Consider the following 144,179-nt stretch of genomic DNA (forward strand, 5'->3'; position numbering starts at 1 on the left):
GTTGTAGCTGGAGTTATTTCCTTGGTGTATATTGCGGTTGCTGAAAACCAGGGGGGTTATAATGCTTTACTGGATACTACTGATAAGGCTGCTGAACCACATTCTGAGTGTTACTCTAGCTAAAGTTAGGATGAGTCCGGTTGTTAGGATGATAGGTGGCTAATACAGGTTGCTGCGACCTCTGAAAGTTGCTCACGAACTGAGCTGATTTACTAGAAATGGCACACTGATCAGTCTCATGGGCACCAGCACAAAGCTTACAAACAATGGTGATCTGATTAACTCCATAAATAGACAGAGAATCCACCTTCATCGTCAAAGCCTTAAGTTGAGCAGCTATAGCAGTAGCTGCATCCAACTCCAGAATTGCTGCTACCTTGCCCTGAGTTAGTCTCTGAGTAGGATTCTGGTATTTATTAGCAGCCATTAGTTCAATTAATTCATAAGCTTCATCATAGCTTTTAGCCCACAAGGCTCCTCCTGATGTTGCATCAAGCATGGGTCTAGAAGTAGCACCCAAACCATTATAGAAATAGTTAATGATCATCCAGTCAGGCATCGCATGATGAGGACACTTCCTAAGCATCTTTTTATATCGATCCCAAGCCTCGCATAAAGATTCTCCAGATTGCTGAGCATATTGAGTAAGTGCGTTTCTGATTACAGCAGTCTTCGCCATAAGAAAGAATTTGGTTTAGAACTTCTGAGCAAGATCCTCCCATTTGGTGATAGACCCTGGTGGTAAAGAATGTAACCAACACTTAGCTTTATCCCGTAGAGAGAATGGGAAAAGCCTCAACTTAATATCATCTTTAGAAACTCCATTGAACTTGAAAGTGTCGCAGATCTTGATGAAATATCGGATATGCATGTTAGGGTATTCTGTTGGAGAACCCCCAAACTGAACTGAGTTCTGTATCATCTGAATCGTGCTCGACTTGATCTCAAAGGTATTAGCCGAGATGGCTGGTCGAACAATGCTAGACTGAATGTCATCAATATTCGATTGAGAGTAGTCCATCAAAGCCTTTGGATTCGCTTCTGGTTCTCCCATTGTAATAAGAGCCTCTTCTTCTTTGTCAACTAAGATTTCTTCTTCAACTTTCTCCTCGACTATAACTTCTTCCTCAGCTTGATCCAGTGTCCTCTTACGAGACTGAGAACGCGTATGCATACACGCTCGCTAGAGTACCTGAAACACGACAAGGAATTAAGTAAGTAACAATGTCTGAGTCACTAAACTTTAACGACCAATGATGACAAACACATAAACTAAAAATTAACACCAATATTCCCGGCATCGGCGCCAAAAACTTGTTAAGGCTAAACATACGCTAATATTCACGCAAGTATACGCGATCGCATGTAATATAGAATTAATTCTAGTTCATTCCCACAAGCATAGGTTTAGGTTAATTTCAATCAATGTATTTATGCAACACTAGTATAGTTATTATCCAATGCTAAGATGAATAACAATTTTAGGTTGTTTATACTAGGATTAACTAAGAGATTATACTAAAGAACATAAACTAAGAGATTAAAGAGAATTGAATAATATATGACACAAACATGGGATTCTAACTTCATTAAATACTTCATTCAATAGCCTTTTCGTTCTTAACCTTAGTATGTAATGGGGATGACACTAATCAGATAACATGAAACTGATAAACGCCAACTTCCGTTGTACGATTACCATACTACCAGACATCCACAAAAGAGATAGAAGCTGAATAGACACCAATTATATTGAGACCCTATATGTCTATAGAATTTGACAACATAATGGTTTAATGCACAAGTTATCTCTCGTGATTACATAGGGCAAGTAAGATGGTTAAAATTACCTACGAATTATGCATAACAATTATACATGATGTTAGATATATTTGATAATGTCATGGCTACTATGTTTTATGTTTAGCTTTCAGATCTTATTTGAACAGGATAAATCAGTACTTAACTGTTGATCAGTACTTATACTGGAAGTCAGGACTTAAGGATATCAGTACATATGTTATCAGGAGATAATCGTCAGAAGATAGATATCAGAACTTAAGTGCTGAAGGACAATCAGATAAGGACAGTAGCTGATTAAAGGAAAGAAGATCAAGATAAACATAAGAAGAGATATGCATGAAGAAGGAATTCCATGAAGAATGGAATACTTGGAAGAAAAGATATCTGATTGATATATTTTAGGAAGCAGAATTATATTCCATATCAATTAGTGATTATCTTGTAACTGTGTAATATATAAACACAGATATAGGGTTTACACTATAAGTGTTATCATTATTAGAGAAGATTATTCATTGTAACCCTAGCAGCTCTCGTGATATTTGTTCATCACTGAGAGGTAACAGTTCCATACTGTAACAGAGTTTATTGTTTCAATAAAGTTTGTTTTCTGTTACTTAAGTTCTTAAAGTTCGATTTGAGTGTACTATACACTGTATTCACCCCCTCTACAGTGTGTGTGACCTAACAATTGGTATCAGAGCCTATCTGTTAACATACATACAGTTAAAGATCCAAACACAATCATGTCGGACACAGAAACTCCAACTAAGCCTACCAAAACTGAGGAACCACCAAAGACACAAATTCAGAGTCGGTATGAGACCATCAGAGTTCCCATACTGAGACCATCTGAATATCCCATATGGAAGGTAAGGATGACCATGTTCCTGGAAGCAACAGATCCAGAATACCTTGATAGAATCAAGGAAGGCCCTCACAAACCAACCAAACTCGCAGTTGCAGTTGCAGGTGAAGCAGCAAAGACCGTACCAAAGGAGAAGAGTGATTATACTGCTGAAGACATAGCATCAATTGCTAAGGATGCTAAGGTACGACACTTACTGCATAGTGCCATTGATAATGTAATGTCAAATAGGGTAATCAACTGCAAGACTGCTAAGGAGATATGGGATGCTCTGGAAACAAGGTGTCAGGGAACTGACACAATTAAGAAGAACAGGAAGACAATACTCACTCAAGAGTATGAACACTTTGACTCAAAGACTAATAAGTCATTGAATGATTTATATGATAGATTTGTCAAACTTTTGAATGATTTGTCTGTTAGGTCACACTTTCACTGTAGAGGGGGTGAATACAGTGTTTATTACAATCAAATCAAACTTCAAGAACTTATGTAACAGAAAACAAACTTTATTGAAACAATAAACTCTGTTACAATCTGGAACTGTTATCTCTCAGTGATGAACAAAATATCACGAGAGCTGCTAGGGTTACAGTAAAATAGTATTCTCGATAATGATAACACTTATAGTGTAAACCCTATGTCTGTTTTTATATATTACACAGTTACAAGATAATCGCTAATTGATATGGAATATAATTCTGCTTCCTAATATATATCAATCAGATATCTTTTCTTCCAAGTATTCCATTCTTTACGGAATTCCTTCTTCATGCATATCTCTTCTTATGTTTATCTTGATCTTCTTAACTTTAATCAGCTACTGTCCTCATCTGATCGTCCTTCAGCACTTAAGTTCTGATATCTATCTCCTGATGCTTATCTCCTGATAACATAAGTACTGATATCCCTTAAGTTCTGACGTCCAGTATAAGTACTGATCAGTTAAGTACTGATTTGTTCTGTTCAAATAAGATCTGAAATCTAAACATAAAACATATTAGCCATGACATTATCAAATATATCTAACAATCTCCCCCAACTTGTAAATTAGCAAAATATACAAGTTTAACAGATATTTGATGATGTCAAAAACATTAAGTACAAATGCATGAAAAATAGACAAGATAACTACAACTTACAGTCCTTAAAGCTTTTACCAATTCAACTTCTGATAACAACTTTAGTCTGTATACACATCAGAATTTAAGTAGTTGTAGATCTTTGACTTGGCTTCATCATTTTCTGATCTCTCTGATGTCAGGAGTTGTTCTGAGATAATTCTTCAACAAATATTTCTCAGCATATCTGAGTTCATCAATCATTCTCCGTTTGACATCTTTAAGCTCTGCAGTATCTTCACCAGTTTGAAATATTGCAGCTCTGAGATCATTAATCTTTGCTTTTCTCAACTCCCGATCTAGTCTTATGACATAAGCTTTGTCAGACTCTAGATTGAATTCAAGCCCCTTAATACCAAGATATGTTCTGATCTGTGCAGTATTAGGCTTCATATCAACAATATCACCATTGTGATTTCTGTACTTTGGAACATATATGCTGTCAGACTTAATAGAATAAAGTCTTTTCTGTCTCTGAATCTGTTCTTTCAAATAATTTGCAGCAGTCCCTGTCAATCTGTCATCCACTTGAAGTAAGAATAATACATGCTCCAATTCTTCAAAATACTTCAATGGAATGGCATTTTGTCTTATATGATAAACCCTACCATCTGTCATGAAATACAACAAGATGTGTTCCTTCAAGTAGGTATGGTAAACCATTTGTACAGATTCCAATTGATTCAATCTTTCAGGAGTTGCTCCAATTCCTGGTTCACACAAGGAAGTTGGATCATTGGTAGTGTTGTGTATTCTTCTTTCATCAGCACTTCCCAATCCAGTTTTATCTCTTGCTTCCTTTCCAGTAACTACTCTAGATTCAAAACGACTTGCAGTAGTCTTCAAAGGTTGAGTTTGTTTTGCTTTAGTGAATCCTGGTAGGAGTGTTTTTGATCTTCCTTCTGATATCAAGTTAACTTGAGCTGTGTCAGAGGTTACTTGCTTCTTTTGAATATCAGAACTTTTAATTTCTTGACTCTGAACAACTTGAGCTGTGTCAGAGGTTGTTTTAAGAACTTTTCTTGAAGTCAGAGCAAGATTATCTTTGTCATCAGTAATTTCTTCATCTTCAGGAGGTACATAAACTTTAACAGGTTCACCAACCTTTTCTTTACCCTTGGATCTTGGATCTATCTTTGGTTGTGATTTAGCAAATGTTGCTTCAGTTTGTGCCTTTTTTTTAATCACAATACCTTTCAGTTTTGGAAGTGACTTTTTACCAGAAGATTCGGATTTAGATGTGACTTTCTCTGATTTAAGTCTAGCTTCTTCTTCCTTTAAACTTTCCAAGTCCATTCCTGGATTTTCTTGAAGAAATAACTGTCTTGACATTTCTTCATCAAGATCTAGAAGTTCATCAGAATTTATTCTTTTACCAGTATCAGAACTTAATCTCTTCCCAGTATCAGAACTTATCCTGTGACTTGCAATTTCAGCATTTCTTGATGAGAATCTTTTACTTTGACTATGACCTCCACCCATTCCAGAGTTTCCTTGGTCATCTTTTGCATCATCCTTTCCTTGCAGTGTTTTGTCATCCTTGCATTTGGACTTAATCACTTTCTCCCCCTTTTTGGCATCAGCAGGAAGTAGAAGAGAGATAAGCAATTCCACTGAAGATTGGATTTCTGTCAGTTGTGATTGCTGAGAAGCTTGATTTTGCAGAATTTTATCAATCTGTGCTTGTTGGCGATCTTGAGTCTTCTCAATATAAGCAATCCCGTCCATAGATGGTTGAAAGAACTTTTTCTTATCAAGTTTCCAAACTTGTTCTTGTTTGGTAAAGTTCTCCTGAATCTTGTGTATTTCGGCATGAGTAGTTGAATGAAGACCTTGTAGATTTTTAGTACTCAATGCAGTGACACGAAGCTGAGCTTTGAAATCATCAGAATTTAACATTTCATCAGCTTTAGTAAAGTGCTCAGTAAGATGTAACGCAGATGGAATACATGAGACTGAGTTCCATTCCTTAGTCCACTCCTGTCCTGCAGGAGTTTCACTCCAAGGCACTGGTGGTTCCTTTGTAACATACTTCTTTACTAGTTCAGACTTAGAAAGAGGAATGTGTCCTGAAGGACCTGCTGCATCAGTATTTGCAGTTGGAGCAGCATCACCAGTATCTCCAGCATGTGCAGCATCAGTACTTATAGAATCAGCATCATCTGATATAATAGCAGTGTGAGTAGCAATGGAGGCGTCAGCATCCTCTAATTGCTGATCTGATGCTAAGTTCTGATCAACAGCCAAATCCTAATGCTCACCTAAAGTCTGATCATCAGTGTCTAGATGCAGAGAAGGTGACTTAGATAATTCCGGAGATTTAATAGCATCAGTAACAGTTGTTGGCAAAAGATTTGTTGATGTTGGAGCTTCGAAGAAAATTACTCCAGGCACAACTAAGTGTTGATCAGCATTATCAGCACTTGTGCCTTGATGACCAAGAGACACAGATGGGAAATTAGCCTTGTCAGATACAGTTTCCTGAGATGGAGTGGATGGAGAAGAAGTAACTGGAGCAAATTCTTTTTCTTGTGAGATCAGAGATTCCTGATCCCCTTCCTTAGCTGCTTCCTCCTCATCATCTGAAACTGGCCTTTTTGCCCTCTGTTTCTTGTATGTCCTTGGTAATTTAGAGTCCTTGGAAGTGTCAGGAATTGTCATTTTTCTAAGCTTCTTGAGAAGCTTAGATCCTCCAAGTTCAGAATCCTTCTGAGAAATCTTTTTCTCAGCTGCAGTTACCACAGGTTCTGAAGAAGGAATCGGTTCCTCAGAATCTGAGTCATCTCTCAAGGTGATCCTCCTCTTCTTCTGAGGTGTGTGAGAAACAGTCGTTGTTCTCTTTGGCTTGGAAGATGTAGGTTTCACATAGGACTTGAGATATGTTCTGAGAGATGGTTGAGAGGTTTGAGGTGGCTGAGTAGAGATGGTAGGTGCTGATGAACCAGGTTCTGATGTTTGAACATCAGGATAAAGTGCAGTGTACTTAACAGGATCATAGGTGATTAAGGCTTGTTTGACAGATAAAGGTATTAAGAGGGGTCTTAACACAGCCTTTTTATTATCAGAAGATAATAAATCAGTAAAAGCTCTCTTAGCTATTCTGAAAGATGGAATGAGATCACCAAAATTTTGGGGGGAATTACAACAAAAATTATAAATAAGCTGACAAAATCTTGCAAAATATACAGTATTGCGATCTTCTGTCATCCTATCCCCAATAAAACCCAAAACTGCACGTGCATAATCAAAATCAGTGTGATTTAGAAGTGCATACCCGATTTGTTGGCTGAATATGGGAATTGCATCAAAATTTGTACATTTGTTGGCGAAAGCTTTGGTAATGCAATCAAAGAAGAAACTCCATTACCTTTGTATGAAAGATCTCTTCAACTGTCCAAGCTTGGTCAATGTTCCTTCATATCCCAGACTAACCATCATATTTTGAAGAACTGAGTCATCAACAGTAGAATAAACACAGTCCTCAGGAAGCTGTAATGCCTGTCTAACCGTAGACAGAGTCACAACATACTCATTTTCCCCTGATGAAAATATTAAACTTGGGGACCCGTGAGCACCACCATTGTCATATACTCCACTCCTCCAAAACTCCAGTACTTGAACCCCATAAATTGATGTAGGCTCAGTTAGAGCAAACCCAATATCAGAACTTGTGAGAAAGTCCTGAATAAAATGAAGTTCAGAGGGTGCCTCTGTAGTGTGTAGTATCGCAGAGAAGTTATTAGGAACAAACTTTGCTCCATCAAAGAGAATGTCCTTGGGTGCCATTATGTTTTGAAAAGAAAACGGTAACCTGTAATGTGTTTGAGAAAATGCCTCTGAAAAGAAAATCGTCAGGAGATGAGAGAGTTTAAAAGTAAAGAGAGAGATAAAATATAATGGTAAAGAAAAGATTTGACAATCTTTTGCTCTCTTTTACTTATACACAAAAAGTAACCGTTGAGGACACATGGCAGACATGCATTTAAAAGTAGTGGTAAATACCTTGACACCTGTTTTTCATAGAGAAGGCAAAAAGTAATGGGCACGGTAAATAAGGAATAATTACCACCCACTTGCAGTTTTTCAAGGAAAAACCAACCGTTCCACTTACCTAGATTCCATTAATCAAGGTGAATCAGTTTTAATTTAAAATTGAAACTGTTCCCACTAATTCAAATATTTTACTCTGCAATATTAATATTCCGGAAAAAAAAACTGTGTGTGAGAATGAGTAAAATCAATCAGTTAAGTAAGTACTGATAAAACATTATCAGAACTTAAAATCAGACACAATTTATACGATCATCAGAATATTTATCAGGATTTATCAATGCGTATCAAAATTTCTCAGAGACAAGATCATAAGACTTAAAACAAATTCCATTAATATATCAAAATAATACATTGATGAAATTGAAATTACATCAGAACTTTTACATTCTTGTCCTAAGCTTCTAAATCTAACATCAACAGCCTTAGTCCTAGCTAAGAAGCCTGACAAAGCTGAGGATGAAGAAGAACAGGAAGAAGACGAGATTAAGTCATCTTCCTCTTCCTATCTTCGACAAACAAGATAGCGAGTCGAATGATTCGCTCTTGCTGACGGATAGCTTCCCGCCGTTCCGCCTCCAATCGATCAAGATGAAGCTGGTAGTCCATCTCGAAGAACAGAAGTTGGTTCAGCACCGCCTGTGGGACAGAGCCCCATATCTCTTCAGGAATGGCAGTTACATGCCACTCCTGCTGCCAGTCGGCGCAGCTTAGCTCCATATGAAAATTTTGGTAATTCAAAAACATGTTGAATCGAACCATGATGCTTTTGAAAAAGAATATGAATTTAAGATTTTGAGAAAAATTGATGAAAGGGCTAATGTGAAGTGGCTGATTATATAGGCAAGAGAATGCCAGGAGACGCGAAGATATTTAATGCTGACAGATAGAGTTAAGTCTACCTCGTCTCCCTAGACTTGAAAAAGAATAATAGTCATTTGAAAAGGAATGTGCACAGATAACAAGAGTGAACTGTTCAAGGACGAGTGCCATTAGTCCTAACCATAGACTATTAATCTTCCACTTCAACATTTCGAAATTAATCTGAGACTGTTACCAAATTTTACTCACAGATAAGTCAAGTAATGGGTTAGACTGAAAAATCAGAGCTTAGACCTATACCAGAACTTAACAGTCATCAGAACATAATGTCTTAACTCGAACAAGGAATATCTATCTTAGTAAGTTTTCATACAAGTTCTGAGTTGTAGTCTTCAGGACTTAATCATCAGAGCATATAACTAGAACGTGTCCTCAGAATTTGTGCAAAGGGACACAGTGACTGTTTGTCTAAAAGAACATAGACCACCACAAAAATTTCATCATTCATATGGAGTGATTTGTGTGTGCAGTAAGCTAAATAACTAATAAAGAGTAAAGTCTGATTTACTTCAGTACATCTTAGAAATAAGTCATAATTAAAATTTTGCTAAAGAGCTGTCATTATCCTGAAACCTACTGATAAATGAGTTCATGCATGAGTCCACCTCAACTGTTTTTGTGCTAATTTTATGCATCTTTAAAATTCTCTTTTACAGTGGCTTCTCAGTGTAAGTGAGTCACGACTGCTTATCAGAATTTATGCTATTATCAGAGTATTTCTCCAGTAATCATAGAGTGTGAACAGTCACCAAGAAAATATTTTGCTTTTCTAATGCATATTTACTTAATACCAGCTATGCACTTGGGTCGTCCCATTCACATTTTTACTCTAGATCTCAAAGGAGTACCTGATATTATTCTTTGATTCTTGTTCTTATTCTTTTGATAAGTGAGGTTTATCAGCACTTAGTACATTCAGCAGTTTTACTAGAATCAGAACTTAAACAGATGAGTAGCATTATTCTAATTTGGGACTTAGTAATAAGATGAATAAAGTAAACTAAACTAAGCTCAAGTATCAGAATTTGCTTGTGTCATAAGATTTCCACAGAAATAATTACTTCTTTCATGTGATCATTTGTTTATTGAAGACTAGTAGGTCAGTATCTAGCACAATTATCCTCATACGATTGAATGATTACTTAAACAGATATAGCACTTATTAGAGTTAAGAGAAATGTATCAGACAACAGTCAGTACTTAAAAACATTTATCAATTAATGCACAGAATATACAAAGAGATTAATTCTGTAAATACTGATCAGAAAGTCTGATAACATAGAACAAGTTTAAGCAGATTTAGAGAAAGAACCTGAAATCATTCCAAGTTCATTTACCAATTTTGTAAAGGTAGCTTCACACAGTGGTTTTGTGAAGATATCTGCCACTTGTTGATCTGTGGGAACAAAATGCAATTCCACTGTACCTTCATCCACATGTTCCCTGATGAAATGGTACCTGATGCTGATGTGCTTTGTCATAGAGTGTTGAACTGGATTACCTGTCATAGCAATAGCACTTTGATTATCACAGTAAATAGGGATTTTGAAATATGTTAACCCATAATCCAGTAACTGATTCTTCATCCAAAGAATCTGTGCACAGCAGCTTCCTACAGCAATATACTCTGCTTCTGCAGTTGATGTGGAAATTGACTTTTGTTTCTTGCTATACCAAGAAACCAACCTGCCTCCAAGAAATTGGCAGCTACCACTTGTGCTTTTCCTGTCAATTTTGCAACCTGCAAAATCTGCATCTGAGTAACCTATTAATTTAAAATCTGATTCTCTAGGATACCATAATCCTAGATTAGCTGTTCCTTTAAGATACTTAAAGATTCTTTTTACAGCTGTTAAGTGAGGTTCTCTTAGATCTGCTTGAAATCTTGCACAAAGACAGGTAGCAAACATGATATCTGGTCTACTAGCAGTTAGATAGAGAAGTGAGCCAATCATACCTCTGTAATCAGTAATATCTATTGAATTACCAGTATCCTTATCCAGTTTTGTTGCAGTGGCCATGGGAGTGGATGCACTTGAACAGTCTTGCATTCCAAATTTCTTCAGCAAGTTTCTGGTGTACTTAGATTGACAAATAAAAGTTCCTTCTTCACTCTGCTTGACTTGAAGGCCCAGAAAATAACTAAGTTCTCCCATCATACTCATCTGATATATTGACTGCATTAGTTTGGCAAACTTTTTGCAAAGTTTGTCATTTGGAGACCCAAAAATAATATCATCAACATAAATCTGGATCAAAAGTAAGTCCTTGCCATGGTTGAGATAGAACAGTGTTTTGTCAATAGTTCCTCTGTTGAATCCACTTTCCAGAAGAAACTGAGCTAAAGTCTCATACCATGCTCTAGGAGCTTGCTTAAGTCCATAAAGTGCTTTATCAAGCCTGTAGACATAATCTGGATGTTTGGAATCTACAAAGCCTGGAGGTTGTTCAACATATACTTCCTCTTCCAATTCTCCATTGAGAAAAGCACTTTTCACATCCATTTGAAAGACAGTAAACTTTTTGTGAGCAGCATAAGCCATGAATATCCTTATGGCTTCTAACCTAGGAACTGGAGCAAATGTTTCATCATAGTCAATTCCCTCCTGTTGAGAATATCCTTTTGCAACAAGCCTTGCCTTGTTCCTTACAATTATGCCATCACTGTCAGTTTTGTTTCTGAATACCCACTTTGTACCAACAACCGATCTATTCTTAGGTCTTGGCACTAAGGTCCAGACTTTGTTTCTTTCAAATTCATTCAACTCTTCCTGCATTGCTTGCACCCAATCAGCATCTTGAAGAGCTTCTTCCACTTTCTTTGGCTCAGACTGAGAGAGAAAAGAATTGTAAAGACATTCATTCGAAGTACCTGTTCTAGTTCTGACACCTGCCTCAGGATTTCCAATTATCAAATCAGGTGTATGTGATTTTGTCCACTTCCTTGCAGATGGAAGATTTTCTCTAGAACTGGATGCTCCCCCATGATTCATCCTGTCTTCGGTTTCATTTTCTGATGCTCCCCCTGAAACTATGCTCTCTGAGTTGGATCCTTCAGCATTTAGATTTTCAGTACTGTCAGTACTTGGCTTATCAGAACTTGACGAATCAGAATTTGAAGAGCCAGATGTATGTTCTGATGCTTCTTGAGATGTGATAATATCTTGAGTATGCTCCCCCTGTATTGGTGCATCTTCCTTTGACGTAGTCACCACAGTTTCAATAACATCAGAGTTTAATCCATCAGAATTTACAGTATCAGGACTTAGACTGTCAGGACTTGAGGTATCAGAATATGAATCTTCATTTTCAAATCTCAGCTGATCATGATCAATGCAATCTTCAAGTCCAGTGATCTTCTTGTCATCAAAAGAGACATTGATAGATTCCATGACCACTTTTGTTCTCAAATTATAGACTCTGAAGGCTTTTGTAGAAAGTGGATATCCAACAAAGATTCCCTCATCAGCTTTTAGATCAAACTTGGATAGCTGTTCAGGATGAGTCTTGAGAACAAAACACTTAAATCCAAATATATGAAAGTATTTGAGATTTGGCTTCTTGTTCTTCACCATCTCATATGGTGTTTTTCCATGCTTGTTAATGAGTGTTGCATTTTGAGTAAAACAAGCAGTCTGCACAGCTTCAGCCCAGAAATAGGTTGGAAGCTTTGCTTCTTCAAGCATTATTCGTGCAGCTTCAATGAGAGTTCTATTCTTCCTTTCAACAACTCCATTTTGCTGTGGAGTTCCAGGAGCAGAAAATTCCTGCTTTATTCCATGATTTTTGCAGAACTCTTCCATTATCAGATTCTTGAATTCAGTGCCATTATCACTCCTCAAAATTTTCACAGAATCTTTGATCAGTTTATCCAGATGTTTGACATGATCAATCAGGATAGATGCAGTTTCACTTTTTGTGTGCAAGAAATACACCCATGTGTATCTGGTGAACTCATCCACTATGACCAACACATATTTCTTCTTTGCAATAGACATGACATTCACTGGACCAAATAGATCAACATGAAGTAGATAATAAGGCTCAAGAATTGATGATTCAGTCTTGCTCTTGAACGAAGATTTTCTTTGTTTAGCCTTCTGACATGAGTCACAAAGACCATCAGGAACAAACACTGATTTTGGCAGTCCTCTCACAAGATCTTTCTTGATCAGTTCATTTATCTTGTTGAAGTTTAAATGAGAGAGTTTCTTGTGCCAATTCCAGCTTTCTTCAGTTGAGGCTCTACTCACTAAACAGATTGCAGAACCATCAGAACTTGTTGAAAGCTTAGCTTCATAAATGTTACCACGCCTGAATCCCTTCAGAACAATTTTTTCTTTAGATTTACTAACTATTTCACAATGTTCTGCAAAGAAATCAACATGATAACCTCTGTCACAGATTTGACTTATACTCAGTAAGTTGTGTTTAAGTCCTGAGACCAGAGCTACATCTTTAATGATGACATTCCCAAGATTGATATTGCCATATCCCAAAGTTTTTCCAATGTTGCCATCTCCATAAGAAACACTTGGGCCAGCTTTCTCCACAAAGTCTGATAGCAGGGCCTTATTTCCAGTCATATGTCCTGAACATCCACTGTCCAGAACTAAAATATTTTTCCTGTTGCCCTGCAATCAAAAAGACCACTAATTATTAGTTTTAAGGACCCAGACTTGCTTGGATCCTTTGGCCTTTTTAGGTTTGTTAACATTTGCAGCGGATTTAGCATCAGATTTTATGTTAACAGTTTTCTTATCAGAACTTATACTACCAGACTTTGAATCAGAACTTACACTAGAAGGAACAACAGAAACTTTCTTTAAAGAAGGTTTTATTTGATAATAATCATAGTACAAACTATGATATTCCTTACAAGTATAAATGGAATGCCATAAACTACCACAATGAAAACAAGGATTTTGTGGTTTGTATCTAACAGACTGACTCTTAACTCCTGATTTTGAAGATAAGGAGTTAATATTCTTATTCTTCCTGCAAAAAGAAGCCAGATGGTTAGAACTTCCACAGTTATGACACGCTTTCCTAGAAGCATCAGGAACAGATTTATAGTTATTGCTTTTATTCACACCTTCCTTTCCATTCCTATTTTTCCTAGGTGAGTTTACCTTGTTTGCATTCTTAACATCTTTCAGCTTATGCTTAAGCTGCTTCTTTGTCATTAAGCCTATGTTAACTTCAGCTGTCTTTTCCTGTTTTAGTTTATCAGAAGCTAATTCCTTTTTAACTTCTGATTTCTCATTTTCAGATTTTTCAGTTACAAACTTAACAGGTTTTAACTTCGGCTTTTGCTTATCAACAGGCTTAATTTCTACAGTTCCTTTTTTATTTTTATTTTCTCCATAACCTAAGCCCTCTTTCCAGTTTCCACTGCTTAGCAAATTTTGAGTTCTTTTGCCAGAGTTAGTCCAAGTTCTGATAATCTCTCTCTCCTTTTCTAACTCAGTTTTTAGAGATTCATTCATTTTTAGCACTTCATCCCTAACATAAAAAGCATCATCTCTATCCTTCTGAGTTTGATGGAACATGACTAACTCTTTTTCTAAGAAATCATTTCTTTTCCTAAAAGCAAGATTTTCAGATGTTAATCTTTCACATGTTAAAGTTTGATCTCTATAACTAACAAACATGGTTTTAAGATATCTTCTCAACTCATTAATATCATCAGTATGAAAAGCATAAGTAGTCTGAGGTACCTTTGTTTCAGCAGCTTCAGAACTGCTCTCAGAACTTGATTTATCAGCATTTGCCATCAATGCATAGTTCTCCTCATTTTCAGAGTCTAAGGTGTCTGTCCAGCTTTTCTGCTTTGTGACAAGAGCTTTGCCTTTGTCACCCTTGGTCTTCTTGCAATCAGGAGATATGTGGCCTTTCTCACCACAATTATAACATTTAACATTAGCGTAATCTCCTCTGTCAGACTTTCCTCCTCTTCCTTCAGATCTTCTGAAATTCTTCTTATCAGAACTTATGCCTTTCCTGGAAAACTTCTTTCCCTTCCTGAACTTCCTGTATGCAATCTTTGTGATTCCTTTCACCATAAGAGCACACAACTTCATCATCTCCTCATCAGCATCAGTTTCAGGCAAGCTTTCAGAATCTGAGTCATCATCACTCTCAGAACTTGATGACTCAGTATCAGACTTTATGATAAGAGTTTTACCCTTGTCTTTCTTTGAGGAAGGTGGTTTGGGGGATTCCTCTTCAGCCTTGAGAGCAACTGTCCTTGACTTTCCTCCTTTCCTCTTGCTTCTTTGTTCCATCTCAAGTTCATGAGTCTTGAGCATTCCATAGATTTCATCAAGAGTTGTTTCATCAAGATTGTAGTTGTCTCTTATTGTTGTTGCCTTCAAATCCCAACATTCAGGAAGAGCTAACAGGAATTTAAGGTTTGTATCTTCAAGATCATACTCCTTATTAACCAATGACAAGTCATTCAAGAGTTTGACAAATCTATCATATACATCAGTCAATGACTCATTAGTCCTAGAGTCAAAGTGTTCATACTCTTGAGTGAGTATTGTCTTCATGTTCTTCTTAACTGTTTCAGTTCCTTGACACCTTGTCTCCAGTGCATCCCATATCTCCTTAGCATTCTTGCAGTTGATTACCCTGTTTGACATTACATTATCAATGGCACTATGCAATAAGTGTCGTACCTTGGCATCCTTAGCAATAGATGCTATATCTTCAGCAGTGTAATCACTCTTTTCCTTTGGTACGGTCTTTGCTGCTTCACCTGCAACTACAACAGCGAGCTTGGTAGGTTTGTGAGGCCCTTCCTTGATTCTATCAAGGTATTCTGGATCTGTTGCTTCCAGAAACATGGTCATCCTTACCTTCCATATGGGATATTCAGATGGTCTCAATATGGGAACTCTGATAGTCTCATATCGACTCTGAGTTGATGTCTTTGATGATTCCTCAGTTTTGGTAGGCTTAGTTGGAGTTTCTGTGTCAGACATGATTCTGTTTGGATCTTTAACTGTATGTGTGTTAACAGAAGGCTCTGATACCACTTGTTAGGTCACACTTTCACTGTAGAGGGGGTGAATACAGTGTTTATTACAATCAAATCAAACTTCAAGAACTTATGTAACAGAAAACAAACTTTATTGAAACAATAAACTCTGTTACAATCTGGAACTGTTATCTCTCAGTGATGAACAAAATATCACGAGAGCTTCTAGGGTTACAGTAAAATAATATTCTCGATAATGATAACACTTATAGTGTAAACCCTATGTCTGTGTTTATATATTACACAGTTACAAGATAATCGCTAATTGATATGGAATATAATTCTGCTTCCTAATATATATCAATCAGATATCTTTTCTTCCAAGTATTCCATTCTTTACGGAATTCCTTCTTCATGCATATCTCTTCTTATGTTTATCTTGATCTTCTTAACTTTAATCAGCTACTGTCCTCATCTGATCGTCCTTCAGCACTTAAGTTCTGATATCTATCTCCTGATGCTTATCTCCTGATAACATAAGTACTGATATCCCTTAAGTTCTGACGTCCAGTATAAGTACTGATCAGTTAAGTACTGATTTGTTCTGTTCAAATAAGATCTGAAATCTAAACATAAAACATATTAGCCATGACATTATCAAATATATCTAACATTGTCATTGGTTGATAAAGAGTATGATCTTGAAGATTCAAACCTTAAGTTCCTGTTAGCTCTTCCTAAATGCTGGGATTTGAAGGCAACGACAATAAGAGAAAACTACAATCTTGATGAAACAACTCTTGATGAAATCTATGGAATGCTCAAGACTCATGAGCTGGAGATGGAACAAAGAAGCAAGAGGAAAGGAGGAAAGTCAAGGACAGTTGCTCTTAAGGCTGAAGAAGAATTCCCCAAAGCAGCTTCCTCAAAGAAAGACAAGGGTAAAGCTCTTTTCATAAAGTCTGATACTGAGTCATCAAGTTCTGAGAGTGATGATGACTCAGATTCTGAAAGCTTGCCTGAGACTGATGCTGATGAGGAGATGATGAAGCTGTGTGCTCTTATGGTGAAAGGAATCACAAACATTGCATACAGGAAGTTCAGGAAGGGAAAGAAGTTTTCCAGGAAAGGCATAAGTTCTGATAAGAAGAATTTCAGAAGTGTGCTCTTTGACAGAGGAGATTACACCAATGTTAAATGCTATAACTGTGGTGAGAAATGCCATATATCTCCTGACTGCAAGAAGGTAAAGGGTGACAAAGGCAAGGCTCTTGTCACAAAGCAGAAAAGCTGGACAGACACCTCAGACTCTGAAAGTGAGGAAAACTATGCATTAATGGCAAATGCTGATAAAGAAAATGCTGAGAGCAGTTCTGAAGCTGCTGAAACAAAGGTACCTCAGACTACTTATACTTTTCATACTGATGATATTAATGAGTTGAGAAGATATCTTAAAACCATGTTTGTTAGCTATAGAGATCAAACTTTAACATGTGAAAGATTAACTTCTGAAAATCTTGCATTTAAGAAAAGAAATGATTTCTTAGAAAAAGAGTTAGTCATGTTCCATCAAACTCAGAAGGATAGAGATGATGATTTTTATGTTAGGAATGAAGTGCTAAAATTAAATGAATCTCTAAAAACTGAGTTAGAAAAGGAAAGAGAGATTATCAGGACTTGGACTAACTCTGGCAAAACAACCCAAAATTTGCTAAGTAGTGGAAACTGGAAAGAGGGCTTAGGTTATGGAGAAGATAAGAAAGATAAAGGAACTGAAGAAATTAAGTATGTTGATAAGCAAAAGCCAAAGTTAAAACCTGTTAAGTTTGTAACTGTAAAGTCTGAAAATGAAAAATCAGAAGTTACAAAGAAATTAACTTCTGATAAACTAAAACAGGAAAAGACAGCTGAAGTGAACATAGGCTTAATGACAAAGAAGCAGCTTAAGCATAAGCTGAAAGATGTCAAGAATGCAAACAAGGTAAAATCACCTAGGAAAAATAGGAATGGAAAGGAAGGTGTGAATAAAAGCAATGATTATAAACCTGTTCCTGATGCTCCTAGGAAAACATGTCATAACTGTGGAAGTTCTAACCATCTGGCTTCTTTTTGCAGGAAGAATAAGAATATTAACTCCTTAAGTTCAAAATCAGGAGTTAAGAGTCAGTCTGTTAGATACAAACCACAAAATCCTTGTTTACATTGTGGTAGTTTATGGCATTCCATTTATACTTGTAAGGAATATCATAGTTTGTACTATGATTATTATCAAATAAAACCTTCTTTGAAGAAAGTTTCCATTGTTCCTTCTAGTGTAAATTATGATTCAAAGTCTGATAGTGTAAGTTCTGATAAGAAAAATGTTAACATAAACTCTGATGCTAAATCCACTGCAAATGTTAACAAACTTAATAAGGCCAAAGGATCCAAGCAAGTCTGGGTCCTTAAAATTAATAATTAGTGGTCTTTGTGATTGCAGGGCAACAGGAAAAATATTCTAGTTCTGGACAGTGGATGTTCAGGACATATGACCGGAAATAAGGCCCTGCTGTCAGACTTTGTGGAGAAAGCTGGCCCAAGTATTTCTTATGGAGATGGCAACATTGGAAAAACATTGGGATATGGCAATATCAATCTTGGAAATGTTATAATTAAACAAGTAGCTCTAGTCTCAGGACTTAAACACAACCTACTGAGTATAAGTCAAATCTGTGACAGAGGTTATCATGTTGATTTCTTTGAAGAACACTGTGAAATTGTGAGTAAATCTAAAGGCAAAGTTGTTCTGAAAGGATACAGGTGTGGTAACATTTATGAAGCTAAGCTTTCAACAAGTACTGATGGTTCTGCAATCTGTCTAATGAGTAGAGCATCAATTGAAGAAAGCTGGAATTGGCATAAGAAACTCTCTCATTTAAATTTCAACAATATAAATGAACTGGTCAAGAAAGATCTTGTGAGAGGATTGCCAAACACAGTATTTGCTCCTGATGGTCTTTGTGATTCATGTCAGAAAGCCAAACAAAGAAAATCTTCATTCAAGAGCAAGACTGAATCATCAATTCTTGAGCCTTATCATCTAATACATGTTGATCTATTTGGTCCAGTAAATGTCATGTCTATTGCAAAGAAGAAGTATGCGTTGGTCATAGTGGATGAGTTCACCAGATACACATTGGTGTATTTCTTGCATACAAAAAGTGAAACTGCATCAACCTTGATTGATCATATCAAACATCTGGATAAAATAGTCAAAGATTCTGTGAAAGTTTTAAGGAGTGATAATGGCACTGAGTTCAAGAATTTGATAATGGAAGAGTTCTGCAAAAGCCATGGAATAAAGCAGGAATTTTCTGCTCCTGGAACTCCACAGCAAAATGGAGTTGTTGAAAGGAAGAATAGAACTCTCATTGAAGCTGCACGTACAATGCTTGAAGAAGCAAAGCTTCCAACCTATTTCTGGGCTGAAGCTGTGCAGACTGCTTATTTTACTCAAAATGCAACACTCATTAACAAGCATGGAAAAACACCATATGAGATGGTGAAGAAAAAGAAGCCAAATCTGAAATATTTTCATGTATTTGGATGCAAGTGTTTTGTTCTCAAGACTCATCCTGAACAGCTATCAAAGTTTGATCTAAAAGCTGATGAAGGAATCTTTGTTGGATATCCACTTTCCACAAAAGCCTTCAGAGTCTATAATTTGAGAACAAAATTGGTCATGGAATCTATCAATGTCTCTTTTGATGACAAAAAGATTACTGGTCTTGAAGATTTTATTGACCATGATCAGCTGAGATTTGAAAATGAAGACTCAAATTCTGATACAGAAAATCCTGATAGTTTAAGTCCTGATACTGTAAACTCTGATGGATTAAACTCTGATGTTATTGAAACTAAGGAGACTACGTCAAAGGAAGATGCACCTATGCAGGGGGAGCATACTCAAGATCCTACCACATCTCAAGAAACATCAGAACATACATCTGGCTCTTCAAGTTCTGATAATCTAAGTTCTGATAGTGCTGAAAATCTAAATACTGAAGAATCCAACTCAGAGAGCATAGTTTCAGGGGGAGCATCAGAAAATGAAAATGAAAATAGCATGGATCTTAGGGGAACATCCAGTTCTAGAGAAAACCTTCCATCTGCAAGGAAGTGGACAAAATCACATACACCTGATTTGATAATTGGAAATCCTGATGCAGGTGTCAGAACTAGAACAGGTACTTCAAATGAATGTCTTTACAATTCTTTTCTCTCTCAGACTGAGCCAAAGAAAGTGGAAGAAGCTCTTCAAGATACTGATTGGGTGCAAGCAATGCAGGAAGAGTTGAATGAATTTGAAAGAAACAAAGTCTGGACCCTAGTGCCAAGACCAAAGAATAGATCTGTTGTTGGTACAAAGTGGGTATTCAGAAATAAAACTGACAGTGATGGCATAATTACAAGGAATAAGGCAAGGCTGGTTGCAAAAGGATATTCTCAACAGGAGGGAATTGATTATGATGAAACATTTGCACCAGTTGCTAGGTTAGAAGCCATAAGGATATTCTTGGCTTATGCTGCTCACAAAAAGTTTACTGTCTTTCAAATGGATGTGAAAAGTGCTTTTCTCAATGGAGAATTGGAGGAGGAGGTATATGTTGAACAACCTCCAGGTTTTGTAGATACCAAACACCCAGATTATATCTACAGGCTTGACAAAGCACTTTATGGACTTAAGCAAGCTCCTAGAGCATGGTATGAGACTTTAGCTCAGTTTCTTCTGGAAAGTGGATTCAACAGAGGGACAATAGACAAAACACTGTTCTACCTCAACCATGGAAAGGACTTACTTCTGGTCCAGATTTATGTTGATGATATCATTTTTGGATCTACAAATGACAAACTTTGCAAAAAGTTTGCCAAGCTAATGCAGTCAAGATATCAGATGAGTATGATGGGGGGACTTAGCTATTTTCTGGGCCTTCAAGTCAAGCATAATGAGGAAGGCACTTTTATTTGTCAAACCAAGTACACCAGAAACTTGCTGAAGAAATTTGGAATGCAAGATTGTTCAAGTGCATCCACTCCAATGGCCACTGCGACAAAACTGGATAAGGATACCGGTAAATCAGTAGATATTACTGACTACAGAGGTATGATTGGCTCTCTACTCTATCTAACTGCTAGTAGACCTGATATCATGTATGCTACCAGTCTTTGTGCAAGATTTCAAGCAGATCCAAGAGAACCTCACTTAACAGCTGTAAAAAGAATCTTTAAGTATCTTAAAGGAACAGCTGCTCTGGGATTATGGTATCCTAGATAATCAGATTTTAAACTAATAGGTTACTCAGATATAGATTTTGCAGGTTACAAAATTGACAGGAAAAGCACAAGTTGAAGCTGCCAATTTCTTGGAGGCAGATTGGTTTCTTGATACAGCAAGAAATAAAAGTCAATTTCCACATCAACTGCAGAAGCAGAGTATATTGCTGCAGGAAGCTGTTGTGCATAGATTCTTTGGATGAAGAATCAGTTACTGGATTATGGGTTAACATATTTCAAAATCCCTATTTACTGTGATAATCAAAGTGCTATTGTTATGACTGGTAATCCAGTTCAACACTCAATGACAAAGCACATCAGCATCAGGTACCACTTCATCAGGGAACATGTGGATGAAGGTACAGTGGAATTGCATTTTGTTCCCACAGATCAACAACTAGCAGATATCTTCACAAAACCACTGTGTGAAGCTACTTTTACAAGATTGGTAAATGAACTTGGAATGGTTTCAGGTTCTTTCTCTAAATCTGCTTAGTCTTGTTCTGTGTTATCAGACTTTATGCTCAGTATTTACAGAATTAATCTCATTGTGTATTCTGTGCTTAATTGATAAATGTCTTTAAGTATTGACTGTTGTCTGATATATGTTTCTAAACTCTGATAAGTGATATGTCTGTTCAAGTACCTATTCAATCCTATGAGGATAACTGTGCTAGATACTGACCTAGTAGTCTTCAATACACAAATGATTCCATGTAAGAAGTAATTATTTCAGTGGAAACCCTATGACACTAGCAAATTCTGATAATTGAGCTTAGTTAAGTTTACTTTGTATATCTTATTACTAAGTCACAAATTAGAATAATGCTACTCATCTGTTAAGTTCTGATACTAGTAAAACTGCTGAATGTACTAAGTGCTGATAAACCTCACTTATCAAAAGAAAAAGCAAAAAGATCAAAGAATAAAATCAGGTACTCCTTTGAGATCTAGAGTAAAAATGTGGAAGGGACGACCCAAGTGCATTGCTGGTATTAAGTAGATATGCATTAGAAAAGCAAAATATTTTCTTGGTGACTTTTCACACTCTATGATTACTGGAGAAATACTCTGATAATAGCATAAATTCTGATAAACAGTCGTGACTCACTTACACTGAGAAGCCACTGTAAAATAGAATTTCAAAAGATGCATAAAATTAGCACAAAACAGTTGAGGTGGACTCAAGCATGAACTCATTCATCAGTAGGTTTCAGGACAATGACAGCTCTTTAGCAAAATTTTAGTTATGCCTTATTTCTAAGATGTACTGAAGTGAATCAGACTTTACTCTTTGTCTGTTATTTAGCTTAATGCACACACAAATCACTCCATCTCAATGATGAAAATTTCGTTGGTGGTCTATGTTATTTTAGATAAACAGTCATTGTGTCATTATTGCACAAATTCTGAGGACAAGTTCTAGTTACACGTTCTGATGATTAAGTTCTGAAGTCTATAACTCAGAACTTGTATGAGGACTTACTAAGATGGGCATTCCTTTTTCGAGTTAAGAAATTATGTTCTGATGACTGTTACGTTCTGGTATAGGTCTAAGTTCTGATTTCTCAGTCTAATCCTTTACTTGGCTTATCTGTGAATAAAATTTGATAACAATCTCAGTTCGAACTAGAATATGTTGAAGTGGAAAATTAATAGTCACTATGATTAGGATTAATGGTATTCGTACTTGAACAGTCCATTGGTTCTTGTTTCTTGTGCGTTTTAAACCATGATTCCTCTTTCCAATGAATGTTATTCTTTTTCAAAGTCTAGGGAGAAGAGGTAGAATTAATTCTACCTGTCTGCATTCAATTTCTTTGCGTCTCCTGGCATTCTCTTGCCTATATAAGCAGCCACTTCACATCAGTCTTTCCATCGAATTCTTCTCACACACTTATCTTCATACTTCTTCTTTCAAAAACACAATGGTCAGATACAACATGTTTTTGAACTACCAAAACTTCAATATGGAGCTAAGTTGTGCCGAGTGGCAGCAGGAATGGCATGTCACAGCCATTCCTGAGGAGATATGGGACTCTGTCCCACAGGAGGTACTGACACACCTTCTGTTCTTCTATATGGACTACCATCGCCATCTGGAGCGATTGGAGGAGGAAAGACTGGAAGCTCTCCGCCAGCAAGAGCGAATCATCCGACTCGCCATTCTGTTTGTCGTGAGTAGGAAGAAGAAGATGACTTAATCTCGTCTTCTTCCTGTTTTTCTTCATCATCAGCTTTGTCAGGCTTCTTAGCTAGGACTAAGGCTGTTGATGTTAGGATTAGAAGCTTAGGGAAAATCTTGTATAAGTATTGATGTAATTTCCATTTCATAAATGTATTGTCTTGATATATTAATGAAAGTTGTTTTTACTTCAAGATTTTGTCTCTGAGTTATTTTATCTTGTGTTGATAAATCCTGATTGATATTCTGATGACCGTATAAATTTTGTTTTATATTAAGTTCTGATTCATTTTCAGCACTTACTTATCTAATTTATCTTGGTCATTTTCATGTGATGTATTTTCAGAATATTAATGATGCAGTGAAAAATAATCCAATCAGTGCTAACGGTTTAAATTTTGAATTAAAATTGTTTCTCTTGATACATGGAACGGTTTTTCCTTGAAACTAGGCAAATGGGTAAGTAATGATTCCTGTTTTCTCGAGCCCAGTAACCGTCCGTTATTACTGCATGTCTGACAGGTGTCCAACGGTAACATTTTTGTTCAGAGTATAAGTACAACAGAGAGAAGATTTCTTTAATCTTTTATTTTCTTTATATTTTATCTCTCTCCTTACTTTTACTCTCTTTCTCTTTCTCTTTACTTCTCACGTTGGTTTTTCATACAGACATTATCTCAAACACCTAACAGGCATACTTGAATCTCATTTTTTTTACATGGCACCAAAGGATTTAATCATTGATGGAGCTAAGTTTGTCCCTAACAACTATGCTGCAGTTCTTGATCACACTGAAGCTCCATCTGAATTACACTTTGTGCAAGATCTTCTTGCACATAGTGAGGTTGGGTATGCATTACCACAGCTTGACTTCTTTTCAAGCCAACAAGTTCTGAGGTTTTGGAGGACTGGACTTTTTGATGATGGTGGTCAACGTAGAACTCCCAGTATTATCTTCCAAGTGGGTGATTCATCCTTTGTAGTCACTCCTGGTACAGTACGCAGGGCTTTACATCTTCCAGAAGATTGTACTTTCTCAATTCCAGAGGACTCAGCCCTTCGGGAGTTAATGGCTGAATTGGGATATGAAAAGAGTCTGACGAAACTTGGACAGTTGAAACGGGCTAATATCAGAAGAGAATGGAGTTTCTTCTTTGATTGCATCACCAAAGCTTTTGGGAACAAATGTTCAAATTTTGATGCTATCCCAATTCTGAGTCAACACATACGGTATGCTATTATTCATCAAACTCATTTTGATTTTGCAACTGGAATAATTGGTTTTATTGGGGATAGGATGACAGAGGATTGAGATGTTGTTTATTTTGCTAGATTCTATCAACTTCTTTACACTTACTGTACTGATGAACCTCATTTAGTCAGCACTCAAACCCCACCTTTTAAGGTTGCAAAATGATACTTTAATGATCTGATAAATGCTGATACTAAGAAAAAAGTGGTTAGACCATTACAGATTCCTAAGTCTGTAAAACAGATCCTGGTAAATGCTGATCCTGATACTTATAGATCTGTTTACTCTGATGTCCAACCAACTCCAAACACCCAAAATCCATCAACCTCAGTACCTACCTCTCATTCTACTCAACCTACCCTCAGAACATATCTCAAATCCTATCTCTCCACTTCACAGACTGCTCAACCTTCATCTTCAACACCTACTGTGAAGCCTTCATCTTCCAAGCCAAAGAGGACAAAGAATGTTCCTCAAACATCTCAAAATAGAAGGAGGATTGTATTGAGAGATGAATCTGATTCTGAGGAACAGGTTTCTTCTAGAGAACCTGTTGTTACTGAAGCTGAGAAAGAGGTTTCTCAGAAGGATTCTGAAATTGGGGGTTCTAGGCTTCTCAAGAGGCTTAGACGAATGATAGTTCCTGAAACTCCAAAGGAATCCAAATCACCAAGGAAGTACAAGAAACAGAGGGCACAAAGGCCAATTTTAGATGATGAAGAGGAAGCAGCTAAGGAAGGGGATCAGGAATCTCTGATCTCACAAGACAAGGAATTTGCTCCAGTCACTTCTTCTCCATCAACTCCATCTCAGGAAGCTGTATCTGACAAGGCTAACTCACCATCTGTGTCTCTTGTTGATCCAGGCACAAGTGCTGATATTGATGTTCAACACTTGGTTGTGTCTGAAGTATTTCTCTTAGAAGCTCCAACAGCAGATAAACCTTCCACAACACCTGTTACTGATGCTGTTCAAACTCCAGAGTTATCAACAACACCTTCTCTGCATCAAGATGCTGATGATCAGACTTTAGGTGAGCATCAGGATATGGCTGTTGATCAGAACTTAGTATCAGATCAGCAATTAGAGGATGCTGAAGCCTCCATTTCTACTCACACTGTTGTCTTATCAGAAGATACTGATTCTTTAAGTTCTGATGCTGCAAATGCTGGAGATACTGGTGATGTTGATGAACTGGTAAAGGAGTTTGTTATCGGGGATACACCAGTACCTTGGAGTGAAACTCCTGCAGGTCAGGAGTGGACTAAGGAATGGAACTCAGTTTCATGTGTTCCAACTGCAATACATCTTGCTGAGCACTTGACTAAAGCTGATGAAATGTTAAATTCTGATGATTTAAAAACCCAGCTTAGAGTCACTGCATTGAGTATTAAACATCTACAAGGTCTTCATTCAACTACTCATGCAGAGCTACACAAGATTCAGGAGAACTTTATCAAACAAGAACAAGTTTGGAAAATTGATAAGAAAAAGTTCTTTCAACCTACCATTGACAGGATTGCTTATATTGAGAAAACTCAAGAGAAATAACAAGCTCAGATTGATGACATTCTGACAAATCAAGCTTCTCAGCAATCGCAACTTACTGAAATCCAATCCTCAGTGGAATTACTTATCTCTCTTTTACTACCTGCTGATGCCAAAAAGGGGGAGAAGGTAATTAAGTCCAAATGCAACACTAACAAGAAACTGCAAGGAAAGGATGATGGAAATGATGATCAAGGATACTCTGGAATGGGTAGCGGTCATAGTCAAGGTAGAAGGTTTACATCAAGACAAGCTAGTCACAGGACAAGTTCTGATACTGGGAAAAGAATAAGTTCTGCTGCTGGTAAAAGGATAACTTCTGATGAACTTCTAGATCTTGATGAGGAAATGTCAAGACAGTTATTTCTTCAAGAAAATCCAGGAATGGACTTGGAAAGTTTAAAGGAAGAAGAAGCCAGACTTAAATCAGAGAAAGTCACATCTAAATCTGAAGCTTCTGGTAAAAAGTCACTTCCAAAACTCAAAGGCATTGTGATCAAAGAAAGGACACATACTGAAGCAACGTTGGCTAGATCACAACCACAGATAGATCCAAGATCCAAGGGTAAAGAAAAGGTTGGTGAACCTATCAAGGTTTATGTACCTCCTGAGGAAGAAGAAATTACTGATGAAAAAGATGATCTTGCTCTGACTTCAAGAAAAGTTCTTAAAACAACCTCTAACATGGCTCAAGTTGTTCAGAGTCAAGAAATTGTAAGTTCTGATATTCAGAAGAAGCAAGTAACCTCTGACAGAGCTCAAGGTAACTTGATATCAGAAAATAGATCAAAGACACTCCTACCAGGATTCACTAAAACAAAACAGACTCAATCTTTGAAGACTACTGCAAGTGGTTTTGAAGCAAGAGTAGTTACTGGAAAGGAAGCTAGAGATAAAACTGGATTGGGAAGTGCTGATGAAAGAAGAGTACACAACACTACCAATGATCCAACTTCCTTGAGTGAACCAGGTATTGGAGCAACTCCTGAGAGATTGAATCAACTGGAATCTGTACAGATGGTTTACCATACCTACTTGAAATAATACATCATGTTGTATTTCATGACAGATGGTAGGGTTTATCATATAAGACAAAATGTCATTCCATTGAAGTATTTTGAAGAATTGGAGCATATACTTTTCTTACTTCAAGTGGATGACAGAATAACAGAGACTGCTGCAAACTACTTAAAAGAACAGATTCAGAGACAGAAAAGGCTTTATTCTGTTAAGTCTGACAACATATATGTTCCAAAGTACAGAGATCACAATGGTGATATTGTTGATATGAAGCCTAATACTGCACAGATCAGAACATATTTTGGTATTAAGGGACTTGAATTCAATCTAGAGTCTGACAAAGCTTATGTCATAAGACTAGATCAGGAGTTGAGAAAAGCAAAGATCAATGATCTCAGAGCTGCAATCTTTCAAACTAGTGAAGATACTGCAGAGCTTAAAAATGTCAAAAGGAGAATGATTGATGAACTCAGATATGCTGAGAAATGTTTGTTGAAGAACTATCTCAGAACAACTCCTGACATCAGAGAGATCAGAAAATGATAAAGCCAAGTCGAAGATCTACAACTGCTTAAATTCTGATATTTATACAGACTGAAGTTGTTATCAGAAGTTGAAATTGGTAAAAGCTTTAAGGACTGTAAGTTGTAGTTATCTAGTCTAATTCTCATGCATTTATAATTAATGTTTTTGACATCATCAAATATCTGTTAAACTTGTATATTATGTTAATTTACAAGTTGGGGGAGATTGTTAGATATATTTGATAATGTCATGGCTAATATGTTTTATGTTTAGCTTTCAGAACTTATTTGAACAGGATAAATCAGTACTTAACTGTTGATCAGTACTTATACTGGAAGTCAGGACTTAAGGATATCAGTACATATGTTATCAGGAGATAATCGTCAGAAGATAGATATCATAACTTAAGTGCTGAAGGACAATCAGATAAGGACAGTAGCTGATTAAAGGAAAGAAGATCAAGATAAACATAAGAAGAGATATGCATGAAGAAGGAATTCCGTGAAGAATGGAATACTTGGAAGAAAAGATATCTGATTGATATATTTTAGGAAGTAGAATTATATTCCATATCAATTAGCGATTATCTTGTAACTGTGTAATATAAACACATATATAGGGTTTACACTATAAGTGTTATCATTATTAGAGAAGATTATTCATTGTAACCCTAACAGCTCTCATGATATTTGTTCATCACTGAGAGGTAACAGTTCCATACTGTAACAGAGTTTATTGTTTCAATAAAGTTTGTTTTCTGTTACTTAAGTTCTTAAAGTTCGATTTGAGTGTACTATACACTGTATTCACCCCATCTACAGTGTGTGTGTGACCTAACACATGAACCTATTCTAGCATGGTAAGTTTTAAACCCTTAAATTCACTTTTGCTTTAGTAAAGATTAACACACTATCTTATAAGTTCGCGACGCTCATAAGACGAATAAGCACAACCAAAACTAGGTTATCATACAATCACCACACACTAAGGCATCGAAACGAATTAACTAAAGAAATCCATAAATAAATCTGTTAGAACCCCACGATAACGATAAGCCCATAATCAGACTCATCATCAACGTGGGTTCCGATGAAAATATGATATAATAAACGTAGTCTTTATATTTAATAAAACCAAGTACGAAACAAGAGTATAGGTTTACGAATAAGAAAACTAGCATCTAAAGTTACAACTTAAAATAAAGAATCACAAGAATAAACTAGATCTTCTTCGCCTTGGTTGAATTGTGCTCTACGGTCTTCTTACGCCTTCTCCTTAAGCTCTGGTACGTCTTCTTTTGAAAAACGAGTATAAGTTATGTTTATATAGCAGCCCATGCAGAGTAGAATTCTTCTGGATCAAAATTCCATGAGAAACATGATTTTAATTCCTCGACCTAGCGCGGCCGCATGCTATCACAGCACGGGAGCGTTGACATTCTGCCATCCTGGCACGGCCACGCGCTATCACAGCGCGGACGCGCCTTCTCTCTGGAAATATTTATAAACTTCTTCTTTTCTTGCTGATTTGAGCTGGTCTTTTCACGAGCTTTTATGCTAGACACCATCCTAACACCATATTAGCATCCAAACAATGCCAATTCACCTGTATTACTGATAAATGCCTGAAATGCAAAAACACTATAAAAGCACGTTAAAAACACTAACAACTTGAGTAAAAAATATCTATTTAAAGCTTTATGGAGTGTTATAAAGTGTCATAAATCCCACTCAACACTGGATGAGGGTATTCACTGTTGCGAAGCCTTTCTTCTGTTGTGAGGGGCGTATCTGCACACCTATGAAGTCTTATTTCATGTTGATCTCCATTCTTTTGTGTTTCCAGAATTAGCGTCTTCAGATCTTCGTCGCTTAATTGGATGTCAAGACGCTCCTTTAAACGAGATAACCTCCTTCGTTGTTTCTCAATCTCCAGATAATTGCTACAGATCTCGTTATCAATACGTCTTAAGTGACGTGCATGTGGTACTATCCTTTGCTCATGATTTGGTTCTAGTTGAAGCCTTTGTTCATCATATGAGATTTTTACATCGGAATATATTCAGTGTACTGCAAGCAATGGGGTGTTACCCTCATCCTTATTTTGCCCTTCATAATTATCCTTGGATTTTTCTTGAGTAGAAGCTCTCTTGAAGCGATGTTTGTGAGAATATCGTCCATCCGTCTTCTTCCCACTTTTTTCAATAGAGCTTAGTTTTTCTCCAAAGCGATTTAGCATTTCGCCCATGTAATAGAGTTATTCTGTTACATGGGTGTTGCTGATGAGTACTGGTGGGGTTCCGCTAACTAGCGGAGTTTCGTGCATATCGTAGCGTCCATCCTCATGTCCATGATGCTAGTAACATCAACCTTCATGTTGATCTTGATTATAATGTCCATCTTCATGTTGCTTGAAAAAAGCATCCATCTTCATGTCGCTTTAAGCGTACATCTCCCTGCCCTTAAAGCATCCATCTCCATGTTACTTGTTGCGTCTATCTTCATGTCGCTTTAAGCGTACATCTCCATGTTGCTTGTTGCATCCGTCCGTATCCTTACTCACGAGTTCAATGATCAGAGCAATATCCTCAGAATAATTTAATCACCGTAGAGTGATTGGTATATTTCTAACCTCAGCTTGTCCATGACCAATTTGGAGCACCTCTCTCTATCATCGCAGCTCTCCTATGTATCTGACCAGATCGGGGCTTGTGGCGGCCTCTTCTTGTCAACCTCCACCGTGTAGTACTCAATCTTGAGTCAAAATTATCCAATGTATCGCCCATCTGATGAAGTTATTCCGTCAAATCTGCATTGCTGATGAGAATCGGCGACGCTCCACTAACTAATGGAGTTCCGCGTTCTTTATAATGTCCATCTTTATTAGAGTTGTAGTTGTTGTCACGAGAGTTTCCACCATTATTGGACATCTTTTCCTCCTAAGATTCGATTTGATTCAAATCCCTCCTTTTAGCTCCAAATCGTTAACGGGGGAATTTGGTTAACAAAGATTTGAGGTTCGCGATCGGAATCAAGATCTGCAGCGGTGGTCCTTCGCCGTGAAAGTCGTTGGAGTGTGGTGATTCTGATGAATCGGGGGATGAGATAGTAAGGGTGTTTGGTGATGACGTATAGAGCTCTCGCTTCCAATCCCTTAAAATGTGCCTACATACCTCCTTTTATAGGGGATCAAGCCCTACGTAGTTCTTAGGGAATAATCAACCTAGATGGACTTGGCTTCTCATTCCGTGGCCAAATAGGATTTATCGCACCAGCTTCCTATTATAACTCGAATATTTATTTGCTTTAGGAGTTCCCGACGATATGACCTAGTCACAAAGGCCCAAGGCTCAGTTACGACTTCAGGACTTCACGGATAAGAAAACTCCCTGGCCGAAGGATATCCCTATCCGCTAGCGCTACTTCCGTCGATCGTAACCGCAGGTATAGCCATGACTTACCGCAAAGGCCAAAGCACTTCCTTGACCCCCGATGAGGATAACCCACCAGACTACAGGACAAGTGATCCCAAGCGTAGAAGTACAAAGTGCGAGATAACCCTAAAGTCTCCCGTCGAGAACAACCCGCCAAATACGGAGACATGGCTTCTAAAGCACACACTAGATGTTTATGATCATTCCCATACGAGGATAACCTGCAAGACTATAGAATGACACCTTTGACATGTTTTTCGGGACAAAGGGCTCCTAAAGGGCCCTTTTCCTTCATAGGGCATGCCCTATGAAGGGTTGGAGTCATCCTTTATAGGCTCATTATCAATACTTGTTCCTCGTTGTCGTCTTCTACCATAGTGACCGTCATGGTACCGTCGTCGTAGCGGCCGTCGCGCACTTCCTCCACCATGGTCATCGTAATCCTCTATTGTGATGATCATAGTAAACCTTCATATACAACTTCACAATCGTCGTCATAACTTATCATCGTCAATAGTCGTCATAAAAGACACGTTCTTTGGAGCTCGTCCATCCTATTTCTCGGTTGTGTTCTGATTCATTTCCTTAAAGATCCGATAAAATACCTATGATGATTTTATGGTATAACAAAGGTCAAGGTCTATTGGAATGGAGTAATCCTTCTAGAATAGTAATATATTATTTAAGCGAGGAATTTTCACATGATCGATGGTTTTAAAATCCAGTTCATCCTGAGACCTATTGGATCTGGACGAAATTGGCAGAACATGGTGCTCCTGCGCAGTTTGAAGAGATAGTGAGGCAACTTAAGATCAAGAGAAGGGATCAGAACTTCAAGCATGAAGTTTGACTTTGTGACCCAAAAGACATCATGCTAGCTGCTTACCTTGTTGAAGCAGGTGTTGCTAGATGGGGATAAATGGTGATTGTAAGGATGGTTTTTAGAGGATCTTTGAAATTTGATATACTGACATGGAGTTGGGTTTTATAATTTCATTGCCCTAAGATTTGATATTGTTCAAGAGGAGGATTTGAAAGTAATGTTGTTGAAGAAGACATCATGGATCCAGAAATGAAAAAAAATGACGAGGATAATAAAGAGGATCCTGAAAAGAATGCACGAGAGCCGGTTAATATAGAAAGAGATCTAGTTGTTGTTGTTTACGCATGAGGGTGTTTGAGTTTTGACTGTTCATCTATCCTTTGTTCTCAGTTTTATTTATATTAAATCTTTGAGTTTAATTATATTTTAGTTATATTTTGAATTGAGCTTGTTGGTTCTGTTTAGTCTTCTGAGCAGACAAGCAAATTTTTCTATGTTCTTTAGTTTTTTTTTCATAGTGCAATTTGATTGATGCTGCTATGGATGGTTGAAGGTGTGTCTTCATAGCTTGTGTTGATTAGGTGCCCGTTGAGCTTGTTTTTGAGCTGTTTAAGTGGGTTGGGACGTTGTTATTAGGCCTGTTCTAGTAGGTTTATCTAATTGGTACGTATATGATTAAGTTGCATTTATTCTGAAAATTAAAAAAACTATAAAATTCACTTTTTTATACAGATATTTGTAGGTCAACAAAATTTGAATACCACTATAATATTAATAAATATTCATAAATTTGGGAAGATTATATAAAATCTAGATCAAATATTCTAATTTTTTTATAATGAACCGCAGAATCGTGACATACTCAGTTAAGTAAATAGTGCCCCCAAATAAGTGAGACTGTAGAGGGTATTTGAGTTTTGACTGTTCATTTATTCTTTGTTTTCAGTTTTATCTATATTATTATATCTTTAAGTTAAATTATATTTTAACTACATGTTGGATTAAGCTTGTTGGTTCTGTTCTGAGCTGATAAACAAATTTTAATCTCTATCTTCTTTAGTTTTGTCTTCACAGTGTAAACTAATTGATGCTAGGGGTGATCGCGGTATGGATGATGCGGTTTTTCTCAATAATCGCGGACCACATTGCACATGCAGTTTTATTAAATTGTCAAACGCATCTGTACCCTAAAAATTTTATACCGCATAAACCAACCATGAAAATACGGTGCACTGCGGTTCATTATAATTTACACCTTTGATAAAAATAATTTATACATAATTTTATATCTAAATTATCACAAAAAATTGCTCAGAAGTTAAGGTATTTTTAAATAGGTAATAAAATCTAAAACTATCATCATGTGTGATTTACTCTTTTAATGACAACATGTTTTAGCAAGCCAAATTGTTCCAAAAAAGATAATAGATTGACTGGTTTAATTGCTACAAGTAACACATTAGTAATCCAATTTCTTAAGGCACTGTGCTTTCACGTATAACCTCCTTGTGTTTCTTATGCATATATATAGTATAATAAGTAAAGATATTACAAGTAAGCATACTTGTATAAATTTATAAGTTTATGCATACCGGAGTATCCTTGTAGATTAACAAATATTAAAACATAATTATATAATTTAATATAATATTACGATGTGATGCGGTTAGAACCGCATGTCAGAGAATTATAACCTCATTCCGCACCGCGCGGAATGCCAAAATTCAAATCAAAACTGTCATACGAAAATTAAAAATCATGTTTTACGATACGGAATGGTGTGGTGCGGGTGATTTTTATGATTTATGTGATTTTTTGTTCACTCATAGATGATGTTGTTATTGATAGTTGAAGGTGTGTCTGCGTATCTTGTGTTGGTTAGATGTCTGTTGACCTAAGTTTCACAATATTCTTATAAAGATGAAAGTTTTCTCTCATGAGGTGAGAGTCCGTGTTTCTCTCCTAATCTGTTTATTCAGATTTGTGTGAGTATTTTTCAATGGCGCGATATCCAAACATTAACGACCAGTTAGCGAATCTCAGTGTGGAGGATCAGGAAAATGAGGATTTAGTTTTTGAAGGATATATTGAGGAGGAAGTTAAAAAATATGAAATGTGTCTTGTTGGCCAGTTTTTAACAGAAAAGAACATAAACAGTAGAGCCATAAAATCAAAGATTGCGGATATTTGGAAGCCAACGATGGGTGTAAATATTAAGGAGCTAGAGGTGGGTATTTTTTTGTTTCAGTTTTATCACAGGAAGGACAAGATGTGGGTAATGAATGGAGGTCCCTGGAGTTTTGATAATGCTATGCTCTTGATAGATTCAATTTCAGAAGGGGAAGAACCTCTTAAAGTGCCTTTCTGGTGGCTAAATATCTGGATACAAATTCACGATCTGCCTAGTGGTTTTATGTTGGAAGCGGTAGGGCAGCAATTAGGGAACTTCTTTGGGGAATTTATATAGTACGATCCTAAAAATAACAGCAGCATTTGGAGGGAGAGTATGCGAATCAAAATTAGATTGGATGTTAGGAAACCGCTAATGAGGAGGAAGAAAATTAAAAGGTAGAATGGCACAGAATTTATGGTTTTTTGCAAGTATGAGAGGCTAGGAGATTTCTGCTTTGCTTGTGGTTTAGTCTCCCATATGGAGGGATTCTATCGTCGATCATTGAACACTAGAAATAAGAATGGTGGTTAGCAATGGGAACCATTGCTGCATGCGCTTATTCGATGAGGAGTTGGTTAGGGCGGCAGCAAGTGGCTAATTGAGGATGATGACATGGGTGGATGGAAAGAACTGGCCGTGAAAATAACAAACCTTTTTTCTCGGGAAAAAATTATGAAAATCAAGTTATGAGAATAATCCAAAAAGAGATTTTATGAGCAATGAGGGGGAAAATTCAAATAGAATATCCTTAGTAATAGCTAGAGGCGGGGTTCCAAATGGTCCTGGGTGCAACTCATTAATAGAATTAACAGGTGGACTTGTAGACAAGGAAAATGATGGATTGGACATAGAAGAGAGGAAAAGAAAATATATTGGGCCTACGTCTAAAGGCACTATGGAAACAGATGATGATATACCAGGGTTTAAACATAGAAACAGTTCAAGACAACATAAGGAAGCTGTATTTTCTGAAGATGATTATACAGTATTCGGGAATTCAGATTTGGCTAAGCTTGCGCCACAAGCTAGCCAGCCATTCTGAATTACTTAAGCTGAAACTCCAGAGGTTTAGGGAGCCACCGTGCAGTTCGTAACTTTGGAGATTTATTGAAATCTAGTAACCCTGATTTTGTTTTCTTGATGGAGACTTTGGTTGAAAAGGAAACTATAAAGGACTTATTAGAGAAATTTAGCTTTTATGACTATTTTGCAGTATATAGAGTAGGGAGAGGAGGTGGCTTGGCGATCATATGAGACGGAAAATAAATTGTATAGTGATTGATTCTTCAAATAATCATATTGATATTCATATTACGGAGGGGTCGAATATAGCATGGAGGCTGACATGTTTCTACGGATTTCCATAAAGAAACAGACGTCAAGAATTGTGGAATTTTATCAAAAGTTTGGTGAGGCATGATGATATTCTCTGGTGTATATATGGTAAGTTTAATGACATGCTTTTTGCTTCAGATAAATCTGGACAACATCCGCATCTTTAGACATTACTAGAAGGGTTCAAAACTACTATTGAGGACTGTGGTCTGCTGGAGCTGGACCTGAAGGGAGGTGATTTTACATGGGAGAAGAGTAAAGGAACTGAAAACTGGGTTAGGGAACGGCTTGATAGGGCATTTTCTGATGTTAATTGGTGGAGCAAGTTCCTTTTCTGTAAGTTATATGTCTCTTATACTATTAAATCTGATCATGACCCAATCATGCTTGAACCTATCAATGTGGAATTCTCAAGAAAGCAGTTTAGGTTTAAATTTGAAAATATGTGGTTGCATTAGAAGTCTTTTAAAAAGGATGTGGTGAAATTTTAGAAAGAAACCCCTAAAGTTCAACTTATTCCAAAGCTTCTTTCTGTGTCTTCTTTTATGGCAAGGTGGGGTCAAAACTTCTTTCATAAGTTTCGAGATAAAGTCAAGAAACAGAAGCAAATTATTCAGGAGCTAGTTGTTAGGGCGAAAACACACGCTAAAATTACACACAAGTATACGCGTTCGCAAGTAGTATAAGATATAAATCAGATTCGTTCCCAAAGAGACTCATTTTAGTTAACTAAAGATTATACACCTATGCAATAATAGTTTGGCTATCGCTCAATGCTAAAAAAATAACAAGTTGAGATATTTATAACTAAGATTAAACTAACATGAAATTAACTACGAATGAAAGTGATTGAATTAACTATATGAGATTAACATGGGATTCTAACTTCATTAAATACTTCATTCAAAGTCAGTATTCTTTACCTTAGCATGCAATGGTGATGACAACTAATCAGATAACACGAAACTAGTAAATGCCAACTTTCATTGCACGAATACCCTATTACCAGACATCCACAAAAGAGATAGAAGCTGAATAGACACCAATTATGTTGAGATCCTATATGTCTATAGAATTTGACAACATAAAGGTTTAATAAACAAGTTATATATCGTGATTATATAGGGCAAGTAAGATGGTTAAAATTACCTATGAATCATGCATAACAATTATACATGAACCTATGCTAGCATGGCAGGTTCTAACCTTCTATATTCACTTTCGCTTCAATAGAGATTAACACGTTATCTTATATGTTATCTATACACATAAGATGAATAAGCACAACCAATACTAGGATATCAATCAATCACCACACACCAAGATATTGAAAAAAATTAACTATAGAAATCCATAAGTAAATCCGTTGGAACCCCACGATAATGATTAGTTCATAACCGAACTCATCGTCACCATGGGTTCCGATGAAAACATGATATAAAATAATATAAGAGTACTAGGATTCAAAGACAAATCGAAAACAAGCATCTAAAGTACAACTATAATGAAGAATACAAAAGTCTTCTTCTCCGTAGCCGTCTTGTGCTCTCTAGGTCTTCGTATTGATCTGCTCTCGCTCCTTGTTGTTGAAAATGTCTTTTTATTACTATATATAAGCCCCTAGTGGACCTGGACCCTCAAAATCATCAAATTCTACTAAAATCAGAATTCTGGGGCAAAAAGGGCGGGGCGTCCGTGTTAAGTAGCATTTATATCGACTTAGAACGTCCTATAAAGGCTCAAATTGGTGTTTTGTACTCAAGTTATTTATGTATTTGATGTGTTTTTGTAGAGTTTTGCATTTCAGGGCATAGTCGGAAGCAAGAAGGGTTTTACAATGTTTCTATGCTTGGAATGGTGTTAGGAAGGTGTCTTAGATGAATGCTCGTTGATCGCCATCATAAACCAGCAAAGAAAACAAAGTTCAGAATTTTTCCAGTAGGTCAGCGCGCCCGCGCTAGTTTGCAAGAAGGACAGTACGCCCGCGCGGGAAAAGCGTGCGGCCGCGTCAGGCTGAAACTGAAGAATCATGTTTCAACTAGAAGATTGATTTTCTGGACTTCTTTTCTGATTGGGCTGCTATATAATGACTTTTTGAAGACGTTTTTCATAACGGAGTTAAGGAGAAGACGGCGAGAAGTACAACAAAGGAGAAGAAAGGCTTATTTATAGTTGTGATTCTTTAATTGAGTTGTAATCTTGGATGCTAGTTTTCTTATTTGATGAACCTAATACTCTTGTTTAATGTACTTTGATTATTATTCAGTTATAAAGACTTAGTTTATTATACCATGCTTTCATCGAAACCCACGATGATGATGAGTTCGATTATGGGCTAATCATTATCGTGGGGTTCTAGAGGATTTACTTATGGATTTCAATAGTTAATTTGTTTCGATACCTTAGTGTGTGGTGATTGTATGATATCCTAGTATTGGTTGTGCTTATTCATATTATGAGTGTCGCAAACTTATAAGATAACGTGTTAATCTCTATTGAAGTGAAAGTGAATATAGGGGTTTAGAACTTGCCATGCTAGCATAGGTTCATGTATTTGATATGCATGATTCGTAGGTAAAGTTTAACCATCTTACTTGCCCTGTGTAATCATGATAGATAACTTGTACATTAAACCGTTATGTTGTCAAAATCTATAGACATATAGGGTCTCAATATAATTGGTGTATATTCAGCTTCTATCTCTTTTGTGGATGTCTGATGGTAGGGTATTCGTACAAAAAAAGTTGGTGTTTACTAGTTTCGTGTTATCTGATTAGTGTCATCACAATTGCATGCTAAGATTAAGAACAAAAAGGCTATTGAATGAAGTAGTAATGAAGTTAGAATCCCATATTTGTGTTATATAAGTAAATAAACCTTAATTCTCTTAGCTAATATTAGTTAGTATAATCTCGTAGTTATAAACCATCTCAACTTGTTAATTATCTTAGCACTGAGTAATAACTATACCATTGTTGCATAAGTGTATAAATTGAAGTTAACTTAACCAGTCTCTGTGGGAATGAACTAGAAAAAATTATATATTACTTGCGAATGCGTATACTTGCGTGTAATTTTAGCGCGTGTTTTCGCCCTAACAAGTTTTTGGCGCTGCTGCCGGGGACTCGTGGTTTATTTTTAGTTTATGTGCTTGACATCGGTGGTCGTTAAAGTTCACTGACTCGGATATTTTACTAACTTATTTGTTTGTTGCTTTTTCAGGTACTCTAGAGAGCGTGTATACTAACGTGTTCTCGATCTCGGAAGAGAACACAGGATAAAGCGGAGGAAGTAGTGGAAGAAGTTCTTGTTGAGGAGAAAGTTGAGGAAGAAGCTCTTATTGCAATGGGAGAACCAGAAGCAACTTCAAAAGCTTTGATGGATTACTATCAACCAAAGATTAATGATATTCAGTCTAGCATTGTCAGACCATCCATCGCGGCTAACACTTTTGAAATCAAGGCTAGCTCATTTCAGATGATATAGAACTCGGTTCAGTTTGGGGGTTCTCCGACGGAAGATCCCAACATGCATATTAGAGATTTCATCGAGATCTCCGACACTTTCAAATTCAATAATGTGTAAGAAGATGTTATAAAGCTAAGGCTTTTCCCATTCTCTCTGAAGGATAAAGCTAAGTATTGGTTGCATGCTCTACCACCAGGCTCTATCACCAAATAGGAAGATCTTGCTCAGAAGTTTCTTACTAAATTCTTCCCTATGACGAAGACAGCTGTAATCAGGAATGCTCTTACGCAATTTGTGAAGCAATCAGGAGAGTCTTTGTATGAATCTTGGGATCGTTATAAGGAGATGCTTAGAAAGTGTCCTTATAATGGGATGCATGACTAGATGATTATTAACTGCTTTTATAATGGCTTGAGAGCACAGTCTAGACCCATGCTCGATGCAGCATCAGGTGGAGCCTTATGGGCCAAGAGCTACGATGAAGCTTATGAGTTGATTGAACTGATGGCTGCTAATGAATACCAGAACCCTTCTCATAGACTAAATAAAGGCAAAGTACCAGGAATTTTAGAGGTGGATGCAGCTACTACTCTAGCTGCTCGGCTTAAGGCTTTGATGATGAAGGTGGAATCTTTGGCTAATTATGGAGTTAATCAGATCACTAGTGTCTGTGAGCTTTGTGCCGGTGCGCATGAGACAGAACAGTGTGCTATATCTAGTGAATCAGCTCAGTTTGTGAGCAACTTTCAGAGGTCACAGCACCCAGTTCCAGCCACCTATCATCCCAATAACCGCAATCATCCTAACTTTAGCTGGAGCAACACTTAGAATGCGGTTCAATAGCCTTATCAGCAGTATGCAGCAAAGCAGTACAACCCTCCTGGTTTTCAACAACCGAAATATGCTCCAAGACAACAATTCCAACTTCAGTAGTTACCCCATGGAGGTACAAGTCAAGCTAATTAAAAATCTGAATTGGAGGAGTTGAGGCTCATGTGCAAGATCCAAGTGGTTTCTATTAAGACCTTGGAGAAACAAATTGGGCAGATTGCCAACGCCTTGCTAAATCGTCAACCGGGTACTCTCTCTAGTGACACAGAAGTTCCAGGAAAGAAGGAAGTAAAAGAGTAGGTTAAGGCAATTACATTTAGGTCTGAAAGAGTTGCAAGCCAAGAAAAAGCTCAAGTTTCAGAATCTGAAGATGTGGCTGAAGAAGATGGCAGAAGGAAGCAGAAGTGGAACCAAGAAAGAAAACTATGGAACACACTCCTCCTGAGGGTAATACAGGGGAGAAACATGTCTATCTTCCACCTCCTTTTCAAGAAACTACATATCAACATACCTTTCGTTGAAGCTCTTGAACAGATGCCTAGCTATGAGAATTTATGAAATGTATTCTCTTAAGGAAGGTGAAGCTCGATGACTTAGAGACCATTGCTCTCACGGAGGAATGCGGTGCTGTGCTGCAACAAAAGTTGCCTCCGAAGCTTAAAGATCCTGGGAGCTTCACTATTCCTTGCACTATCGGAAACTTGTTGTTCGACAAGTGTTTATGTGATTTAGAAGCTAGCATTAATCTGATGCCTTTGTTTATCTTCAAGAAGTTAGATTCACCTGATCTAAAGCCTACTTATATGTCCTTGCAGTTGGCCGATCGTTCTATTACATATCCACGAGGCATTGTGGAGGATGACTTGGTCAAGGTGGAAAAACTCATCTTTTCTGCTGATTTTGTAATTCTTGATTTCGAGGAGAATAAAAAGATTTCCATAATCTTGGGAAGACCATTCTTGGCTACTGGCCGAACCTTGATTGATGTGCAGAAGGGTGAGCTCACTATGCGAGTGCTGGATCAGGATATGACGTTCAATATTTTCAATGCCATGAAATTCCCTACTAATATTGGAGAGTACTTAAAAGTGGAATTGGTCGATTATGTGGTTACTTAAGAACTTGGTCAAATGGTAAGGTCTAATGCCTTAGAGAATGCCTTGTTGGGGAATTCAGATAATGAATATGATGAAGGTGATGAGCAGTTGCAGTATTTGAATGCTTCTCCTTGGAAGTGAAGGCTGGATATGCCTTTTGAATCTCTTGGAAAGTTAGAACTCAAAATGCTGAGGGACGTCTCAAGCCTTCTATTGAGGAATCTCCTACACTCGAGCTTAAACCATTTCCTGAACACTTAAGGTATGCTTTTTTAGGTGATGCATCTTTTTTTCCTGTTATTATTGCATCTGACCTTTCAGGTAGTGAATAGGAAAAGCTCTTAAGAATTCCGAGAGAGTTCAAATCAGCAATTGGATGGACTATAGCAGATATCAAGGGAATCAGCCCTTCTTATTGCATGCACAAAATTCTGCTAGAGGAAGGAAGTAAGCCGATTATTGAGCAACAAAGAAGGCTAAATCCGATCATGAAAGAGGTCGTGAAGAAGGAAATTCTCAAGTGGCTAGATGCAAGGATCATCTATCCTATTTCTGTCAGTTCTTGGGTGAGCCCAGTTCAATATGTGCCGAAGAAAGGAGGCATCACAGTTGTTGCTAATGAGAAGAATGAGCTCATTCCTTCTCAAACGGTCACGGGGTGGAGAGTTTGCATGGATTATAGGAAGCTGAACAAGGCCACGAGGAAGGATCACTTTTCTCTTCCTTTCATTGATCAGATGCTTGATAAGTTGGCTGGGCATGAATACTATTATCTTTTGGATGGCTATTCGGGTTATAATCATATTTTCATCGCTCCATAAGATCAGGAAAAGACTACATTCACTTGTCCGTTCGGTACGTTTGCCTTTAGAAGAGTTTATTTTGGGTTGTGTGGTGCACCTGCCACATTTCAGAGATGCATGATGGCTATCTTCTCTGACATGATTGGTCAAAATGTAGAGGTGTTTATGGATGATTTTTCTGTGTTCGGGGATTCTTTCGAACGAGTGCTTGCAGAATCTTGGTGCGGTTCTTAAAAGGTGTGTTGCGATCAATCTGGCTCTCAATTGGGAGAAATGTCACTTTATGGTGCAACAAGGCATCATTCTTGGGCATAAGGTCTCTAGTAAGGGTCTTGAGATGGACAAATCCAAGGTGGGGGTCATTGAAAACCTTTCTCCACCAATTTATGTTAAGGGAATTAACATTTTTCTTGGTTATGCGGGTTTCTATAGGTGGTTCATTAAGGACTTCTCTAAAATCTCTAAACTATTGTGCAATCTGTTATAGAAAGATGTTCCTTTCAAGTTTGATGATGAGTGTCGAGCTGCTTTTGATAGCTTAAAGAAGAGTTTGATCATGACACCTGTCATAACTGCACCTGATTGGAATGAGCCTTTTGAAATAATATGTGATGTAAGTGACTATGCAGTTGGAGCAGTGCTTGGACAAAGGAAGAACAACGTATTTCATGTGGTCTACTATGCTAGTAAGACCCTCAATGGTGCTCAACTGAACTATACTACTACTGATAAAGAACTCTTAGCTATTGTCTATGGTTTTGAGAAGTTTCAGTCTTATCTGCTTGGGACAAAGGTGACAGTTTTCACTGATCACGCTGTTATTCGCTATCTTGTATCAAAGAAGGACTCGAAGCCTAGACTGATTTGATGGGTTCTTTTACTTTAGGAATTTGATTTGGAGATCAAGGATAGAAAAGGTACTAAGAATCAAGTCGTTGATCATCTCTCTCGGTTAAAAAATCCTAGTACAGCTTCACAGGATAAGACATTGATTAATGAGTCTTTTCCCGATCAGCAATTATTTGGGGTGCAAGAGGAAGAACCATGGTTCACAGACATTGTGAACTATCTTGTGAGCAACATTATGCCTCCGGACTTATCTTCTACACAAAGGAAGAAGTTTCTTCATGAGGTGAAGTGGTACATGTGGGATGAGCCATTTCTGTTTAGGCAAGGAGCTGAGCAAATCATCAGGAGATGTATTCCGTATAGAGAGACGGAGGGTATCTTGTGAGACTATCATTCGACTGTTTATGGAGGCCACTATGATGGAGAGAAGACAACAGCTCGTATCCTTCAAGCAGGATTCTTCTGGCCTATATTGTTTAAGGATGCGCATCGGTTTGTTTCGAAGTGTGATCGCTACTAGCATTTGAGTAATATGTCTAAGAGGGATGATACGCCTCTGAATGTGCTACTTGAGGTTGAGGTCTTTGATGTTTGGGGAATTGACTTCATAGGGCCAGTTGTCTTATCTTGCAATAATTAGTATATCTTATTGGCGGTTGATTATGTGTCAAAATGAGTGGAAGTCAAGGCTTTGCTGATAAATGATGCGAAGGTAGTGCTAAGTTTTCTTCATATGCAAATATTCACAAGATTTGGGACTCCAAGAATCATAATCAGTGACGAGGGATCATATTTCTGTAATCGCAAATTCACTGCTATGATGCAGCGATATAATGTACATCATCGCATTGCTACAGCCTACCATCCTCAGACAAATGGTCAAGCTGAGGTGTCTAACAAAGAGATCAGGCATATTCTAGATAAGTTGTGTGTCCATCGAGGAAGGATTGGTCTTTGAAGCCGGATGAAGCTGTTTGGGCGTATCGAACAGCATACAAGACTCCGCTAAGCATGTCTCTGTTTCAATTGGTTTATAGTAAGGGATGTCATTTACCTGTGGAGCTGGAGCACAAAGCGTATTGGGCTTTGAAGAAACTGAACCTCGATTTGGATGCAGCTGGTAAGAAAATGATGTTTCAATTGAATGAACTTGATGAGTTTCGGCTTCAAGCGTATGAGAACAACAAAATGTATAAGAAAAAAGTCAGGAGGTGGCATAATAGGGGTGTAGTGCTCAAATAATTTGTGCCGGGGCAACAAGTTCTTTTGTTCAACTCTCATCTCCGTCTTTTTCCTGGAAAGTTGAAGTCGAGGTGGTCAGGGTCGTTTGTCATCAAAACTGTGTTTCCACATGGAGCGGTGGAAATTTTTTAGAATGATCCAGGCCAAGCGTTCTGTAACGCCCCCAAATCCGGGGTCAAGGGATTTGGTCGTCACTATGAAATCTCAATCCAACTTAACCTGTTAAATCAATAAATAAATGCCAGCGGAAGATATTTAACATAAATGACCCCATCTAATCCAAGATCTTTTAAGGTTACAGTTCTAGAAACAAGATATCCAAATTCCATAAATAAATTTTTTCCACTTCCTTTTAAAACTCTTTTCAATAATTCTCAATATCCAAACTTAACCCGCTAGTATAACTTCGAAATGAAGTATACTAGGCCCAACTATAAAATACACAACTATAATATAATCTAATATAAATAACTTTACACAAAAGAACTTACACTAATTCGCAAACCCTGGACCAACCACCTTCCAAGAGCTTCTTCTTGCTTCCTCGAATTACACAGCTAAACAGCGCAAGCTAATCCTCACTGGAGGTTAAATTTAAAAATAGGCAAGTATGAGCGAAAGAAATGCTCAGCAAGATCATTATGACATATATAGGGTCTTTTGATATAAAACCGACATCTGTATTAGAGCAGAACATTTAAAATCATAATTGCTGAATCATAAAATTCTTTTTGATATTTTCAAGCGAAAGGCTTCAGCAATACTTTGAATCTTGACGAGAGCAAAACTCGTAAAACATTGTTTACGGAAATATCGTAAACAATAACAACAAGAAGCAATGATTATGGAATGAATCATAAAACTTTACTCAAAACCGAACTCTTGAAATTAATACCCATTTTATTGTCATATCAAATTAGATATCAATACGAACTTCGATGCTCACAATACCCATACTGAAGTCAACATCAGTCATCTATACTAATACCATCTTTGATATTTAACAACAAACTAAGTATTCTCAAAATCAGAAACTGAATCAAAGCCACAATTCACTTTTAATCCATAAAAGAATCAGTACTTTTAATCCAAAACAGAATCAGTACTTTTAATCCAAAACAGAATCAGTACTTTTAATCCAAAACAGAATCAGTTGATAAATCATTTATTCTATGATTCTCAAAACAATAAAGAAATTTAGATATCAATTTAGATTGGAACCAGTAACATTTCATGCTGTTCTCGATGAGCAGTCGCGAAATAACACCGGTATCCCGCAGCCATACCGTAAATATAGGTACCACCCGTATCCCGAAGACATACAGTACCTATAGGGCGCCAGAAAAGGCATAACAAGCCTTGAAAGATATTACAGCTGGACCGATATCTCGATCACCTACGCTGTAACGAATAACCAGTAACCAGTAACCATTCCAATCTTTAAAACCTTTTTATTGAAAAAGGAGCCGAATCCTTCGACATCCTAAATAATTCTTATTCCCCCAATCACTTGGGCATGGATACTTACAACAAAATCAACTTTCTCAAAATCCAAAACATTTATAAATCCGATAATTGGATAAGTTAAATCACTAACTATTCTGAATGTAGAATAGCAGATGAGTATTTGCATAAACAGAATTATTTATTTAATTCAGCGATATGTAAAATATTTATCTATCTCGAACTGAATAGGGAAAGCAATACTTGCATGATAAAATTTAAAATAAATATCACTTGAACAATAAGTGATGTCAGGGGTACTTGCCTTTGAGATTTAGCAGTTAGTCACACTCGCAAACACGCATCTATTCTGACATTCTGTCTCAAGACATCACCGTCCTTCTTTTCAACACTTGACCGATATGCTGCTCCTGCGATTGCTAGAAGCCAGATACCCAATACCATTCCATCTCATTCTTTATCCAATGTCTTGTCCCGATCAACTCGAGAGATCCCCATCTATAATTAAAATATAGAACTTTAATCGTCTAATCGATAATCACTCGGCGAATTACGCGCTAAAACCCTATCGTCTACCCATACGATAGCCCGCATATAAAAGAAACAGTCCAACACAAGATTCTTATGACCCACGTACGCACATAATTCATATAGCACGTAAGCACATAATTCACATATCACATAATTCATATAACACATGACTCGGTTCGTCAAAAGGGTCGACTCGGTACGTTTAAACTAAAATCGGGTCAAAATATGATTTTTCGATCAAACATTGACTCAGAATGATTTAAAAATCAAACGGTCTTTCAATACATAATAAATTAGGTCTCAAAAGTATTTTTATTGAAATCGGAATATTTTTCTGAGTCTAGAGGCGTTCGTTTCGTATTAAACGGACGAATAGTTGATTAAATATGAATTTTTGAACATTTATCGAAATTAAAACGGTTTCCAAATCATTTAATAATAAAATAATAGGGCTCAAACACCCGAAAATAATTTTATAAAAATTATCGAGCCTGGAAAATAATTTAAAATAATATTTTAAAGTTCGAAACTATTTTTCGGAATTTTTAAATCCAAATAAACAATTAAATCTAATTATTAAATCAATTAAAATTAATTAATAACTAATTATATTATTAATCAATTAATATATAAATTAATTGACTAATTAAATAATTAATTATCAACTAAAATTAATTAACTAAATAATTTGGATTTATTTTTGAATTAAAATAAATTTTCAGAATTAAAAATAATGAAATTTTTGGAATTTAAAATAATTAAAACAATTTTATAAAAATAATTATAAACAGAAATCTAATTTTTGTAAATTTCTAAAACATAAATCTAATTTTTGTAAAATAAGAGAACTTCGGGGGTTAAATGGCAATTTACCCACCCCCGTCGTCGTCTCCGATGGCAACTTCGCCGGCCACCTATTTCTTGTCCGGAACTTCGCACAAAACTGCAGATTAGTAGTCCTAGTGGCCAGGAACTTCACCATGGCCTTGAAATCTCCAAACAACGTTCCAGACGACAGGAAAATCGACTGGAACTTTTCCGATTCCGGCGAGCTTCGCAACTCCGGCGAGCTCGATCCGGTTATCCTCTGTCTTCCCAACTTACATCAATTGATTCCTGGTTCAATGATCTATCTAATGGTGCAATCAATTTAAACAAATAACCCTCACAACAAAAACGCCTAAATCCAATTAAGAACATTCAAACCTTCAATATCCTAATTTTAAAATCTGAGAATCAAACTCAATTTTCTATATGTTATTGAACTCCAAATCAGTCATATAATATACCAAAATGACCAGGAAGAAATTATCTACACGATTATAGCATCAAATCACATCAACAACATCAAGAACAAAAATTCTTAATTTAATCCTTAAATAATTCGAATATAAATAAATAAATAAATAAGAAAATTACGATGATTTCTGGGCAGAAATTGATGATTGATTCAGAAAGAAGATTTCGAGAGCTTCGTTTTGATATGCTGCACGCCCGAATCGGAGTTCGATAACGCCTTCGTTCGTGTGTTTGATTCTCGGGAACGTATCGGTTTTCTAGAGTTTTCTCTGTATTTACGGTGTTTTAACTGGTTGCAAATGAATAAACGGAATAAATTAAATAAGAAATAGGCTATATATTTACGGAATATTAGATCGTTCTGGATCGTTTTGGATTGTTAAATTAGTTGCTTAGCCGCTAAGTAACTATAAAAATGATACAATTCAATACCAGAATTGGATAATTATCAAAACCGAGCTTTTTATAAAACACCATATAAAAAAATAACATAAAAATATCCCGTGTCTCGAGAATACGGGTTTTATTGATTACCGAAATGATTGTCGTATCGAAAATATTACGCCGGGCCGCGCAAGGGTCAAACCGTAATCCGGATTGAAAAAGTCAAAACACGGAAAATGTCCGGAATTACCGAATTAGGTTAGGAAGGAGTTTTCGGAAGAGTTTCGGGTTGTAAAAACACAAAAACAGTTGAGGTTGGACGATTCCCGGTTTTATAAAATAGTTTTGTAATTATTCAGAAAATAATTAATAATACATAAATCAATATAAAATCATCTAACAGTCCAAAAATTACCAGAAAAATATCACAATTATCTATATTTTATTCTCAACATATAAAAATTAGAACACTCAAGAAATATCACATATAAACACCCAAACACCAATTCCACTTATCAGATAATTCACCAAAATTCACATAAAATCACATAAATAATTCCAAATAATTATAATACTAATATTTGAAAGTATGGGATATTACACGTTCAAGGTGAATGGACAATGGTTGAAGCATTACTATGAAAATACGGCAAATCGTGAGGTGGTTAGTGCCGTTTTATTATCCACTGGATCTCGGGTATCTATAACAAGCTAGAGACGTAAACCAAGCGCTTCTTGGGAGGCAACCCAAGCTTGTTGTACATTAGTAGGAGTTAGAAAGAAGAAAAAGAAAGAAGAAAACACAAAAAAATTAGAAAAGCAGAAAAATTCAGTGTCAACTACAGTAGTTGCGTGCGCCCGCGCTGGGAAGCGGGGCGGCCACGCTGAAAAGGACAGTAGTTGCGCGCACCCACGCTAGAAGCAGGGCGGCCATGCTGGAATTCCAGAAATACGGCGCGCCCGCGCTGCCAGGCGGGACGGCCGCGCTGCACCCCTGTAGTAGAAAAAAAATAGAAAAACAAAAAAAATTAAAACAAAAATCAAAGTCCAGCCGATTTTCACTCCTCCACCTACCATAATTCCCTCTCCAAATCAGTTTCAATCACCCCCATTACTCCCACTAATTCCATATCTTTTCTCACTTCTTTTCAAAACCTAATTTTACACCTTATATATACACACACTTATACACCATCATCTCTATCACTTTTTCGAATTCTCAAAACTCTAAATCTCTCTTACACACATCTTTTCACTCAAACTTATTTGAATTCATTGGCACCCAAGAGACAAAGAACCCAAGTTAGCAGCAGCACCACCGATTCTTTTAGCTTTGGGGGTGTGAGACCCAGGTTTACAACTCCGGAGGCTGAGGCAGAGTATACGAGATTGCTATCGAAGCCCATAGCCAAGGAGCGAGGTTTTCTGCCATCGGGGAGAGATGGTAAATTTCTTGATATGACTATGGAGATGGGTTGGGTTGCTTTTTATGAGGAACCCACCGCTGTGCCCATGAGTGTGGTTCGCGAGTTTTACACGAACGCAAAGGCGGATAAGAACGGGTACTCGGTAGTTAGGGGATTGACGGTGGATTATACAGTGGATGCGATTCGGAGGGTGATTAACCAGCCCGAGAGACAGCCGGGTCAGGAGGATTGGGTGACGAAGACGGGGGGAGATTTTGACTTTGACATGATTGTTGCTACTCTCTGCATTCTCGACACTCACTAGAAGTTCAAGAAGGGGTCGAACGAGTATGCTACTTTCCCTGCATCATTCATGAACAGGTATGCCCGTGCATGGAACTCATTTATTTGTGCTAACATTATGCCTTCATCACATATGCATGATGTTACGGTGGACCGAGAAAAGTTGTTGTGGGGTATTCTACAGAATGATTATGTGGACTTGGGGTCCACTATTTTTCAGGGGATTTTGAGGTTTCCGCGAGAGAGCACTACGAGTTATATCCCGTATGTGTCGATTGTGACGAAGCTGTATATGGCAGTTGGAGTTCATTGGCCCACACACGAGCAGCTGTAGTTGCCTATAGGGATGGCAAACGGGTCGGTCGAAACGGGTTTTGAAAAAACAAAACCCGAACCCGATTTTATATAGCCAACCCGAACCCGAACCTGAACCCGGAGAAACCCAAAATATGTAATTCCGAACCCGAACCCGTCGGGTTTTGTTCGGGTTTGGGTTAACCCGAAACCCGAAAAAAATTGATTGTTTAGGAAAAAAGAAAATGTAATAATTCAGTAGTTTTAAATAGAAATAGTACAAAAGTCTTAAAGTTTGAAGGCAAATTAAAATTTAAGCAGTACAAAGCCGTTTGGCCCATTTCTACTCTACTATCACATTCATTAATTAAGAATCCAAAATTTAAAAAGATCCAAAATTTAAAAAGGAAGCATCCAGGAGCCCGAGCCAGCCACCATCTAAATATTTTTCTTCTCTGCAAATTTCCATGTACCAGCAATCTGCATAAAAATAACAAATGTATGGTAAAATGCAAAAATCATTTTTTCTGAAATAATCACCAATTCACCATATTGTCTAGTGTCTAGTTGCAGAAAATGAAAATATATATGAAAAGAGAATGACACAATTAGCTGCACATTTTCTGATTTAGTGGAAAAAAACAAATTGCATTAGATGAAAGATAGACAAAGAACTGGTCTTTCAAATTGACAAGATTACTTCTAGTTTATAACTTTTGTCCAGCCAAGAACTGGTCTTCCAGTTTCTTCTCTTGAGCATCAGGAAGAGAATTTAACATATCATATGAACACGAATAAATATAACTATATAAGGTTTGAAAAATTAAAATCTCTGTTGAATTTAACATGCTAGTAAATAAATCTGCATCTTGAAAGTGTGGAGAGCTTAAAAACAAAAATTTAAAAAGTGAACCAAGGTCTAGGGACCTTCATTTTCATCCTGCAACAAACAAAAACTACATAATATATTAGACACCGAATCCACAATAATTAACAAATTTGCTGACTTGTAGTACCAACCAGACTCGCATTCCAGTCCAGACACAGACTTGCAGAAAGAAAACAGAATCGACACTCGATTAAAACATCTAAAGAATAAAGAGAAACCTGTAATAGTTAGAAAATACCTCGGACAATCAAACTTCTCGAGTAATGCATGAATCCTCCACCTCCATGTCATTATAGATAGTTGCATATCCCAAAGATGGCTCGCCTAAATTACATTAATTAGTAATTACATCAGTATACTTTAAAATAAAGTGTACATTTTGAAATTTAAAATTTAATGCAAATAGTATTACCTTTCATTTCTTCGGCCCACAACCAACTTTGAGCACACATCAAGGCTTCTATTGTATTAGGATGAAGTCTATTACGATGTGGACTCACCAACCTTCCGCTAGAGCTAAAGGCTGACTCCGATGCTACAGTCGATGCTGGAATAGCTAAAAAATAATGTTCTAACTCAGACTTTATGAAGTCTACCTTCTTACGTTTCTTGGTACTTATAAACAAATCATATTGTGAAGCATGTTCAGCACTAGCTGAATTTGATAAAGTAACAGATTCATCATTCTCTTCCGTGTTCGAATTAAGTCTTTAATGGTACTCCCTTAGCAAAGAAAAGCAAAGAGTGCGGATCTTTTCAACTTCTACTAGAGCGCGTGATCCAAAAATTTTATCAAAATAAAACTCCAGTACCTCCAACTTGTATCTAGGATCCAACACCGTGGAAACTCCAACAACCCCATGAATTACATCCAATATTTTTCAAATTTTATTAACATTTTCTCCGCCATTTTTTGTATAACAAAATTTGAACTTCAACACCATTCCGTCATGGCAAGCCGAATCTCACAAATATTAATAAAACAAGTATTGGCAGTTGGATATTTTGTTCCAGAAAAAATTTTAGTTGCCTTGTAAAAACACTTTAACTTTTCACACACTTCTTTAGCAAATTCCCATTCTTCAGGAGAAGGGACACTTTTATATTGAGGCTCCTTACGACTTAATCTAGTGAATACATCCTTATACAATAATGCAGTTTCAAGCATCAAGTACGTTGAATTCCACCGAGTTATACAATCAAGTCCTAATTCTTTAGTATTTGGATTACACGATTGACGGGCTGTTTCCTCAAACCTCTCATCCCTTTTAGGTGTTGCTGTCCAATAAGCAACTGATTCCCTAACTTTTCCAACACCAATTTTAATTTCATCTAATCCATCTTTTACAATCAGGTTTAAAATATGTGATGAACAACGCATGTGAAATAAATTACCACCTGCCAAAAGTGATGAATTATCTAACCTTTCTAATACCGATTCAATCATTGCATCGTTGGTGGTACAATTATCAACGGTGACACATGAAATTTTTTTGTCCAGGTTCCAGTCCAGCAAAAAATCAACCAAATGCTCACATAAGACATATTTACTATGTGGACAAGGTACATATATAAACCTAAAAATTTTACAGAAATAAACAATAATTACTAAATATCTAACTGGTCATGTACTAGAAATCAAAATTTGGGAAAAATAAAATGTGCATACCTCATGATACGACTTTGCAAAGTCCACGAATCATCGATAAAATATGCTGTGACTGCCATGTATCCTTTTTTTTGATTGCTCGCGGTCCACATGTCCGTTATGATAGCAATTCTGCTTTTATTGCTCTCCATCAAACTCAATAGCTTCACTTTCTCAAACTTATAAATTCGAAAAATCTCACTTTTTATCGTGTTTCTACATGGAACCTTAAACAACGGCTGCAATGAAGCTGAATACCTTTTAAATCTAACTTGATCAACAATAGAAAGAGGATATTCGTGCATGATTATCATAGTTGCAAGCTCTTTCTTGGATGCAGCTGGATTAAAACTATGTGAGGCCATATGTGGATGATCTTTATTGAAGTTGCTTGTCAGTAGTTTCTGCCTAATATTTTCATTCTTTGAATGCTTATTCGTATAATGATTTCTCAAGTGCGACGTTCCAGAACTACCTTTAGCACACAGTTCTTCTGGACAATATTTGCAAAATGCTCTTTGAACACCATTAACTTTCCTCCTGACAAAATGATTCCAGACTTCGCTTCTTAATTTTATACCACCCTTTCCTTCTTGAGTATTTAATTGTACTTGAACATCATCATTATCGGCTAAATCCGGGCCAGTTACATCTGGGCTTGAGTTGCTATCATTGAAGCCTGACTGAGGTTCCGAGGGATGTGATTTTGCTGGTTCAGAACTATCATCTTCTGGTCTTGACTGAGACTGAGAGTTCATGATGGTGACTGCAAAGTGCAATATTTCAATACACAAATAAATAACACCATACATATATTGTATAAACAGCTTTAGATATTGAATGATTCAAATTAAAAAAATTGATATAGAAATATAGGGTAAAGTAGGAATCCCTTATTCAAAACTAACATATTAGGATTAATTAAACTACCAAGTAAATATAGGAAAACTAGGGTTTAATTACTTACTTTGTAGTTTAGATGAATCGCATAAATTATATGAATCGGGTTTAATTACTTACCTAGTATATACTAAAAGTCTCATTAGCAAATTCAAGAATTTCGTACACAAAGTATCATTGCATCAAAAGTCAAAACTTTATCATTTTTGCCATAAAAATACTTAAAACAAGAATTTAGAGAGTAACAAATATTATTGAACCTGAATCGGGTTGCAGATCCATGTTGAGGTTGTTGAGAAGAGGATGAATCAGATAATATTCAGATAATTGAGAAGATTAGGAAACGATGGAAGAAGGTAAAAGGTTTAGGACTTTAGGGATTAGGTAAGAGTACAAAAGGGTAGGTGGTCACCGACTCGGTATTCAATTAATCATATGTTAAAATATTACTATATTAGTAATTATGTATACACACATATATTATATATATATGTATATATTTTACGGGTTTGCGGGTTCGGGTTCGGGTCAGGTTCGAACGGTATGGCCTACAACCAAACCCGACCCGAAATTAATTCGGGTTTAAAAATCAAACCCGAACCCGAACCCGAAAAATTCGGATTCGGTAAAACCCATTCGGGTTGGTACGGATCGGGTATCCATCGGTTCGGTATAAATTGCCATCTCTAGCCTAGTGCCCCGATTGATAGTTCGATGATAGCAGTGATACAGGAGTGGTATGGGGGAAAGGCAGATGAGAAGGGGCTCAGTTACTCTTATGATCACTTGTCGGATGGATGGCTAGCTGATCAAAAAATGCTGGTGGTTCTGCTCAGGCTAGTAGAGCAGCATGGAGACATCAGATAGGAGAGGCCAGTTCTTCGCAGCAGTAACAGGATGTTGAGGGCAGTGCTGGTTTGAGTTTAGCGCAGTATAGGACCTTGATGAGGAGGATGGATGTGATGCATGACATCCATAGCAGGTTTGCATAGGACCTTACTCAGGCATTGGGGACCACTTTCAGAGCCACAGGAGTTGACATTCAGTGGCCAGTTTTTAGTGAGGATGTTGTGTACCCACCTCTTGACACTCCACCCGTTGAGGGTGATGATCCTGATTCCGAGTAGGTATGCCTGATTCCTTACTATTACCTTCACTGAGGAAAGTGAATATTTTAAGTTTGGGGGGGGTAGTTAAGGAGTATATGTTATATGTGTGTCAATATAGTTGCATATTCATGATAGTTTAGTTCATATACTTGCATATTTACCATGTAGTAGTTTTTTTATTTTGCATGTTCGTATGTTGCATATAGATTGCATGTGCATTATATCATGATCCTTTAAGTTTACTTTACCGATTGATTTGTGATATTGATGCTAGTGTAGTGATGTCGTATAGAGGGACGTTAAGTCCTATCGAGTTGATTTGCATGCTAGAAGCAATAAAAATTTCACTAAGTCTTATAGGTTGCTTGAGTGCTAGATCATGATCATGTTTTGTTTGTTTGTCGAGGTTTAATCACTTGTTTATATCTAGAATGTAAGATATTCTCTTAGTGGCGTCATAATATGGATATTTAAAAATTGGAGAAAAATACTGGATTTCATTGCTAGTTGTTGTGGCTAGGTGTCAAATGGCTAGTAGCCGGCTCATATTTATATTAGTAGTCTAGGGTTGAACGAGATGGAGCGAAACGCACTCGTTCAGAAATTGTTGAAAAAAACGAGAAAAAAAAAGAAAGAGAACAAAATATGTGTTATGCATAATTGATCACGAGTGGGCTCTTTAATACTCGGGTTATTAAGTTTTTAGGGAACTTTGTGCCTAGTGACCCAAGGCTTTTATAGTCTAAGATCCACTAACCTAACGCTCGCTACATGGGTATTATTATATAGGTCTTTTATGGACCTCACTCATTGCACAATCAAATAAGCATGTTTGTTTATGTGTCATCAATAAAAGCATGAATCCATGTATAACTCTAATATAAAAATTAAAGTGTTTTCAATCATTTTGAGTTTAGCGTTTATTCTATTTATAACCTTGTGATTGCCTTGATGAGTAGTGAGTCATGATTATTGATCTAGTGGCAATAGTATATTTGTTAAGCATTTGCATACACGCACGTTTCTGGCTTGTGAGTTGAATTGTTGGATTTGATTGATCTTTGTGTAAATAATTGCATTTGTTGAGAAGTTGCTCATTGATTGATTTAGTTATTATTAGGGGATCGTTGCATTCATGTTAGTTGCATTCATGCATTTTTTATTTTTCGTTCTTTGAGTCTGTTTATGCTTGAGGACAAGCATCGATTCAAATTTGGGGGTGTGTTAAATGGCATTTATATCCACTTAGAACGTCCTATAAAGGCTCAAATTGGTGTTTTGTACTCAAGTTATTTGTGTATTTGATGTGTTTTTGTAGTGTTTTGTATTTCAGGGCATAGTCGGAAGCGGGAAGGGTTTTACAATGTTTTTATGCTTGGAATGGTGTTAGGAAGGTGTCTTGGATGAATGCTCGTTGATCGCCATCAAAAAACCAGCAAAGAAAACAAAGTTCGGAATTTTTTCCAGTAGGTCAGCGCGCTCGCACTGTGATAGCGCGCGCTCACGCCAGTTTGCAAGAAGGACAACGCACCCGCGCTGGGAGAGCTCGCGGTCGTGCCAGGCCGAAACTGAAGAATCTTGTTTCAACTAGAAGATTGATTTTCTGGATTTCTCTTCTGATTGGGCTGCTATATAATGACTCTTTGAAGACGTTTTTCATAACAGAGCTAAGGAGAAGACGGGGAGAAGACGAAGTGAAGACCTAGGAGCACAAACACAACAAAGGAGAAGAAAAGCTTGTTTATACTTGTGATTCTCTAATTGAGTTGTAATCTTGGATGCTAGTTTTCTTATTTGTTGAACCTAATACTCTTGTTTAATGTACTTTGATTATTATTCAGTTTATAAAGACTTAGTTTATTATACCATGCTTTCATCGGAACCCACGGTAATGATGAGTTTGGTTATGGGCTAATCATTATCGTGGGGTTCTAGCGGATTTACTTATGGATTTCAATAGTTAATTTGTTTCGATATCTTAGTGTGTGGTGATTGTATGATATTCTAGTATTGGTTGTGCTTCTTCATCTTATGAGCGTCGCGGACTTATAAGATAGCGTGTTAATCTCTATTGAAGCGAAAGTGAATATAGGGGTTTAGAACTTGCCATGCTAGCATAGGTTCATGTATTTAATATGCATGATTTGTAGGTAAATTTTAACCATCTTACTTGCCTTATGTAATCATGATAGATAATTTGTGCATTAAACTATTATGTTGTCAAATTCTATAGACATATAGGGTCCTAATATAAATGGTGTATATTCAGTTTCTATCTCTTTTGTGGATATCTGGTAGTAGGGTATTCGTACAACGAAAGTTGGCGTTTACTAGTTTCGTGTTATCTGATTAGTGTCATCACTGTTGCATGCTAAGGTTAAGAATAAAAAGGCTATTGAATGAAGTAGTAATGAAGTTATAAAACCCTTATTTGTGTTATATAAGTAAATCAACCTTAATTCTCTTATATAATATTTGTAACACCCCCAAATCCGGGGTCGGGGATCCGGGTTGTCATGAGTTCCATTTCCCTTAATAACACCCAATCTTAATAATTACTCAACTACTCTGTACTGTGACCCCACAATAAACACACACACCATACGTTATAGTCTCAGAGATGAACATCCATAAATAACCACAAGTCATTTTATTCCACAATTATCTGCCAATACACCTTAAAAGGTTTTCTGAATAAATTTACATTTCTTTGCCATTATTACAATTCATAATTATACATAAATCTGGTACATTAGAAGTTGAAAGCCTAGCCTATTGGTAGTTCCTACCTCAGCTACGGCGGCATCAATGCTTCTAGAAAACTGCGGAACGTCTCCTAATCGCTTGCGAATCGGGAGCTTGGTCCTGTTCATCCTTTCTATCTGTTGTTGTGTGATGAAAGAAGAAAGCAAGGGTGAGCAGCAAGCCCACCAAAATAATATGTATAATGATTAATAGTATATGAGCCTTCTCTTAGTACTCATGAAAGTCTTGGTCAAAAGAAATGAACCAAGTTGATATCTTAGTGCGATGAAGTCGCAAAATATTCAGTATATATATATATACATATATACTTTTCAAAATCTTGGAAGTCCTCTTCCATGCATAATATACACAAAGTCCCAGTGTATAACTGTATAAAAAAAATATCGTTGCAAGGTGATCTCATATATCTAACCTTGTCTCAACGTTTTTCTGAAAATCTTTGTCATACATAAGACAATTATTAATTAGATATAAGTTTAAAAGATGAAGTTACCAAATACTTGACTACACTTATATCATTTATAAAGCTACTTGAACTACCACTGTTCAAAGTATAATGAGCTTTTACCAGTTCATCACATAGATGAGACTACAAGACAAGATTTGAATAGATTAAATCTTTAAAATATTATTAAAGGAAATGAAGTTATGACATACTTCATTAAGTCTGATATATATATATATATCCACATATACATCTTCCTTTATACATTTCCTGAAAACCTCTGTCATGTAAAGTATGAACAGAATTGCAATATCCAATAAGTTTGGAAAGGAAAAGAATTTTGGCATAAACCAGATATCTTGCTGATCAGGCAAAGATACCCATAAGTAACCTTTTCTACTAGTAGATGGACGAATTCCCCACTGGTCATCACCCTGGCCGCATTAGGACCTATGCTGGACTGCCACTCAGCCACTTATGCATTTGATGGACTCCCACTGAGCCACTTACACTATCATGGACGCCCACTGAGCCCATGTTGCTTATGCCGACTCAATAGATGGACTTACTTCCCGAACGTTGGGTAAGTAATCAATTCATTTACCAAAACTGCAACCTTGTTGCGAATATAAAATACACCACAGAGCCGGATCCCTCAGGTTTTAAGCGAGTATTTAAATCCCCTTAAAAAGGAAGATCTTAAATATAAAAATGAGTTTTGGGATCCGCTCTAACTTTTAAAAATCATTTTGAAGACTCGAAAACACTTTATAGAGTGTTTGGAGTAAAGCTGATTTAATGAAGTAAATCAGTCCCCAGAATATTTTGAAAATGACTGAATATTATTAATTAAATAATATTCCCATAAAGAATAATCTTTATAAAAATAATTGAAGTAGAAGTATTAAAATTTATACTTGAAACGAGTATTAAATAACCAAAGATTTACTTATATGAAAGTATTATCTTCATTTGAATAATCGAAAATAAGTTTGATTATCGAAACATTATTCTTTAATAAAATACAGAATATATCTCAGCAAATAATCGGAGTCATAGATCCTCAAATGAATATTCAAATAATATTCATTAAATAATATAAACTGAGTCATAAGTCCTCGAATGAATATTCAAATAATATTCAAATAATAAAATAAAAGGAGTCATAAGTCCTCGAATGAATATTCAAAATAATATTCATTAAATAAAATAAAGTTTAAAGTTATCGAATAAACCTTATTTGATTAATAGTTTGGAAAACTATAACCATATATATATATAAATATATATATATATATATCCATATCCATATATATACAAAATCTACTCGGGATCGTCGACTCCCGGTTTTAGAAAATTTTTTCACCTTTGGGTCCCTACACTAAGGGTATATGCAAGATACCGCTATCCTCTAGCATAGGTATTATCAACTGAACCAACAGATATATATTTCAAGAATATGAAATAGGCATGCATATATACCATATCACATGCTACAATATATCGCAAGAATTTGCTAAATAACCAACATGCATATATCGCAAGATAATGCATATACAAGTGTATACATCACAACAACAGTATAACGGATAGAATACTTGCCTGAGCGACTGGGGGTTATGAATGGCTCGGGACGAGTCTGGTAACCTATAAACAACAAGTAAGTTGGAATTAAACCAAAGTCACTTGTAAATCTATACTTTAACTAACTTAGACTCTAACGCTTGTTTTGCGCTTACTGATTTTCTTAAGTCACTCGAGTACCCTCGGCTCCACTATTTTTAATAAATTAACCATTACGAATTTTAAGGCGATTCCTTTGCGAGTGTCTTACCAACTTCCTAACACTCTTACCATAATTGTTTCATACATTAATTAAGCCTTTTTGGTCTTTAACCTATGTTTCAAAGTAAGGCGAGGGGAAATGTTTCGTTCGCGAAACGCCGTTACTTGAAACGGTCGTTTCTCCTAAACCGTGCATCGGAATCGAACGAACTACATATCAAAACGAAGCTCGTAACACGAGCTATCTAGACATGGCAATGGTCATAATCTAGCAGGGGGTTCTCGGGTCCTAATGTTATGCACAAAAACAGTCTAAAGAAAATCGGACGTTACGACGGCTATGTTTACGCGATTTCCCAAATTTAAACCATTCAAACACCATCACAATTCAACCTCAAATCAATCATACAACCAACATCCATCCAAACCACATCATAACAGCCCCAACCAATTCAAGTTTAACATTCATACTTATGCCTAAGCTTAACTTTAACCATACTTAAGTTCTTTTAATCAAAACAACAACATTTACCAATCCAACAACATCCCAAAACTCACTAATCTCTACATACACAACCATCAAGCCTCTCATGAACTAAAATACTCATATTATGCTCTTAACATTCAATAACAAAGCTTGGTTAAGAGATTATACCTTCCTTGAAGCTTTTTAACACAACACAAGAGCTTTGAATGCCTAAAGAACCTTGATCCTTGCTTGTATAACCTTAATCTTTCATAAAAATTCAAGAAAACTAAAGTTATTTCTTGAAGGTTACTATTCACCATCTTCTTCCTTGATTTATAGAAAAAGATTGGCTTGGAATTAGAAGCTTAAACTTATAGGAAGTATGTAACTATCCATGGGGAAGCTTAGATAATTACCTTGCTAAATAGTAAGTGGTGGAGCTTGGATCTTCAAATTTTAAGAAATGGGCCGAGAGCTAGCTTGGGAAGAAAGAGATTTTTGTGTTTTGTTTGATGAAAATGAAATGATTTGCTTGGTTGGTTTATTTTTGTGTTGTTTTTGGTTAATGACTTAATTAACCTTGATTTTGTGTGGTTATAATTCAACCACACTTCCTTCCCTTCTATGTCATGCTTGTGTCACCTTGCACATGTCATAATGCTCCCACTTGTCCACACCTTGTGGTTTGATGATGTCATAATCCCTGGCTTCTTGTACAAGCTTGTCTCTTGGTCACTTATTTGTTTTACGGTTCGCTTATCTTTCGTTCTCGTTTATCGTTTGAGGGATCATACCCGGGATCTTATTACTTAGGTTCCCTTAACCTTTCTCAATATATTATATTCCTTTTATGATCCTCTCCTATAATCCTTTAATTTCAATCCTTTTTATCCTGTTACCTTATACTCAATTCTCTCCGTATCTTGTGGATTTCCGGGAAAAATCAAAGTGTTCGGAATTGGATTCTGACGATCTTTACATACACTTATATACCACATAGAGTACTAATAATATCCCATAAGATCAATAACAGAACCCCTACATAGCGTGGCATGAAAAGTTTTCTCGTTCAGCAAAAACACTATTCATAAGGGTTTCAAAATTTCTCAAAAATTGGGGTTATTACAGTCTCCCCTCCTTAAAAGGATTCCGTCCCGGAATCAGATAGAAAACAAATGGGGATACTTTCTTAGCATTACACTTTCTAACTCTCGAGTCAATTTTCCACATTGTGGTTCTACCACCAAACTCTGCCTAGTTTGATAATCCTTCTCCTAAGCACTTGTTCCTTTTCACTCTATAACCCTTCCTGGTTGCTCCATATAGGTTACGTCGGGTTGCATATCTATGCGCTCATATGCCCCTATTTGACTGGCATCCGAATTACACTTCCTTAACATTGATACGTGGAACACGTTATGAACTTGCTACATGTTCGGGGTTAGGGCTAGCTCATATGCTAACTTCCCAAACGTCTTAATATATCCAAGGGTCCAACAAATTGTAGACTTAGCTTTCCTTTCTTTCCGAACCTCATCAATCCTTTCCAAGGGATACCTATAACATTACTAGGTCCCCTATTTCATACTCTTTATCCTTTCGTGTCAAATCAACATACTTATCATGTCCATCTTGGGCTACTACCAGCCGTCCTCTGATTAGATTTATCATATCCTTGGTCCTTTGGACTACTGCGGGTCCGAGCATCTTACGCTCTACAACTTCATCCTAACGTAAGGGAGATCGACATTGTCTTCCCTCAAGGATCTCATAAGGCGACATCTCGATAATGACATATGATCTATTGTCGTAAGATAACTCAATCCGAATTAAGTGATCATTCCAAATTCTTTCAAGTCTATTGCACAGACTCTCATTATAGCTTTTATCATTAGAACTTTTGCTTCTCAATACCCATTCTTTTCCAGTTCGTAATCGCTACTACCTTCCGTTCCTAATATTATACTGGTTATACTTTTGCTCGTTAGCGTTCTATAACCTTTTAATAACCACGTCAACCTTAGTATCACGAATGTGTTCCCATTCCGCATACTACCACCACTTTATTACTCCTTTTTCAGTTGTTTCTATTTTCCAAAATTTGATCAATCAAATAGAAGTAAAGGAATTTGTTGAGAGATCACTATGATCATGAACACTTGTTATATCGCTTAGTTAGTACAGAAGGTGGCCAGCCTTTAGTACTTGACAAGCGATTAAACAATAGCTGGTATCCTACTAGGCTTCTATCACACAGATAGATAGTCATTCGGCAATACCTCCCCTTTCTGGAAGGGTTGTTCTTCTCAGCTTACATGAAATGAAAAGAAGAGAAAAGAACGAATTGAAGAGAACTGTATATGTGAAAAAAAAAATATACTGCCACAAAATATCTGGCTTGGAACCTACCTCTGAACTATAGAGGTTTGTCATAGGAGAACAAAACATATACGTATATAAATCAACATTAAGCATTATAGCCTCGTATTTCCCATGCCTAAATATTTTCGCTATCCCGTTCATCATTCTATGGACCCACACTCTTCCTCGAGCTTATAGACAATTACCTTTGAAACTCCCTCGACATCGAAAATCGAATCTGGGATCTCATTCTAGACATCATCGTTACTTGAATTCTATGCTTGCACCGCAACCTTCCTCGTATAATAATACGACTCTCTATTGATAAGAAAGAATAATAATTCACTAGGTAGATACTCTACTTAATTAGTCTATCAATGATAACTTATACACTACCACGACCCGATTAGTGGTACTCAATCTCAACACCCATTCCAATACAACTCTCACGGTTGTAATCAGCTCATTACTCGCAGAGTCATTGCTGCCTTACTACGGTCCACCACTGACCTACTGTAGTCATTCATTTTCCATGAAGTCTTAATAGCTAACCATACGGAGTCCATACATGTCGTATAAAATCCTTCTAAGGAGGTAACATAATCACCATTCATGATTCATGGAGTACACTCCTGATCCTGACATACATACATGACATGAAGCATATAAAATTGCAGAAGAGTTTCAATCAAAGCACCGATAGCAGGTTAATACCATTCTTAATCATACGCCCTAAATAGAGGACTTAAGTCAAAGGTTCGTCTAGTCCTTTTTGAAACATGGTCCTGGCTTATCTCAAGATAGTACCTTCTGAGATTGATAGCCTGCTCATGGCGATTACACGAATTAAACCTTTACCAACTACTATTACGGTTGGGTATTGCACAGTCATCAGAAGGAATGTCAATCTTCCAAACCATAATACAACCTTCATAGCTTTAACCATCATCACTGTATTCCTTTGGCACAAGCGCCTATAATTATCCTCTTACCTTTAAAGTGTCGGCCACCTCTTTGGCCTTTCCTGATAGTAAAATTTTCTTACAGTCAATGTCATTTTAACCACCTCCAAATAAATTTTCTACCTTATTTCAATCACAGCTTATGTGAAAATACTTTTCTTTAATATCTGATGAGTAAAAAAAATTTTCCATTTTTCCATAAGTTATCCCCTCAGTCTTTAGAGGTTAATCACTGTCATGACTGACTCTCAATCATAATTAGAACATCTTTTATCTTAAGTCCTAATTGCCCTGAACAATTTCGACCATTACTGGTTCGATCCATACTTTCTCGTGGTTTAACACGTGCCCCACTTGGCAACATTATAATTACGTCATATTTCTTTTATCAACATTTCTATTCTTGAGAATTTTGAATATTACCTTTCTCCTTGTAAAACCTCTAAGGTTATCCTTCAATCGTTCCTCCTGTATTCCCTAGATACATGGCATATCACAATACCATTTACTAATACTAGAACCATTGTTTATATTCTTCTGAAAAATTTCTCCACTGATTCTTAAAGGTTGTTGTTACTTTAACCCTTTCCCAATCATACTGTCAAAACTCATACTGTCGCTGTTAAGGGTGACATGCCAACCTTTATGCGGTCCCCTAGGATTCATTTTAAGTTACCAATGTTCTATCCTTAATTCCACCTTTAAAAGGTACCTGCATCCTTCCATGGATAAATCAAGTCATATATCCTTGATAGATTATCTTATTCATCATTCCCACCTCGATAGTCTATACCTAACTTCATAATAGCATCCTTATTCAAATTGAGGTCAATCCATATGGCCTCCAAAAGATAACAATGGTCATCCGCTTTTCTTTCCTGATTTGGTAATGATAACATGGATGTTCTGGAAGATATTGGTCATGTTCAACGTGAACTTCTTCTTAATAATTCCTTATTTACTTTTGTTGTTTATCTCAACAGTCATCTTAATGTTGGGATACCTCTCATACCCGGCGTCTCCCTTTCTGAGTATCGAGCCACCGGTCTTACATTTCACATTATTGAAGGTCACTTCCTTCATCCAATTTTCCTACTTTCTTACTTTCTTGTCTCCTTAGTCTATCCGCGTCTTATTATTAATCCTTCGAACTATCTAAAGGTTTCCTTGAATCCTCCCAACTTAAAGGGGGTACAATATATGTATCTCTTATGCCTTCAACCATCAATTTTTAACTCATGGTGGATCATCATCATCCTGACGATTACATACTTTTCTATTTCTATTGCTATGAGTCTTTAGGGTTTCCTCATACCCAACTCCCTTATCATTCCTCAAACTCTATTGCCTTTATATTCCTTTCCACTTCAGTTTCTTTTTTTTTTATTTTCCTTTCTCTTATCATTATTTCACAAACCAATCACAATATAAGCATTGATTTCAAACATCCCGTCATTCTGGATTCGTGTCCTCAGAACGAATCTTGACAACTTTTACAACTTAGATTCATAATTTATCATACTCGTCTGCCTTTGTTCTGACTCTAAAGCTTTTACACTATCTCCATAACCTTGGGAATTACTTTCCCGAAAACAATTGACTGAACTTAAATCAGTTTATTCTACCCTCTGGCTCCGTGCCTTTCTTGGTCTTTCACCAGCAGGTGGCCTCTCTCTTTTAGGAGGGTAAGTGATAAAAATAGTCTTTTGTGATTCATCAATCATTTAGAATCTCAAATGATTCCTATATTTCCTTTAGCCAGGCTCTTGCCTCGACTGGGTCAGCTTGTTCCTTGGAACTCTGAGAGCTTAGCGACTTAGAGGTCCTGAAAGAATTTCACACCACATTCTTTCCTCAAGGTGGTGGTTGGGAATAAAATATAAGTTCTGTTTAGACAGGTTCATGAATTTCCGTATAGGAGTACCGTCTCGGGTCTCCTTATCTCGCTCGACTTTTACTTTCTTAGTCTAAATATTTCTTCCTACTCCCTATAATTGGAGTCATCTTTTAATTTAAAATCTTCATTTTCCACTTTATTATATTCCGGGTTCTTTATATCTTAATTGCAACCTCCCTGATTATCACGTTCCAGGTTTGCCCTTAATCTTATTCCTTGTGGGGGCATATTACTTGGAAAATTTTGAGAATCTCCGGATATTTTTCTTACTTACTTTGCTTAAGTCTTCCCCTCGTTTAGTCCTTGCACGATTGCAAATTATGAATTCTTAAGTTCGATAAACTTCATGACACTCTCTTAAGTGTTAATAGAGCAATTAACAATATGATTTATCACAAACAAACTGACCTGAACTGAAATTAACGAATATATACATAACCATTTGTTCGAGGGTACAACAACTGAACATATTAAAGAGGATTACATCATTTGAACTTATCGCTCCTATCCCAAAAGTACTACCATAGATAGTCATCTCGTCATTAAAACTAATCATCTGTAACTTAGGCTAATCCTCCAAAAGTGGTGCTGCATGAAATTCTTGTCTGATAGCTCTGACTCTGCACACTACCATGGATCAAGAAATGCGAGCACGCACGACATCCCTAACCTGCTCCATCACAGAGGTGATGAGGTCTAAGATAGTCGCAAGTAGAGCTGGATCAACCTGACCCTCAAGATGGCCTCTAGCTGTAACACGGGTGGTAGCCTCAATCCTTTCCATGCTATACGCTAATCCTGCCGGAAGTATCCCACCCTCAATCCTTGGTGCAGTAAGTCGATCCAACAGATCACTCCTAACATTCCGGGCCTCTGACAGGCCACCCAAAGTCATATGATAATCAGCGATAAGAGAAGCCTGAGTGGTAGCATCTAGCAGTCCATGGGGTGCAGGTGGCGTAGACCAGGAGATCCAAACGGATAACCAAGTACGGTATCAGGTGACAATGGTGCAGGGGATAAAGGTGGCATTTCCTCAGTATGTGCTGGGCTCTGTACAGGGGAGGGAACAGGAATTGGTGGAACCTCATGGATGTCTACAGGAGCCTCTGGAAGAGGGTCTGATACTGGTATAATTGGGGTCGTGGAAGGCCCCACTCCTTCTGCCCTCATTAACCTTTGTGCCCTTGGTAACTCTTCATCCTCTAGTGCCACCCTCGCGGCCATTCTTGCTCTGGTAGTCGCCCTGACTACGGTCATCTGTTCCTCAACGGTCCTTTCTTCATTCTCATCAGGATCCTCCATGAGATCCTCCTCAGCCACAATCCTTTCCGAAATAACATCCTCAACCGCAACATTCTCTATCTGAACCTCATCCGGTCCCTCATTAGGGTACTCCATCGGATTCACAATTTGATCTCCAACTTGTAATAAAACATCCTCATGCTGATGCTCCTGAACCTCAAGGTTTGGTGCCCCGCTGCCCTATATGAGAATAAACTATGTTACTATCACGATACTTATAAGGGTTCCCGTAAGGGTTTTAACTGTCAGTGCTACGTTAGGTAGCCCGACTATGAACTTGGCAAGAGTTCTTATTATCTTAGTGAACTTATTATCTTAACGTCACATCATCTCTGAGGTTTATAACGCTTAGCTCTGATACCATTTCTGTAACACCCCCAAATCCGGGGTCGGGGATCCGGGTTGTCACGAGTTCCATTTCCCTTAATAACACCCAATCTTAATAATTACTCAACTACTCTATACTGTGACCCCACAATAAACACACACACCATACGTTATAGTCTCAGAGATGAACATCCATAAATAACCACAAGTCATTTTATTCCACAATTATCTGCCAATACACCTTAAAAGGTTTTCTGAATAAATTTACATTTCTTTGCCATTATTACAATTCATAATTATACATAAATCTGGTACATTAGAAGTTGAAAGCCTAGCCTATTGGTAGTTCCTACCTCAGCTACGGCGGCATCAATGCTTCTAGAAAACTGCGGAACGTCTCCTAATCGCTTGCGAATCGGGAGCTTGGTCCTGTTCATCCTTTCTATCTGTTGTTGTGTGATGAAAGAAGAAAGCAAGGGTGAGCAGCAAGCCCACCAAAATAATATGTATAATGATTAATAGTATATGAGCCTTCTCTTAGTACTCATGAAAGTCTTGGTCAAAAGAAATGAACCAAGTTGATATCTTAGTGCGATGAAGTCGCAAAATATTCAGTATATATATATATACATATATACTTTTCAAAATCTTGGAAGTCCTCTTCCATGCATAATATACACAAAGTCCCAGTGTATAACTGTATAAAAAAAATATCGTTGCAAGGTGATCTCATATATCTAACCTTGTCTCAACGTTTTTCTGAAAATCTTTGTCATACATAAGACAATTATTAATTAGATATAAGTTTAAAAGATGAAGTTACCAAATACTTGACTACACTTATATCATTTATAAAGCTACTTGAACTACCACTGTTCAAAGTATAATGAGCTTTTACCAGTTCATCACATAGATGAGACTACAAGACAAGATTTGAATAGATTAAATCTTTAAAATATTATTAAAGGAAATGAAGTTATGACATACTTCATTAAGTCTGATATATATATATATATATATATATATATATATATATATCCATATATACATCTTCCTTTATACATTTCCTGAAAACCTCTGTCATGTAAAGTATGAACAGAATTGCAATATCCAATAAGTTTGGAAAGGAAAAGAATTTTGGCATAAACCAGATATCTTGCTAATCAGGCAAAGATACCCATAAGTAACCTTTTCTACTAGTAGATGGACGAATTCCCCACTGGTCATCACCCTGGCCGCATTAGGACCTATGCTGGACTGCCACTCAGCCACTTATGCATTTGATGGACTCCCACTGAGCCACTTACACTATCATGGACGCCCACTGAGCCCATGTTGCTTATGCCGACTCAATAGATGGACTTACTTCCCGAACGTTGGGTAAGTAATCAATTCATTTACCAAAACTGCAACCTTGTTGCGAATATAAAATACACCACAGAGCCGGATCCCTCAGGTTTTAAGCGAGTATTTAAATCCCCTTAAAAAGGAAGATCTTAAATATAAAAATGAGTTTTGGGATCCGCTCTAACTTTTAAAAATCATTTTGAAGACTCGAAAACACTTTATATAGTGTTTGGAGTAAAGCTGATTTAATGAAGTAAATCAGTCCCCAGAATATTTAGAAAATGACTGAATATTATTAATTAAATAATATTCCCATAAAGAATAATCTTTATAAAAATAATTGAAGTAGAAGTATTAAAATTTATACTTGAAACGAGTATTAAATAACCAAAGATATACTTATATGAAAGTATTATCTTCATTTGAATAATCGAAAATAAGTTTGATTATCGAAACATTATTCTTTAATAAAATACAGAATATATCTCAGCAAATAATCGGAGTCATAGATCCTCAAATGAATATTCAAATAATATTCATTAAATAATATAAACTGAGTCATAAGTCCTCGAATGAATATTTAAATAATATTCAAATAATAAAATAAAAGGAGTCATAAGTCCTCGAATGAATATTCGAAATAATATTCATTAAATAAAATAAAGTTTAAAGTTATCGAATAAACCTTATTCGATTAATAGTTTGGAAAACTATAACCATATATATATATATAAATATATATATATATATATCCATATCCATATATATACAAAATCTACTCGGGATCCTCGACTCCCGGTTTTAGAAATTTTTTTCACCTTTGGGTCCCTACACTAAGGGTATATGCAAGATACCGCTATCCTCTAGCATAGGTATTATCAACTGAACCAACAGATATATATTTCAAGAATATGAAACAGGCATGCATATATACCATATCACATGCTACAATATATCGCAAGAATTTGCTAAATAATCAACATGCATCTATCGCAAGATAATGCATATACAAGTGTATACATCACAACAACAGTATAACGGATAGAATACTTGCCTGAGCGACTGGGGGTTATGAATGGCTTGGGACGAGTCTGGTAACCTATAAACAACAAGTAAGTTGGAATTAAACCAAAGTCACTTGTAAATCTATACTTTAACTAACTTAGACTCTAACGCTTGTTTTGCGCTTACTGATTTTCTTAAGTCACTCGAGTACCCTCGGCTCCACCATTTTTAATAAATTAACCATTACGAATTTTAAGGCGATTCCTTCGCGAGTGTCTTAACAACTGCCTAACACTCTTACCATAATTGTTTCATACATTAATTAACCCTTTTTGGTCTTTAACCTATGTTTCAAAGTAAGGCGAGGGGAAATGTTTCGTTCGCGAAACGCCGTTACTTGAAACGGTCGTTTCTCCTAAACCGTGCATCGGAATCGAACGAACTACATATCAAAACGAAGCTCGTAACACGAGCTATCTAGACATGGCAATGGTCATAATCTAGCAGGGGGTTCTCGGGTCCTAATGTTATGCACAAAAACAGTCTAAAGAAAATCGGACGTTACGACGGCTATGTTTACGCGATTTCCCAAATTTAAACCATTCAAACACCATCACAATTCAACCTCAAATCAATCATACAACCAACATCCATCCAAACCACATCATAACAGCCCCAACCAATTCAAGTTTAACATTCATACTTATGCCTAAGCTTAACTTTAACCATACTTAAGTTCTTTTAATCAAAACAACAACATTTACCAATCCAACAACATCCCAAAACTCACTAATCTCTACATACACAACCATCAAGCCTCTCATGAACTAAAATACTCATATTATGCTCTTAACATTCAATAACAAAGCTTGGTTAAGAGATTATACCTTCCTTGAAGCTTTTTAACACAACACAAGAGCTTTGAATGCCTAAAGAACCTTGATCCTTGCTTGTATAACCTTAATCTTTCATAAAAATTCAAGAAAACTAAAGTTATTTCTTGAAGGTTACTATTCACCATCTTCTTCCTTGATTTATAGAAAAAGATTGGCTTGGAATTAGAAGCTTAAACTTATAGGAAGTATGTAACTATCCATGGGGAAGCTTAAATAATTACCTTGCTAAATAGTAAGTGGTGGAGCTTGGATCTTCAAATTTTAAGAAATGGGCCGAGAGCTAGCTTGGGAAGAAAGAGATTTTTGTGTTTTGTTTGATGAAAATGAAATGATTTGCTTGGTTGGTTGATTTTTGTGTTGTTTTTGGTTAATGACTTAATTAACCTTGATTTTGTGTGGTTATAATTCAACCACACTTCCTTCCCTTCTATGTCATGCTTGTGTCACCTTGCACATGTCATAATGCTCCCACTTGTCCACACCTTGTGGTTTGATGATGTCACAATCCCTGGCTTCTTGTACAAGCTTGTCTCTTGGTCACTTATTTGTTTTACGGTTCGCTTCTCTTTCGTTCTCGTTTATCGTTTGAGGGATCATACCCGGGATCTTATTACTTAGGTTCCCTTAACCTTTCTCAATATATTATATTCCTTTTATGATCCTCTCCTATAATCCTTTAATTTCAATCCTTTTTATCCTGTTACCTTATACTCAATTCTCTCCGTATCTTGTGGATTTCCGGGAAAAATCAAAGTGTTCGGAATTGGATTCTGACGATCTTTACATACACTTATATACCACATAGAGTACTAATAATATCCCATAAGATCAATAACAGAACCCCTACATAGCGTGGCATGAAAAGTTTTCTCGTTCAGCAAAAACACTATTCATAAGGGTTTCAAAATTTCTCAAAAATTGGGGTTATTACAATATTAGTTAGTATAATCTCGTAGTTATAAACCATCTCAACTTATTAATTGTCTAGCATTGAATAATAACCATACCATTGTTGCATAAGTGCATAAATTGAAGTTAACTTAACCATTATATGTGGGAACGAACTAGAAAGAATTATATATTGCTTACGAACGCGTATACTTGCGTGTAATATTAGCGCGTGTTTTCTCTCTAACAGGCTACGCTCAAATCAACGTGGGTGCGCTGGTTTTTTTGGCAGAAAGGCGGGGCGGCCACGCTGGTTTTGTGGGCGGCCGCGCCTGACTTCTGGACTTTTCTGCAGTTTCTTCTTTTGGCCGTATCTTGAGTTCTGCTCGTCAGAATTAGGCAATTTAATTTCCCAAACGAAGCTAACGAGATTCTATTCAACTTTAGAATGGCCTAAATTTTCAATTTTTAGCTCTTTTCAGCATATTTCCTTGAAAAGCTCATTTCTTCATTTAACTGATGCCTGAAATGCAACACAAAAACATATCAAAAATACCAACAACTTGAGTCCAAAATACCAACTTAATATTGTAATGAAGCGTTCCAAGTAGATATAAAATCCACTTATCACACCCCCAAACTTGAATCGATGCCTGTCCTTAGGCATAAACAGACTCAAATCTATAAAACAAACCTAATGCATGAATGCAACTATGTGAATGCAACTAAATGATAATGCAACTATCCCCTTAGAATAACCATAACCAAATGAATAAGCCGATGTCTCTAAGAATGCAATGACTCAAAATAGAGCTCGAATAAATCCCACAAACCAACTCACAAACCAGAAACGTACGATGTGTGGAATGCTTAACAGAAATACTCCCGATACTAGATCAATAATCATAACTTATCTTTCATCAAAACAATCACAAGTTTATAAACAGAATAGACGTTAAACGCATAATGACTCTCAACACCTTATTTCTACTAGAATTATACAAGGATTCACGCTATTATTGAACACATAATAACATGCTTATTTGACCGTGCAATGAGTGAGGTCCCAAAAGACTTATGCAATAATACCCATGTAGTGAGCATTAGGTTAGCGGATCCCAGACTATCAAAGCCTTAGGTCACTAGGCACAAAGTCCCCTAGAACTTAATAACTCGAGCATTAAAGAGCTCACTCGTGATCAATTATACATATACTAACACATACTTTTTTTCTCTTTTTCTTTTTCTTTTTTTTTCAACAATTTCTGAATAAGTGTGTTTCGCTCCATCTCATTCAACCCTAGACTACTCATAAAAAATTGAGCCGGCTACTAGCCATTTGACGCTTAGCCTTATTCAAAACAAGCAATGAAATCATGTTTTTCTCCAGATTAAAAATCAGTGCTCCTACGTCATTACGAGAATAGCAAAAATTCTAAATATAACCAAGTGATTAAATCTCAAAAAATAAATAAGTATGATCATGATCTAGATCAAAAGCAATCCTATATGACTTTGTGAATTTTTTTGTTATTGGCATGAAAATCAATTCATTAAGACTTAAACATCCCTCTATTCGTCATTGTTAGGGCGAAAATACGCGCTAATAATACACGCAAGTATACGCGTTCGCAAGTAATATAGAATACTTTCTAGTTCGTTCCCACAGAGACTCAGACTAATTATTGTTCAATTAAACTCACTCACCAATGTATGATTACTTCTCAATGTTAAGACACTAACACTTAGAATTGTTGATTAAATATTAACTACAATTAACTACTAAAATTAACCACTTAATTAACACTTCGAATTAAAAATATTAAAACACTCATGAGATCACAACTTCATTACTACTTCCTTCAATAGTTATTGTTATTACCCTTAGCATGCAACAGTGATGATATTAATCGAATAACACGAAACTGATAAAAGCCAACTTTCATTGTACTAATATCATTCTACCAAACATCCACAATTAAGATAGAAGTTGAATAGGCATCAATTATGTTGAGTCCCTATATGTCTACAGAAATTGACAACATAATGATTTAAGCACAAGTTATTCCTTTTGATTACACAGGGCGAATAAAACGGTTAGAGTTACCCACTAATCATGCAACATCATACAGGAACCTATACTAGCATGGCAAGTTCTAAATCTCGAGATCCACCGTCGCTTCACAAGAGATTAACACCATATCTTATATGTTCGCGACGCACATAAGACAAATACGCACAACCAATACTAGATATCATACAATCATCACACACTAAGGTATTAAACAACTAACTAAAGAATTTCATAGTAAATCCGTTACGACCCCATGATCACGATTAGCCCATGATAGCACTTATCATCATCATGGGTTCATATGAAAACATGATAAATAAACACAAGAGAATAATAACTAAACTAATTATATTAAACCAGAGTACGTCACAAGAGTAAATAGGTTCAAAGTAAGAAAACTAGCATCCATTGTTACAACGAAATAAAGAATCACAAGAAAATATGCTTCCTCTTCGTTGCAGTGTGCTAAAACGGTCTTCTTCCTTATCTCCTTCGCTCCTTGCTTAATACCACGATCCTACCTTGTGAAAACATCTCTAAATCTACTTATATAATAGTCCCATAAAACTCAGATTACATTGAAGTTGGAAGCCAAACAGAAGTAGAAGTCTAAAACAAATTATTATTTTTCCCGACCCTGCGCGGCCGCTCAGCTATACTGAGCGGGCTCTCAGGACCCTACTGGAAAATTCCTGAGTTTGCTCCATTTCTTCGCTGTAATCTGCCCCTTTCTTTCCTCTCGCAATGCTGAACACCTGCTAAGGCTTATTCTTGATGATTACTCCTCCGAAATGCAACTATTACCTTGAAATGCACAAACACTAGAAAAACGCATCAAATACACAAAATACTTGATTTCAAGACACCAATTTAAGCTATTTTAAGACGTTCTAAGTGGTATAAAATGCCACTTATCACACCCCAAAACTTAAATCGATGCTTGTCCTCAAGCGTCACAGACTCAAAAACACATCAAAACATGCATGAATGCAATCTATATGAAATACAGCGATCCCCCTTACTACGAACAAACCAACCAACTTACAACATATCAACAAATGCAATTAGGAGACTAAAGATCAATCAAATCATGCCAACTAACATACATCCAGAGACGTGGTGTGTGCAGATGCTTAACAGATATGCTTCGGAACTAAATCAATTATTATGACTCAACTATCATCAAGGCAATCACATGATTATACAAAGAATAAAAATTATAGGCACAAAGTGACTTATAACACTATAAGAATTCTGGAGCTTATTACGGAATCATGCTTTTATTCATAACAGCAATGCTTATTTGACCGTGCAATGAGTGAGGTCCACAAAAGACTTATACAATGGTATCCATGTAGCGAGCGTTAGGTTAGCGGATCCCAAACTCTAAAAGCCTTAGGTCACTAGGCACAAAATCCCCTAAGAACTTAATAACTCGAATACCAAAGAGCCCACTCGTGATCAATTATGCATAAACACATACTTCTTTTTTTCTATATTTTTATTTATTTTTCTTTTTTTTTCAAAATTTATGAGCAAGTGCGTTTCGCTCCATCTTGCTCAACCCTAGACTACTCGCAGAAACCTACGAGCCGGCTACTAGCCAATTGACGCCTAACCACAATTAGCAACAAATTCCTTTTTTTTTACTTCATTTTTTCTTTTTCATGCCTTTATCACTAAGAACCTATTATCAAATTCTAAGCATAATAATTAGATTAACCTCGAAAATAATCAGATCATAACAATAATCTAGTCCTTAAGCATTCTCTAAGACTTAGTGAAAATACAAGTGCTTCTAGCATGCATATCAACCTACACGACTCAACATCACTTTAATGCCATCACTACACTCGCATCAACATCACAAATTAGTCGATAAATCATCGCAAAAGGGATCATGGCATATGCATGAGCTATATGATATCATAAACAAATAAAGTTATATAAAAAAAAACTATATGACAAAAATTATGCAACTATATGAACTAAACCATCATGAATATGCAGCTATATAACACACACACAAAATATTCCTTAACTACCACCCCCAAACATAAAATCTTCACTATCCCCAGTGAAGGTAGTATAAAGGAACACAACGTATACCTACTCGGAGTCATCATCATCATCACCCTCAGTGGGTGGAGTATCAGGCGGCGGGTATGCAGAGTCCTCACCAAAAACTGGCCACTGGATGTCAGCTCCAAGGCCCCGAAAAGCAGTCCCTAACGCAAGGGTGAGCTCCTGAGCAAACCTACTCTGTGTCTCGTACATGGCATCCATCCACCGTGCCAGCCTCCTATACTGGGTATCTGCCATCCCAGCACCCTCCCGAGCTCTCGAAGAACCAGCCTCATCACGCCTAGGCCTAGCCATAGTAGCACCTCGTGCTAGACGCCCTCCTGGAAGACGATAACCCAGCCCATGCTCCTCGGGTTCACCACCGGTCCACTCCTGCATCCCATTCAGGGTCCCAGAATCAATCGGAGCGGCCGGCAACTGCAACTGCTCATGAGCCGGCCAGTGCACCCCCACTGCTCGGCAAAGCTTCGTGACCATGGATGTATAAGGGATGTTCATATGCTTAGCTCCCCTCAAAAACTTCAGAATCCCTTGGTAGATGAACTCACCAAGGTCCACATAGTACTCCTCATTCAGAATTCTCCACAACAACTGTGCTCTCTCAACTGTGACCTCATGTGCATGTGAAGAAGGCAGAATATTAGCACAAATAAATGCATTCCATGCACGGGCATACCTGTTCATAGCGATCGCCGAAAAGTGACGATACTCATTAGTCCCTGTCTTGAAGGTCCAAACTGTGCCCGGCCTACAGAGAGTAGCACAAATCAAATCCAAGTCAAAATCCTCAGTAGTCTTCTCATTCCAGTTCTCCTCCTCGGGCTTCCTCTCTCGCTGCCCAATCACACGGCGAATCATCGCTGGGTGATAATCAACCGTCAGCCCTCGGACCACAGAAAACCCATTTTTCTCGGCCTTCGCGTTCGCATAGAACTCGCGAACCACGCTCATCGAAACTGCTTCAGGCGACTCAAGAAAGCTATCCACCCCTTCTCAGCAATCATCGGTAGCAACTCGCCATCCCTCCCCGATGGTAAAAACCCCCTCTCCTTCAGAATCGGCTTCCCCAAAAGCCTAGTGTACTCCTCCTCCGCAGCTCTGTCATTCAACCGAGGCCTCGCAGCAGTACCCCTCGATGAATCAGCAGTAGGGACTGTGCTGCTGCTATCAATAGTCCTTGCTCTCTTGGGTGCCATTGAATCTGAATAAAAGTGCTTGAGAATAGTGTTTTTGTGTTTGGGAGAGAGTTTGAGTGTAGAAAGTATGTGGGTGATGTATGGGATAGGTGTATGTATATATAGGGTATGGATTAGGTTAAAATTAGATTAGGAGTGGGATTGAGGGATAAAATTATGGGGTAATGGGAAAAGAAATCGTGGGTAATGGGGCTATAATTTATTTTTTTGATTTTCTGATTTTTTTGGATTTTTTATGAACTTTAAAAAAAATTCTCACAATCGACCCCTGAGCGGTCGCTCAGCAGAGCTGAGCAGGCGCTCAGGGGGTCTCTGGAAAAAAAATTTTAAGCCCGGTTTTTGTGATTTTTTTGTGGTTTTGGATAGGTTATTAACTTCTAAGGGTTCCTGTCACAATAAATCATGGGTTGCCTCCCACGCAGCGCTTCTTTTTCGTCATTAGCTTGACTTTGCGTACTTTCCTCAAGTTGACAATAAAACGGCACTAACCACTTCTCGGTTTGCCGTGTCCCCATAGTAGTGCTTCAAACGCTGACCATTAACCTTGAATGCTTGGTCCGGATCATTCTCAAAAATCTCCACCGCTCCATGTGGAAACACAGTTTTGACAATAAAAGGCCCAGACCACCTTGATTTCAACTTTCCAGGAAAAAGTCAGAGACGAGAGTTGAATAAGAGAACTTGTTGCCCCGGCATGAATAACTTAGGATGTAGCTTCCTATCGTGCCACCTCTTCACCTTTTCCTTGTACATTTTGTTATTCTCGTACGCTTGGAGTCGAAATTCATCATGTTCATTAAGCTGAAGCATTCTCTTCTTACCAGCCGCATCTAAATCCAGGTTCAACTTTTTTAACGCCCAATAGGCCTTATGCTCAAGCTCCGCAGGTAAATGACATCCCTTACCATACACCAGTTGAAACGGGGATATACCAAGTGGAGTTTTGTATGCTGTTCTGTAAGCCCAAACAGCTTCATCGAGCTTTAAAGACCAATCCTTCCTTGACGGACAAACAACCTTCTCTAGAATGCGCTTGATCTCTCTGTTAGACACTTCCGCTTGACCATTTGTTTGCGGATGATAGGCAGTACCAACTCGGTGATTCACATTATAACGCTGCATCATAGAAGTGAACTTACGGTTGCAGAAATGCGACCCTTCATCACTTATGATTACCCGAGGCGTTCCAAACCTTGTGAAAATCTGCTTATGAAGAAAATTCAACACTGCCTTTGCATTATTTGTTGGTAGAGCTTTGACCTCTACCCATTTTGAGACATAATCGACTGCCAGCAAGATGTACTGATTATTGCAGGACGAGACAAAAGGCCCCATGAAATCGATTCCCCAAACATCAAAAACCTCGACTTCAAGCATCACATTTAACGGCATCTCATCCTTTCTCGTCAAATTTCCCACTCTTTGGCAACGATCACACCTTAAAACAAACTGATGAGCATCCTTAAACAAAGTAGGCCAGAAAAAACCTGCTTACAGAATACGACCTGCCGTCTTCTCACCACCATAGTGTCCACCATAAACTGTGGAGTGGCAGTCTCGTAATATCCCCTCCGTCTCACAGAACGGGATACATCTCCTGATGATCTGGTCAGCTCCCTGTCTAAACAAATATGGTTCATCCCACATATACCACTTCACCTCATACAGAAACTTCTTCTTTTGAGCTGAGGTCAAATTATGAGGCATTATATTGCTGACAAGATAGTTTACAATATCTGCAAACCATGGCTCTTCCTCCTGAACTGTGAACAACTGCTCATCCGGAAAAGATTCGTTGATCAATGTCTTATCCTGTGAAGTAGACTCGGGATTCTCCAATCTAGAGAGATGGTCAGCTACTTGATTCTCAGTACCTTTTCGATCCTTGATCTCTAACTCAAATTCCTGAAGTAAGAGCACCCAACGAATGAGTCTCGGCTTCGAATCCTTCTTGGAAACCAAATAGCGAATGGCCGCATGATCAGTGAATACTGTCACTTTTGTCCCAAGCCGATAAGATCGAAATTTCTTGAAACCAAAGACTATAGCCAAGAGCTCCTTCTCAGTAGTGGTGTAGTTCATTTGGGCCCCATTTAAGGTCTTACTAGCATAGTAGACCACATGAAAGAGATTATTCTTGCGCTGCCAAAGAACTGCACCTACCGCATAATCACTTGCATCACACATCATCTCAAAAGGCTCTGTCCAATCCGGTGCTGGAATAACTGGCGCAGTGATTAAACTCTTCTTCAGAGTCTCGAATGCCGTCAAACATTCATCATCAAATTTGAAAGATACATCTTTCTCAAGCAAGTTGCACAACGGCTTAGATATCTTTGAAAAGTCCTTGATGAACCGCCGATAAAAACCCGCATGACCAAGAAAACTACGAATTCCTTTCATAGAAATAGGTGGTGGAAGATTTTCAATGACTCCCACCTTGGCTTTATCCACCTCAAGACCCTTGCTAGAGACCTTATGCCCAAGAATAATGCCTTCACGCACCATAAAATGACATTTCTCCCAATTGAGCACCAAATTAGTTTCCACACACCTTTTGAGCACGGCACGAAGATTATTCAAAGATTCATCATACGAATGTCCAAAGACGGAGAAGTCGTCCTTGAACACCTCAACATTATTCCCAATCATGTCAGAGAATATAGCCATCATACATCTCTGAAAAGTGGCCGGTGTGCCACATAACCCAAACGAAACTCTGCGAAAAGCAAACATGCCAAATGGACAAGTGAAGGTAGTCTTTTCTTGATCCTCTGGTGCAATACAAATCTGATTATACCCTGAGTAGCCATCCAGAAGACAATAATACTCATGACCAGCCAACCTGTCAAGCATCTGATCAATAAATGGAAGAGGGAAGTGATCCTTCCTCGTGGCCTTGTTCAACTTTCGGTAATCCATGCATACTCTCCATCCTGTAACTGTTCGAGTGGGGATAAGCTCATTCTTCTCATTTGCTACTACAGTGATACCTCCTTTCTTAGGCACACATTGTACGGGGCTCACCCAAGAACTGTCAAAAATAGGATAAATGATGCCTGCATCCAGCCATTTCAGAATTTCTTTCTTCACCACCTCCTTCATGATAGGATTCAGTCTGCGCTGCTGCTCAACAGTTGGCTTACTACCCTCCTCTAGCAGAATCTTATGCATACAATATGAAGGGCTGATCCCTTTGATGTCTGCTATGGTCCATCCAATAGCTGATTTGAATTCTCTCAAAATCCTTAAGAGCTTGTCTTCCTCACTACCTGAAAGGTCAGATGCAATAATAACAGGTAAAGTAGATGCATCACCTAATAAAGCATACCTCAAGTGTTCAGGTAATGGCTTGAGCTCCAAGGTAGGTGCTTCCTCAATTGATGGTTTGAGCTTTCCTTTAGCATTCTTGAGGTCAGAAGTACCAAGAGATTCAAACGGCATGTCCAGCTTTCGCCTCCAGGGAGAAGCATTAAGATATTGTAATTGCTCGTTGCCATCTTCATCATCACTATCAAAATCCCCCAGTAAGGCCTTTTCTAATGCATCAGACATTAGCATATGATCGAGTTCTGAAGTAACCGCATAATCAATCACATCCACTTTTAAGCACTCCTCATCTTCTGTAGGGAATTTCATTGCTTTTAATACATTGAAGGTCACATCCTGATCCTGCACCCGCATAGTAAGTTCACCTTTCTGCACATCTATCAAGGTACGGCCAGTAGCCAAGAAAGGTCTTCCCAAGATTATGTAAATCTTCTTATCTTCCTCGAAATCCAGAATGACAAAGTCTGCAGGAAAGAAGAGCTTATCCACCTTGACTAGCACATCCTCTACTATTCCCCTTGGGTAAGTAATAGAACGATCAGCCAATTATAGAGACATGTAGGTGGGTTTTGGATCAGGCAAATCCAACTTTTTAAAGATCGACAACGGCATCAGGTTGATGCTTGCTCCCAAATCACAAAGGCATTTGTCAAACGACAACTTGCCAATGATGCAAGGAATGGTGAAGCTACCTGGATCTTTAAGCTTTGGAGGTAACTTTTGCTGCAGCACAACGCTGCATTCTTCCGTTAGAGCAACGGTCTCAAGGTCATCTAGTTTCACCTTCCTTGAAAGAATACTCTTCATAAACCTCGCATAACTAGGCATTTGCTCCAGAGCCTTAGCGAAAGGTATATTGATGTGAAGTTTCTTGAACACCTCCAGAAACTTACCAAACTGCTTATCCAGCTTTTGTTGTTGCAATCTCTTAGGGAAAGGTGGTGGAGGATAGAGCTATTTCTCCCCTGTATTACCCTCAGGCAGAGTGTGTTCAACAGTAGTCTTCCTTGATTCCGCCTCTTTCTCCTTTTGCTTAGCTTCTTCATCTCTAACTTCAGCTTCTCCTTCTTTTGCCATTTCAGCATCAGCAACTTTCCCAGACCTTAAGGTAATAGCCTTGACTTGCTCTTTAGCTTCCTTCCTGCCTGGCACTTCCGTGTCACTGGGAAGTATTCCAGGTTGACGATTGAGCACTGCATTGGCTATTTGACCGATTTGATTTTCCAAGGTCTTGATAGAAACCGCCTGACTCTTGCATAACAGCTTAAGTTCCTCAAAATCAGCACTAGTAGGTGTAGCTGCACTTCCCTATTGAGGATATGATTGCCTTTGAGCATACTGCTGTGGTTGCTGGAATCCAGGTGGATTGAACTGTTTACTCACACCTTGCCGATATGGTGGCTGAATAGCATTCTGATTATTACCCCAGCTGAAATTTGGATGATTACTGTTGTTAGGATGATAAGTAGCTGGCATAGGCTACTGTTGTCACTGATAATTGTTCACATACTGAACAGATTCATTGACGAGAGAACACTAATCCGTAGCATGAGAACCTGCACAAAGCTCACAGACCATAGTTATTTGATTAACTCCATATGTAGCTAGAGAATCGACCTTCATAGACAGCGCTTGGAGCTGCGCTGCAATAGCAGTGGCTGCATCGACTTCCAGAATACCTGCTACCTTCCCAGGCATCATCCTCTGGGTTGGGTTTTGATGCTCATTTAAAGCCATAGTCTCGATAAGATTATAAGCCTCAGTATAGCTTTTGGCCCACAAGGCACCTCCAGTTGTTGCATCGAGCATGGGCCGAGATTGGGCCCCCAAACCATTATAGAAACCAGTGATCACCATCCAATCGGGCATTCCATGATGTGGATACTTTCTCAACATTTCCTTATAGCGTTCCCAAGCTTCGCACATAGATTCTGTAGGTTGCTGCGCAAACTGAGTAAGAGCACTTCTCATAGCAGCAGTCTTTGCCATTGGATAAAACTTCACTAGAAACTTTTGCGCAAGATCTTGCCAAGTAGTGATGGACCCAGCTGGTTCAGAATGTAACCAGTCCTTAGCTTTATCCCTTAGTGAGAATGGGAAAAGCCTCAGCTTGATAGCCTCATCACTCACGCCATTATACTTGAAAGTACTACAGATCTCGACAAAATTCCTTATGTGCATGTTGGGGTCTTCAGTCGCAGCTCCTCCAAAAGAAACAGAATTATGTACCATCTGAATAGTGCCCGGCTTGATTTCAAAGGTGTTAGCTTGAATAGTCGGATGAAGAATTCTTGACTGAATGTCATCAATTTTAGGCCGAGAAAAGTCCATAAGAGCTGGATCTGCCTGAACAATACGATCACCCATGATTACTAGTTCTTTCTGCTCACTTCCTGAATCCGAATCTTCAAAATCTATCTTCTCCGGAATATCAAGAACTTCGTCTATCTCCTCAGCTGTATCTAAAGTCCTCTTGTGAGTACGAGAACGAGTTTGCATAAACGCTCGCTAAAGTACCTGAAACACAACCAGAAACAATAAGTAACAAATATGTCTTAATCACTGAGTCCTAACGACCAATGATGGTAAGTACATAAACTAAACAAATACACCGAGTCGCCGGCAGCGGCGCCAAAAACTTGTTAGGGCGAAAACACGCGCTAATAATACACGCAAGTATACGCGTTCGCAAGTAATATAGAATACTTTCTAGTTCGTTCCCACAGAGACTCAGACTAATTATTGTTCAATTAAACTCACTCACCAATGTATGATTACTTCTCAATGTTAAGACACTAACACTTAGAATTTTTGATTAAATATTAACTATAATTAACTACTAAAATTAACCACTTAATTAACACTTCGAATTAACAATATTAAAACACTCATGAGATCACAACTTCATTACTACTTCCTTCAATAGTTATTGTTATTACCCTTAGCATGTAACAGTGATGATATTAATCGAATAACACGAAACTGATAAAAGCCAACTTTCATTGTACTAATACCATTCTACCAAACATCCACAATTAAGATAGAAGTTGAATAGGCATCAATTATGTTGAGTCCCTATATGTCTACATAAATTGACAACATAATGATTTAAGCACAAGTTATTCCTTTTGATTACACAAGGCGAATAAAACGGTTAGAGTTACCCACTAATCATGCAACATCATACATGAACCTATGCTAGCATGGCAAGTTCTAAATCTCGAGATCCACCGTCGCTTCACAAGAGATTAACATCCTAGCTTATATGTTCGCGACGCACATAAGACAAATACGCACAACCAATACTAGATATCATACAATCATCACACACTAAGGTATTAAACAACTAACTAAAGAATTCCATAGTAAATCCGTTACGACCCCATGGTCACGATTAGCCCATGATAGCACTTATCGTTATCATGGGTTTATATGAAAACATGATAAATAAACACAAGAGAATAATAACTAAACTAATTATATTAAACCAGAGTACGTCACAAGAGTAAATAGGTTCAAAGTAAGAAAACTAGCATCCAACGTTACAACGAAATAAAGAATCACTAGAAAATATGCTTCCTCTTCGTTGCGGTATGCTAAAACGGTCTTCTTCCTTATCTCCTTCGCTCCTTGCTTAATACCACGATCCTACCTTGTGAAAACGTCTCTAAATCTACTTATATAGTAGTCCCATAAAACTCAGATTACATAGAAGTTGGAAGCCAAACAGAAGTAGAAGTCTAAAATAAATTATTATTTTTCCCGACCCTGCGCGGCCGCTCAGCATAGGTGAGCGGGCGCTCAGCTTTCTACGCGGCTACTCAGCATAGCTGAGCGGGCGCTCAGGACCCTACTGGAAAATTCCTGAGTTTGCTCCGTTTATTCGCTGTAATCTGCCCCTTTCTTTGCTCTCGCAATGCTGAACACATGCCAAGGCTTATTCTTGATGATTACTCCTCCGAAATGCAACTATTACCCTGAAATGCACAAACACTAGAAAAACGCATCAAATATACAAAATACTTGATTTCAAGACACCAATTTAAGCTATTTTAAGACGTTCTAAGTGGTATAAAATGGCACTTATCAGTCATCACCACACTCAAATTAACATCAACTTATCAGATATAAATAGCTCAACCTAAGGGATCATGGTATATGCATGCACATGCAACTATATGAACTCACATAAAAACACAATTAAAAATGTCCAATATGAACCATCATGCAAAAATATGAATGAAATACAACTAAACATGCAACATAAATCTATATGAATCTATATGAACACACACAAACTAATCCTTACATTATCACCCCCAAACTTAAAATTTTCAATGTACTCATTGAAGGTAATAATAAGGATACGAGACATACCTAGTTAGCGGGAGGATCACCCTCTTCAGGTGGAGGATCAGGTGGCCAAATCTGCAGCAAAATGACTGTGAATGTCGTGCATGGCCTCAATATGCCGAATCAACCTTCTATATTGCGCATTACCAAGACCAAACCTATCAACTATCTGTGGTGCATGAGAGGGACCGTCTATAAGCACGAGAGGAACCGGTCGGTCACCCTTTAGATTATCATAGATATATTTCAATTCCTTGCCAGGGGTGCACCTAAAATTGCATAACTCAAATGTTCTGGCAGCGGTCTGAGCCCAAGTGTGGGAGCTTCTTCAATAGACGGCTCGAGACGCTCCTGAAAAATTTTCAGCTCTGCTAACCCTAGAGAATCAAATGGCTTATCCAACTTCCTCTTCCACGGAGGTGCATTCAAAACCTGCAGTTTCTCTGCTCCTTCTTCATCTTCAATAACTGATTCCCCTATTAAGGATCTCTCTAAGGTATCTGACTTTGGCAATTGCTCAAGCTCTGAATTCACGACGGAGTCTACCCACTCCACTTTAAAGAACTGCAATTTATCTGTGGGTAACTTTATTGCCTTAAACACACTAAAAGTGACATTCTAATCTTGAACCTTCATCGTAAACTCTCCTTTTTGCACATCAATCATAGTTCGGCCTGTCGCCAAGAATGGTCTTCCCAAGATGATGGGAATCTTCTTATCTTCCTCAAAGTCCAGAATTACAAAATCAGCAGGGAAGATGAGTTTGTCCACTTTAACCAAGACATCTTCCACTATTCCTCGCGGATAAGCGATGAAATGATCAGCTAGTTGCAATGACATGTATGTCTGTTTCGGATCAGGTAGACCAAGCTTCTTGAAGATAGAAAAGGGCATCAGATTGATGCTAGCTCCTAACACTACGTCATAGATTACTTTAAGCAACACCCAAACTGTGTTGCTATACACCTGAAAAAATGTTGCTAAAGGCCCAAAAAAGGCTAAGACAACATCAAAGATATGTTGACCCATAGTTAGTTAGTATAGATATCTATAACAACATAGCACCTACTCTACTGCAACATACCATTCTTTGTTATTATAGATCTCAATAGCAACATCTTTTGGATTCTATAGTATCATACTTATTATGTTGCAAAAGATCTTAGAATTTCTTCCAGAATAGTGGGCCTCATAGGTGGGCCCCACATGTGGGACCCACTTAAATATTTTAAAAAAATTATATTCAATATAGTTGGTTTTCCCATTATTTTTCACGAATTTAATAATAGATAGACAAAAATTTAAATTCAAAATATAAATGAAAATATTTTAAAAATAATTATAGTAACACTCAATTTACATTAATAAATATGAACTTTTGAATTAGTACAAAAAATGAATCAAATTCTATAAAATCTACATTATAATAGCTAGACTAACTAGATGTAGCTTCCCATCCCGATGCCCACGGTAAGAACAATGAAATTGCAAAAGCAGCAACATCTGACAACAAATGAGCCGCATCTGTAAAAATAGCTAGACTGTTGACCTTAATACCTCCAACAACTTCTATGGTCATCAATATGACGCAAAGTGCAACAACAATCAAAATCTTTCGCATCGAATCGCTGCGTTCCTTCTCTTCTTTAGGACTGGATTTATAATCAGAAAATCCACATGGTGCTCCATCACAAATTTAATTCACACCTGAAGTCCTCTCTTGAACTTGAAGATCTCCACATACCTCCACGATGTGTTCTTGTTCAGAATGTTGCATATCCATCTGAATGTTTACAAAAAAAATGTGTTAAGTGTGATATCCATGAATTGGAACTTAAATCTGAATATATCCACAACCAAATAAACTATTCTATGGAGAATTGTTTATTAGTTTAAAGCTCAATATATAAACTATCCACATCAAGAGTTTTTTGTGTAAGCTGAAAAGACCTAATGCACACAACATCCTTACCAACTGTTGTCTTAAATCGAAGCTTTGATTTGGCCTTTGGTTTCGGTTTCTCCTGCTACTTAAGAAAAAAGTCAGAGATAAACTTGTGAACTACACATTAACATGAATGCTAACTATCCAGGGGAGGACCACTAGGGCATCTCATCATGTCAATAATTGGATGGATAAACCTAAAGTGCATACATATGATTCAAAGATATCATAATCACAGGACTTTGGAAGTATTCGATTTATTAATACTTGGCCCAGCAGTTTTTTTTCAAAGAAGGTTCTACTAATGTATTCCCTTTGTTTAAATTTAATGGAAAGGAATTATCATGCACGTAAATCACAGCAAGAGTAATAATCAGATAACCGAACCTGCATAACATATAGATTATTGACAAATTATATTCCCACAGGATTTACCCTTTTGAACTTAACTCTACAATGTGTGATTATTACAAAACGAAAGAATTATAACATAAAGACACAGTAGTAATCAAACGAAACATAAATTTTAAAAGAAACTTGGACCAGTTATAGCCTTTCTGCAAACAAATTAAGCACATGAGAGAAGTAAAAGCCTACTTGTGTAGAAAGTCAAGACCACCTGCAGCTTTAGATTAAGATCCCAATAATTCAATCAGTCCTTCCCATTGCTGCGAGAAAAGGAAACAAAAAGAAATTATAAATAGCTGGAGTTGAGACTAGAGATGGATGATATATATAAAACGCAATTCATTAATACCTTAAACTTTCATCAGAGACCGACTTTCCAACAAAATCAAACAGCTGCTGAGCAATCCTGTTCAAACGAAATTCATCTTGAGCTTGCTGAAGCCAGAAGACTCCAGAACCTTTCTTCCCATGCTTCCAGTGATGTACTCCGGCAATCTTATGTAGTACGTTAACAATATAGCAAAGGCAAATCAACATGTCAGGACATGTCTCTATTAAATAGTAGGTTCTGGAAGCAAATCAACATGCAGGACATGTCTCTATTAAATAGTAGGTTCTTCACTACTGGATTCTTCATAACTGTTTTAGCACAATAAGCTTCATCACTTGAGAGTTCAAGTAATAACCTCATAGCACACTCTCTTTCTTCCTCTGAGCTCCCGAGAAGGCTATGTATGGTCAATCCGGAAACACCCTCTTCTAGCATTATTTTCTGGAAAAAAATATATAATACCAGATACACGGTTAAAACTCTACAAGTGCATCTCGCAACTAGTACACTGCAACTGTAGCATTTGAACACGATGTCCTCTTAAAAGAAGTTATAATTTGAGAAACTGATTCTCATGTTTTTGAAGAGCGTAGTAAATAAAGCATTCAGTATGCCAAATCAAATATTCATTAACCTTTGCCAGCACTTATATTGTAAATATGTTCTACTTTGACAACAAGATGAGGCATCTGTTAGTACTGTTACACTTACACTTATAATCATACAGATACTAGTTTGTACAGATAAGAGCATCTAATAGCATATATTTTGAGGTAAGAGGATAGCATATATCATTTTAGAAGAGTATAATGCAACTTCCTACTATTTTGTGAGTTTATAATAAATGGTTAGTATTTTGAAGTAAATCTGAATTCTAAAGCATGAAAAATAGTAATGGCTATACAATCCATGACATGCAAAGCATTTAAAAACTAAATAAGATCCAGAAGACACACCTTGCATTCTTCATCCTTAGCAATGCTAAGCAGAGCCATCAAACCTTTGCTTCTCATATGAGATTCCATACTTTTTGTAAAAGTTCTTAGAAATTTTACCAAAAGAGCATAGATACCAGCAATCCGTACTTTGTATCTAGCCAACTGATTCTCTTCCTTTATCTTATGCATACTATAAAAAATCTTCTCAACTTGTTCCATAGAAGGAGAGTTCTCACCTAGATATTGCACAGCACATGTAATTTGATTTTCTATATTTCTATTAGTCCACTCTTCGATTGCTCCAGCTAGTCCAATATTAGGTTTCTGCTCTAATGAGTTGAGGACTTGTCCGGTCAGTGGGCACGTTCGATCACGGCCATCTTCAAGACACCTATCAAACCAGTAAGAAATTGCAGCCCGCTCATACGTTAGTGATGACTCCAACACTACTGGATTCTCCAATATGGGCAATACAAATGCCAAGGTTTTACCCTGAACATTTAGAAAGCACAAATCCATAAGCCATTTTAGCATAAGTAGTAAAAGGCCAATTAAATCAAAAACAGAAATGTAACACCCCAAATCCGACCCCGGGGATCCGAGTTGTCACGAGTTCCATTTCTCTTAATAACACTCAATCTTTATAAACAACCAAATACTGCGTACTATGACCCCACAATACACACACCACAAGTTATAGTCTCAGAGATGAATACCAAAAATAACACAAGTCATTTTATTCCACAATTATAAACCATTACACCTTAAAAGGGTTTCTGAATAAATTTACATATTCTTTGCCATTATTACAATTCATAATATACATAAGTATGGTACATTAACAGTTGAAAACCTAGCCTATTGGTAGTTCTCACCTCAGCTACAGTGACATCAACGCTTACAGGAAACTGCGGAACGTTTCCTATCCGCTCACGAATTGGGAGCTTGGTCCTGTTCATCTTATCTATCTGTTGTTGTGTGATGAAAGAAGAAGCAAGGGTGAGCAACAAGCCCACCGAAATAATATGTATAATAATTAACAATATATGAGCATTCTCATAGTACTCATGAAAGTCTTGGTCAAGTAAAAATGAACCGAGTTTGATATCTTAACGCGACCAAGTCGCAAAATATTCAGTATATTTGTATATATATACTTTTCAAAATCTTGGAAGTCCTCTTCCATGCATGTAACACCCCCAAATCCGGGGTCGGGGATCCGGGTTGTCACGAGTTCCATTTCCCTTAATAATACTTAATCTTAATAATCAACCAACTACTGCGTACTGTGACCCCACAATATACACACACACCACAAGTTATAGTCTCAGAGATGAATACCCAAAAATAACACAAGTCATTTTATTCCACAATTATAAACCATTTCACCTCAAAAGGGTTTCTGAATAATTTACATATTCTTTGTCATTATTACAATTCATAATATACATAAGTCTGGTTCATCAATAGTTGAAAGCCTAGCCTATTGGTAGTTCCTACCTCAGCTACGGCCGCATCAACGCTTCCAGAAATGCGGAACGTTTCCTAACCGCTTGCGAATTGGAAGCTTGGTCATGTTCATCTTGTCTGTCTGTTGTTGTGTGATGAAAGAAGAAAGCAAGGGTGAGCAACAAGCCCACCGAAATAATATGTATAATAATTAACAATATATGAGCATTCTCATAGTACTCATGAAAGTCTTGGTCAAGAAGAAATGAACCATGTTGATATCTTAACGCGACCAAGTCGTAAAATATTCAGTATATATATACCTATATACTTTTCACAATCTTTGAAATCCTCTGACATGTATAATATACACAGAGTTCCAGTTAATAAATGTATAAAAATATCGTTGCAAGGTGATCTCAAATATCTAACCTTGTCTCAACGTTTTTCTGAAAATCTTTGACATGCACAAGATAATCATTTACTAGATATAAGTTTAAAAGATGAAGTTACAAGATACTCCAATATACTTATATCTTTTCCGAAAACTACTTGAACTACCACCGTTCAATGTATAAATAGTTCATCCCATAGATTAAGCTACAAGACAAAACTTGTATAGAATCAATCTTTGAAATATCATCAAAATGAAATGAAGTTACGAGATACTTCATTTGATGAAAACATCATTTTACAGAAATATCCAATTGGATGATGAACGCATTACGGAAGTTTGCCGCGCCAGGAAGACCACTCACGATGATCAGTCGCAGTAGTGCAACCCCACCATTTTCTACATGTAGAGGAGAACCTGTCGGATTTACTTGTCAACCGAACACTGGACTCCTAAGGAATGGACCGTCTTAACGGAACTTCCAGGCCATTTGGGCCAATATAATAAGGCTGGGTCGGCGCCACTCGACCACTTACGCCACTCCTAGTTCAGATGAAATCCATGACTCTGAAACGTAAAGCTTGTCCCTCCTTTCCCCAAGTAGAAACTTGTTGATACGGCTCCACCAAGAAGTCGTATCTAGTTGGAAAGGAAAACTCACCGATATTTCCCAGGCGGTGCCTGTTAATGGATTAACTTGTTCCAAGAATTTTACTTCCCGAGTGTTGGGTAAGTAATCAAAAACTCTTTTATCAAAACAAAAACCTTGTTGCGAATATAAAATACACCACAGAGCCGGATCCCTCAGGTTTTGAGCGAGTATTTAAATCCCCTTCGAAAGGAAGATCTTAAATATAAAAAAATGAGTTTTGAGATCCGCCCTAACCTTTAAAAATTATTTTGAAGACTCGAAAACATTTTTATGAATGTTTGGAGTAATGCTGATTTAGTAAAATAAATCAGTGCCGATATATTAGAAAATATCTGAATATTATTATTTAAATAATATTCCCATAAGGGTGATCCTTATAAAAATAATCGAGGTAGGAGTTTTAAAACTTATAATTGAAATGAATATTGAATAACCAAAGATATACTTATACGAAAGTAGGATCTTTATTTGAATAATCAAAAGTGAGTTTGATTATCGACACATTATTCTTTAATAAAATAAAAAATAATAATTAGTAAATAATCGGAGTCATAAGTCCTCGAATGAATATTCAAATAATAATATTTATTAAATAAAATAAATGGAGTCATATGTTCTCAAATGAATATTCAAAATAATATTCATTAATAAAATAGACGGAGTCATAAGCCCTTGAATGAATATTCAAAATAATGTTCATTAATAAAATAAAGTTGTCAAATAAACCTTATTCGATTCATAGTTTTGAAAACTATATCTATATATATATAAATATATATATAATATACTCGGGAATATCGACTCCCGGTTTTAGAAAATGTTCACCTTTGGGTCCCCTATACTAAGGGTATACGCAACTACTGCTTATCTCTAGCATAGGTATTATGCAACTTATAAGCAATTGAATCAATAATATATATCAAGATTATGAAATAGACATGCATATATACCATATCACATGCTCCAATATATCGCAAGATTTGCTAATTAACCACCATGCATCTATCACAAGATAATGCATATACATATGTATAGATCACAACAACAGTATAACGGGTAGAAAACTTGTCTGTGTTCCCGGATAGACTTAAGCTTAGAGTGGGTCTGATAACCTATGAACAACAACATAAGTCGAAATTAAACCCCGGTCGCTTAAGAAACTAGACTTTAACCAATTGAACCCTAACGTTCGCTTATGGTCACTCCTACGCTTAACGAATCACATAAGTCGTTCGAGTACCGTCGGCTCCACCATTTTTAATAAATTAACCATTAAGAATTTTAAGGCGATTCTTTCGCGAGTACTCTACCAACTGCCTAATCCACTTTACATAATTGTTTCATACTCCAATTAGTCATTTAAGGGCCTTAACCAAGGTCTCAAAGTAAAGTGAGGGGTAAAGGTTCGTTCGTGAAACGTCGTTACTTAAAACGGTCGTTTCTCCTAAACCGTATATCGGATTCAAGCGAACCACATATCAAAACGAAGCTTACGACATAATCTAACTAAACATGGCAAAGTCACAGATTCAATAGTTAGCTCTCTGTCCAGAACACTAAGAACAAGCAGTTGTACAAAATTGGGCATTACGACGACTATGTTTACGCGATTACCAAGTTTTAAACCACTCCAAACAACCACCATTCAACTCACAACCAACAATACAACCAATCTTCATCCAAACCTTACTACATCAGTCCCCAAACCTCAAGATTTTCCAATTTATACAACTCCACACATGAACTACTAGCTATACTTAAGTTTCATTAACTATAAACAATATTTCAACATCCAAATCACTACAAATCCAATCGAAACTCTAAACACACAAGCACCATGCTTCTCATTTTAAAAACCAACCATCAAACTCACTAATAGTAAAAGTAAAGGATATGGTTTGAAGTTTATATCTTCCTTGGTAGGTGTTAAGTTGCTAGGAAGCCTTAGGGAGCCTCCTACAAGCTTGATCTTTCCAAAGAAATCAAGAACACAAAGTTAGGCTTTGAAATTTCTAAAAGTATGATTGAAAGAACTGTAAAAATGAGGGTCTTACCATACTTATTTGGACGATACTTGTGAACAAGAGTTGTATTCCATCTCAATACCTTTCCAACGAGCTATAGAACACAACATTTGAGTGAGTATTGAAGGAGATATGACAATTTCAAGTTGTTGGGTTTGTTTTGGCCGAGAGCTTCTCTTCATGGGAGCAAAGTCAAATTTTTAATTTTTGTGTTATGATATTTTGCTTGGTTGATTTCCTTTTTCGCTTGGAAAATTTTGATCTTTTACCACGGTAACTTTTGCATGGCCAAGAATCAACCAACAACACACTTCTTTTTGCATGCTTATGTCACCGTGCTTGTGTCACCTTTTTAACACATGTCCTTTCCTTATGGTTTGATGATGTCATAATCCTTGGCTTCTTGTACAAGCTTGTCTCTTGGTCGCTCATTTGTTTTACGGTTCGCTTAACTTTCGTTCTCGTTCGTCGTTTGAGGGATCATATCTGGGATCTTATTACTTGGGTTCCCCTAAACCATTCTCAATATTTTATATTCCTTTTATGATCCTCTCTTATAATCCTTGAATTTAAATCCTTTTAATCATGTTACCTTATACCCATTTCTTTCGGTATCTGGTGGATTTTCGGGAAAAATCAAAGTGTCCGGATTTGAATTCTAACGACCTTTACATAAAAGTACTCCTATATAGCGTGGTCTGATAATTTTACTTAATCAGCATCATCAGCAAAAGTTACTATTTATCCATGTTTAAAAATTCCAAAAATTGGGGTTATTACAGTCTCCCCTCCTTGAAAGGATTCCGTCCCGGAATCAGATAGAAAATAAATAGGGATACTTTCTTAGCATTGCACTTACTAACTCTCAAGTCAATTTTCCCACATTATGGTTCTATCATCAAACTCTGACTAGTTTGATAACCCTTCTCCTAAGCACTTGTTCCTTTTCAATCTATAACCTTTCCCGGTTGCTCCATATAGGTTACGTCTGGTTGCATGTTTATGCGCTCATATGCCCCTATTTGTCTGGCATCCGAATTACACTTCCTTAACATTGATACGTGGAACACGTTATGAACTTGCTACAGGTTCGGGGGTAGGGCTAGCTCATATGCTAACTTCCCAATACGTCTTAATATCTCCAAGGGTCCAACAATTCGTGGGCTTAGCTTTCCTTTCTTTCCGAACCTCATCCATCCTTTCCAAGGGAATACCTATAACAGCACTAGGTCCCCTACTTCCTATTCTTTGTCCTTTTGTGTTAAATCAACATACTTTTTATGTCCATCTTGGGCTACTACCAGCCGTCCTCTGATTAGATCTATTATATCCATGGTCCTTTGGACCACTGCTGGTCCGAGCATCTTGCGCTCTGCAACTTTATCCTAGCGTAAGGGAGATCGACATTGTGTTCCCTCAAGGATCTCATAAGGCGACATCTCGATACTAACATACGATCTATTTTCGTAAGAAAACTCAATCCGTGTTAAGTGATCATTCCAAATTATTTCAAGTCTATCACACAGACTCTCATCATAGCTTCTTGCGCTATAGGTTTTGCTTCTCTATACCCACTTTTTTCCAGTTCGTAATCGTTACTATCTTTCGTACCTAATATTATACTGGTTACACTTTTGCTCGTTAGCGTTCTATAACCTTTTAATAATTGCGTCAACCTTAGTATCACGAACGCGTTAGATTCGGAATACCACCGCACTGATACTACTTCCTTTCTAGCTGCTTCCATCTTCGAAAGCTTGATCCATCGTATAGAAGTAAAAGATTTTATTGAGAGATCACTATGATCATGAACACTTGTTACATCGCATAGTTAGTACAGAAGGTGGCCAGCCTTTAGTACTTGGCAAGCAATTAAACAATAGATGGTATCCTACTAGGCTTCTATCACACAGATAGATAGTCATTCGGCAATACCTCCCCTTCTGGAAAGGTTGTTCTTCTCAGCTTATACAAAATGAAAAGGAGAGAAAAAAACGAATTGAAGAGAATTGTATATGAAAAAGTACTGCCACAATATCTGGCTTGGAATCTACCTCTGAACTATAGAGGTTTGTCATAGGAGAATAAGACATTTATATATATCAACATCAAGTATTATAGCATCTTATTTTGCATGCCTAAATATTTTGCTATTCCGTCCATCAATCTACGGACCCATGCAATTGCTTGAGCTCATAAACAATCACCTTTGAAACTCCCTCGACATTGAAAATCGAATCTGGGATTTCATTCTAGACATCATCATTACTAGAATTTTATGCTTGCACCGCAACCTTCCTCGTATAGTAATACGACTCTCTATTGATAAGAAGGAATAAATAGTCAATAGGTAGACAATCGACTTAATTAGTCTATCAATAATGACTTATATATCACCACAACCCGATTAGCGGTACTCAATCTCAACATCCATTCCAATACAACTCTCACGCTTGTAATCGGCTCATTACTCGCAGAATCATTCCTGCATTACTATGGTCCACCACTGACCTACTGTAGTCATTCATTTTCTATGAAATCTTAATAGCTAATCACACGGAGTCCATACATGTCGTATCGAATTCTTCTAAGGAGGCAACATAATCACGATTCCATGATTCATGAAGAACACTCCTGAACTTGGCGTACATATGACATGAAGCAGATAAAATTGTAGAAGAGTTTCAATAAAAGCAACGATAGCAGGTTAATACCATTATTAACCATATGTCTTTATTAGGAGACATGAAGCTCAAAGGTTCATTTAGTCCTTTCGTAACATGGTCCTGGCTTATCTCAAGATATGACCTTATAAGATAGATAGCCCGCTCACGGAGATTTCATAAATTAAATCTTTACCAAACTACTATCACGGTTGAGTATCGCACAATCATCAGAAGGAATGTCAATCTTTCAAACCATAATACAATCTTCATGGCTTTAAACATTATCACTGTATTCCTCTGGCACGAGCGCCGATAATTGTCTTCTTACACTTAAAGTGTCGGCCACTTCTTTGGCCTTTCCTGATAGTAATATTTCCTTACAATCAATGTCATTTTAACCACCTTCACTAAATTTTTCTACCTCATTTCAAATCACTGCTTATGTAAAAATGCTTTTTTTAAGTCCTTGTGATAAAAAAAATCACCATTTTTCCATAAGTCACTGCCTTAGTCTTTAAATGTAAACATTATCATGGCTGACTCTCGATCGTACTTAGGACGTCTTTTATCTTGGGCCTTTCTTGCTTTAACAATTCTGACCTTCATTGGTTCAATCTATACTTCTTATGGTTTAACACGTGACCACCTGGCATTATTATAATTACGCCATTTTTCCTTTATCAAATTTTTATTCTTGAGAACTTCGAATATTACTTTTCTCCTTATAAAACCTCTAAGGTTATCCTTAAATCGTTCCTCCTGTATTCCCTAGATACAGGCATATCAAAATATTATTTACTAATACTAGAACCATTGTTTATACACTTCTGAAAAATTTCTCCACTGATCCTTAAAGGTTGTTGTTACCTTAATCCTTTCTAATTCATACTGTCAAAACTCATACTGTCCCTATTAAGGGTGAAATGCCAACCTTTATGCATTCCCCTAGGGTTCATCTTAAGTTATCGAAGTTATATCCTTAATTCCACCTTTAAAAAGGTACGTGCATCCTTCCATGGATAAATCAAGTCATATATCTTTGATAGATTATCTAATTCAATCATTCCCACCTCGATAGTCTATACCAATTTCACAATAGCATCCTTATTCAAACTGAGGTCAACCCTTATAGCCTTCAAAAGATAACAATGGTTACCCGCTTTTTCTTCCAAATTTGGTAATGACAACAGGGATGTTCTGGAAGATATTGGTCATGTTCAACGTGAACTTCTTCTTAATAATTCTTCATTTACTTTTGTTATTTATCTTAACAGTCATCTCAATGTTGGGATATCTTTCATACCTGGTGTCTCCCTTTCTGGGTATCATGCCCCCGGTCTTACACTTCACATTCTTGAAGGTCACTTCCTTCATTCAATTTTACTAATTTCTTACTTTCTTGTCTCCTCAGTCTATCTGCGTCTCATTATTTATCCTTCAAACTATCTAAAGGTTTCCTCGACTCCTCCCAACTTACAGGGGATAAACTATATGTATCTCTTATGCCTTCAACCATCAACTTTAACTCATGGTGAATCACCCTCATCCTGACAATTACATACTTTTCTATTTCTATTGCTACGAGTCTTTAGGGTTTCCTCATACCCAACTCCCTTATCATTCCTCAAACTCTATTGCCTTTATATTCCTTTCCACTTCAGTTTCTTTTTATTTTCCTTTCTCTTATCATTAGTTCATGAACCAACACAACATAAGCATTGATTTCAAACATCCCGTCATTCTGGATTCGTGTCCTCCAAAACGAATCTTGACAACTTTTACAACTTAGATTCATAATTCATCATACTCGTCCGCCTTTGTTCTAGCTCTAAAGCTTTTACACTATCTCCATAACCTTGGGAATTACTTTCCCGAAAACAATTTACTGAACTTTAATCAGTTTATTCTAACCTCTGGCTCCGTGCCTTTCTTGGTCTTTCACCAGCGGGTGGCCTCTCTCTTAGAAGGGTAAGTGACAAAAACAGTCTTTTGTGATTCGTCCATCATTTAGAATCTCAAATGATTCCTATATTTCCTTTAGCCAGGCTCTTGCCTCTACTGGGTTCGCTTGTTCCTTGGAACTCTGAGAGCTTAGCGACTTAAAGGTCCTGAAAGAATTTCCCACCGCACTGTCTCCTCAGGGTGGTGGTTGGGGATAATAGTTTAAGTTCTCCTTAGACAGGTCCATGAATTACCGTATAGGAGTACCGTCTCAGGTCTCCTTTCTTTACTCAACTTTCTGTTTCCTTAGTATGAAATGTTTCATCCTTCTCCCAGACTTGGGGTTATCTTATACGTTAAAATCCTAGTTTTCCACTTCATTATGTTATGGGCTCCTTCTTTCTTAATGGCAACCTCCCTGACTATCACATTCGGGGTTTTCCCTAAATCTTATTCCTCGAGCTATGGATTTCATCTAAAATCCAGTCCTTAAGCTCTTAAACGTTTGGAACCCAAATTCTGTAGGAATACCTCGTTATTCCCTTATCATCTTTCTTGGTATTAATCTCTTCTCCAGTCATTGACTCTCTGCCTTCATTCATCACTTTTTCTTGGCACAATATGATCTTTTTCGATAATTCGGGCTGTATTGCAATCTCAAACAGCGTTTCGGTACCGGCTCCGGTTACCTTCACTTCTATTTCCATTTTCTCAAAATCTCTTATCAACTCTCCCAAAGACATTTGCATCTTGAGTCTCTCCTTTATACTAAGGGCATTAGCCACTATTTTGGCTTTCCCTGGATAATAAAGAATCTCATAATCGTAATCCTTGATTAGCTCTAACCACCTCCTCTGGCGCATGTTGAGCTCTTTTTGCGTGAAAATGCACTAGAGCACTTATGGCTTGTGTAAATCTCGCACTTCTCTCCATACAAGTAGTGCCTCCAATCTTTAGGGCAAAACTATTACCACGAGCCCAAGCTCATGGGTGGGGATATTGAATTTTATATTCCCTTAATTGTCTTGACGCGTACGCGATTACCTTGTTGTGCTGTATAAGAAGCACCCTAATTCCTTATGCGAAACATCACTATAAATCACAAAATCTCCTTTTCCATCCGAAAATGCCAACATAGGAGCCGTCACCAACCTTTGCTTCAGTTTTTGAAAGCTGTTCTCGCATTTCTCTGTCCATTCGAACTTCTCAGTCTTATGAGTAAGCCGCGTTAAAGGGGTTACTATCTTTATGAACTTGAACGAACTTCCGGTAGTGACCGACCAATCCTACCTCTGGTAGTTTCCCTAACCATGGTTATCAATTCCTCAGTGGCCCTTTATTCATTCTTGTCAGGATCCCCCACGGGATCCTCCTCAACAACAATCCCTTCTAGGACAACATCCTCAACCGCTACATCCTCAATATGAACATCATCCGGTCCCTCGTTAGGACGCTATATCGGATCCATAATCTGATCTCCAATAAGTAATAAAACATCATCGCGTTGTTGCTCCTCAACCTCAGGGTTCGGAGTCCCGCTACCAAATACGATAACGAACTACGCTTCTAACATGATATTTATAAGGGTTCCCATAAGGGTTTTAACTGTCAGTACTACGTTAGGTAGTCCGACTATGAACTTGGCAAGAGTTCTTATTATCTTAGTGAACTTATTATTTTAACGTCATATCATCTCTGAGGTTTATAACGCTTAGCTCTGATACCATTTATGTAACACCCCCAAATCCGGGGTCGGGGATCCGGGTTGTCACGAGTTCCATTTCCCTTAATAATACTTAATCTTAATAATCAACCAACTACTGCGTACTGTGACCCAACAATATACACACACACCACAAGTTATAGTCTCAGAGATGAATACCCAAAAATAACACAAGTCATTTTATTCCACAATTATAAACCATTTCACCTCAAAAGGGTTTCTGAATAATTTACATATTCTTTGCCATTATTACAATTCATAATATACATAAGTCTAGTTCATCAATAGTTGAAAGCCTAGCCTATTGGTAGTTCCTACCTCAGCTACGGCGGCATCAACGCTTCCAGAAAACTGCGGAACGTTTCCTAACCGCTTGCGAATTGGAAGCTTAGTCCTGTTCATCTTGTCTGTCTGTTGTTGTGTGATGAAAGAAGAAAGCAAGGGTGAGCAACAAGCCGACCGAAATAATATGTATAATAATTAACAATATATGAGCATTCTCATAGTACTCATGAAAGTCTTGGTCAAGAAGAAATGAACCATGTTGATATCTTAACGCAACCAAGTCACAAAATATTCAGTATATATATACCTATATACTTTTCACAATCTTTGAAATCCTCTGACATGTATAATATACACAGAGTTCCAGTTTATAAATGTATAAAAATATTGTTGCAAGGTGATCTCATATATCTAACCTTGTCTCAACGTTTTTCTGAAAATCTTTGACATGCACAAGATAATCATTTACTAGATATAAGTTTAAAAGATGAAGTTACAAGATACTCCAATATACTTATATATTTTCCGAATACTACTTGAACTACCACCGTTCAATGTATAAATAGTTCATCCCATAGATTAAGCTACAAGACAAAACTTGTATAGAATCAATCTTTGAAATATCATCAAAATGAAATGAAGTTATGAGATACTTCATTTGATGAAAACATCATTTTGAAAACTCGACCCTGCCAAAACTCAACAATCGCCCAGCCGTAGCCTTTCTATCAAAGTGCTCTGGGTAGTGTTGCAGAAATATATAATTGGATGATGAACTCATTACGGGAGTTTGTCGCACCAGGAAGACCACTCACGATGATCAGTCGCAATAGTGCAACCCCACCATTTTCTACATGTAGAGGAGAACCTGTCGGATTTACTTGTCAACCGAACACTGGACTCCTAAGGAATGGACCGTCTTAACGGAACTTCCAGGCCATTTGGGCCAATATAATAAGGTTGGGCCGGCGCCACTCCTAGTTCAGATGAAATCCATGACTCTGAAACGTAAAGCTTGTCCCCCATTTCCCCAAGTAGAAACTTGTTGATACGGCTCCACCAAGAAGTCGTATCTAGTTGGAAAGGAAAACTCACCGATATTTCCCAGGCAGTGCCTGTTAATGGATTAACTTGTTCCAAGAATTTTACTTCCCGAGTGTTGGGTAAGTAATCAAAAACTCTTTTATCAAAACAACAACCTTGTTGCGAATATAAAATACACCACAGAGCCGGATCCCTCAGGTTTTGAGCTAGTATTTAAATCCCCTTCGAAAGGAAGATCTTAAATATAAAAAAATGAGTTTTGAGATCCGCCCTAACCTTTAAAAATCATTTTGAAGACTCGAAAACATTTTTATGAATGTTTGGAGTAATGCTGATTTAGTAAAATAAATCAGTCCCGATATATTAGAAAATATCTGAATACTATTATTTAAATAATATTCCCATAAGGGTGATCCTTATAAAAATAATCGAGGTAGGAGTTTTAAAACTTATAATTGAAATGAATATTAAATAACCAAAGATATACTTATACGAAAGTAGGATCTTTATTTGAATAATCAAAAGTGAGTTTGATTATCGACACATTATTCTTTAATAAAATAAAGAATAATAATTAGTAAATAATCGGAGTCATAAGTCCTTGAATGAATATTCAAATAATAATATTCATTAAATAAAATAAACGGAGTCATATGTCCTCGAATGAATATTCAAAATAATATTCATTTATAAAATAGACGGAGTCATAAGCCCTCGAATTAATATTCAAAATAATATTCATTAATAAAATAAAGTTATCGAATAAACCTTATTCGATTCATAGTTTTGAAAAATATATCTATATATATATATAAATATATATAATATACTCGGGAACATCGACTCCCGGTTTTAGAAAATGTTCACCTTTGGGTCCCCTATACTAAGGGTATACGCAACTACTGCTTATCTCTAGCATAGGTATTATGCAACTTATAAGCAATTGAATCAACAATATATATCAAGATTATGAAACAGACATGCATATATACCATATCACATGCTCCAATATATCGCAAGATTTGTTAATTAACCACCATGCATCTATCACAAGATAATGCATATACATATGTATAGATCACAACAACAGTATAACGGGTAGAAAACTTGCCTGAGTGTTCCCGGATAGACATAAGCTTAGAGTAGGTCCGATAACCTATGAACAACAACATAAGTCGGAATTAAACCCCGGTCGCTTAAGAAACTAGATTTTAACCAATTGAACCCTAACGTTCGCTTATGGTCACTCGTACGCTTAACGAATCACATAAGTCGTTCGAGTACCCTCGGCTCCACCATTTTTAATAAATTAACCATTAAGAATTTTAAGGCGATTCTTTCGTGAGTACTCTACCAACTGCCTAATCCACTTTAAATAATTGTTTCATACTCCAATTAGTCATTTAAGGGCCTTAACCAAGGTCTCAAAGTAAAGTGAGGGGTAAAGGTTCGTTCGTGAAACGCCGTTACTTAAAACGGTCGTTTCTCCTAAACCGTACATCGGATTCAAGCGAACCACATATCAAAACGAAGCTTACGACATAATCTAACTAAAAATGGCAAAGTCACAGATTCAATAGTTAGCTCTCTGTCCCGAATACTAGGAACAAGCAGTTGTATAAAATTGGGCATTACGATGACTATGTTTACGCGATTACCAAGTTTTAAACCACTCCAAACAACCACCATTCAACTCACAACTAACAATGCAACCAACCTTCATCCACACCTTACTACATCAGTCCCCAAACCTCAAGATTTTCCAATTTATACAACCCCACACATGAACTACTAGCTTTACATAAGTTTCATTAACTATAAACAAGATTTCAACATCCAAATCACTACAAATCCAATCGAAACTCTAAACACACAAGCATCATGCTTCTCATTTTGAAAACCAACCATCAAACTCACTAATAGTAAAATTAAAGGCTATAGTTTGAAGTTTATACCTTCCTTGGTAGGTGTTAAGTTTCTAGGAAGCCTTAGGGAGCCTCCTACAAGCTTTATCTTTCCAAAGAAATCAAGAACACAAAGTTAGGCTTTGAAATTTCTAAAAGTATGATTGAAAGAACTGTAAAAATGAGGGTCTTACCATGCTTATTTGGACGATACTTGTGAACAAGAGTTGTAGTCCATCTCAATACCTTTCTAACGAGCTATAGAACACAACATTTGAGTGAGTATTGAAGGAGATATGATAATTTCAAGTTGCTGGGTTTGTTTTGGCCGAGAGCTTCTCTTCATGGGAGCAAAGTCAAATTTTTAATTTTTGTGTTATGATATTTTGCTTGGCTGATTTCCTTTTTGGCTTGGAAAATTTTGATCTTTTACCATGGTAACTTTTGCATGGCCAAGAATCAACCAACAACACACTTCTTTTTATCATGCTTATGTCACCGTGCTTGTGTCACCTTTTTAACACATGTCCTTTCCTTGTGGTTTGATGATGTCACAATCCTTGGCTTCTTGTACAAGCTTATCTCTTGGTCGCTTATTTATTTTACAGTTCGCATAACTTTCGTTCTCGTTCATCGTTTGAGGGATCATATCTGGGATCTTATTACTTGGGTTCCCCTAAACCTTTCTCAATATTTTATATTCCTTTTATGATCCTCTCTTATAATCCTTGAATTTAAATCCTTTTAATCATGTTACCTTATACCCATTTCTTTCAGTATCTGGTGGATTTTCGGGAAAAATCAAAGTGTCCGGATTCGAATTCTAACGACTTTTACATTAAAGTACTCTTATATAACGTGGTCTGATAATTTTCCTTAATCAGCATCATCAGCAAAAGTTACTATTTATCCGTGTTTAAAAATTCCAAAAATTGGGGTTATTACAATGCATAATATTCACAGAGTTCCAGTTTATAACTGTATAAAAATATTGTTGCAAGGTGATCTCATATATCTAACCTTGTCTCAACGTTTTTGTGAAAATCTTTATCATGCATAAGATAATCATTAACCAGATATAAGTTGAAAAGATAAAGTTACAAGATACTCCAATATACTTATATATTTTCCGAATACTACTTGAACTACCACCGTTCAAGGTATAATCAGTTTCAAAAGTTCATCACCTAGATGAGACTACAAGAAAAGACTTGAATAGATTCAATCTTTGAAATATCATTATAAATAATGAAGTTACGAGATACTTCATTAAGTCCCGATATATATATACACCTATATATATACATTTCAAACACTCCTTGAAAACCTCTGTTATGAAAATTATAAACAGAGTTGCAATATCCAATGAATTTGGAAAGGAGAAAACCTTGGCATAAACCTGATATCTTGCTGATCAGGCAAAGATACCAATAAGTAACATTTTCTACTAGTAGATGGACGAATTCCCCACTGGTCATCACCCTGGCCGCATTAGGACCTATACTAGACTGCCACTCAGCCACTTACGCATTGATGGACTCCCACTGAGCCACTTACACTTTCATGGACGCCCACTGAGCCCATGTTGCTTATGCCGACTCAAATAGATGGACTTACTTCCCGAACGTTGGGCAAGTAATCAAAATGTTTTCTCAAAAAAGCAACCTCGTTGCGAATATAAAATACACCACAGAGTCGGATCCCTCAGGTTTTGAGCGAGTATTTAAATCCCCTTCGAAAGGAAGATCTTAAATCTAAAAATGAGTTTTGGGATCCTCTCTAACTTTTAAAAATCATTTTGAAAACTCTAAAATATTTTAAAGAATGTTTAGAGTAACGCTGATTTAATAAAATAAATCAGTCCCGATATGTTGGAGAAAATATCTGAATATTATTACTTAAATAATATTCCCATAAAGGATAATCTTTATAAAAATAATTGAGGTAGAAGTTTTAAAACTCATACTTGAAATGAATAATAAATAACCAAAGATATACTTATACGAAAGTACGATCTTTATTTTAATAATCGAAAATAAGTTTTATTATCGAAACATTATTCTTTAATGAAATAAAGAATATTATTTAATAAATAAGCGGGGTCATAAGTCCTCGAATGAATATTCAAAATAATATTCATTAAATAAAATAAGCGGAGTCATAAGTCCTCGAATGAATATTCAAAATAATATTCATTTAATAAAATAAAGTTATCGAATATACGAAACAGGCATGCATATAAATATCATATCACATGCTCTAATATATCACAAGACTTTGCTAATAATAATCATGCACTTATCACAAGATAATGCATATACATATAAACATCACAACAACAGTATAACGGGTAGAAAACTTGTCTGAGTGTTCCCGGATAGACTTAAGCTTAGAGTGGGTCCGATAACCTATGAACAATAACATAAGTTGGAATTAAACCCCGGTCGCTTAAGAAACTAGACTTTAACCAATTGAACCCTAACGTTCGCTTATGGTCACTCCTACGTTTAACGAATCACATAAGTCATTCGAGTACCCTCGGCTCCACCATATTTAATAAATTAAACATTAAGAATTTTAAGGCGATTCTTTCGCGAGTACTCTACCAACTGCCTAATACACTTTACGTAATTGTTTCATACTCCAATTAAGGGCCTTAACCAAGGTTTCAAAGTGAGGCGAGGGGTAATGGTTCGTTCGCGAAACGCTGTTACTTAAAACGGTCGTTTCTCCTAAACCGTACATCGGATTCAAGAGAACCAAATATCAAAACGAAGCTTGTAACATGAACTATCTAATCATGGCAATGGTCAAAACCTAACAGTGAGTTCACGGGTCCTGAAGTTAAGAAAAAAAACAGTCTAAGGTAAATCGGGCATTACGACGGCTATGTTTACGCGATTACCAAATTTATACCACTCCAGTCAATTCACAAATCAACCCACAATCATTACTACAACCAAACTCCATCCATACTTTACTACAACAGCCCCAACATCTCAAGATTTCCAATTTATACTACCCTCAAACATGAACTAAAAGCTAAACTTAAGTTCATTAACAAATAATCAAGATTTACAACTTCAAACTCATTACAAATCCAACCACACTCTAAGTATACAAGAATCATGCTTCTCATGAACCATACCAAACATAAAAACTCTAAATATTCAAAAGTAGGGCTAGGGTATGAGATTATACCTTCCTTGGTGAATGATAAGTTGCTAGGAAGCCTTAGGGAGCCTTGATCTATCCTCCTACTAGCTTGATCTTTCCAAAGAAATCAAGAACACAAAATTAATTTCAAGAAAGTACTATTCACCATCTTCTTGAATGATTTATAGGAAATGCTAGGAAAGGATTTTGAAGCTAAGATTCCTAGGAAGTATGTAACTTAACTAGGAGAAGCTAGGATAATTACCTTGTAAATTAGCAAGTGGAGGAGCTTGGACTTCCCTTTTGCTAAGAAAGAAGCCGAGAGCTTCATGAAGAAAAGAGAGAAAATGAATTGTTTGCTAGCTTGGTGTATTTGTGTGGTATTTTGTTAGCTTGGTTAATTTAGAATTTACCATGATAAATAATGCTTGGCTACGAATCAACCAACAAAACAATCTCACTTGTCATGCTTATGTCACCTTTCTTATGTTATCCATTTGCCACATGTCTTTGTCTTGTGGTTTGATGATGTCACAATCCTTGGCTTCTTGTACAAGCTAACCTCTTGGTCGCTTATTTGTTTTACGGTTCGCTTAACTTCCGTTCTCGTTCTCCGTTTGAGGGATCATATCTGGGATCTTATTACTTGGGTTTCCCTACCCTTTCTAAATATTTTATATTCCTTTTATGATCCCCTCTTATAATCCTTGAATTTAAATCATTTTAATCATATTACCTTATACTCAATTATTTCTGTATCTGGTCGATTTTCGGGAAAAATCAAAGTGTTTGAATTTGGATTCCGACGATCTTTACATACACTCATTTACTTTATAAAATACTAATACGATCTTATAATTTCCATAATAGTACTCCTATATATCGTGGTCTGATAATTTTTCTTAATCAGCATTGTCAGCACAAGTTACTATTCATCAGGGTTTCAAACATTTCCAAAAATTGGGGTTATTACAGTCTCCCCTCCTTAAAAGGATTCCGTCCCGGAATCAGATAGAAAATGAATAGGGATGCTCTCTTAGCATTGCACTTTCTAACTCTCAAATAAATTTTCCCACATTGTGGTTCTACCACCAAACTCTGCCTAGTTTGATAACCCTTCTCCTAAGCACTTGTTCCTTTTCGATCTATAACACTTCCCGGTTGCTCCATATAGGTTTAACGCCTTATATACACCTTCATACACAATCAATTTAATTATAAGATGGAAGAGAATTTATACAAACCCATTATAGCTTCAAATTGGTGGAGAGCTTCAACCCAAATCTTTTTTGAAACCAAATGATATGCTCTAAACCATAATCGAACCTGTCGCTCGAGACACGAATTCGTTGCTTCAAACCCTAATTGTTCCCCTTTCGCATTCACAGAGAGTGAAGAGTGGAGTAAAGTGGCGTGTACTTCCATTATAATTCCCCCCGCTTTGATTTTTGTCTGAAATTACAAAATTTCATTTACCCGCTTTACAAAAAAATTGGCTGCCCAAACTCAGATAAAATTTTAGCAGCCTGGCCCATTTATTTCTAACATTTAATTGTCTTTTAATTTTTCAAATAATTATTGTAATAACCCCAATTTTTGGGTAATTTTTGAAACCCTTATAAATAGTGTTTTTGCTGAATGAGAAAACTTTTCATGACACACTATGTAGGGGTTCTGATATGGATATTCTGAGATTTTATTAGTACTTTATATGGGATATAAGTGTATGTAAAGATCGTCAGAATCCAAATCCGAACACTTTGATTTTTCCCGGAAATCCACTAGATACGGAAAGAATTGAGAAAAAGGTAACAGGATAAAAAGGATTTAAATTAAAGGATTATAAGAGAGGATCATAAAAAGGAATATAATGTATTGAGAAAGGTTAAGGGAACCTAAGTAATAAGATCCCGGGTATGATCCCTCAAACGATAAACGAAAACGAAAGTTAAGCGAACCGTATAACAGATCAGCGGTCATTAGGCAAACAATTAGGAAGTTAATCAAAGGGATAAGAGAGGATGATGTCACCCAACCAATGAGAAGAGGACAAGGAGGGGAGGATGACATCATGAGGATGACACAAGCATGACATAGAAGGGAAGGAAGTGTGGTTGAATTATAACCACACAAAATCAAGGTTAATTAAGTCATTAACCAAAAACAACACAAAAATCAACCAACCAAGCAAATCATTTCATTTTCATCAAACAAAACACAAAAATCTCTTTCTTCCCAAGCTAACTCTCGGCTTCTTTCTTAAAATTTGAAGATCCAAGCTCCACCACTTACTATTTAGCAAGGTAATTATCTAAGCTTCCCCATGGATAGTTACATACTTCCTATAAGTTTAAGCTTCTAATTCCAAGCCAATCTTTTTCTATAAATCAAGGAAGAAGATGGTGAATAGTAACCTTCAAGAAATAACTTTAGTTTTCTTGAATTTTTATGAAAGATTAAGGTTATACAAGCAAGGATCAAGGTTCTTTAGGCATTCAAAGCTCTTGTGTTGTGTTAAAAAGCTTCAAGGAAGGTATAATCTCTTAACCAAGCTTTGTTATTGAATGTTAAGAGCATAATATGAGTATTTTAGTTCATGAGAGGCTTGATGGTTGTGTATGTAGAGATTAGTGAGTTTTGGGATGTTGTTAGATTGGTAAATGTTGTTGTTTTGATTAAAAGAACTTAAGTATGATTAAAGTTAAGCTTAGGCATAAGTATGAATGATTAAATTGAATTGGTTGGGGTTGTTATGATGTGATGAGGATGGATGTTGGTTGTATGTTGGATTTGAGGTTGATTTGGAATGGTTTTGAATGGTTTAAAATATTGGAAATCGCGTAAACATAGCCGTCGTAACGTCCGATTTTCTTTGGACTGTTTTTGTGCATAGCATTAGGACCCGAGAACCCCCTGCTAGATTATGACCACTGCCATGTTTAGATAGCTCATGTTACGAGCTTCGTTTTGATATGTAGTTCGTTCGATTCCGATGCACGGTTTAGGAGAAACGACCGTTTCAAGTAACGGCGTTTCGCGAACGAAACTTTTCCCCTCGCCTTACTTTGAAACATAGATTAAAGACCAAAAAGGGTTAATTAATGTATGAAACATTTATGGTAAGTGTGTTAGGCAGTTGGTAAGACACTCGCGAAGGAATCGCTTTAAAACTCGTAAAGGTTAAATTATTAAAAATGGTGGAGCCGAGGGTACCCGAGTGACTTAAGTGAATCAGTGAGCGCAAAACCAGCGTTAGAGTCTAAGTTAGTTAAAGTATAGATTTACAAGTGATTTTGGTTTAATTCCAACTTACTTGTTGTTTATAGGTTACCAGACTCGTCCCGAGCCTTTTATTACCCCAAGTCGCTCAGGCAAGTATTCTATCCGTTATACTGTTGTTGTGATGTATACATTTGTATATGCATGATCTTGCGATAAATGCATATTGGTTATTTAGCAAATTCTTGCGATATATTGTAGCATGTGATATGGTATATATGCATGCCTGTTTCATATTCTTGAAATATATATCTGTTGGTTCAGTTGATAATACCTATGCTAGAGAATAGCAGTAACTTGCATATACCCTTAGTATAGGGACCCAAAGGTGAAAATATTTTCTAAAACCGGGAGTCGAGGATCCCGAGTAGATTTTGTATATATGGATATGGATATATATATATATATATGGTTATAGTTTTCCAAACTATTAATCGAATAAGGTTTATTCGATAACTTTAACTTTATTTTATTATTGATTATTATTTCGAATATTATTCGAAGGCGTATGACTCCTTTTATTTATTTATCTGAATATTATTTGAATATTCATTCGAGGGCTTATGACTCTTTTATATTAGTTATTGAATATTATTTGAATATTCATTCGAGGGCTTATGACTCTTTTATATTATTTATTGAATATTATTTGAATATTCATTCGAAGGCTTATGACTCAGTTTATATTATTTAATGAATATTATTTGAATATTCATTTGAGGGTCTATGACTCCGATTATTTGCTGAGGTATATTCTTTATTTTATTAAAGAATAAGGTGTCAATAATCAAACTTATTTTCGATTATTCAAATAAAGATAATACTTTCATATAAGTATATCTTTGGTTATTTAATACTCGTTTCAAGTATAAGTTTTAATACTTCTACTTCAATTATTTTTATAAAGATTATTCTTTATGGGAATATTATTTAAATAATAATATTCAGTCATTTTCTAAATATTCTGGGGACTGATTTACTTCATTAAATCAGCTTTACTCCAAACACTCTATAAAGTGTTTTCGAGTCTTCAAAATGATTTTTTTAAAGTCAGAGCGGATCCCAAAACTCATTTTTATATTTAAGATCTTCCTTTTTAAGGGGATTTAAATACTCGCTCAAAACCTGGGGAATCCGGCTCTGTGGTGTATTTTATATTCGCAACGAGGTTGCAGTTTTGGTAAATGAATTGATTACTTGCCCAATGTTCGGGAAGTAAGCCCATCTAATTGAGTCGGCATAAGCGACAGGCCGGGGTACGGTCTATGAAAGTGTAAGTGGCTGGGTGGCAGTCCATCAACGCGTAAGAGGCCGGGTGGCGGTCCAGCACAAGGTCCTTATGTGGCCAGGGTGATGACCGGTGGGGGATTCATCCATCTACTAGTAGAAAAGGTTACTTATTGGTATCTTTGCCTGATCAGCAAGATATCTGGTTTATGCCAAAAATTCTTTTCCTTTCCAAAATTCATTGGATGTTTCAAACTCTGTTCATACTTTACATAGCAGAGGTTCCAGGAAATGTTTAAAGAGATATATATGTGGATATATATATATCGGGACTAAATAAAGTATCTCGTAACTTTTTTTTTCATTCAATAATATTTCAAAGATTGAATCTATTCAAGTTTTAACTTGTGGTCTCATCTATGGGATGTTTTTTTTTTAAAACTTATAATACTTTGAACGGTGGTAGTTCAAGTAGCTTTATAAATGATATAAGTGTAGTGAAGTATTGGTAACTTCATTCCTTGTTTTTACTTATATCTAGTAAGTAATTATCTTACATACGATAAAGATTCTAGTAAGTATCCATTTAGATACTTATATTATTGTTATCACTATGTATTATCTTGCGAGCTGTAAGGCTCACTCTTGCTTTATTTCTTCATCACACAACAACAGTTAGGAGAGATGGCCAGACTTCAGCAGACCCAGCGCAAGCGCGTGGGAAGCGTCCCTCGTCTTCCCGATGATGTTGTAGCTCCTATAGCTGCAGAGGTAGATCCATTGTAGTTCAGACCATCTACTTTTGAGAATCAAATTATGTATAATTATAACTTGTGGCAGATAATGGCAATTAACTGTAAATTTATCAAGTAATCATTTTGGGTTGTAATAACTTTTAAATGGTGGATTCAAAGACTTGTACTTATTTCAATTTCATCTCTGAGACTATAACGGGTTGTGGTGTGTGTTAGTATGGGGTCACGGCATGAGGTTATTTATTATTAATTAAGTGAAGTGATATTGTGGAAAGAAAGACCGTGACAACCCGGATCCCCGACCCCGGATCTGGGGGTGTTACAGAAATGGTATCAGAGCTAAGCGTTATAAACCTCAGAGATGATGGGACGTTAAGATAATAAGTTCACTAAGATAATAAGAACTCTTGCCAAGTTCATAGTCGGGCTACCTAACGTAGCACTGACAGTTAAAACCCTTATGGGAACCCTTATAGGTATCGTGATAGTAACATAGTTTGTTCTCGTATAGGGCAGCGGGGCACCAAACCTTGAGGTTCAGGAGCATCAGCATGAGGATGTTTTATTACAAGTTGGAGATCAAATTGTGAATCCGATGGAGTACCCTAATGAGGGACCGGATGAGGTTCAGATAGAGAATGCTGCGGTTGAGGATGTTATTCCGGAAAGGATTGTGGCTGAGGAGGATCTCATGGAGGATCCTGATGAGAATGAAGAGAGGACCGTTGAGGAACAGATGACCGTAGTCAGGGCGACTACCAGAGCAAGAATGGCCGCGAGGGTGGCCCTAGAGGATGAAGAGTTACCAAGGGCACAAAAGTTAATGAGGGCAGAAGGAGTGGGGCCTTCCACGACCTCAATTATACCAGTATCAGACCCTCTTCCAGAGGCTCCTGTAGACATCCATGAGGTTCCACCAATTCCTGTTCCCTCCCCTGTACAGAGCCCAGCACATACTGAGGAAATGCCACATTTATCCCCTGCACCATTGTCACCTGATACCGTGCTTGGTTATCCATTTGGATCTCCTGGGTCTGCACAACCTGCCCCCCATGGACTGCTAGATGCTACCACTCAGGCTTCTCTTATCGCTGATTATCATATGACTTTGGGTGGCCTGTCAGAGGCCCGGAATGTTAGGAGTGATCTGTTGGATCGACTTACTGCACCAAGGATTGAGGGTGGGATACTTCCGGCAGGATTAGCGTATAGCATGGAAAGGATTGAGGCTACCACCCGTGTTACAGCTAGGGGCCATCTTGAGGGTCAGGTTGATCCAGCTCTACTTGCGACTATCTTAGACCTCATCACCTCTGTGATGGAGCAGGTTAGGGATGTCGTGCGTGCTCGCATCTCTTAATCCATGGTAGTGTGCAGAGCCAGAGCAATCAAAGAAGGGTCTCATGTAGCACCGCTTTTGGAGGATTAGCCTAAGTTATGAATGATTAGTTTTAATGACGAGATGACTATCTATGGTAGTACTTTTGGGATAGGAGCGATAAGTTCATATGATGTAATCCTCTTTAATATGTTCAGTTGTTGTACCCTCGAACAAATGGTTATGTATATATTCGTTAATTTCAGTTCAGATCAGTTTGATTGTGATAAATCACATTGTTAATTGCTCTATTAACACTTAAGAGAGTGTCATGAAGTTTATCGAACTAAAGAATTCATAATTTGCAATCGTGCAAGGACTAAACGAGGGGAAGACTTAAGCAAAGTAAGTAAGACAAATATCCGGAGATTCTCAAAATTTTCCAAGTAATATGCCCCCACAAGGAATAAGATTAAGGGCAAACCTTGAACGTGATAATCAGGGAGGTCGCAATTAAGATATAAAGAACCCGGAATATAATAAAGTGGAAAATGAAGATTTTAAATTAAAAGATGACTCCAATTATGGGGAGTAGGAAGAAATATTTAGACTGAGGAAACGAAAGTCGAGTAAGGAAAGGAGACACGAGATGGTACCCCTATACGGCAATTCATGGACCTGTCTAAAATGAACTTAGACTATTATCCCCAACCACCACCCTGAGGAGACAGTGCGGTGGGAAATTCTTTCAGGACCTTTAAATCGCTAAGCTCTCAGAGTTCCAAGGAACAAGCTGACCCAGTCAAGGCAAGAGCCTGGCTAAAGGAAATATAGGAATCATTTGAGATTCTAAATGATTGACGAATCACAAAAGACTGTTTTTATCACTTACCCTCCTAAGAGAGAGACCACCCGTCGGTGAAAGGCCAAGGAAGGCACGGAGCAAGAGATTATAATAAACTGATTTAAGTTCAGTCAATTGTTTTCGGGAAAGTAATTCCCAAAGATAAGGAGATAGTGTAAAAACTTTAGAGCCAGAACAAAGGCAGACGTGTATGATAAATTATGAATCTAAGTTGTAAAAGTTATCAAGATTCGTTCTGAGGACACGAATCCAGAATGACGGGATGTTTGAAATCAATGCTTATGTTGTGTTGGTTCAAAAAAAAACTTATAAGAGAAAGGAAAATAAAAAGAAACTGAAATGGAAAGGAATACGAGGGCAATAGAGTTGAGGTATGATAAGGGAGTTGGGTATGAGGAAACCCTAAAGACTCGTAGCAATAGAAATAGAAAAGTATGTAATCGTCAGGATGAGGGTGATTCACCATGAGTTAAAATAGATGGTTGAAGGTGTAAGAGATACATATATTTTATCCCCTGTAAGTTGGGAGGATTCGAGGAAACCTTTAGATAGTTCGAAGGATAAATAATAAGACGCGGATAGACTAAGGAGACAAGAAAGTAAGAAAGTAGGAAAGTTGGATGAAGGAAGTGACCTTCAATAATGTGAAATGTAAGACCGGTGGCTCGATACCCAGAAAGGGAGGCGCCAGGTATGAGAGATATCCCAACATTGAGGTGACTGTTGAGATAAACAACGAAAGTAAATAAGGAATTATTAAGAAGAGGTTCACGTTGAACACAACCAATATCTTCCAGAACATCCTTGTTATCGTTACCAAATTAGGCAAGACAAGCGGATAATCGTTGCTATCTTTTGGAGGCCATATTGATTGACCCCATTTTGAATACAGATGTTATGGTGGAATTAGACATATACTATCAAGGTGGGAATGATTGAATAAGACACCCTTATCAGGGATATATGACTTGATTTATCCATGGAAGGATACAGGTACCTTTTAAAGGTGGAATTAAGGATAGAACATCGGTAACTTAAAATGAATCCTAGGGGAATGCATAAAGGTTGGCATTTCACCCTTAATAGGGACAGTATGAGTTTTGATAGGATGAATTGGAAAGGGTTAAGGTAACAACAACCTTTAAGGATCAGTGGAGAATTTTTTTCAGAAGTATATAGACAATGGTTCTAGTAATAGTGAATGGTATTTTGATATGCCCTGTATCTAGGGAATACAGGAGGAACGATTGAAGGATAACCTTAGAGGTTTTACAAGGAGAAAGGTAATATTCAAAATTCTCAAGAATAAAAATGTTGATAAAAGAAAAATGACGTAATTATAATGATGCCAAGTGGGGCACGTGTTAAACCATGAGAAATTATGGATCGAACCAGTAATGGTCGAAATTGTTCAGGGTAATTAGGACTTAAGATAAAAAAAAAATGTTCTAAGTATGATTGAGAGTCAGTCTTGACAGTGATTAGCCTCTAAAGACTGAGGCAATAACTTATGGAAAAAAATGGTGATATTTTTTTTCCCATCTGATTTGAAGGAAAACATCTTCACTCAAGCAGTGATCGGAAATAAGGTAGAAAATTTATTTGGAGGTGGTTAAAATGACATTGACTGTAAGGAAATTTTACTATCAGGAAAGGCCAAAGAGGTGGCCGACACTTTAAAGGTAAGTGGATAATTATAGGCGCGTGTGCCAAAAGAATACAGTGATGATGGTTAAAACTGTGAAGGTTGAATTATGGTTTGGAAGATTGACATTCCTTCTGATGACTGTGCAATACCCAACCGTAATAGTAGTTGGTAAAGGTTTAATTCGTGTAATCGCCATGAACGGGCTATCTATCTTAGAAGGTCCTATCTTGAGATAAGCCAGGACCATGTTTCAAAAAGGACTAGACGAACCTTTGAGTTAAGTCTTCTATTTAAGGCATATGATTAAGAATGGTATTAACCTGCTATCGTTGCTTTGATTGAAACTCTTCTGCACTTTTATCTGCTTCATGTCATGAAAGTACGTCAGAGTTTGGAGTGTTCTTCATGAATTGTGATTGGTGGTTATGTTAACTCCTTAAGAGAATTAGATACGAGATGTATGGACTCCGTATGGTTAGCTATTAAGACTTCATGGAAAATGAATGACTACAGTAGGTCAGTGGTGGACCATAGTAAGGCAGCAATGATTCTGCGAGTAATGAGCTGATTACAACCGTGAGAGTTGTATTGGAATGGGTGTTGAGATTGAGTACCACTAATCGGGTCGTGGTAGTGTATAAGTTATCATTGATAGACTAATTAAGTAGAGTATCTACCTATTGAATATTTATTCTTTCTTATCAATAGAGAGTCGTATTACTATACGAGGAAGGTTGCAGTGCAAGCATAGAATCCTAGTAACGGTGATATATAGAAGGAGGTCCCAGATTCGATTTTCGATGTCGAAGGAGTTTCAAAGGTGATTATGTATAAGCTCGAGGAAGAGCATGGGTCCATAGAATGATGGACGGAATGGCGAAAATATTTAGGCATGGGAAATACGATGCTATAATACTTGATGCTGATATAAATACGTTTATGTTTTGTTCTCCTATGACAAACCTCTATAGTTCAGAGGTAAGTTCCAAGCCAGATATTTTGTGGCAGTATATTTTTCATATATACAATTCTCTTCAATTCGTTCTTTTCTCTTCTTTTCATTTCATGTAAGCTGAGAAGAACAACCCTTCCAGAAAGGGGAGGTATTGCTGAATGACTATCTATCTGTGTGATAGAAGCCTAGTAGGATACCATCTATTGTTTAATTGCTTGTCAAGTACTAAAGGTTGGCCACCTTCTGTACTAACTATGTGATATAACAAGTGTTCATGATCATAGTGATCTCTCAACAAATTCCTTTACTTCTATATGATTGATCAACTTTGGGAAATAGAAACAGCTGAAAAAGGAGTAATAAAGTTGTGGTAGCATTCGGAATGGAAACACATTCGTAATACTAAGGTTGACGTGGTTATTAAAAGGTTATAGAATGCTAGCGAGCAAAAGTATAACCAGTATAATATTAGGAACGGAAGGTAGTAGCGATTACGAACTGGAAAAGAATGGGTATTAAGAAGCAAAAGCTATAATGCTAGAAGCTATAATGAGAGTCTGTGCAATAGACTTGAAAGAAATTGGAATGATCACATAACGCGGATTGAGTTTTCTTACGACAATAGATCATATGCCAGTATTGAGATATCGCCTTATGAGATCCTTGAGGGAAGACAATGTCGATCTCCCTTATGTTAGGATGAAGTTGTAGAGCGCAAGATGCTCGGACCCGCAGTAGTCCAAAGGATCAAGGATATAATAGATCTAATCAGAGGACGGCTGGTAGTAACCCAAGATGGACATAAGAAGTATGTTGATTTGACACGAAAGGACAAAGAATAGGAAGTAGGGGACCTAGTGTTGTTAAAGGTATCCCCTTGGAAACCCTTGGAAAGGATTGATTATATTCGGAAAGAAAGGAAAGCTAAGTCTACAATTTGTTGGACCCTTGGATATATTAAGACGTTGGGAAGTTAGCATATGAGCTAGCCCTACCCCCGAACCTGTAGCAAGTTCATAACGTGTTCCACGTATCAATGTTAAGGAAGTGTAATTCGGATGCCAGTCAAATAGGGGCATATGAGCGCATAGACATGCAACCAGACGTAACCTATATGGACCAACCAGGAAGGGTATAGATTAAGAAGGAACGAGTGCTTAGGAGAAGGGTTATCAAACTAGTAAGAGTTTGATGGTAGAACCACAATGTGGGAAAATTGACTTGAGAGTTAGAAAGTGCAATACTAAGAAAGTATCCCTATTCATTTCTATCTGATTCCGGGACGGAATCCTTTTAAGGAGGGGAGACTGTAATAACCCCAATTTTTGGTTAATTTTTGGTTAATTTTTGAAACCCTTATGAATAGTGTTTTTGCTGAATGAGAAAACTTTTCATGACACACTATGTAGGGGTTCTGATATGGATATTCTGAGATTTTATTAGTACTTTATATGGGATATAAGTGTATGTAAAGATCGTCAGAATCCAAATCCGAACACTTTGATTTTTCCCGGAAATCCACTAGATACGGAAAGAATTGAGAAAAAGGTAACAGGATAAAAAGGATTTAAATTAAAGGATTATAAGAGAGGATCATAAAAAGGAATATAATGTATTGAGAAAGGTTAAGGGAACCTAAGTAATAAGATCCCGGGTATGATCCCTCAAACGATAAACGAAAACGAAAGTTAAGCGAACCGTATAACAGATCAGCGGTCATTAGGCAAACAATTAGGAAGTTAATCAAAGGGATTAGAGAGGATGATGTCACCCAACCAATGAGAAGAGGACAAGGAGAGGAGGATGACATCATGAGGATGACACAAGCATGACATAGAAGGGAAGGAAGTGTGGTTGAATTATAACCACACAAAATCAAGGTTAATTAAGTCATTAACCAAAAACAACACAAAAATCAACCAACCAAGCAAATCATTTCATTTTCATCAAACAAAACACAAAAATCTCTTTCTTCCCAAGCTAACTCTCGGCTTCTTTCTTAAAATTTGAAGATCCAAGCTCCACCACTTACTATTTAGCAAGGTAATTATCTAAGCTTCCCCATGGATAGTTACATACTTCCTATAAGTTTAAGCTTCTAATTCCAAGCCAATCTTTTTCTATAAATCAAGGAAGAAGATGGTGAATAGTAACCTTCAAAAAATAACTTTAGTTTTCTTGAATTTTTATGAAAGATTAAGGTTATACAAGCAAGGATCAAGGTTCTTTAGGCATTCAAAGCTCTTGTGTTGTGTTAAAAAGCTTCAAGGAAAGTATAATCTCTTAACCAAGCTTTGTTATTGAATGTTAAGAGCATAATATGATTATTTTAGTTCATGAGAGGCTTGATGGTTGTGTATGTAGAGATTAGTGAGTTTTGGGATGTTGTTAGATTGGTAAATGTTGTTGTTTTGGTTAAAAGAACTTAAGTATGATTAAAGTTAATCTTAGGCATAAGTATGAATGATTAAATTGAATTGGTTGGGGTTGTTATGATGTGATGAGGATGGATGTTGGTTGTATGTTGGATTTGAGGTTGATTTGGAATGGTTTTGAATGGTTTAAAATATTGGAAATCACGTAAACATAGTCGTCGTAACGTCCGATTTTCTTTGGACTGTTTTTGTGCATAGCATTAGGACCCGAGAACCCCCTGCTAGATTCTGACCACTGCCATGTTTAGATAGCTCATGTTACGAGCTTCGTTTTGATATGTAGTTCGTTCGATTCCGATGCACGGTTTAGGAGAAACGACCGTTTCAAGTAACGGCGTTTCGCGAACGAAACTTTTCCCCTCGCCTTACTTTGAAACATAGGTTAAAGACCAAAAAGGGTTAATTAATGTATGAAACATTTATGGTAAGTGTGTTAGGTAGTTGGTAAGACACTCGCGAAGGAATCGCTTTAAAACTCGTAAAGGTTAAATTATTAAAAATGGTGGAGCCGAGGGTACCCGAGTGACTTAAGCGAATCAGTGAGCGCAAAACCAGCGTTAGAGTCTAAGTTAGTTAAAGTATAGATTTACAAGTGATTTTGGTTTAATTCCAACTTACTTGTTGTTTATAGGTTACCAGACTCGTCCTGAGCCTTTTATCACCCCAAGTCGCTCAGGCAAGTATTCTATCCGTTATACTGTTCTTGTGATGTATACATTTGTATATGCATGATCTTGCGATAAATGCATATTGGTTATTTAGCAAATTCTTGCGATATATTGTAGCATGTGATATGGTATATATGCATGCCTATTTCATATTCTTGAAATATATATCTGTTGGTTCAGTTGATAATACCTATGCTAGAGAATAGCGGTAACTTGCATATACCCTTAGTATAGGGACCCAAAGGTGAAAATATTTTCTAAAACCGGGAGTCGAGGATCCCGAGTAGATTTTGTATATATGGATATGGATATATATATATATATATTTATATATATATATGGTTATAGTTTTCCAAACTATTAATCGAATAAGGTTTATTCGATAACTTTAACTTTATTTTATTATTGAATATTATTTCGAATATTATTCGAAGGCGTATGACTCCTTTTATTTATTTATCTGAATATTATTTGAATATTCATTCGAGGGCTTATGACTCTTTTATATTAGTTATTGAATATTATTTGAATATTCATTCGAGGGCTTATGACTCTTTTATATTATTTATTGAATATTATTTGAATATTCATTCGAAGGCTTATGACTCAGTTTATATTATTTAATGAATATTATTTGAATATTCATTTGAGGGTCTATGACTCCGATTATTTGCTGAGGTATATTCTTTATTTTATTAAAGAATAAGGTGTCAATAATCAAACTTATTTTTGATTATTCAAATAAAGATAATACTTTCATATAAGTATATCTTTGGTTATTTAATACTCGTTTCAAGTATAAGTTTTAATACTTCTACTTCAATTATTTTTATAAAGATTATTCTTTATGGGAATATTATTTAAATAATAATATTCAGTCATTTTCTAAATATTCTGGGGACTGATTTACTTCATTAAATCAGCTTTACTCCAAACACTCTATAAAGTGTTTTCGAGTCTTCAAAATGATTTTTTTAAAGTCAGAGCGGATCCCAAAACTCATTTTTATATTTAAGATCTTCCTTTTTAAGGGGATTTAAATACTCGCTCAAAACCTGGGGAATCCGGCTCTGTGGTGTATTTTATATTCGCAACGAGGTTGCAGTTTTGGTAAATGAATTGATTACTTGCCCAATGTTCGGGAAGTAAGCCCATCTAATTGAGTCGGCATAAGCGACAGGCCGGGGTACGGTCTATGAAAGTGTAAGTGGCTGGGTGGCAATCCATCAACGCGTAAGGGGCCGGGTGGCGGTCCAGCACAAGGTCCTTATGTGGCCAGGGTGATGACCGGTGGGGGATTCATCCATCTACTAGTAGAAAAGGTTACTTATTGGTATCTTTGCCTGATCAGCAAGATATCTGGTTTATGCCAAAAATTCTTTTCCTTTCCAAAATTCATTGGATGTTTCAAACTCTGTTCATACTTTACATAACAGAGGTTCCAGGAAATGTTTAAAGAGATATATATGTGGATATATATATATCGGGACTAAATAAAGTATCTCGTAACTTTTTTTTTCATTCAATAATATTTCAAATATTGAATCTATTCAAGTTTTAACTTGTGGTCTCATCTATGGGATGTTTTTTTTTAAAAACTTATAATACTTTGAACGGTGGTAGTTCAAGTAGCTTTATAAATGATATAAGTGTAGTGAAGTATTGGTAACTTCATTCCATGTTTTTACTTATATCTAGTAAGTAATTATCTTACATACGATAAAGATTCTAGTAAGTATCCATTTAGATACTTATATTATTGTTATCACTATGTATTATCTTGCGAGCTGTAAGGCTCACTCTTGCTTTATTTCTTCATCACACGACAACAGTTAGGAGAGATGGCCAGACTCCAGCAGACCCAGCGCAAGCGCGTGGGAAGCGTTCCTCGTCTTCCCGATGATGTTGTAGCTGATATAGCTGCAGAGGTAGATCCATTATAGTTCAGACCATCTACTTTTGAGAATCAAATTATGTATAATTATAACTTGTGGCAGATAATGGCAATTAACTGTAAATTTATCAAGTAATTATTTTGGGTTGTAATAACTTTTAAATGGTGGATTCAAAGACTTGTACTTATTTCAATTTCATCTCTGAGACTATAACGGGTTGTGGTGTGTGTTAGTATGGGGTCACGGCATGAGGTTATTTATTATTAATTAAGTGAAGTGATATTGTGGAAAGAAAGACCGTGACAACCCGGATCCCCGACCCCGGATCTGGGGGTGTTACAATTATTTTTTAATTCTCCACATTATAATTAATATAATTATTACAATAAAACAACTAATTAGTTTATAAAAATATAAAACTATTAGAGGATTTAATTAGTGGAGAATAAATAATTAAAGAAGTAATTTATAATCAAAATTATTTAAATTTATTAAAATAATTAATAAATAATTTATATTTATTTAAACTATTTTGCTGTTATGGATAAAAAACTAAGGTTATTATTTGCTGTATTTTATTACTAAGATTCGGGAGCTCAAGGCCTTTAATGGCTGCTCTCGTGTTTCGTGGCTCGATCTGCCTTTGCGAGATGCCTACATATCTCTGTGAATTAGAGAATCAAGCCAAAAACGTAGTTCTGATCTGTGGGGTGAGGCCCCTTATATAGATGTTGGGAGTCCTTGAATCGGACTTGGTATAGGAGACTTGGTGGGCAAGTCTCATAATTAGAATGGACTTTGGAGTCCTAGATAGTAGGAAACTGATTCCTTATCCTTTTAGGTCCCCTTGAGGCTAATCTCTAAGGATTTATATCCTTATCGGGACTCTTCTCAACATCTGATTTTTCCCTTATTAATTAATTACGAAATTAATTAATAATCAGGGCTTTTGGGCCTTTTTTATTCCATCAGGCCTGATCTGGTCCATCAGGCTTAACCTTTCTGGTCTGAGTATCATATATCTTTTTATTGGGCCTAGCAGTCCACAGCTTGTACAATTAATGCAGTATTTAATTATACAATCATAATTTATTTATCCCTATCATTTGCCCCCCAACTTTTGGGAAATATTGATTAGGTTTCGCAGAAGTTAAGTCTATTCGTTCCCTTATAGGGTTTCGTTTTTCCGTAAAGTGTGGAGCGACCTACACATTTACAATGAATTTTCCTTTTATTCAGGAATTATCTTAATTTCCAGGAATTTTTTCCCTTATTTCCGGGATTTTTCCCTAATTTTCTGGATTTTTCCCTAATTTTCTGGGATTTTCCCTAATTTTCTGGAATTTTTCCCTAATTTTCTGGGATTTTCCCTAATTTTTTGGGATTTTTCCCTAATTTTCTGGGATTTTCCCTAATTTTCCGGGATTTTTCCCTAATTTTCTGGGATTTTCCCTAATTTTCTGGGATTTTTCCCTAATTTTCCGGATTTTTCAGATTTCCAGCCCTTTTTCGACCAGGATCCTAGTCGAAATTTCGACCTGGATCCTAGTCGAAAATAGGGGTCAGCCTTGTCATCCTGGTCGAAAGATTTCAACTAGGATTCACGACCTGGATTTCGACCAGGATCCTAGTCGAAATTTTGACCTGGATCTAGGTCGTCAATTCCCCACTTTTAGCTTCTGATCTTAAGCCCATCGACTAGGATTTTGACCAGGATCCGAGTCGAAATTTCGACCTGGATCCTGGTCGAAAATTCTTTGGTTTTTCGACTAGGATCCACGACCTGGATTTCGACCAGGATCCTAGTCGAGATTCGACCTGGGTTTTTAATCTTTATTCCTGAAAGATGCTTGGCAAATTCGACCTCATTCCTGGTCGAAATTTCGATTTCAATTTAATCCTATTTTTTCCGTTGTTTTCGTGAGCCTAGTCGAAAAATTTCGGGCAGGGATCACGACCTGGATTTCGACTTGAATCCTGGTCTTTTTTGCCCGTTATTTTCGGGTGCCTGCTCGAAAGTTTTCGAGTAGGATTCACGACCTGGATTTCGACCTGAATTCTGGTCTTTATTACCCGTTATTTTCGGGAGTCTGCTCGAAAGATTTCGGGCAGGATTCACGACCTGGATCTCGACCTGGATTCTGGTCTTTTTCTAGCCTTCTCCATTGGTCCTTACATCTTTTAGGGCTAAAATTGAATTTTCCAAATCCTAATTGGATTTGGGCCTGGCTTTTTCTATTGGGCTTTTCAAATATTACTGGGCCTCTTTATTGGGCTTTTCAAATATTACTGGGCCTTTTTATTGGGCTTTACCAAATATTACTGGGCTTAATACACCCTGTTTAGAATGCTCTAGAATTCCTAGGTATATTCTGGAATATTCCTTTTTCTGGGCCTTTTCTTATCGGCCTTTGTTCTCAATGGGCTTTTCGTCCCTTCAACTTCCTTTTCCTCTTATATAAAGGAATGAGGAAAGGCTATTACTCCTCACTTTCTCATTTCTTAGTTTTCTTCTTTATCTTCCTGCTAAGATTCTCAGAGCAATAACAGCAAGTCGGAGCTCAAAGCCTTTTTCAGGAGCGCTTCTTCAGGTAAGATTCCTCCCTTTGCTTTTCGTGTCTATTTTTCCATTATGTGCCATTTTAAGATAGCCTATTTACATGCCCCTTACTTTTTTCAGATGGCTGACAAAAGAATGACTCGCTTGGCCAAGATGAACGTGGCTAGAAAGTCCAACAATTTTCCTATTCGATCGAGGTATACTTCCTTAATCGACATGATCAACACTCGAGGGGATGAGTACCCGTCTGATGCGCATCTGGACGCACACGATCATATCAGCGCCTTACGGGATCCCAAGGAGGTGGAAAAGTTGATCAGCTGCTTCAGAATCAAGGAACCTTTTAAGCTGGTTCTTGCAGGTCCGGCCGATAGGGCCTATCAGTGGAAGAAGGACGCGCTATGCGTCTATAGGGATACTCTAAGGGCAGGTATTAGACTCCCTTTACATCCATTCATTCCTTTGCTACTGGCTGATGTGGGCATCAGCCCTTGCCAACTTCCCCCTAATTCCTGGAGGTTGATTCTGTGCTATCTGTCGCAATGCGCCAAGCACAACGTCCCCACATCTGTTGTTGTCTTCAGGAAGATTTTTCAGTTCAAAAACAGCCCTGATATAAGTCCGGGTTGGGTTTCTATCAACCAGCGCCCCACTATCCCCCATATCATGAATGGGAAGTCCATCCCTGACAACAACTTGGGGTGGAAGAAAGATTTTTTGTTTGTTATTTGGGAAGGTGGAGATTGGGGCTCCCTGTTTCGATTATCCTTTGGGCTGGCCGTGGACGGGAGCCCAAATGACATAACTTTGTCTGAGGAGGAGGCTAGAGGTTTCAACCTCCTTACGCAAGACAACGGTACTTCCCATTCTTGGGACCTTATCCAGGAGACCGTCCTGGTAGAACGCGGCCTTTCGCCCGTTCATAAGAAAAGTAAGTTCCCTTTCTTACCTCCTTTATTTCCTGCACTTTTATTTCATTGGTTTTCAACTGACTTTGTTTGTTGCAGTGGCTGAGAAGATTGAGGAGGCTACGAAGCCGAAGGACCTGGAGACAACCAGGATGAAGAGGGCCGGGAAGATCTTTAAAGACCCTCGACTGGGTGACCGCTTCCCCGAGTTCCTTCTTCAGGCAACGGAGCCAGATGAGGAAGGTCCCAGCCAAGTTCTGCGCACCAAGCAGAGGCCAGGGGCCTATTTTCAACCTGCTTGGGGGATCCGGGGCAAGGACTCAATTGTGGGTAGCACGGCGCTGTCCAAGGAATGGTCTAAGCATTCCATCTCCCCGGTGGATTATCAAGATTTTGTCCTTCAACAGGACTTAGAGGGGAATGAGCTATTTGGAGCCCAGGCTCTGGCAATGGTACGTCCTTTACTTATGCCCTTCGTACTTATCTTTCCATGTTTCTTTTCTAAACTTTCGCTGTTTCTCTTGCAGACTAACGCCCATTTCCAAGGGGCAATTCACCAAGCTAAGGCTTGGAAGGTTGGCCTGGAAGATGCCAACAAGAAGTTGGAGGAGGCCAACCAAAAAATAGAGGCCCTTGAAGCTCAACTGGCCTCTTCCACTTCTGACCTGGAGACGGCCCGGGCCGAAAATGTCATTCTGAAGGCGCAGAAGGACAAAGCCTTTGATGGCTGGATGGACACCCAAGAATTCAAGGACTTGATGGTGGAGCATGATGCCCTTCTTCACCCAGTTAGCTATAAAGAGGGCTGGGATGCTGCTGTGGAGGCCATCCAGGATGAGTTTCCAGAGGTCCTTGAGCAGTCCCCCTTTCCTTGCCCTGTGCGGGTTCCAGAGCTTGGAGGTGTTACTGAGAAGCTTGCTGTTATGATCAATGACGGAGAGGAGGAAGATTCTTCCGAAGAGGAGTTTGAGCCTGTCGCTAAGAAGGCCAGGGTGGAAGAGCCTCCAAAAGCAGCGCCTCAACAGCCAGCATCTCCTGCAGAGGGAACTTCTACAGGGACTTCGGAGGGGACAACCGAGACGTCCGAAGGAACGACTGAGACTTCCGAGGAGACTTCGGATAGTGGTTCTGAGGAATCTCAGCCTTTCAAGGCCTAACTTTTTGTATATCTTCTTTTTGAACTTTATTCATATCTAAACTTGTTACCCTTCGGGGTTATATTTCATATGTTGCTTTTCTTGCCTCTTTCTGTTTTAACTTTACAATCTTAATACGCATTTGAACTTTAAACATCCTTAGATAGAAATAATTTCAAACTCTTTAATATGAAGTCTGGCTTTCCAAAACCTTACACAGCATGGGTTCGACCCTAATCAATAATAACTAGACAATGTAAATTGTACTGGAATATAAAATCCTACGCAAGCAAAGCTTCAAGGTGCTTTTAAACCTACTTGTCACAATGACAAGTGAGAATCGTACTTCGCCTATCTTACACGTAGTAAACCTTCAGGTTTTGTGCGTGCCAGGTCCTCGGGACTTCAAAACCTTCCATAGTTTCCGGCTTGTAGGTTCCTCTACCCTGAACGCTCTTGACTCTGTACGGCCCTTCCCAATTCGGGGCAAGCTTTCCTTTCTGTCCGACACCAGAAGCCTCTATTTTTCTCAAGACTAGATCTCCTTGTTTGAAAAATCTCTCTTTAACCCTTAGGTTATAATAGAATGAAGCCTTTTTCTGATATTCTACTATCTTTACATGTGCCTCATCTCGCACTTCATCAATTAGATCCAGGGCTAACCTCTGCCCTTCCTCATTTTCTACAACATTGAAAGCCTGAATCCTTGGAGAGGAATGTGATATCTCCACGGGAACTACTGCTTCTGCCCCATATGCCAACATGAAAGGAGTTGCTCCTGTCGTGACTCTACAGGTAGTCCTATAGGCCCATAATATGGGAAGTATCTCATCCACCCAATTATTTCTTGACTTCTCGATCCTCTTCTTTAGTCCATCCAGGATTATCCGATTTGCTACCTCTGCTTGCCCATTGGCTTGCGGGTGAGCCACAGAGGTGAATCGTAACTCAATTTCATTTTCTTCACAATATTTCTTGAATTCCTCATTGTTGAATTGTGTTCCATTGTCAGTGACGAGGATACGGGGAATTCCATATCGGCACATAATGTTTTCCCACAGGAATTGTGCAACCTGCTTAGTTGTGATTTTGGCCAAGGGTTTGGCTTCGATCCACTTGGTGAAATAATAAATGGCTACAATCAAAAATTTCCTTTGTGCCGTGGCCATAGGAAAAGGTCCTAGAATATCCATCCCCCACATAGCAAAGGGAATAGGCGAGTTGATAGAGGTCAGCATCTCGGGGGGTTGTCTAACAACTGGTGCATGCTTCTGACAGCGATCACACTTCTTTACATATTCTTTGGCATCAGTCATCATTTCTGGCCAATAGAAGCCTAAACGGGTTATCTTATGAGCCAAGGCCCTGCCCCCCAAGTGTTGCCCACAAATACCTTCATGCACTTCCTCAAGAGCCAAGCGTGCCTCGTCGGGCCTGAGACACCTCAAGTAAGGAACCATGAAAGATCTCTTATACAGAATTCCATCTATCAAGGAGTACCTTAGTGCTCGAATAGTTAACTTCCGTGCCTCAGTTGCATCGCTTGGCAACCAACCGGTCTGAATGTGAGCCTTGATGGGATCAATCCATGACGTCCCCAAGCCTATGGGAGCCACAAGCTTCACATCTATGCTTCGTGTCTTCAAAACACGGAAGTACACACTTTCTGAACTTTCTTCAATCTCAGATGAAGCAAACTTTGATAGCGCATCTGCTTTAGCATTTTCTTCCCTTGGAATGTGTTCAACATGGCATTCATTAAATTGGGTCATCACAGCCCTTACTAGGCGAACATACTTAGCCATCGTATCATCCCTTGCCTCAAATTCTCCCTTTACCTGGGATATGATCAGCTTCGAGTCTCCACGGACCTTTAAGTTTTTGACTCTAAGTGTCCCAGCTAGACCAAGGCCAGCAATCAGGGCTTCATACTCTGCCTCATTGTTTGTGGTTGGGAAGTCTAGCTTCATAGCATACTCAATTAAGAATCCATCAGGGCTTTGCAAAACCAACCCTGCTCCACTGGAATTTGTTTTTGATGCTCCATCAAAATAGAGAACCCAATATTCTTTCTCCTTGTCCCCATTGTCGACTCCCTTGTCTTGAGGTATGGTATCTTCCTACCCCCCGACTTCTTGGTTGGGTATGGTACATTCCACCACGAAGTCAGCTAGTGCCTGGGCTTTTATGGCCGTACGTGGCTTATACTTGAGATCGAACTCTCCCAACTCTATTGCCCACTTAATCAGTCTCCCACTTGCCTTGGGACTGTGAATGATATTTCTCAGTGGCTGATTTGTTAGCACTTCAATCTGGTGAGCTTCAAAATAAGGACGCAGCTTTCTTGAAGCCATTACCAAGGCTAAAGCGAATTTCTCAATAGTTGAATAATTCAACTCAGTACCATGCAAAATTTTGCTGACATAGTATACGGGTTTCTGGACTTTCAGTTCCTCCTTAACCAACACCGCGCTCAAGGCGCTCTCTGAAACAGCCAAGTACAAGAATAAAATTTCACTCAGAACTGGCTTGGCCAACAACGGGGCCTGGGCCATATACTTCTTTAACTCTTCAAATGCCTTCTGGTTTTCCTCACTCCATACAAAGTCTTTGATGCTCTTTAGCGACTTGAAGAATGACAAACACTTGTCCCCCGACTTGGAGATGAATCGTCCTAGCGCAGCAACCCTTCCTGTAAGTTTCTGAACATCCTTAACAGTTTTTGGTGGTTCCATGTCCAGGATCGCCTTTATTTTATCCGGGTTAGCCTCAATTCCCCTCTTTGAGACCATCAGTCCCAAGAATTTTCCAGATCCTACTCCGAAAGCACACTTCGTAGGATTCAACATCATCTTGTGGTACCTCAGGACCTCAAAAGCTTCCCTTAAATGGGCTATATGATCAGTCTTTACTAGACTCTTGACTAACATGTCATCAACATAGACTTCCATAGTCTTACCAATAAGATCCTTAAAAATTCTATTCACCAACCTTTGATAGGTGGCTCCTGCATTCTTGAGACCAAACGCCATAACAAGATAACAATAAACACCAAAGTCAGTGATAAATGATACCTTTGGAATGTCATCCTTATGCATTTTGATCTGGTTGTATCCGCTAAATCCATCCATGAAACTCAGCATCTCATGTCCAGCAGTGGCATCAATCAAAGTATCAATTCTAGGCAGCGGAAAACAGTCTTTGGGGCATGCATCATTCAGATCAGTGAAGTCTATACACATTCTCCACTTTCCATTAGCCTTCTTCACCATTACAGGGTTTGCTAACCACTCCGGAAATTGAATCTCCTCAATGAAACCAGCCTCTAAGAGCTTTTCTACTTCCTGTTTTATAGCCTCTTGTCTTTCCGGGGCAAAATTTCTTTTCTTTTGTTTCACTGTCTTCCGGCTTGGATCCACGTTTAGCTTGTGAGTAATTAACTCCGGGTCTATGCCTGGCATATCAGCTGCTGACCATGCAAACACATCACTATTTTCTAGCAAAAATTTCACTAACTTCCCTCTAAGGGGCTCCTCTAATGTGGCTCCAATAAAAGTCATCCTCTCAGGATTCTCGGGGTCTAAAGGAACCGAAACCAATTCTTCTGCTGGCCTTCCTCTATTCTCATCATTTTCTCGAACATCCATATCTTCAATAGGAAGAACCTGCCCCCCGACTCCATCTGCCCTCAAAGAAGCCACATAACAGCTTCTAGCCATTTTTGATCTCCTCTCTCTTCTCCAATCCCGTTTCGGGTGGGAAACTTCATGACTGAATGGTAGGAAGAGGGGACTGCCTTGAAGGCATGTATCCCTGTTCTCCCCATGATAGCATTATAAGTTGAAGTACCCTTTACCACCACAAAATCCAGCATCTGCGTTGCTTGCCTTGGCTCCGTACCTATGGTGGTTGGCAATTTGATTATCCCTTCCACAGGACATTTTACTCCAGCAAATCCATATATCGGCATGTCGGTTGGTGTCAACTGGGAGTCGTTATACCCCATCCTTAGAAAGGTATCGTGGAGCAAGATATCCACAGAAGCACCATTATCCACAAGGACCCTCTTAACCGGGCTATTTCCTATTATCGGTGTTATGACGAGCGGGCCATCATGGGGAAACTTCACGCCCTCTAGGTCGAAATCATCAAAAGCCAATGTTACTTCTGTCCTGGCCCTCTTCGGGGCTTCACCAACAATATGCATAACCTCCCTGGTGTATGCCTTTCTGGAATTTTTGGACAATCCAGCAGCAGTTGGACCTCCAAAGATCGTGTTTATCACAGGTCCTCGAGGGCGTCGTGGTCCTCCAAAAATTGCATTTATAACCGGCCCTCTAGGTTGGGGATTCCGCCCCTGATCATCTTGGTCCCTCCTACGATCTTCAAAGTTCTTCCTTCCATTATTGTTTCTGTCCCCTTCATCTCCAGTATACTTATTCAACCTTCCTTTTCGAATCAAAAACTCAATTTCATCTTTCAATTGCCTACACTCATCGGTGTCATGGCCAACATCCTTGTGAAACCTGCAATACTTGCTCTTATCTAGCTTGGCGGGATCAGCCTTCAAGGGCTTAGGCCAGCGAATATCTCTATCTTTCTCAATCTCCATCAAAATCTGACTTCTAGGAGCACTCAGCTTAGCGTATTCAGTGAACTTTTGCCCAGGTCCTCCCTTCTTGGGGGTTGAATCAGGATTTTGTTCGGTTCTAGGATATTTGTCCTTAGCGATATACTCCAGATCAGTTTTTCGCTTCTTGCCTCCAGTGGGCTCATTACTTACTATGGTCTTCCTCATGCTTTCTTCAACCTTGATATACTTCCCTGCCCTCTCTTGGAGTTGCAACATGTTTTCAGGGGGACGTTTGGCCAAGGACATCTTGAAAAACTCATCCCTGGTTCCTTGTTGCAGTGCTATCATGGCTACCTTATCATCAAGGTCTGGGACTTTTAAAGCCTCCTTTGTAAAACGATTCAGGTAAACTCTCAAGGATTCCTTAGCTCCCTGCACAAGACTCATAAGAGATGCTGAAGTTTTCTCATGGACTCTTCCACTGATGAATTGCTTAATAAAAGCTTGACTTATTTCTCTGAACGATCCAATAGAATTTGGGGGCAGGCGACTGTACCATCTTTGAGCCATACCCGACAGGGTTTGAGGGAAAGCCCGACACTTTATAGCATCATTCACGGGTTGCAACAGCAGTGCATTAGAGAATGTCCTAACATGATTAGCGGGGTCTCCCGTGCCATCATAGGCTTTGATAGTGAGCAATCTCCTTCCCCTTGGAGATCCTGATGATCCAACTCCACCCTTCACAGAAGAGATAATGAATGCCCATATCTCAAGGAAATTCCTTCGTGCTTCACTTCGCCCAGCATATCCGCTTCCTCCAACCTCAGGGTGAAGGGGCATCCCATAAGGGGGGTTAGTAGTAACAATAGTTGAATATTCATACCCGACGGGTCGAGAATTCACAGGTATATGTACTTGTTGAACTTGAGGATTCGTACCTTGAATAGTCGGGGGAGTTGTCCCTTGTGGCTGAGGTTGAGTTGCCCCTGTCTGGGCTTCCCCCTGAGTAGATGCATAAGTTGAATGGGGAGGAACCTCCACGGTTGATGAAATCACCTGGGTTGTCTCTGATGGTGTTCCTTCCTCTAGAGCTCCAATTGTTCTCCGTGTTCTCGCCATGGTTGTTGTTGTGCTTCCCACAGACGGCGCCAAATGTTATGGATAAAAAACTAAGGTTATTATTTGCTGTATTTTATTACTAAGATTCGGGAGCTCAAGGCCTTTAATGGCTGCTCTCGTGTTTCGTGGCTCGATCTGCCTTTGCGAGATGCCTACGTATCTCTGTGAATTAGAGAATCAAGCCAAAAAACGTAGTTCTGATCTGTGGGGTGAGGCCCCTTATATAGATGTTGGGAGTCCTTAAATCGACTTGGTATAGGAGACTTGGTGGGCAAGTCTCATAATTAGAATGGACTTTGGAGTCCTAGATAGTAGGCAACTGATTCCTTATCCTTTTAGGTCCCCTTGAGGCTAATCTCTAAGGATTTATATCCTTATCGGGACTCTTCTCAACATCTGATTTTTCCCTTATTAATTAATTACAAAATTAATTAATAATCAGGGCTTTTGGGCCTTTTTTATTCCATCAGGCCTGATCTGGTCCATCAGGCTTAACCTTTCTGGTCTGAGTATCATATATCTTTTTATTGGGCCTAGCAGTCCACAGCTTGTACAATTAATGCAGTATTTAATTATACAATCATAATTTATTTATCCCTATCATTTACTTTTTACAAAATGTTCATAAGTCAATTATTTGATATAATATTACTTTTCAAGACGAATCCATTAATTATTTATCCAAATCAAATATTTATAAAAATAAATTTTATTTTTGGTTTAAATTTAAATTTACTTTTATTCTTAGTCTATAGCAACACACTATATTATGTTACCTCTACTCAACACCTCAGTGGTCTATGGCAATACAGTAATATAGCTTTATTAACCCGCACAGTGTAGGTGTTGTGATAAGGTGAACATTTCACATCTATAGTAACATAATCTAAGGTAACACCCCCCTCAAATATTCGATTAGGCCATCTATGGCGTAGTATAAATCACACAAGCATTTGTCAAAAGACAAGTTTCCAATAGTGCATGGAATCCTGAAGTTTCCAGGATCCTTAAGCTTCGGAGGCAATTTCTGTTGCAGACTTGCACTGCATTCCTCCGTAAGAGCAACGGTCTCTAAGTCATCGAACTTCACTTTCCAAGAGAGAATATCTTTCATAAACTTCACATAGCTAGGCATCTGTTCAAGAGCTTCAGCAAAAGGTATGTTGATATGAAGTTTCTTGAACACCTCCAGAAACTTAGCAAATTTTTTATCCAACTTCTGCTTCTGCAGCCTCTTAGGAAAAGGAAGTGGAGGATAGACCTGTTTCTCCCCTGTATTACCCTCAGGAAGAGTGTGTTCCACAGTTTTCTTCCTTGATTCCACCTCGGCATCCTTCTGCACCACTTTTTCAGCTACAATCTCATTTTCTGGAATTGGCAAGGGTGCAGGCGCACCTGCATTCTGGACAGAGTTTTCATACTCTTCGTCTTGATGAATTTGGGGGCTTGCGACCTTACCAGACCTCAAGGTGATGGCGTTCACCTGTTCGTTAACTTCCCTCTTTCCTGGATTGGCTTCTGTATCACTAGGAAGCGCTCCTGATGGTCGATTCAATAAGGCGTTAACAATTTGCCCTATTTGGTTCTCCAGAGTCTTGATAGAAATAGTCTAGCTTTGGCATATAAGAGTCTGGTTTTTGCACACAAGCCTCAACTCCTCCAATTCAGATTTTTCATTCAAAGATTGACCTGCACTTCCATGAGTTTGCTATTGCATTCCCATTGGCTGAAACTGTTGCCTTGGTGCAAATTGTTGCTGAAAATGTTGAGGACTGAATTGCTTGTTTCCAAACTGCTGGAACGGCTGTTGCATCGCATTCTGGTTGTTCCTCCGGCTGAAGTTAGGATGATAAGTATCTGGAATTGGTTGTTGCGATCTCTGAAAGTTACTCACAAACTGAGCTGCTTCACTAGATATAGCGCATTGCTCCGCTGCATGCAATCCTGCACACAGCTCACAAATACTATTTATCTAATTAACATTATAGTTAGCCAGAGAATCGATCTTCATAGACAACACCTTTAGTTCAACAGTGATAGTCATAGCTGTATCCACTTCAAGAACTCTTGCTACCTTGCCCTGTGGTAATCTCTAGGTTGGATATTGATATTCATTAGCAGCCATCATTTCAATTAGATCATAAGCTTCCTCATAGCTCTTTGCTCATAATGCTCCACCTGATGCTGCATCGAGCATGGGACTTGACTGTGCTCCTAAATCGTTATAGAAGAAATTGATGATCATCCAATCAGGCATTCCATGATGAGGACACTTCCTAAGAATCTCCTTGTAGTGCTCCCAAGCTTCACATAGAGATTCTCTCAATTGCTGCGGAAATTGAGTAAGAGCATTCCTGATTGCTGCTGTCTTTGCCATAGGGAAGAATTTACTGAGAAACTTTTGAGCAAGATCCTCCCAAGTTGAAATAGAACCACCTGGTAGAGAGTGTAACCAGCTCTTAGCCTTGTCCCACAGAGAGAATGGGAACAGTTTCAGTTCCACAGCATCTTTAGAAACATTATTGAACTTGAAGGTGTCACAAATATCGATGAAATCCCTAATGTACATATTAGGATCTTCCATTGAAGAACCCCCAAACTGGACTGAATTATGTCACACCTGAATCGTGCTAGCCTTAATTTCAAAAGTATTAGCCGCGATGGTTGGTCTGACAATGCTAGACTGAATGTCATTGATCTTCGATTGAGAATAATCCATCAAAACTGTGACGGTCGCAACCCCGGGGTCAGGAGTTGACGTCACCAACAACCACAATAACAAACATAATATAATCAATTCCGAGATAGAATATAAATACGACCCCTTTTTTCCAAGATATTGTCCAGGTTTAAGTATGATTTAGGTTACGACTGTTACAACACCAACTTACACAAGTCATTCTGACACAACTAACTTAATACAGCAACTCAACAGACCATCTTGGGTCCAACACACCTACCTCAGAGGAGCCTGAAACGGAAGGAACTGGAACTCCGCCCTGACTACCACGGGAAAATCTCCTAGGCATCTGCAAGACATATATAAAACATTCTGCAAGGGTGAGCAATCAATTGCTCAGCAGTACCACTATATGAATAACAAGTAAAACAGTTTATGATAAAACAGTGTTAGGAACAGAAGTCATAACTTGTTCGCAAAAGCAGAGTAAACATTCTTAAACTGGATATTCAAAACTAGCATGCTCTGAAAAACAACAATATCAGTCGTGTGCTGTGTATGATTACCAGAATTAAATCTTAGCATGCTATTTCATTTTCCAATCACATGTCACAATAAGTTGATTTGTTAATCAATTTCAAAACTGAATCAATCAAATCTATTGGACGTTCAACGGGTGAAGATAGCTGATCAGTCTACCCTCACTGGACAGCGACTAACGACCATCCAAAATAAAGAATATGTTCCGAAACTTGGGAAAAGATTATCTAGGTCTTTCCCCCAATGCTAGACTAATCGGTTAAACAGAATGCCCAACCCAATTAGCCACTTACGCCTACTCAATTCCAATAGATCAACTGAATTCCCTTTTTGCCTCTTTTCAAAGTTCCACGACATAGGTGGATCAAAACATTCCACGACATAGGTGGATCAAAACATTCTCTTTATCCAGTTTTCAAAATCACTGTCACCTATCTCTTTTTAAAATCATTTTGTCATAGCACACTACTCAAAACTTCTTTTCATTTTAATCACGCTTAGAGATAGGTGCTTTCAGAAGTTACTTTTCCCCAAAACAGATTGAAAACAGTGTTTTATAACTATGGGGGGTACGTAACTTAAAACATTTTTGTTTCATTATGAGAATAAAGCTATTCATATGTACTAAACCATAAAAGAATGTTCAGGGGTACTTGCCTTGCAGAGCGTTACAACTATCCCTGATTGACCATGAACCGATTTGGGACACTCGGCTTTATCGCTTTACTATTTGACTATCATGGATCCGACTTCAACGCTCAGGTCCTTCGCTTGGAGCCTCGCTGCGCGTGTCGACTGATCACTAGGTTATCTTAGTTCGATATCAATTCTTAAGTCCTTCGACTAGAACCTATAGAGCCGAAATACCCTATGTTAGACGTCTAGGTATGCTTGACATATCCTCACTAACACATCTACCCTTTGATAACAAATCCCGACTCGTACTTATATACATTATTACAATACACGCATCAATTTAGGGTTCACGTTCTCGAAAATCGGTTCGGTGTTCATTTCCAGAAAATATGTATACTAAATTAGGGTTATTGGTTTTGGCAAAACAATTTACCACTACATACAATCAGGTTCCGCATAAAATATATGTATAAACTTATTCATACTCGCTCGACGTTCCGATAATTACAGGGTATTTCCCGCATTTTCGAATTTAATTTCCAAAAATTCGAGCAGCATCTCCTCTATTTATCGGCCTACCCGTCGATCAACTCGACGTCACAGTCAACCAATCAATCCAACAAAAAGGCAATCAATCCAGTTTCACATTCCAAATAATCCCAAAACGTATTATTTAACTACTACTTTTTATTTCGAATAATAATATGCGAATTAAATTATTTATTTTAGAATATTAGGACTCAGATATACATCATCATCGTCCACCATCGGCTCGCCGAGGCTCATCGCTTACGGCGGTAAAATTCGCGGGTACCCGATTAATTTTGGGTTTCCAACGCGTACTTCACCGATTAAATCTAATTTTCCGTATAAAATTAATTTATTTCACGAATTGTAATCAATAATTCCTGCAAAAATAAGAATAATTTCAGCAATAATTAAAATAACACAACATCCAACAATTATAATACAACACAGCACTGCACACTTCACACACGCCACACACACGCATGTTAAACACGCGCAACCACTGCACAGGGCCACCTCGCCGGAGAACCGGCGGTAACCCCAAAAGAACAGAAGAAAAACAACAGCAAGGGAACCAACACAGACCAGACGCGATTACACGCACACAGGAGGGAGGGGAGGCGGTGACAAGGTCACCAGAAATAGAATAAAATGACGGCATAATTACCGGGAACAAAGAGGATTCCGGCGAGGAGAACAGGGAATAAAAGAACTGAGAGCAACTACGAATATATATGCATATAATTGATATTGAGAAAGAAGAGAAAGTGTAGAGATGGGGAAATACAGAAAATGGGAGAGAGAGAGCAAATGGGGAAGGAGGAGATGAACATGTTGTGTGTATTTTTTTTATGTTTTTTTATTACATCAACAATTAGCCAATCAGCAACTGCCACACCTCTGCCCATTCCACCATTATTTGACATGTGTTCCTCTCTTTTCATAGCCTATTTTTTTGTCCCGGTTTTGTAATTTAACGAATAATCGCACGAATAAAAATATCCCAAAAATTACTAAAATAGTTTCAAAATATCGCAAATAATCCAAACTTAAACAAAATTTTCATAATTTTTAAATTATTTTTAAAACGCAACTTATACCCGCTTTTAACAAATAAACGAAACATCGCGCAGGTAAATTTAATCCCAAAAATCTCCAAAATAATTTTAAAAATCTCAAAATATTCCAAACATAATAGAATATGAATTTCGTAATTTTTGAAACATATCTGAATTTAATACTAAATTTGCAATAAAATATATTCAGAAAATCATTTAGGGTTAAATAATTGACGAAGTATTGATTTCTAAATTTTATAAAATCCCAAAAATAAGTATTGTAATTATAAAATTATAAAACCAATTTTAAAGATAACCCACATTTTTATACAAATAAATTTGCATTAAATCCACTTTTACAGGCGAAAATAATTCAACACAACTCCATAATTAATTACGCGGACAACACGGTACACCATATGTGACGACCTCAACCCCGAGATTAGGAGTTGACGTCACCAAACATAATTACCAAAATATAAACAACAAGATTACTATTAAAATATACTAACTTGACCCCAAACCAAGATTCGATCCAGGTTCAAGTATGATTCAGATTCACATTATTACAAACTATTTATTCAACATCTAACACACTCTAACTTTATTCAGCAACTCATCAGACCTCATGGCCTGATACAAACTACCTCAGAGGAGCCGGTTCCTGAAGGGGCGGGAACATGGGTCTGCCTGACTGGTCTTCTAGGCATCTGCGAGATATACATAACAGTTTACAAGGGTGAGCATAATCGCTTAGCAGTACCAATATATGAATAACGGAATAAAATGGTAATGTAACAATAATAGGAATAGAGATGTAATCATGATATCAACATTATATAATGAAAATTGGAGATAACTGGATATCACTAACTAGTATGCTTTATCAAAACAACGTAGTAGTGTGTTGTGTAAGTACCAGAGTCCAATTTTAGCATGCTAATCACATTTATAAAACCGTTGTATCAACTACTTATACCCTTACGGGAATCAAAAATCCAAATCAGATATATAACGGATATGTGAAGACAGCTGATCAGGCTATCAACATCAGATGGCTCTAACTGCCATCCCATTTACCTGTTCCGGAACTCAGAAACTAGCTAGGTCTCTGACCTGCTGGACTAATCGGTTATATATCACGCGCAACCGAATTAGCCTCTTACGCCACCTCAATAGGCCTACTCTGGCCCCAATGTATCCCATATCTGACCGTTTTATCCAGTTTTCAAAACACTTGTACCTATCTCATTTCAAAATCATTTATTTTGCCAGCACACATATAAAATCCAGTTCGCAAATCATTTCATTCGAGATAGGTACCTTTCAAAGTTACTTTTCCCCAAAACAATTGTAAAACAGTGATTTATAACTACAGGGGATACGTAACTTAAAACGTTTATGTTCCATTGTGAGAATAAAACATTTAGCTATTCATACGTACTGAACCATAAAAGAATGGTCAGGGGTACTTGCCTTGCAACGCTTTACAAAACCCTAAGTAGCTTTCATGCTGACTCCGGTCCTAGGGAAACTCGACTTGGATCTACAAATACAGAGTACCCTAATCAGTTATACCGACATGCTTGATATCCTCAAATCCTAATAACTCAATCCGATAACCCGACTCGTATAGGTTTTATACACATAATCACGTAATCACGTAATCCGAACATAAATAGGGGTAGCACGTATAATATAAATATGTACGTTTACAAATACATTTTTAGAAAATTTTTGGCAGTAACTCCTTTGTTTATAAGACTACCCGTCGATTACAATCGACGTTAACAATCACAACAATCCATAATTTTCATTCCAATACCAATTCCACATTCACGTATCTATTTACGTACAATTCCAATATATGATTTATTTTTCAAAAAATTTTATACAAACCATTTTATTTTATTTATAAAATTTAGGACTCAGAATAAAGTCATCACTGTCCACCGTCCGCTCGTAACGAGTCATCGCGGTACGACGGCAAAATTCTCGGGGTACCCGGTATTTCGGATTCCAACCAAAAATTTCACTGATTATTAAAATTGTTTTTACAGCACGGATATTTTATTTCACAACATCAGTCAACAAAATTCCTGCAAAATAAAAATAATTAATTAAAAATTCTAAAATAAACAGGGCAACACACGCATGATGCGCACAACACCACAGCACCAATCGGAAACGCAAGGACAGCCGGGAAACAACCCGGAAAATCAAAAACCACACACTGCATAACCATACCCATAATATACATACAGATATATGCATACAATAGGCAAAACGAAACCAAAGCACAAGGAATCAAACCAACCGGAGATAATAGCGGCGGCCGGAGATATATGCATAAAAAAGGAAGAAATAGGCGGCGGCTACAACAAGCCGAAGAACCAAGCTCAAACGGCGACAACCACCGAAAGTAAAAGGAATAAACGAACCGAGAAGAATGAAAGAAAAAGGAACCGAGAAGAAGGAATAGAGAGACTGGAAGAGAGAGTAAGAGAGTAAAAGAGATATGAACAACAGTTAACCCCCTGCTGCTTGGCAGCACGGCACGTGTCTTGTATGAATGGACGTGTCGTTTTATTTTTATCCCGACTAACCGCAAGGCCCTTATATCACTTTTAATTATATTATTAACGGTATACCTCGCGAAAATTTTTAATCAAAATGTTATCAAAATAATCATAAAATTTATAAATATTCCAAAGTTCACAAAAACATAATTTCGGAATTTTAAGAACAATTTTTACGGCGTACTTTATACCCGCAATTTAGCAAATAACGAAACAAAGCGCGGGTAAAATTAATCCCAAAAATTCCCAAAATAATATTAAAATTCTCAGAATAATACGAACTTAATAAAATATGAGTTTCTTGATTTTTGAAGATTTCCTGAATTAAATATGGATTTTACAAATAATCACAATCAAAAAATCATTTAAAAATAAATAATTAATGAAATATTGATTTTTCAATTTTATAAAGTCCCAAAAATAATTGTTGAAATTATAAAATTATAAAAACAATTTTAGAGATCATCCAAATATTTATGGAATTAAAACTATAATAAAATTACTTTTACAAACGACATAAAATCATATAACTTAATAATAAATCACACAATACAATCCCACATATCAACATATTATAACTAATTAAATAGAAATCGATAATTGTTGTCAAAATCATTATACACATTTATTTAATTATTTAAACATTTATTACACTTTGAATATAATAAAAATAAAAGAATATTCATGAGTCGTTATATCCTTCCCCCCTTAAAAAGATTCTGTCCCCAGAAGCTGACTTAGCTAAACAAATGAGGATATTTATCAAGCATGTCTGACTCCAATTCCCAAGTAGACTCTTCTACTCGAGGATTTCTCCGTAAAACTTTTACTATAGGGATCGACTTATTCCTAAGGACTCGTTCCTTACGTTCTAGGATTTGAATCGGTTGTTCCACATAGGACAAATCTGGCTGAAGCTCAATCGGTTCATATTCTATGACTTGATTCGAACTAGGGATATAGGGCTTCAACATAGATACGTGGAACACATTATGAATATGCTGCCACTACGGTGGTAACGCTATCTCATAAGCAACATTTCCCACTTTCTTCAAAACCTCAAAGGGTCCTATAAATCTAGGGCTAAGTTTACCCTTCTTACCAAATTGTACTAACCCTTTCCAAGGTGATACTTTTAGTAACACCAGAGCTCCTATCTCGAAGTCCATATCCTTCCTATACAAATCTGCATACTTTCTCTGTCTATCTTAGGCTGCTTCTAATCTTTTCTGAGTCAACACTATGGCATCTCTGGTTTGCTGAACCAACTCGGGACCTAACACTTTCTTTTCTCCTACCTCATCCCAATACAACGGTGATCTACACCTACGTCCATACAAAGCTTCGTAAGGCGGCATCCGGATACTGGCATGGTAATTGTTATTATACGAGAACTCAATCAAAGGTGGGTCTTCATCCCAATTACCCTTAAAATCCAAAACACAGACTCTCAACATATCCTCTATGGTCTGAATCGTTCTTTCACTTTGGCCATCCGTCTGAGGATGATAAGCGGTGCTCATATTCAACTTTATTCCTAGGCACTCTTGGAATTTAGTCAAGAACCTGAAATTAAATCTCGGGTCTCGATCTGACACTATGGACACAGGCACTCCATGTTTGGTAACTATCTCATCCAAGTATAACTTAACTAGCTTTTCCAATGAATACCTTTCATTGATCGGAAGAAAATACACTGACTTAGTCAATCTGTCAATGATTACCCAAATAGCATCATGATTTCCTCTTGTCCTTGGCAATCCCACTACAAAATCCATAGCAATATCTTCCCACTTCCATCGGGGAATCTCCAAAGGTTGTAAAAATCCACTTGGTCGTTGATGCTCTGCTTTCACCGTTTGACACACATGACACTTACTTACCCAATTAGCAATATCCTTTTTCATTCTTGGCCACCAAAAGTTTCTCTTCGAGTCTTGGTACATTTTAGTACTACCAGGGTGGATAGAAAACCTAGAGTTATGCGCTTCGTGTAATACTTCATTCTTCAATTCCGTTACATTAGGAACCCAAACTCTGGATGAAAATCTATATAAACCTTGATTATCCTTTTGGGTACATAACTCTTCTCTCGTCAAAGTATCCAACTCTTGTTCCATAACTCCTTCTTGACACCTTTTGATCTTTTCCATCAATGTCGGCTGGAAAGTAACTTCATATAGTTGCTCCTGACTTTCACTAGGTACTCGAACCTCAATCTCCATTCTTTCCAAGTCTTGTGCTAGTTCCTCCGCAATCTTAATCATATTCAGCCTTTCTTTTCTACTTAAGGCATCAACCACCACATTGGCTTTACCTGGGTGATAATTAATCGAACAATCATAGTCCTTGATCAACTCCAACCACCTTTGATGTCTCATGTTCAAATCCTTCTGCATGAATATATACTTCAGGCTCTTATGATCTGCATAAATATCGCATTTCTCTCTATACAAGTAGTGACGCCATAACTTCAGAGCAAACACTATAGCCGCCAACTCAAGGTCATGAACCGGATATTTCTGCTCATGAGGTTTTAACTGTCTGGAGGCATAAATAATAACTTTGTCATGTTGTATTAGCACACAACCCAATCCTTTCAAAGAAGCATCACTATAGATCACAAAGTTTCCTGTCTCATCTGGAAATGTTAATACTGGAGCCGTCACTAATCTCCGCTTCAATTCCTGGAAACTTTCTTCACACTTTTCCGTCCAAACGAACTTCTCATTCTTCCTGGTCAGCTTGGTTAATGGGGATGCAATCTTCGAGAAATCTTTCACAAACCTTCGATAATATCCTGCTAATCCAAGAAAACTTCTTATTTATGTCGGTGTCTTCGGTTGCTCCCACTTTGATATGGCTTCAATCTTTACTGGTTCTACTTTTATACCTTCCTTACTCACCAAATGTCCAAGAAACTGCACTTCTGTCAACCAAAACTCACACTTGGATAACTTTGCATACAACTGCTTTTCTCTTACTTCTGAAGGGCAATCTGTAAATGCATTGCGTGATCTTCCGGATTCTTCGAATATATGAGGATGTCATTAATAAATACAATAACAAACTTATCCAGATACTCCTTATATACCCTATTCATCAAATCCATATAAGCCGCTGACACATTCGTCAATCCAAACAACATCACTAGAAACTCATAATGGACATACCTTGTTCTGAATGCAGTCTTGGGAATATCTTCAGGCTTTATCTTCAATTGGTGGTAGCCAGATCTTAAGTCAATCTTTGAGAAGTAACATGCTCCCTTAAGCTGATCAAACAAATCGTCGATACGTGGCAAAGGATACTTATTCTTTATCGTCAACTTGTTCAACTCTCTATAGTCAATGCACAATCTCATACTTCCGTCCTTTTTCTTCACAAATAGCACTGGAGCACCCCGCGAAAAAACACTAGGTCGAATGACTCCCTTATCCAATAGTTCTTGAAGTTGCTTAGCCAATTCCTTCATTTCCATTGGGGCCATCCTGTATGGAGCCTTAGAAATTGGTTCAACTCCAGGGATCAAATCAATGGAGAACTATATCTCTCGATCAGGTGGCAATCATGGTAACTCTTCTGGGAAAATGTCAGGGAATTCTCTCACTATGGGAATCTTATCCAAAATAGGGGTCTCTTTCTTCGTATCCTTCACATGAGCGAAATACGCCTCACATCCTTGCCGCAATAATCTCTTTGCTTGCATTACTGAAAAGAACTTTCTATCTTGTCTATGTCCTTGGTAGCTGATCCTTTTATTATCTGGGGTGTGCATAACAACTCTCTTTTTTTTACAGTCAATATTCACCTTATATAGAGACAACCAATCCATACCTAAAATAATATCAAAGTCTCCCAACTCGAAGGGTATTAAGTCAGTAAGGAACATATATCCTGAAATTTCTAGGGAACATCTAGGACAAAATTGACTTACGGGTACCTTATCTTTATTAGCCACTTCTATGGTCAAAGGATCCTCTAAGTCTTCCAACCTCAATTGCATTTTATTCACACAATTCACAGATATAAAAAAGTTTGGACGCTTTCAAATCAAACAAAACGTTAACAGGTACGAAATTAAGAGAAAGCGTACCTGCAACCACATCGGAATCATGAACTGGAGACTTCTTGGTCATCTTAAAAGTCCTAGCTCTAGCAGTACTGGTTGCTGGTCCTTGGGACACATTCCTTCCAACATTACCTTTGGTCACCGACTTGTAATTCCTAGCTATGTATCCCACTTTGCTGCAAATAAAGCAAGTTACTCCCTGAATCTCAGACTTACACTCCGTGGAATAATGACCTTTCTGTCCACACTTAAAACAATTGATATTTTCTTGGCACTGTCCACTGTGCTTCTTCCCACATGTCTTATAATCAACCAATGGCTTACTAACCCTCGTCGGGGCAGAGTTAACTGAAGTAGTACCGGGTTTAGCCTGGGGAAAATTCTGCTTCTTGAACCTCTTATTCTTATTTTTTCAAACCAACGCTGGAACTTCCGACTCACTATTCTTGATTCCAACCTAGTAGGTCCACTTTCAAATTTCCTCTTCTTCTCACCCTGCTTCTTTGCAGCTAACCTCTGATCACTCTCTATCACTAGGACAGCCTGAACTACCGAAGTATATGTCTTGAGTTGTAAAGCTACAACTCCACTCCTTATTTCTGGCTTCAACCCTTGTTGAAACTGCTTCACTCGTTGAGCTTCCGAACTCACATATTTCGGTGCTATACGGGCCAACTCCGTAAACTTCGCTTCATATTCCGTAACACTCCTATCCCCTTGTTTCAATTCCAAAAATTCCATCTCCATTTGACTCTGGAGACAGTCCGGAAAGTATTTCTCCAAAAACAACTCTGTGAATCTTGCCCATGGAACTGGACCTTCCCCTTCTAGGGCTCGCGTAGATTCCCACCAATAATTCGAATCATTCTTTAGAAAATAGCTAGCATAATCTGTCTTTACATCCTCACTCGCCTTGGTGAGCGCAAACGCCTTTTCTATCTCCTTTAACCATATTCTGGCAGCAACAGGAGCTACTTCTCCTTTAAACTCTGGGGGTTTTACTGCCTGAAAAGATTTAAAACTAAGACCCTGATTTGCCCCCCTCAACTCATACTGCTGCTGGATTTGTAGTTGCTGCTGTTGGATTTGCTACTGTTGTTGCTGTATGAGTTATTGTTGTTGTTGTTGTTTTTGTTGTAATTGTTGTTGCTGCTGCTGGAATTGTTGTTGCAGTTAGGCCAGCTGTATAGACTGTTGACGCAACAAGTTCATCAATTCACTCACGGAAGGATCCCCAGCAGATCCGTTATTGGGTTGAGATTTTCTCTTTAGTGGCATCTCCTGAAACATAATAGTCATGTATAAGAAAATGGATTGCTCCAAACAGTTTATATTTATGCATCAGGAGAGCGTTGCCACTAAGACAATATCCCCATCCCCTGTTTAATTGGATCCGTCCTGAGTGAATGATTATAATCTAAAAATGCCAGCAACAGAAACAACAATAATAATAACAACAATAATAATAGCAACGCACAATATATAAAAACTGAACAATAGAATAAAGCAGTTGTAATACAATAACCAACAGAATCCAACTAGTACAACTGAAAATCCAACTGAAAAGAAACCATCCAAATACACAACAAAATTGGTTGTCATAGCAGCCCCGCCTACTACAAACTATCACAACATAATATACATATACAAAGTAAACAACTACAGAACTCCTGGAGGTCAACTCTAAGCTCTGTATCTCTCTGCTGCAAACCTGGGCTAACCACTACCACTGCCACCGGTGGAACCTAGCTCAAACACTAGCCAGTTCACTAGGACCTGATACTACACAGCTCTAAACTCTTAGCTAATGAAACGGTCAACAGATCTAGCCCTCTCAACAGCCATCTGGGTCAATGCTCGCACACGGGCCTGCACCTCAGGGGAAGGGGTAAAAATGCCCTGAAAAGGTGCAATAGGTATCTGATCAAACTGAGCAACCAATCCCGGACTCTGATCTCTGATAAAGGAATTATTCACCACTCGGTGAACATGGTAAGGGATCGGTTAAGAAGTACCACTAGGGGCCACAGGAGGTACTGGAGGTCTCATCGAGGAAGAACTGGGACCACAGCCGGGAGGGAAATCCCTAACGGCAGACACAGACCTACGTACCCAACGGGGACGAAATACCCTACGTTAGACGTCTAGGTATGCTTGACATATCCTCAATAACACATCTACCCTTTGATAACAAATCCCGACTCGTACTTATATATATTATTACAATACACGCATCAATTTAGGGTTCACGTTCTCGAAAATCATTTCGGTGTTCATTTCCAGAAAATACGTATACTAGTTATTTTACAAAATTTGGGTTATTGGTTTTGGAAAAACAATTTACCACTACATACAATCAGGTTCCGCACAAAATATATGTATATACTTATTCATACTCGCTCGACGTTCCGATAATTACAGGATATGTCCCGCATTTTTGAAATTAATTTCCAAAAATTCGGGCAACATCTCCTCTGTTTATCGGCCTACCCGTCGATTAACTCGACGTCACAGTCAACCAATCAATCCAACAAACAGGCAATCAATCCAACTTCACA

At 37.5% G+C, this 144,179-nt stretch overlaps 2 protein-coding genes and 3 non-coding genes across 5 annotated transcripts; 4 read left to right on the forward strand and 1 right to left on the reverse strand.

Annotated features, from left to right (window-relative positions):
* Positions 1–557: 557 nt before the first annotated feature.
* LOC141669595 (small nucleolar RNA R71) lies at positions 558–664 on the forward strand. The gene has a single exon (XR_012553864.1). It is a non-coding gene; the product is annotated as a small nucleolar RNA R71 (small nucleolar RNA).
* A 33,143-nt stretch (positions 665–33,807) lies between these two features.
* On the forward strand, positions 33,808–34,275 carry LOC141665256 (uncharacterized). Its single transcript, XM_074471236.1, has one exon. It carries the CDS (start codon positions 33,808–33,810, stop codon positions 34,273–34,275), a length of 468 nt encoding a protein of 155 aa, XP_074327337.1.
* A 15,450-nt stretch (positions 34,276–49,725) lies between these two features.
* LOC141665257 (zinc finger BED domain-containing protein RICESLEEPER 1-like) lies at positions 49,726–84,945 on the reverse strand. Its single transcript, XM_074471237.1, has 6 exons — positions 84,765–84,945; positions 51,846–52,590; positions 51,237–51,753; positions 50,415–50,500; positions 50,215–50,227; positions 49,726–49,767 (listed from the first exon to the last, which is right to left on the reverse strand). Exons 1-6 carry the CDS (start codon positions 84,943–84,945, stop codon positions 49,726–49,728), a joined length of 1,584 nt encoding a protein of 527 aa, XP_074327338.1.
* Positions 80,839–80,945, forward strand: LOC141669600 (small nucleolar RNA R71). The gene has a single exon (XR_012553870.1). It is a non-coding gene; the product is annotated as a small nucleolar RNA R71 (small nucleolar RNA).
* Positions 84,946–131,783: 46,838 nt separating the features above from the next.
* Positions 131,784–131,890, forward strand: LOC141670258 (small nucleolar RNA R71). Its single transcript, XR_012554497.1, has one exon. It is a non-coding gene; the product is annotated as a small nucleolar RNA R71 (small nucleolar RNA).
* The last annotated feature ends 12,289 nt before the right edge of the window (positions 131,891–144,179 follow it).

Source organism: Apium graveolens, chromosome 6 (genome assembly GCF_009905375.1).
Source record: "Apium graveolens cultivar Ventura chromosome 6, ASM990537v1, whole genome shotgun sequence".
Lineage (NCBI taxonomy): Eukaryota > Viridiplantae > Streptophyta > Magnoliopsida > Apiales > Apiaceae > Apium > Apium graveolens.

Bases quoted from the DNA above. Each gene is read 5' to 3' on its own strand.
- LOC141665257 (XM_074471237.1), bottom strand. From the start codon at position 84,945: ATGCGAAAGATTTTGATTGTTGTTGCACTTTGCGTCATATTGATGACC. The intron at 51,754-51,845 runs GTATGCACATTT...TAAAATTTTTAG, and splicing joins TTGCAAAGTCGTATCATGAG to GTTTATATATGTACCTTGTC. The intron at 50,501-51,236 runs GTGTGTGAAAAG...AATGTAATTTAG, and splicing joins AATGGGAATTTGCTAAAGAA to GCGAGCCATCTTTGGGATAT.
- LOC141665256 (XM_074471236.1), top strand. From the start codon at position 33,808: ATGGCGCGATATCCAAACATTAACGACCAGTTAGCGAATCTCAGTGTG.